This window comes from Camelus ferus, chromosome 9, assembly GCF_009834535.1.
Source record: "Camelus ferus isolate YT-003-E chromosome 9, BCGSAC_Cfer_1.0, whole genome shotgun sequence".
Lineage (NCBI taxonomy): Eukaryota > Metazoa > Chordata > Mammalia > Artiodactyla > Camelidae > Camelus > Camelus ferus.
In genome coordinates, this window is record NC_045704.1 from 78,132,216 (window position 1) to 78,241,204 (window position 108,989).

The 108,989-nt window shown below is 50.5% G+C and overlaps 3 protein-coding genes across 11 annotated transcripts; 2 read left to right on the plus strand and 1 right to left on the minus strand.

The window, feature by feature from the left end:
• Nucleotides 1-8,859: 8,859 nt before the first annotated feature.
• Nucleotides 8,860-27,105, plus strand: STRIP1 (striatin interacting protein 1). The gene is made up of 21 exons (XM_006194767.3): nt 8,860-9,084; nt 11,574-11,643; nt 12,395-12,469; nt 12,894-13,028; nt 13,119-13,239; nt 14,082-14,150; nt 15,178-15,284; nt 15,395-15,522; nt 16,880-17,062; nt 17,437-17,654; nt 18,592-18,657; nt 18,766-18,829; nt 19,922-19,993; nt 20,449-20,523; nt 20,762-20,859; nt 22,149-22,275; nt 22,488-22,588; nt 23,377-23,443; nt 24,020-24,124; nt 24,739-24,943; nt 26,133-27,105. The coding sequence occupies exons 1-21, from the start codon at nt 8,905-8,907 to the stop codon at nt 26,378-26,380; spliced, it is 2,514 nt and encodes an 837-aa protein (XP_006194829.2). The 5' UTR covers nt 8,860-8,904; the 3' UTR covers nt 26,381-27,105.
• Nucleotides 27,106-31,084: 3,979 nt separating this feature from the next.
• ALX3 (ALX homeobox 3) lies at nt 31,085-41,524 on the minus strand. Of its 4 annotated transcripts, none has more exons than XM_032487287.1 (5): nt 41,117-41,524; nt 38,296-38,340; nt 35,726-35,904; nt 32,666-32,794; nt 31,085-32,252 (listed from the first exon to the last, which is right to left on the minus strand). In XM_032487287.1, exons 1-5 carry the CDS (start codon nt 41,391-41,393, stop codon nt 31,944-31,946), a joined length of 939 nt encoding a protein of 312 aa, XP_032343178.1. In that variant the 5' UTR covers nt 41,394-41,524; the 3' UTR covers nt 31,085-31,943. The 4 variants fall into 4 exon arrangements, with proteins under 4 accessions (XP_032343178.1, XP_032343176.1, XP_032343179.1 ...); XM_032487285.1 differs by having other exon boundaries at nt 35,726-36,042; XM_032487288.1 differs by lacking the exon at nt 38,296-38,340.
• Nucleotides 38,379-90,227, plus strand: UBL4B (ubiquitin like 4B). 6 transcript variants are annotated; one of them, XR_004322762.1, is made up of 6 exons: nt 38,379-40,479; nt 65,590-65,711; nt 81,957-82,074; nt 82,790-82,903; nt 83,074-83,174; nt 90,107-90,227. XR_004322762.1 is itself a non-coding variant. In XM_032487289.1 (6 exons), the coding sequence occupies exons 5-6, from the start codon at nt 83,099-83,101 to the stop codon at nt 84,611-84,613; spliced, it is 606 nt and encodes a 201-aa protein (XP_032343180.1). In that variant the 5' UTR covers nt 38,379-40,479; nt 65,590-65,711; nt 81,957-82,074; nt 82,790-82,903; nt 83,074-83,098; the 3' UTR covers nt 84,614-84,711. The 6 variants fall into 6 exon arrangements, 5 of the variants coding, with proteins under 5 accessions (XP_032343180.1, XP_032343183.1, XP_032343181.1 ...); XM_032487289.1 differs by lacking the exon at nt 90,107-90,227 and adding an exon at nt 84,084-84,711; XM_032487292.1 differs by lacking the exon at nt 90,107-90,227 and adding an exon at nt 84,084-84,711 and having other exon boundaries at nt 82,790-82,887.
• The last annotated feature ends 18,762 nt before the right edge of the window (nt 90,228-108,989 follow it).

Below are 108,989 nucleotides of genomic sequence, written 5' to 3' on the forward strand. Positions count from 1 at the left end.
ATCACTGGACATGGGTTGCTTCCACATTCTACCTATTGTGACTAATGCCACCAAGAACATGAGTGTACAAATATCTCCTTAAGACCCTATTTTCAATTCTTTGGGGTATATACCCAGAAGTGGAATTGCTGGATCATATGGTAAATCTGTTTTCAGTGTTTTGAGAAACAACCAAACTGTTTTCCACAGTATGTATACCATTTAACATTCCCATCAACAGTACACAAGGGTTCCAGTTTCTGCATATCTTTGCCAACACTTGTTTTCTGGTTCTTTGATAGTAGCCATCCTAATGGGAGTGAGGTGGTATCTCAGTAGTTTTGATTTGTTTCCCTAATGGTTAGTGATCTCTTCATGTGCTACTGGTCATTTGTATGTCTTAGGAAAAATGTATAGTCACGTCCTTTGGACATTTTTGAATACTGTTTTTTTGTTGTTGTTGAGTTTTATGGTTTCTCTGTGTATTCTGGATATCAGTTCCTTATCAGATATATGATTTGCAGATATTTTCTCCCATTCTATGGGTTGCCTTTTTACTCTATGGGTAGTTTCTTTTTATGCACAAAATTTTTAAATTTTCAGTCATGCCAATTGTGTTTCCAGGAATTTGTCCATTTCATGTAGGTTATTCAAATTTTTGGTGTACAGTTATTCATAATACTCTTACAATTCTTTTTATTTCTGTGGAATCCATAGTAATAGCCCCACTTTCATTTCTGATTTTAATAATTTGAGTCTTCTCTTCTTTTTTTGAAGTCCATCTGCTAAAATTTTGTCAATTTTGTTGATGATTTTGAAGAACCAACTTTTTGTTTCATTGATTTTTCTCTATTGTTTTTCTATTCTCTTATTTATCTTTTCTCTAAGCTTTATTATTTCCTTCCTTCTGCTAGCTTTGGGTTTAATTTGTTTTTCTTTTTCTAGTTATTTAAGTTAGATTTTGGATTTGAGACCTTTCTTGTTTTTTAAATGCAAGTGCTTATAGCTATAAAATTGCCATTAGCATTGCTTTCACTGCACCCCATAAGTTTAAATATTTTGGGGTTTTGTTTTCATTCATTTCTCAGTATTTTGTAATGTAACCTTGTGATTTCTGCTTCCATCTATTGGTTGTTTAAAAGTGTACTGTTTAATTTCCACAGTTCAGTAAATTTTCCAGCTTTACTTTTGTCATTGATTTGTAGCTTCATTCTATTGTGGTTAAAGAAGATATTTTGTATGATACCTATCTTTTTAAATCTGTTGAGACTTAAATGTGTTGCCTAACATGATCTATCCTGGAAAATGTCCCACGTGCCCTTGAGAGAAAGGTGTTTGCTGTTGTTGTTGAGTGTTCTGTGTCTGTTAGATCTAGTTGGCTTATTGTGTTGTTTAAGTTCTCTTTTTCCTTACTTATCTTTTATCTGGTTCTATCCATTATTGTGAATAGGGTATTGAGATATCCAACTATTATCATGGAATTATTTCTCCCTTCAATTTTGTCAGTTTTTTCTTCATATATTTTGATGATCTTCATTAGGTGTATAAATGTTTATAATTATTATAGCTTCTTACTGTATTGGAACTATTATTAATATATAATGTCCTTTGTCTATTTTAAACTTGTTTTAATTTAAAATCTATTTTGTCTGCTGTTAGTATAGCCACCTCTCTCTTTTGGTTACTATTTGTATGGAATATCTTGTCCATCCTTTCACTTTCAACCTGCTTGTATCTTTGGATCTCAAGTGAGTCTCTTATAGACAAGGTATAGTCGGGTCATGTGTTTGTATCCATTCTGCCAACATCTGTCTATTGATTAGGGAATTTAACCCATTTACATTAAAAGTATTACTTATAAGGAAGGACTTAATTCTGTTACTGTGCTGTTTGTTTTCCATATGTCCTGTAGCTTTTTTTTTTTTGGTCCCTCGTTACTTTCTTCTTTACTGTTCAGTTGATTCTTGTGGTGAACTCTTAATTTTCTTTTCATTTCCTTTTGTCTATACTGTAATAGCTGTTTTCTTAGTGATTATCATGAGATTACATTTAACATCCTAAAGTTATAGTACTCTAATTTGAATTCATACCTTCAAAAACAAAACAAAACAAAAAACTATGCTTCTTTACAGCTCTGTGCTCACCCTTTTTGTTGTTAATGTCACAAAACATCATCTTTATACATTGTGCATCCCAAAATATAAACTAATAATTATTTTAAATGCATTAGTCTCATAAATCATATAAAACAAGATGTGTTACAAACCAGTTACAGTAATACTAGTTTTTTTTACTAACACTTTTTTCTTTTAATATATTAGTCTCTTAAATTACATAGAAAACAAAAAGTACAAATATAAACCATTGTTATAATAATAACTATCTTTTATAATTGCCCACCTATTTACCTTCATTGAGATCTTAATTTCTTCATATAGCTACAGTATTGTGACCAGAAACAGCAGCCTGTGACCAGAAGCAGCAGTCAATGATCAGAGCACAGATCCCCAATATTTGGAGAACAGGGTTCTTTTTGCCCACCCTGAAGCAATGCTCAATGTGCTCCATGCTGTGTGCAGAGCTGCCTGCCCCATGGCTAGGGGTGAAGGGTGGATAGCTGCTACTGTGCCAAAAGATGAAATTGACTGTAATGAACCACAATTTACCTTCCAAGTCTTCCTCTGGAAGTTGTAAGCTTTCACCAGACTCCAGAGTTCCAAAATAGTTACATCAAACTATTCTGCCAGTGCAATTGTTGTCTAGGTGGGGTACCAGATTCCTGGTGCTTCCTACCCCATTATCTCTCCAGAATCCTCTCCCACAATTCCTACCATTTTACCACTTAAATGTCATTTGAATATAGCCCACCAACTCCCCCATCCCCAAGCCAAGCCTCCAGATGAGACTACAGCCCTGGCCAACAGCTTGACTGTGACTTCATGAGAGACCTTGACAAAGGCTCTACCTGACCAAACTTTATTCGGGCTCCTGTGAGCCTTCTTGACTAGGCCTTACCTTGGCCCCCATCCTTGCTGGGCCTGCATACCCAATTGTAGCAAGAATCCCCTCACCCCTGGTATATGTTTACCCTTGATACCTGATCATACCCCTCATCCCCTACCCATGATATCTGATCACCCTGGCAGGCCTTCAGCCAGAATCCTATTGTCAGTTAAGCAAGAACCCCCCTAGCCCTGATGTCTCCTCTTAGTAATTTTTCATCCACTGACCCCCTCACTCCACTTATTGGCTACAAATCCCTAGCTGTCTTTTTTGTATTTGGAGTTGACCCCAAACTCTCTCACCTATTGCAATAGCCTTGACACCTATCACAATAGTCCTGAATAGAGGCTTCCTTTCCACTTTAACAAGCGTCAGAATAATTTTTTTCTTTAACAACCTTGAGCTAGAGGAACATAGCTAAGCCAACTTGATTCTTGACCCATAGAAACTACAGGATAATAAATGTTTGTTGTTTTAATCCTTTAAGTGTTAGGTGGTTTGCTACACAGAACTAGAAACTAATGCATGATGTATCATGGCTATTGTGATGTACTGCTCAAATTCCCCCTCCAGGATTGCGGCCCTCATTCTTCTACTGCCAGGAAAGCTGGCTGCTGGTAGTTTGCAGCTAAGTCCTTCTCCAGTTGTTGCCCTTAGTAAAGAAAGTTACCTTGCACAAAGATATGTCCCTTCCCCCAGAGACAGCCTGCCACCCAAAGATCTGTCCATGCAGGAGTATTAAATCCTGGCCCCTTGATCTCCAGCTTGGGCAACTCTGAAGGATCATCTCAGTTCTAGAGTGCCCTGGGGACCCACTGCAACCTCTGCTGCAACTGTGTCACAGTTCAACTTCTCCTTCTACCCAACCCTGTTTCTCTCATGTCCTCACAGATGTTGTTACCAAAGGCTCAGGGACAGTCCCCAACACACCTCTAAAATGCAAATCTCTGCCTGAGAGCATGCTTTCTGGGGACACTGACCTAAGACACTATGTGACCTGCAGCAAATACTTTACCTGTCTGTGTCTTGGTCTCTTCATCTGCAGAATGGGAGAAACACCAGTGTTCATCCCATAGGACTGTTGGGAGGATTCAATGAGTTTAAGCCCTTGGCATGGTGCCTGCCACACAGTAAGCACACATAAATACTTGCTGCTGTTATGATTACTATCTATCATATCTATAGTATTCCAGGCTTCTCTTTCCCCCATTCCTGCCACCACCCTCAGAAAACCAGCGAGTGCAAAGGTCTTGAGATAGCAGCAAGGTTGGTATGTTAGAGAAATAGGATGGAGGGCATGAGGCTAAAGGAGGAGAGTGTAGGAGATGAGGTCAGAGAAGCAGGCAGATCCCTGTTGGGCCCACGCAGGCCTTGTATGTTGGGGTAGAGTTAGGATTTAAGTCTAAATGAGGTGGGAAACCATGGCAGATTGAGAGCAAGTGAGTGATGTGAGTTGGTACATGGTTCTAAAAGCTCTGGCTTCAGGGATAACCAGTTGAAGGGCAGCAGGAGAGTAACTGGGGAAGGCTAGCGTGGTGAGGATCATGAATAGGGAGCTCCAGGACATGTTTTGGTCAAAGAGTTATTGGTGGACTAGATGTGAGGGGTCAGGAAGAGAGGAATTAAAAGAGAGAGAGAGAGAGAGAGAGAGAGAGGAATTAAGGATGTCTTCCAGGTTTTGACTTGAGAAAAATGGGTGGTTGGTAATAACACTGATTTAGATAAGGAAAAGCAGAAGAGCAGGTTTGGGGCAAGAAAGGGAGAACCCAGAGTTCTGTGTGTAACATGTTAAGGGTGAAGTGCTTTTTGGGCATCCAAGTGAGATGTCAAATCAGACCCTGGATGTGTGTTTGGATCCTCTTCTGACTGAGCCATACTGAACATAAGAAGCCTAGGAGGTTAACCACTATACATAAAAGTAGATTAAAAAAACAGATTTCTTCTGTATAGGGAACTATATTTAATGTCTTGTAATAACCTGTAATGAAAAAGAATATGTAAATGAATATATGTGTATATATATATGCATGACTGACATTATGCTGCACAGCAGAAATTGATATATTGTAACTTACTATACTCCAATTAAAAAAAAAAAGAAGGCTAGGAAGTTATAAATTAATTTAACCTGAGATAGAGTTAAGCTAACTGATTCCTTTGGAAGGTAAGGTTAATATTATTTGCCTTATTTATTAATGACTAACTAAAACATTATAAATCTTTTCCTCTTCTCATAGTCATTGATGAAGAGAACTCCACGTGGCACTGCAGCTAGAGGTTAAAATCTGGCCCAAAGATATCCTAGGGGTCATGACTTTAACACTGAGCATTTCAGTGGCTTAATCTGAGCTAAGATGGAAACTGCCAGAAACAGGTTTATTTTGCCTCCCAGCATGCACTTAGGGATGGATGGATGTGAAGCATCTTGCCCAGTACCTGATACCCTATAGGCACACAGTATGTGCCAATTTTTCTCTACAGAGCCCAGCTGGAACAACTACCACGTTTTGGTACAGCCCCTGCAATGCTATGATGGCTCAAATATGAAATTGTATTTCCTCTAGTCTCTTGAACTATGACTGCTTCTGGCAAAGGAAGGGCCTTCTTACTATAGGCTTCACCTCTTTGTAATAATAATAATTCTCTTTTTAAAAGCAAACATGTATACTTCTTAATATGATTTCAGATAAATTAGCTCATTTAGTCCATAGCCTTAAAGAGAGATGGGATTATCCTCATTTTACAGACGAGAAAAGAAGACAGAAAAGAGAAATGCATGAAATATCTTCTGCAACTTCCACCCCATCCTGGGTTGTGCTTTTCTGAAAGTTTCTTAGCCAGTGGAGGGGAGTGAGTTCACCAGCTGGACTTAAGCTTTCTGACATCTGGGATTCTTTTTCCTACCTGATGCCACATGGAGTTGAAGGGCTTTTTGCCAGGGTGAAGTGAGGACTCTCTGGAACTCAAAATTTGTGCCAAGTTAAGTATTTAACTCTCCTATCTAGAATTCTTGAGCTCATCACAGCTTGGAGACACTGCATTTCATTCAGGAAAGATTCCCAGACGAGCTGAGACAATTCTTATAAAAAGAAAAGAAAAGAAGTCTTGTTACTTTTCAATATTAAGTTTGAACAAGCAAGAACAATTGGAAACAACCGACATGTCTATCAACAAGTAACTGGATACACAATGGAATACTATTTATATACTATTGCTATCATGCAACAAGATGGATGAATTTCAAAGTAATTATGTTAAGTGAAAGAATTCAGACAAAAAAGAATACATATTGCATGATTCTGTTATTGTAAAACTGTAGAAGATACAAACATACCTATGATGTCAGAAAGCTTAATAGTGGTTACCTGGAATGGGAGAGAGGCACAGTAATGAGTGGAGAGACGATTACTAAGGGGCACAAGAAAACTTTTTGAGGTGATGGGTTTATTCATTATCTTGATTGTGCTGATGAATTATGGTGCTTGTATATATGTCGAAACATATCAAATTGTATGCTTTGGACATGTACAGTTTATTGTATGTGAATTATACCTCAATAAGAATAGCACATTGATTATAAAATTTTCAAAAACAGAAAAGTATAAAGAAGGAAATGAAAATAACCTGTGTTTCCACTATCCAGAAATAAAACCTGCTAAGATTCTGGTATATTTCCTTCCAATCTTTTTTCTACACACACACACACACACACACATTGAGAAGCAATTGTATGTTCAATTATATCATAAGCATTTCTCCATGCCACTAAAAATTCTTCTTAATATTAAACACAGATATTAACAGCTTCTCTATATTCAATCTTTTGCATCCCCCATTATTTAGTTAGCCATTTTCTTATTGGCTATTTCTCAAATTAGCCTGGTCCTAACTTTACACTATTGAAAATACCACTGCCTGGAACATCACCATACTATACCTTTGTCTAAATCTTTGATTATGTCCTTAGAATCTATCACTAGAAATGGAATTACTGAACCAAAACATACTTTATTCTGAATGTAGCTGAAACAGTGTACTGTGTTTAAAGGTCTAAATTTTTGCCCAGGTGATAGAGCTTGTGGTCAATCAGTCTTAGAACTTGACCAAACTGTAGCCACTGAAACTAGATATCAAGTGTGTGTTGGGTTGTGTGGGATTTGCTGATTTTATCTAAGAAGCCTGCCAGCATTAGTCCTTTTCCTGCAAATTCCCTAGTTTTTCTGACTAGCTTGACCTAGCCCAGCTTGGATGAAATGCTAGTTTTTAAAGTATATTATGGGATTTGAAAAGGAACAGGGGCAAAGGACAGGAAGATTGGTAGAAGGAAGTAGCAACACAGTGGCTTTGAATTTATTCATTATTTGGCAACAAAGATTTTTAAAGCACCTACTAGGTGGGACCTTGGTAGAAATCATGCAAGAGTTGCATCACAATGACTTTCTGAGAACTGAGCTAGGGGTGTGGAGCAGCAAAGATGTAGTTTGGAGAGAGAAAGATGAAAAAAATGCCTTTAAGAATTTCACAACACAGTAAAGGTAATTATTACACATCACTTCTAAGATGTCAAAAGGGCATCTCAAACATGACATGTCTTGATCTTCCCCCTAAACCCGTTTTTCTTTCTCCCAGACTTCTCTATTTTAATAAACAATACAACACACTCAGTTGCTCAAATCAAAGATCTAGGACACATCCTTTATTCCTCCCTATCCTGCTGACAGGATTCCAGTCTTTCAGTAAATCCTGTTGAATCTACCTACACAATATAGAAATACCCTATCAACCCAACACTCCACCCTGGTGTAAGCCACCATCGTTTCCATCTATATAGTCTCCTAACCTGTCTACACTCAGCTACTTTTGCAGCTCCTCAGTCCCTTCTCCAAAAGCAGCCAGATTGGTCTTTAAAGCATCAAGCCATGGCAGCTTCCTGGTTAACGCCTTCTGATGGTTTTCCATTTCATTTAGAATAAAATTCAAACTGCTTTCCATGCCCTTCAAGGCCCGTATATTTATCTGGCTTCTGCATTTACCTGGCCCTCATCTCCTACTATTCTCCTCCTGGCTCACTGAGTTGCTGCCATGCTAACCTCAGAGGCTCTGCAGTTTGTTGGCCCCTCTGCCTGTATTGCCCGCATGGATCTTGCATGGCTCTCCCTCACTTTCAGAACGCATTAAAAAATTTCACTCTCAGGCCAGCCTTCTGTGAGCAGTCTACCTAATATAGCCATGCTTAACCTCCCCGGTCCCCATCACTGCCACCTTTGAAGGTCTTACACTCCTTTTTGCTTCTTCTCAGCATTTATTTGTCTAATATATTCGTGTGCACATTGTTTGTCTCTCCCACTTAGGCACTATGTTATGTACCATTAGTGCAGGAACCTGATTTTGTTCCCCATTCTATCGCACTGGCTGGAGCGTAAGAAATATTCATTAAATGTTTGTTGAATAAGTGATTAATGAATATCATAACTATAATTGTTTTATTCATTTGTTGATTTGTTTCGCACATCTCTCCCCTCGTGAATGTAAACTCCATGAAGACTGGGATCCATTTTGTTCACCACTAACTATACCCCACTAAGTTCTGAATCAGGACTGTAACGGTGACAAGAGCAAAGCGATCTTAAAGGAAGGTGGGGGGGGCGGGGCACTAAAACTGATGGGCAAAGGGAGGTTTCACAGACTAAACGACCTATAAGCTGGAACAGAAACAGAGTAGAAACTGAAAGAACAGAGATTTCAAACAAAATAAAATTTCAAACAGAGGTAATCTCGCGAGGTGTTGGGCAGCCAAGATGGCTTCCGGAACCTGCCGCCACACTTAATATGGCGACCAGAGAGCGTTCCCGGAGGAAGTCACGCGAGAGTTGGATCACAGACAATGTCCGTGAATTGAGCCGGGGGTGTGGAGCACCCAAGATGGAGCCGGCAGCCGGCGGTCCCGGCCCGCTGATCTTGAACAACAAGCAGCCCCAGCCGCCGCCACCTCCGCCGCCGGCAACCGCACAGCCTCCACCTGGCTCACCGCGGACCGGCGGGGGCCTCCTGCCTGGGGGAAAAACCCGAGAGTTCAACCGCAACCAGCGCAAAGACTCGGAGGTCAGGAGCTTCAGGGGGCGAGGCTAGCACCAGGCGGGCGGCGGCTGGGGGCCCGAGCCCGGGGCCACTCTCGGGTCCAAGCTGGGTTTCCTGGAGGGTTCGGCAGGGAGGTTGTCATTTAAAACCAAAGGGAGCAGGAAGCAAGGCTGGCATCCCGGGGCCGAAGGCGTGAAGGCTGGGTCCCCGCCCCGAGTTCCGCCGCCCAGCAGAACCTCCCAGAGCCGGTGTCCGCTCGTTTGCCCCTCTGTGGCCTGGGCTGTGAGCGCGGCCTTGGGGTCCCAGCCCTTGGGGAATCTGCTCCCTGCCCCACTTAAGGGGTGAAGAGTCAGTGGTCTGCGTGCGCTCCAGAGGGCGGGAGGCTGCACCCCTGACCCCGAATCATCTTTTGCTTCTAGCCCTGTGGGTTCCGCAGCGCTCGGCGGACGGCGTGTGTGGGCAGGGAAGGGACTGGAGAGGGTTGAAAGGCACCTCGAAGACAGAGCTAATTTGCACTAATAGTACTACCCGCTCCCAAGGTTGCGAGGGGAGGGGGGAGGAAACAGCCCTTTCCACTCTGACCTTAACCACTGCAGATTCAGGCCATGGTTTGACAGTGCCATGGTTTGACAGTGCCTGGTGTTGATGTGCCCCATGCGCCGATGCTGAACTGTTAAAGATCAGAAATATACATTTAAACATGCGTTAGGGCCCAGCAGTCCCTCTTTTCTTGCTAGAGCTGTTCCTCCCGTTCCGTAGACACCGTAGTCTGGAGCTGCCTCGTCACCTCACCCCGAGTTAAAGAATTACTCCCACTGCTTCCCATTGTAGAATTCATGAATGAAGACACACACGTCGCAGCGTTTTAGGGCTTCTTAATCAGCAAGTTCCCAGAGCACTTACTGTGAGGTCTCCTTCATCTGAGACAACCCCGAGGCTGACCAGCAGTCAGGTGCTTATTGAGAGGGAATTCCTCCTTGTCCAGGCATAACGTACCAGGTCATACCAGAGAGTGATGATACTATCTTTAGACACGTGAAATCAGCTTCTCTCAAGCTTTTGTTTTTGTTGGCAAGAGCAGACCTCTGGTAAAACATCAAAATTTGGCAAGTTCCAATTAGATGCACTTTGAGCTTGAAGTGAATTACTTGAAAAAGCAACAAAACTACTCTTTTAGTAGCCCTTGCTTGGTGGACTGATTGGACCGCAGTGGTGACTTCTTAATTTTTCAAGTATGGAGGATTATGAAAATGGTAGGGGTGAATCCACCTTCATCATGAGAGGAGTTCTACTTTTAAAATAAACATTTTCCTAAGTGACTATTAAGTGCATTTTGATGCATTTAAATATCACTTTCTATCCATTAATTTCCATGTAGACGCGACACGTGGAAGGCCACTTCTATTTAACACATTTAACACAGTTAAGCTGAGAGACCTGTGTAAATCCATTTTCTTAAGAGATACTGATGCGGCTCTTTTTTGAGTCATTGCTGAAATCAGTAGGCGGGGAGCCTGAGGAATGCCTGGAGGACAGGGAGGCATGTATTTGATGAGAGCTCACTGTGTACTCCATAACTGATTAGTCCTTAAAAAACCTTCAGGATAGATTTTTGTCATCCTCATTCCATAAATGAAGAAACTGAAGCTCAGTAACTTATGGAAGTGTCACTCTATTACCTCTGAATAAGGAGTAGAGTTCTTTGTGATATTCGCTGTTTGTGGCTATATTATATCATTTTGCGGGTGGTCTTTGTCTCCCCAGGCAGATTGTAATTAAGCCCGAGGACTACCTTTGTCTTCACCTCTTCTCTTTTCCCAGAATAAGGCTTCCAAGATGGTGTGTCCTTAGTAATCACCTATCCCCAGCAGTAAAAAGATTCTCTTTGTCATTCTCTCTTGTGTGTGGGAGGGAAGCCATTTCTGTTCAGCTGCTGCCTTCTCTGTCTGGTAATTCTCACTGCAGTTTGAGAGGAGGGCGGGAAGGCTGAGGGTGTCAATACTCATTTTATCCTGAGCTCTTGATAGCCCTCTAACCAGAAAGAAATGAGGCTTCCAAAATCTCAGCACCATATGAAATGGTCATTTCACTGCACAGAATTCAGAGAAGCTTTAGTGTTCATTCATCCAACAAGTATTTGAGTCTAAACTATTCATTCATTCAGCCATTCATGCCAATTAGTGTGTTGGGCATTGTGAAATCATTGGTGAGCAAATGTTCACTCTCAGGGAACTTAACAGTCTCATGGGGAAGAGGCAGACACTAAATAAATACATGTGTGCATATATAATTATGAATTATGATAAGTGCTCTGAAGGAATAGTGCAAGATACCCTGAGAGGGCTTATTAGGCAGACTTGAGCTCCCCCAGGAGAAAAAATATTGTGACAAAACATCAGAAAAGTGAAGACAATGACGTCCCATAACACAACAGTGTCTCTGGAAACATATGTGTTTGTCCCTTTGGAAAACACTCACAGTTATCTTTTGCATAACTCTCCTGTCCTCAACAGGGCTATTCAGAGTCTCCAGACCTCGAGTTTGAGTATGCTGACACGGACAAGTGGGCTGCCGAGCTCTCGGGTAAAGCACAGCCTTCCTATTATTTGGGAATACCTTTTTCCTTATTGGTCTTTAATAAAATTAAGAGTGAATGTCGTTTTGGAGTTCATTCCCCCCCCCCCCCCCAGTTAGTCCTAGTAGTGATATGTATATATAAAACATGTTCATTATTGGAGTCAAGCCCTGTGTATCTCATAACTTTGGCTTGTCCTTGACTTTTATGAAGCACCTCTGTGTGGTCAGCTCACTTGGCTGTGGCCCAGTCCCAGCGTGGACACTGATATTCCTTGGCCATACACAATCCCCCTGACAGTGGTCTTTCCTGGAACAGGGGGTCATGAGGAATGCCAGGAGGTGTGCTTGCATCTGTGCACATTTGTCGCTGCTACTGCTGCTCACGTGTAATATGAAGTCAGCCTGAGCTGCTTCTCTAGCCTCCACAGTACAAGGCCTATTCTCGGGCCGCTTGAGAGACACATGTTCATGGTGGCGGGCAGCCTTTGGCATGGCATGGTGGGCTCGATGTGCGTCGGACTGGAAATGCCCGGGTTTGTGCCTAGCTGGCATTCTGGCTATCAGCTACAGGGGAAGTCAGCATTCTCTCCTTTGTGCACATCAGGGCACTAAGACCCCCTCAGTAATTAGATAGTGTAGTCCAGGGGTCACTGCAACTCAGGGACAGCCTAGAAGGCAAACACCTTCCCCTCTCTGCTTCATGTGACACCTGCTGTGGGACATGGACCTGGAGATGATGAGACTTTGTTCTTAACAGAGCTTTACAGCTACACGGAAGGACCAGAATTCCTGATGAATCGAAAATGCTTTGAGGAGGACTTCCGGTTCCATGGTGAGATGATTTCCCCCACTTCTTGGCTCCTTTCCCTTTGCATCATGAGAGCTGCAGGGCTTCTCTTAGTCAGCTGAATGACCTAAGTCATCCTGGAGAGACCTGAGAATCCTGCTGAACCATGACTATTCAAGGCCAGTTGTGACATTTAGAGTGGGCTTGTAGGTACTCTGGTGGTGGCTTTTCAGAATGTGAGTATTGGGGGGAAAAACCACGTGATTAAAATTGCACCCAAAGTAGCTTTGTTTCAGTCTGGAAATTCAGATTCATAGAACAGTGTGACCTCATCCCGTACATAGAGAGTAATTTATCTTCCTGAGTGTTCTGGTCCTGTGGCAGTCCTGAATTTTATGGGTTAACATGGTGTCCATTCCACTGTGAGGATGTTCCCAGGCTCCAGTATAAATGGTTTCTCACTCGGCAGTGACAGATAAGAAGTGGACCGAGCTGGACACCAACCAGCACCGCACCCATGCCATGAGGCTCCTAGATGGCTTGGAGGTCACTGCCAGGGAGAGGAGGCTGAAGGTGGCTCGAGCAATTCTCTACGTTGCCCAAGGTACTGAGTGGACACCCTGGTACCCCCTTCAGTGATGTTGCCTAGTCAGATACGGGCAGGGACTTAGTGAGCTGTGCCCTGTGTTTGCAGGCACCTTCGGGGAGTGTAGCTCAGAGGCGGAGGTGCAGTCCTGGATGCGCTACAACATCTTTCTGCTCCTGGAGGTTGGCACATTCAACGCTCTGGTGGAGCTTCTGAATATGGAAATAGAGTGAGTTCTTCTGAGGGACTTGAGTGGAGAGAGGGAGGCCAGAGGCAGAGGGACAGAGCTGGCAGAACTAACTGGTTTTGAGAGGGTTATATGGGCCACATGGGGCTGAGGGGCTGGTCCCAGGCTCTGTTCTGACCAGCCAGGTGGAATAACAGGGGAGATGCTCACCCAAACCTTGAAGACTAATGAGGGGTCTTGCAGCTCACTAACACCGGAGATCTCTCCAGACAGTGCAGGTCCTGCCCAGGCCTACAGTGCCCCTCAGAAGGAAGCCTCTTGTTTTGAACTCTCTTTTGAACCTGCAGACTCCATTGTGTTTGCTCTGCAGGTTTCCCCTCAGCAGGAAGCCAGGCACAAGTCTGACACATGGGCTCAAACAAAGCCTGCTCTAGCCTGTGTCTCCGTTAGTCTCTTGCTTGGTGGGCAGGTCAGCTGCTGCTGATCTGAGGAAAACACCATCAATTATAAAAGCCCTCATGAGATGCTTATATGCCCCAGGCATTGTTCTAAGGACATTACACATACTAAGTTATGTTAATGACGGACGTGCTAGTACCATCTCCATATTACAGATGAGGAAGCAGAGAAGATTGAGTGTCTTGAGTGACAGAGAAGTTGAGTGTCTTGCCCAAGGGCACGTAACTATTAAGTGTTAGAACCAAGATTCAAACCTTGGCAGTCTGGTCTGGGGCCTGAGTCCTTACCCACTGAGTCCTGTGGGCTTTTGTGCAGTCTGGGTACAGAGCATAGTGTTTAATTCCCCTGTTGGGCAGCACTTTGTCAGGGGAACCACTTCTCTTCCTTCCTGGGGGAAGGCACTGACTCTCACATCTCTCCTGCAGCAACAGTGCCGCCTGCAGCAGCGCAGTGAGGAAGCCAGCCATCTCCCTGGCTGACAGCACCGACCTCAGGTGAGGCGAGCGGCAAGCCTGGGCTCCCTGAGCTCTAGCCAGAGAACAAGATCAGAGCAGGGCATGGGAGGATGCCTTTGGGTTTCCTCGCTGTGTGTGTGTTCCTTCACACCCTAATCTGCACACACTATAATCTGCAGGTGCCATGTGCCTGGTGTGTGATCAGTAGGCCCTACTGAGGGCTCTCCCCTAGGTAGGACCCTGGGTTGAGACTCCCAAGGAAATCCAGGGTGAAGCCACTTAACAGAGCCACAGTGAGGTGAGGCCTCGTGCCCACACTGCTGCCAAGAAATCTGGTGCTGTAGCATTTTGCATCCGGATGAAACACATGATGTGGCTTCTTGTGCTCCCATGTTTTTGTGCACAGCTTGGCCCCTGTCTACATAGGGCTAGTCCTGACAATTCCTGGTGTTTCCTGGCTGCGCCGGAAGTGATAGCGACTGCTAAACAACAAGATCAGCTTCCCATTGTTGTGAGAATTAGAATCTGTCTCTTTTTGTGAATATGGAAGTTTTCAGACTAGATGTCCATGGTGTTCCCCACACTGTAGTTAGGGTCCCTGGCCATTGCCCTGCTCCTGCTGATTTCTACTCCATCACTTCCTTGTTCTCACCCTGACCATCCTCTGCTTTTTCTGATCTGACACCCGCTTCCACGGCTCATTCCTGCCTCTGTGTTGTTCTCATTCTGGGAGGCTTAGGGTAGTAAGTGCTTTTGGCCGTTCCTGTTCGTATCCCCCCATTCAGCAGCCATTTATTAAGCACCCGCTTTGAGTAAGCGCTTTGCTTGACCCTAGAAACACAAAGTAGAAGACAATCTGGTCCCAACCTTTACACCACAGACAGAGAAGGAAGCACCACAAGGTGCTCTGTGGGACTCTGTTTTCAGTTTTGACTATTTTGTAGCCCTCCCCCAGCACTCAGCCTTTGTGCACAGGCTTTTCTCACGTAAGCAGGGATGTGAGGAAACCAGGGGTGCTCCCTTGATCCCCCATCCTGTTCTGTTATGAGCTGGCTCTTGTGTCCAGGGTCTTGCTCAACATCATGTACCTGATTGTGGAGACTGTTCATCAGGAGTGTGAGGGTGATAAGGCCGAGTGGAGGACCATGCGACAGACCTTCAGGGCCGAGCTGGGTAGGACTCTGGGGACCCTGACTCGAGGCCCTGCCTGGGAGTTGAGACTGGGAGGCTTTGGGAGGGTCCTGTTCCTGCCTGTGATCCTGACACCTTTCGGCCGCCTCCAGGTTCCCCGCTGTACAACAATGAGCCATTTGCCATCATGCTGTTTGGGATGGTGACCAAATTTTGCAGCGGCCATGCCCCTCACTTCCCCATGAAGAAAGTTCTCTTGCTGCTCTGGAAGACAGTACTGGTGAGCACTTCCGTGTAGGGGCAGGAGGGAGACTTCTCACTGTATATTCTTTTGAATATTGAATTATATGGATACATAACTGCTTTGGTTTAAAAAACATTCTAAGAGAAGCTTCCTGAAAGGAAGTGACAAAAAAGTGTCACTTTTGGCTCACTGCAGCCAAAGAGGACTTGGCCTTTGAGTCAGAATAGACTGTTGGCTCCCTGATTCCTGGAAGCTGTTTTCTGCAGTCATAGAAAACCTTCTCCCAGACAGCTACTCCTGGACCTGGAGTTTGTGAAGTGATTTGAGGTGGGATTAGAGCTGATGTAATTGGGGCCCCTTAGTCAGAAGTCCTTTGAAAGAGGCAAGAATGAGTCCTGAGCCTGCATTTCCCTCAGGGTCTACTGTGAAACCTGACTCTTTTTCTAGGTAGAGAAGGGCTGGGTCTGGGAGAGCAGGCTGACCAGCGCCCTTGGCCAAACCAGGAGCCCTTCCCCTCCAGGAGGAGCGACCTGGGAAGAAAGTGGAGCTGGAGTCTGGACTCCTGCTCTCTCCCTAGGACTCGCCTTCCCTTTCAGAATGGGCCAGCTCTGCAGAGCCAGGGCTCAGTGAGGTTAGGCCCTCTTTAGAGTGGTCTACATGTTTGATCTTGGCCAGATAGCCTGTTGGTTTCTCACGAAGCCTCACTGAAGCCAGAGAGGAAAGCTGAATTGCTCAGAAACAGTGAACTAAGCAGCCTAAAATTGCTGAACCCTACTGGGATTTTGCTTCTAGGGTGATATTTAAAGGAGAGTTTTTTGGTTTTGTTTTTAAATTTGAGCATCCAACAATTTGACTTTGAAAGACTGACATGTACAGCTTTTGAAGTATTTGTGTGTCACCTACTTTTTTAGGTACTTGAAGCGTCAAGCATTCCAGGCCTTTTTTTTTTTAATTTTTTTTTACATTTTTTAATTGAGTTATAGTCATTTTATAATGTTGTGTCAAATTCCAGGGTAGAGCACAATTTTTCAGTTACACATGAACAGACACATTCATTGTCAAATTTTTTTTTCGCTGTGAGCTACCACAAGATCTTATATATATTACCCTGTGCTATACACAGGCCTTTTTTTTCTTGAAGAGTTTGCCGTACATACAGAGCTAAGTGTGTCTGTGCGCTAGGGCTCAGCCAGCCTGTGTGTCTCCCCTCCTTGCTCCCTTTCCTCCTCTCCCGTGCTGATGTCGCTCGAGTCTCCTGTGGGTGGATTTAGTCCCCTTGTTCAAAGGTTGTGTAGGTCTCTGCAAAGATGTTGGTCATGGTGTCATGAATGCTTTGGAGCCTGTCACAGACAGGGACCTGCTTACCCCGGTTCTGCACCCGTCTGTGATGCAGTGCACGCTGGGCGGCTTTGAGGAGCTGCAGAGCATGAAGGCCGAGAAGCGCGCCATCCTGGGCCTCCCCCCGCTGCCTGAGGACAGCATCAAAGTGATCCGCAACATGAGGGCTGCCTCTCCACCAGCCTCTGCCTCCGACCTGATCGAGCAGCAGCAGAAGCGGGGCCGTCGGGAGCACAAGGTGAGGGCAGCAAGGTCCTTACAACTCCTGAGGGTTCTAAGGTGCACGTGTGTGGTGGCATGGTCCCTGGACAAGTGATGTTGTTGGAAGTCCCCTCTGATCAGCAAGGCAGAATGAATGCCTTTAGGACAGGGACACTGTGCCCAGCCCAGGGCCCAGTTTGTAGTGGGTACTTGGGATGTGACACTTTGGAGGGACTTGGGTAAGAACTGATGTGTCACTTGGGCCCATCCTTGACTTCCTTTCTGGTTTTTCCGCTGCTCCTGGCTCTCTTCCTGCCACCTTTCTGTGTGATCGCTTCTCTAGCCTCCTTGCCCCCTTCCTGGTTCATCAGTTGGCTCTTGGGGTCTGATCTCCCTTCCTTCTGCTCTCAGGCTCTGATAAAGCAGGACAACTTGGATGCCTTCAACGAGCGGGATCCCTACAAGGCTGATGACCCTCGAGAAGAGGAAGAGGAGAATGATGACGACAACAGTCTGGAGGGGGAGACGTTCCCCCTTGAGCGGGATGAGGTGATGCCTCCCCCACTGCAGCACCCCCAGACCGAGAGGCTTACCTGCCCAAAGGGGCTCCCATGGGCTCCCAAGGTCAGGTGAGTCTCTGACCTCCCAAACGCTCTTAGCTCCTAAAACCAGAGCCCTCACACCCCTAGGCCTGGGACCTGGCCTGAGTCACCACGTGAGGTCCTGTGTAGGGCCAGGCTGACCTTGGCTCTGGGATGAGCCTCTCTTAAAGTGTCCAGTGCTGGCCCGCGGATGTCGGGGTGCTGGCCTTGCACAGAGAGGCCCTTGTGTGGCTCTTGAGTCAGTAGTGTGGGTTAGTTCTTGGTTAGACGTGATGCTAGTGAAGGGGAAATACGAAAACATTAAAACAAGGTTATTGAAGCAAATCCATCTCCACTCACCCTGGGGTTGTGTATAGTTATTAAAAGAAAATGATAGATTACAGAAGAATTTCTTGAGAACCGTAATTAAGATGTTTGAGGTACATGTGTGAATCAGTGGATGTGAAGGTACCTGGATGTACAGAAATTGTATCTGTTTGAAAGGGGGCCAAGTTAAGAAATAGGTGAACATATGAAAGGTTGGAGAAGTCATTTTCTTGATCTGTGTTGGGAATACAGAGCAGGTCATCAGAAAATGCAAGATAGGCTGATTATTTGAGACAGGAAAATATGACTCATATGAAAAAAATCAGTAGCTTATAGCTCTAATTGTAAAAGTGTTAAATATTTGAGAAATTCTTTTGACAAACTTGTTATTAATATCTGAATAGAGTAAGCTTTTAAGCTTTATGTGTCACCTTAAGTTTTTGGGTAAACTGTTTACAGATATTTTCAGATTATTGATCCAACAACATTATGAAGAGTAGCCTGAAGATTTCAGTTCTTTTTCTTCCTTTCAAAAAAAAAAAAACAATTGTGGGAGACCTTTCTCTTCTGGCTTTACAATTTCTGGACAGGCTATGTTTTATTAACCATGAGACCTTGAAATAACATTTAAGAAAGCCGCACTCTGTTCCTTTGGCAGAGAGAAAGACATTGAGATGTTCCTTGAGTCCAGCCGCAGCAAGTTCATAGGGTACACTCTAGGCAGGTGAGTGTGATCTGAGTTCCTTTTGAAGAAAGGGAGCAGGAAGTTCACTCTCCCGGCCTTTGGTGTTTGGGGACCCAGGCTTAACACAGGGCCATTGTTGTTCTCCAGTGACACCAACACCGTGGTGGGGCTGCCCAGGCCAATCCACGAAAGCATCAAGACTCTGAAACAGGTAGGTGGCTCTGGGTGAGCTTTGGGCCTAGTTTGGTCCCCAGGGAGTAAAGTGAGAGCAGCCCTTTGGGAGAAGCCTTTTTAGACTGTTGCCTGCCTGAAGGAAGCTAGGGTGGAGGAATAGGCAGACTGGCAGTACCCTTTAAAACAGTTCTTTATACGTTTTACTTACTTTAGCTGAGCTTTTGTGGGGTACTTACTGGGGGTTCATTAAAGATTACATTACCTGCCAATCGGAGTTTTAAGGAGCCTAGTAAATAGCCTCCCGTTTCCTTGCCCAAGTTCTAAGGCAACTGAGTTAGAGGAGTAGGCAGATGGAGGTTGAAATGTCAGCTTTATTGCCCATATAGTGGTTGGAGAATGGGGCATAAGAACACAGCAGCAACAGGTGTCCTGATAGCTTACTTCAGAATTAGGCAGACTCACCTACCCAGACCCAGGCAGTGCTGGGACCCTGCTAAGCCTGGTCAAGGAGCAGAAGAAGGCACAGGCTTTTCTTTTTCCTTAAGAGAGAAGAGAGAGAGAGACTGGGCCGGATGTCCCGTTCCTGCTCCCACAGTCACCAGTCAGCGAGGGGGAGGAGAGAGTGGGAAGGGGCAGGGAGAGGTTGGGAGTGTTTTGTACTTGGATGTCCCTCCACATGGGAGGGACCATCACGAGCGGAGAAGAGGTGTCTCCTCTAACAGCATGTCTGGAGTGTTAATGTTTTTGAAATATATTTTTGAAATTTGTAGGACTAAGTGGGCCTTGTGCAGCTAGGCTTTTTGAATACCTGATTCTGAGTACTTGACTGCTTGATTCTGCTTATAAGTTTTTCTCCTGTCACTGTAGCTCTCTGAAAGCCCCTTTCTCTCCTTTAATTTGCTTTTTTCCTAATCCGTGTGTGTGGTTTTTTACACTGGTTTTAAGAGGTGGGTGCCCACATAGGAAAGTATTTTGGGTTTGGGACTTTAGTTCAGGATCTGTGTGGTGACTTAGTCCTCTCTGAGTAGGTGGTGTTTCAAGGAAATTGTGTGGGGACTTTGCCAGGTGTGGGTGTCTGGCAGGAGAATGAAGGATGCTTTCTCCAGCGCCTCTCTCCCTCTCTCTCCAGCACAAGTACACGTCGATCGCAGAGGTGCAGGCGCAGATGGAGGAGGAGTACCTTCGCTCTCCTCTCTCGGGGGTGAGTTGGCGGCCTTCCTCAGCCCACAGGATCTCACAAAGTGCCCCAGGACTACCTTCAAAAAGCTCCCAGTCTAGCTCCCGCTGCAGGGGCAGCGTGTGTCAGGTGCAGGGCTAAAGAGCAGGACTCTGAGCCAGCCACCTGCCTCTGAATCCCAGCTCCACCACTTGGTGGGCGGTGACCTATATGAGGGCCTGGATCTCTTTCTGCTTTCATTTCCTTGCCTGCTCAATGGGAATGACTGGAACCTTCTTCGTAGAATTGTGGTAAGGATTAAATGAGTTTTTACAAGTGCCAGGCATGTTGTCTTAGTCGTTTGCCATCATTACCAACATCATCACTGGCATCCACACTCAGACATTCTCCTCCAGTCAGCTGGCGAGCTAGCTGGCTCATGAGATCGTTGTCAGGACCAGGCTTTGTGCTTGTACCCATTGTGCCCATTGCGTTGAAAGGGAGAAGAGGAAGTCGAGCAAGTCCCTGCAGAAACCCTCTACCAAGGCTTGCTCCCCAGCTTGCCGCAGTACATGGTGAGTGCTCGTCCTCTGAGTACCCTCCTTGAGGGTGCTCTGTCTCGGCCCCTTCGGGGGGTTGTCAGTAGGTGCCTGCCATGGGATCAGCCTCCCCCCTACACTGGCCTTGAGAGCGTGCCTGCCGGTGTCCCTAAACCCCTCCTGCTGCCTGAGCACCTCCAGAAGGACCAGCTCTTAGGGCTTACTTCAACCCCTGGGCTCATACGTGCTATCTCGGTGGTCTGCTCCTCCCCAGATCGCGCTGCTGAAGATCCTGCTGGCTGCAGCTCCCACCTCAAAGGCCAAAACAGACTCAATCAACATCCTAGCAGACGTCCTGCCTGAGGAGATGCCGTGAGTATCAAGTCTCAAGTATTGTACAGAGTACGTGTGGTTCCTGTGAAAAGGAGCAGGGCAGGGTGGAGGGGAAAGGGGAAATGTTTTCCTTTCAGTCCCAGTGTTTGCTAGATTTTTTTTGCTGTTGCTATTCTTTGTTTTGTTTTGTTTTTGTTGTTGTTTTGGCTTAACTTCTCTGCAGGTTAAGTTTAAGGTATTCCTGGCTCAGAAGGAGGAAAATTTACTGGGTTAAATATTTAGTTTTACTACTTAGGGAAATGGCTTAATCTAGTTGGCTTGGATTCTAGTGTAGACTCTGCCACTGAGTGAACCCCTGAATGAACTGGGGAAAGGCATTTGCTCCTCTGTAAAATGAATTGGGGTGTGTTTGACATTTCCCCAAATGTTCCCTCAAAAGCTATGTGTTAGGGACATCCAGGATGTATAGTTTTAGCTTCTGGACAAAAATCAGCCAAACTTGAGCTGGGTGTAGATTCTTTCCTATTTGCTGGTGAACTGGCATCCATAATATTTCTGAATGTCTCAGGGTGATAGTGAAATCCTTAGGGGTTCTTCCTCCCTGGTGCACTGACCTCATCTTTTTGATGTGAGTACAAACCAAGATCATGTTCTACTTTGAGAAAGACCTGGGCCTTGACCCAATCTCTTATCAGTCTGGCATTACCACCTAGCTCTGAGCCCAGCTCCCTGGTGGCTGGGCCCCTGGAGTCTGGCGATGATAGCCAAGTGAGGGAGGAGGCAGGGATTGGCTTAACACCAAAGGGAGTATCATAGAGCACCAGGCCATTGTGATAGTCCTTGGAAAGAGGATTCCAGAGTCAAATTGTATCTCCTCTTAGAAAGATTTATAGTAAGAACTCCTAAATTAAGAAACTGATTTAACTCAATGCTTCCTAAATTTATATGACTCCAAAACCCTTTTTCCCCTTAATATGAAACATCTCAATACACTGAGAGTCTATAGAATATACTTTGAGGAACACAAGTTCATATGGTGGCAGAAGCTTAGGGGAGATCTTGAAATGAGAAGTTCATTTTTGGAGGAAAAGCAGGGAAGTAGGCCCAGAATGTGTTTGGGGCATCACAAGGAAGAAATAAATTGTGCTGAGCTGGATTGCTTGGGATGTGGGTGGGAGGAGCCTGGCCTAACCTCTGAGATGTCCGTAGGGTGGGTGGTGAGGTGGGTGCTTTGCCCAGAGAAGGCTCAGGAGCCCTATCTCTCCTGGGAGCACCCTGAGAGGGCTGCTGCACATGCCGCTGGCTCACCCGGGGGATTGTGCTTCCAGCACCACAGTGTTGCAGAGCATGAAGCTGGGAGTGGATGTGAACCGCCACAAAGAGGTCATTGTTAAGGCCATTTCTGCCGTCCTGCTGCTGCTGCTCAAGCACTTTAAGTTGAACCACGTCTACCAGGTACCTGCAGCATCTTCCTCCTGCCCGCTGGGCCAGGGCCTCAGGCAGGGCTGCTCCTCCAGCCCCAAGGAACAGAGGCCTTGGCCTTCAAACCCCCTTGAGCTCTGCCTGAATGTTCTAAGACACAGTCCTCCAGCCAAGGTCTTTTTATCACTGGAGGAAGGAGGGTGCATCCCAAGGGGCATGCTGATTTTTTTTCTTGTTGGTTTCAGTTTGAATACATGGCCCAGCACCTGGTGTTTGCCAACTGCATCCCTTTGATCCTCAAGTTCTTCAATCAAAACATCATGTCCTACATCACTGCCAAGAACAGGTGATAAGGACCAGGGATCAAGAAGGGGTGGGTTTGGCCAGATGGCTGGGCTCCCAGCTGGCCTCTCCCACTGAGCGCATTCAGCACCCACAAGCCAAGTGTCAGGACACAGAGATGAATGACGCACAGTCTCTGCCTGTGGAGGACGCCAGTTTGTCAAACTGAGTCTAGCTATTAGTGACAAGTGACTCATCTGTCTGTGCCTGGGTGGAAGGGGGCTCATCCTGGGCTCCAGTACTGCCGTGCTGCCCTCACTGTCCTGTGCTTTTTTTTCCCTTTCCTTTCTTTTTTTTCTTTCTCTCTCTCTTTTTTTTTCCAAGGAGGAGACTGGTGGGGCTGCCTGCTCTCTCAGAGGAGCTTGGCCATGTGCACTGTATATAATGCCTTGTCTGCTGACTCTTACCCTCCACCCCCTCACCTGGGGCCAGCTGTACTTGACAGTGACCGCTCATCAGTGTGATACACCATGGGCTGAGCTGTTAGCCAGACACAGTCTCCAGGAGGGGCTTGGCATAAATTAAGTGCCTTGAGAAATCTCCCTCTCCAGCCCCAGATTTATTGCTGTGAGGGAAGCAGCGTCTCTATCCCTCACAAGATTACAAGCTTGTCTCTGGCTACAGAGGAACCTCACAAGTTCTGTTGTAGCAGGTATTTCGCTGACTTATAGCTGGGGAAACCAGGGTAGTGCAGACAAGGTAGATTCCTTTTTCTGCTCCAACAAGTGAGGCAGAAAGGCAGGAGCCAGCTGTTGCTCATGGTGGGCACCTGGGTTCTCTTGCCCTCTGCAGCATCTCTGTCCTGGACTACCCTCACTGTGTGGTGCATGAGCTGCCAGAGCTGACTGCCGAGAGTCTGGTGAGTAGCTAAGCTCTTCCCTGGTAGTCCCTTTGGCATGAGAATTGGTGGTGGAGAGCCTGCCCCGACCCACACAGCAATAGAGGTGTCTTCACAGGTGAAGTCACTGTCAAGTGCTTGGCATTTAAAGCACTGTAATCGCAGAGAAGGGTTGAGGGAGGGACCTTGCAGAACAGAAAGATTTGGTTTAGGGATTTTTTCTAAACCTAGGAATGTGGTCTTCGGGCTGCGTCTGACCCAGAGCTCACCTGCTCGAGTTGTTTCCCTCTGCCCACTCTGTAATTCTTTGGGGCCACAGCTCTGAGGGAGCCTGGGTGCCCCAGGTAGTGGGGCCTGAAGCCACAGCCCCCAATATCATGCTCCATGTTCCCTGCAAGAAAATTCTAGGGAGCGCCCTCTGCCCTCTGCCAGCTTCTGGGATGGAGATCCCCCTGGGCCGAGAAGAGGAGAGGAGAGGGTTGCTGGTCCAGGCATGGAGAGACCCAGCAGTGCTGAGATGATACATGTGAGGGCCTCTGAAACTGCTGAGCACCTGCAGCTGTGCAGGTGATGGTTGTTCTTGGGTTTTCCCTGCAGGAAGCAGGTGACAATAACCAGTTTTGCTGGAGGAACCTCTTTTCTTGTATCAATCTGCTTCGGATCTTGAACAAGCTGACAAAATGGAAGCATTCAAGGACGATGGTGAGTCAGCACAGTCAGCAGGTGTGACACCTGGAGCTCAAAGCAGAGCACCGCATGCTATCCTGTCCCCTTCATGTGGGGAGCTTGCTGCTATAGCCGCATCCTTCTCACCTCACTTTCCTGTAGCTACATCCTTGCATTTTAAGGGCTGATCCCTGGTTCCTTGATGAGTTGAACTGGAAGCTGGAAGCAGCTCAGTCATCCACTGAAACAAATCCACATGTGCAGAAGGAATTATCTGTATCCTCTTAATTTCCACTGGTAACAAGCCAGGGTTCTGCAAGGCTGCTTAACCCTGAGTCTTTGGGGTGGGGTGGCCCATGAATTCTCTGAAATTGTACGTATATGTACATAGGGATATTTCTGGTGAGGGTATTCATAGCTTTCTTCAGATCCCAGAGTGACCTGTAATTAGAGTGACCAACCATCTAGATTTGACTAGGACTGTCCTGGGTTTAGCAGTGGAAGCGCCCTGTCCCAGGAAACTCCTCTGTCTGGGGAAAACTGCGACAGCTGGTGACTCTGCTCATAACCCCAAAAGGGGTTGCAGCAGGGTGGCAGTGCCAGCATTTGTGTCTGCCCTCAGCGTGGGCCTCCCTTGTGCCCCTTCCCAGATGCTGGTGGTGTTCAAGTCAGCCCCCATCTTGAAGCGGGCCCTGAAGGTGAAACAGGCCATGATGCAGCTCTATGTGCTGAAGCTGCTTAAGGTGCAGACCAAGTATCTGGGGCGGCAGTGGCGAAAGAGCAACATGAAGACAATGTCCGCCATCTACCAGAAGGTGCGGCATCGGCTGAACGACGACTGGGCTTACGGCAACGGTGAGGCTCCGTGCCAGGCGGCTGGAGGTGGAGGGGACGAGGTGACAGCTTTCTCTCTCTGCTCTAAGCTTCCCTCTGAGGAACCTGGAAGAGCCCAGCTTCTGCTTTTGTAGCATCAGGATGGGAGCTCTGGGAAGGACTTGGAGAAGCTGCCCAGGCTTGGCGTCTGTGATCACCCCTCATTCCTCTTGGTGCCTCCCCTTGAAGTCATTGCTTTTCCAGAAATTGTCACAAGACTTTTTCTGTCCTCTCATCCTTTCTCCTTCCCCCCGCAATTGCCTTGGTTCAGCATTCTCGCAGCTCCTGATGGCTTCACTGCCTCCAGTTGCTTTCTCTCCGTCAGGGCTTCAGACTTTGCCCTAGTCATCTTTTTAAAATGCAGAGCTGCTGGTGGTACCTCCCTGAGTAAAATCCTTCATTACCTTCTGATTTCCCTTAGAATTAGAACCAATCCCTTAAAGCATTTAAGGCCCACACATCGTCCCTTCGTGTCCTCAGCCCAGCCTCTGTCACACCCAGGGCTCTGGGCATATGGGGCGCTCAGTGCATATTGGCCACATTGTCCCCCACTTTTGTTCCTTCTCCCGGCAGGATGCCTCCCCTACCCCCTCAAACTGTTCTGTATTCGCATGTGTTCCTCGTCTTCCCCCACCCCCGGCAGCCACCTTGGCTTCCCGGGCAATGTGGGTCTTCCCGGGGCTCCCTGAGCATGCTGCCTCACCCTCACAGTTCCTGGCCCCAGCACCAGGGCCACGGGGCTGCGTCTGCACTCCCAGCACCCTGTGAGTTTATGTGGAGTCAAGGTGGCCCACAGCACCTGGTCAGGGCATTGAGAGAATGAGCAAACACAGGAATCTGCAGGTTCCTGCTCTGAGAACCAGAGAACCAGGGAGACCGTGACTTTCAGGGAAGCATGTTGTCCCTGTGGCTTTTCTTCACCGGCTCCATGTAAACTGCAGCTGTAGCCTGTTTCTCCATAGATCTGGCTTTTCCCCTTTGACCTGACTTTCCTTTGTATCTAGGAAAGAAGTCCTGTCAGTCTTCCTGAGGATGGGGCTTGGGGGGTTCTTGCTCCCAGTTGACAGTCAACATTCCAGGCGCAGGCCAGCCTGGCCCTGAGCTGCAGTCCACCCAAGGGGAGCTGCCACAAGGGCTTGGCTCCTAACCATGTCTTCCTGCTTTGTCCCAGATCTTGATGCCCGGCCTTGGGACTTCCAGGCAGAGGAGTGTGCCCTCCGTGCCAACATCGAGCGCTTCAACGCCCGGCGCTACGACCGGGCCCACAGCAACCCCGACTTTCTACCTGTGGACAACTGCCTGCAGAGTGTCCTGGGCCAGCGCGTGGACCTCCCTGAGGACTTCCAGATGAACTATGACCTCTGGTTAGAAAGGGAGGTCTTCTCCAAGCCCATTTCCTGGGAAGAGCTGCTGCAGTGAGGCTCCAGAGTGGGAGACTGGAAATGAAAGAAGGGGTGATCTCAAGGTACCCCAGGGGCTATCCTGGTTCCTTGCTGCAGTGCTCCCATTGCCCTCCAGGTGGCGGCACAGCCCCACCGTGCCCTCCTGAGCCAGCCGTGGGCTGGTGGGCCAGTCTGGATCTGGCCTTTTGTTGATTCCCAGTGTCCTGTTCAGGAGCGGTCATCTCTCTGCTTGGGATCCTCTCTTTCTTCACTCCTCCCCAGGCTCTTCTCTTGGACATGATTGGTTGCAGCTAATTTGTCATTTGGCCTAAGGCTGGGAAAAGCTGGGTGGACTGGGAGTGCATTACATCTGAGTATCAGGGGTCATGCTGACTCTTCCTGAGACATGCAAATCCTTGGCATGTCAGCTTGCCACGGCCAGGGCTTAGGGTGAGAGCCAGGACCAGAAAGTCAGAATCTTGGTTTTGCTTTGGGGGGTTTCTTATGTCATTCCAGCCTTCTGCTAAGTTTCATCCAGAAGCAATTGCAAAGGCTCCTGCAGCTGCCTCAGTACTTTTTTGGACAAGGTTGGGGTAGGAAGAGAAGCTTCCCTTAACCAGAGGTGCCATTTACTTTTTTTTTTTTGGTTTGCAGGGGTCTGTAAATACCTATATATAAATCTGTGTGTGTTCTCTTGTGTCCTGTTGGGGAGTTTTTAATGTGTTTGTGTATTCCGTTTACATTAAAAGGAAGCAAAAACAATGTCCATTGCCTTGTCTGTGGGAAGTATGACCCCTGAATATCTCCTCCAGGTCTAGAAAGTGGGTTTTTTTGCCAGCATTGATAGGTCACCTTCTTGTCCCCTGCCAAGCTGCCCACCTCTCCTGTTTGAAGGGGAAGGGGAGGGGGAGTTGGCACTTATCCAGAGTGTTCTTTCCACACACGTCTGGTATCACTCCAGGGCTCCCAGCCCCCAGGGCTCTGGGTTGCTGGAGTGGTAAGTTGTCTGCACTCCTGGGTTTGATGTAATTGCAGTAGGAGCCCCGGGTTTCTCTGGATCACACCCCTGAGCTGGCCTCAGCCAAACCAATTTCAGTGTTATTGAGAGAGAGACCAGGTCAGAGAGAGGATCGACTGTTCTGGGCCCTCACTGGGGCAGGTATTTGGGACTGAAAGGAAACTTAAGTGCCCAGGGCCTGGGGAAGCCGGCCATCAGGAGTCCTAGGAAAGAGAGTGTCGGAAGGCCCAGGAGCCCTCATGGCGGAGAGAGAAGCCAGGAACACCCTGTGGTCGGTGTCAGTTTGAGGCCCCCTGGAGCCTGCACCTGGCCTTCAGATCCCTGGACATGTCTGCTGCCACCTAGCTCGATCCTGAGGCTCTGCTTCTGAGGATCTTACCATTCTGATGCTGGGAAAAGGCATGTTCCCTTTTCAGAATTGCTTAAAATTCCCTTATCTTACCCATAGGCCAGGTATAGGGGGTTTTAAGTCTCCAAGGGATCTTGACTTACATTCTGGGGGAAATCTTCCCTTTGTTGGCTCCTGCCTGCAGTGTCTGCCGGAGGAACCTCAGTCCAGGCCTGGAGCTGGACCTCCAGCACAGGCCTTGATGTGCCAGCTTGATTAAGAGCAGCCTGGACAGCAGCCAGCAGTGTGCTCCTTATGTAAGTCACACAGCCTGTGAGATGGGACGGCCCTGTGATTGGCCATTTCCCACAAAGTGACTTGCACAGGACGAGGGAATTTGACACAATTCGTGTGTGCATGATGGATTCTTTGCTGTTTCTTACTAGGATTGATAAGAAGTACTAACCTTGAGATTGCAATTTGGGTAAGATGGATTTTCATGTTCTTATGCCACCAGGCTGTCTGGCTCACGGAACCTATCTGGCTGAGGCTTTGTCCTCCTTCCCCATTTTTGATTTCCCTAGTCTTTCTTCTCAAGCTTCATTTTAATCAGAGGTGCCATTTTCCTTCTTGTTTTGCAAAGGTCTTTACATATCTCTGTATAAATCTGGGCAAAATGAACACAGAATATCAAAGTTACAAGGGCCACAAAGCCTGGGCAGGTGAGTCCTGCGTCCCTGGGCCCAGGGCTGGCCCGGGAGGGCAAGTGCTTTACCCCGGCCACAAAGTATGCTCGGAGCAGATTGGTTGTTCAAAGCCAGGCCTTTGTGCAGAAATATCTTTGGAGTAATAGCCCTGGCATCACACCTGGGAGGCCCTTCTGGCCAGGCCCTGTTCTTGGTGCCCTGAGTGTCCAGGGGAACAGGACCCCATACTTGCACTTTCCTTGACACGCTCAGTCAATGGAGAGCTGGACGTAAAAGTAAGAGCAATAGTGTGGCAGTACCCAGACAGACATCTGCAGGGCCACACAGGTCCCATTGGTCCCAGCCAGTGCCCTCCTACTGGAGAAAGTGCTGGTGGGGGGTGGGCCTGCAGTTGTTGAGGGGGAGTCCTGGGGGTGGGGGTGGGCGTCCAGCATTAAGAACAAGGGCTCCAAGAGCAGATGCTTTGTGCTCGTGTCCAGGATGAGCCTGTGGCTGAGGCTGGAGCAGGGGTGAGGTATGTTCTCCCTTTGCTGGATACAGGAAATGCCCAGTTCCTGGTGATGCTGGGCTGTTCCTGTCTGGGGCTGCAGAGGGTCTGCACTTTGGGGTTGTAATTCAGGCTGATATGTAAATGGTTGGGGAGGCGGGGAATGAAGACTGTATGCCTCTAATGAGAAGCATTTCCTGATGTGGACTGAAGCTGGAAGCCTGGACTGAGGGTGAGCTGGCTAAGACCCTCCTCTTGCAGTCTGGTGTCCAGGCCCCTGCCAGGACCAAGTGTTAGGACTTCTCTGGGTAGGCCTCACTGGAGCCGAGGAGCCTTAGCAAAGGGAGACCGAGCCTAGCACCTCTCTTAAGTTGAGATTCCAAGTAGGCCCACTTCCCTTTTCCTTTTCCAGAAGGGCTGCCCAGAGCCCCAGCCTGGTGTTGGGGAAACATTGGGCCTACGCTGAGGGCTGAGGTCACCTCTGGAGTGAGGCTGGGGGCAGGGGCATCTGGAGACCTGGGGCTGTGTCTTAGGGGTGAGATGCCTAGGGTGTGGAGGAGGAGGGGAGGATGGGAGGACAGCTAATGGGAAGCAGGTGGAAGGGCTGCCCTAGTCCCAGCCGGGGGACAGGTCGGCTGGGATGGCCCAGTCAGTGGGAGAACCCATCAACTCACAGATAATCCTGGGGAACAGGCTCCGGGATGCCCATTCATATTCATTATGTGTGAAGTGGGCGGTTGTAAAGTTAGCTTTCTCTTCATTTAGCTGTCACTGGACACAAAAATATGAGCTGTGGGCAGATGCCCCTGGATGGGAGCCAGTAGCTGGTCCCTGGCCTCCCTGTGCCCTCCCCCACCAGGGCCTCCCTCCGGCACAGGGCCTGCTCCCGGCCTCTGTCCGCCTCTCCTGCCCCTGCCTCTGCGCGTTACTCTCTGACTTGACTTTGTTTTCATCTCTTGCCTGTCTCTTCCCCAGTGCTGCTTCCTTTGCTTTCACAGCTCCTTCCCTCTTCCCTCTTTCTAAGCTGTGGGAGAGGGGGAATCACGGTTGTTCTTGAACTTCTATCTCTGGCACCCAGAACAATGCCTGGCACAAGAGGCACTCTATTTGTAGAACAAACTAATCTTTCTCTCTGCATCTAACTTTTGTGAGAAAATGCAAAATTTTGCCGGCCACTCCTTACATCAAGAAACTTCTAGTGCAGTGGTCTTAGCCCTGGAATTAGAAGCGTGGGTTTGCACCACAGTTCATTATTGACCAGCTGGGTGAAGGTGGTTCTGCTCATCAGTGGTAGCTAGGTCTGCCTCTCCCTGCTACCCAGACTCTTCCCTTCCTAATGGACATGGGCTCACATCTGGACCTCAGAGCCTCCGATAGAGGAGAGAAATCACCAGAAGCCAGGCCCTCAAATGAAGGGAAGGGAAGAGAAGGAAGACACTGGTTTCCTCTAGGGGATGCTTGAGTCTTGTCACAGTGACTATTTTGGCCGGAAAAATCCCATGTGATGGGGGACTTACGCCCTCCTTGGAAATAAGCATGGTGCTGGCGTCTTTGTGTGCTTGGGTTTCTCTGTGCCTGAAGGAGGAGGCCCAGGCTTGGGGGGCCTGGGCTGCTAGCTGAGGCTGAGCTGCTCTGAGCAATGTGGTTGTGTTTACTGGGAGGGTGGGAAGGTGGGAGGGTCAGGCCTGCTTTTTTCCTGCCTTCCAGGAAGATAAGGCAGAAAGCGCAGATGAAGGATAGAATGGGTAATACTCTGAAACCACAAGAAAGAGTCCTGGCTTTCGTCGCTGCCCTACTGCTCAGACGTGCTCCTGGGGCGTCTGAGAGCAGGGAACGGCCCCACCCCCACTACTCCAGGGTCCCGGCCAGGGTAGTTCAGAGCCCTCCGTGGGCTCCCCGGACTTCATCCCATCTCCTCTCCGATGTCAGTCCAGCTGCAAGCTTCTTTCAGCTTTCTCACTCCCCTTCCCACCCCCAGTTCTTCCAAATGAGTCCAGCAGCCCTAGAACCAGGCTTTCCTCCCTGTCTCCTGATACCACTTGACCCCGGGCAGGTGACAGAGCCAGGCATGGCATGCATGGGCTTCGAGGGCTGGTGACAGGCCCATCTTCCCCTAGCCTCTGGGATCCCTGCCTGGACCCTGTCACAGACCAGCCCTGGAGCAACCACGTGCCAAACCCTGAGGAGACACAATCACTTGGTATAAAAAATACTGCCACCTTTATTATAATGCTGGGCAGCACATTTTTTACAAAAGTATCTTTACAAAAGTGGGGGTTGGGATCTCAGGGGCTGAGTCTGTAGAAATCTGTTTTACCCTTACCAACATCCATATAGTAAACCAAGGGATCCTACAGTTTCCATGACATTGCTCTGGCCTGCTCTCATGGAAGAGAATCCAAGTATTTGGTGGTTTCTGGTGGAATTTCTGCCCCTTGGAGGGGGAGGAGGACTCCATAGCATGTTGCTGGAGGGAGCACAGGACAGGAGTAGAGATGGCTGAGCAGGGGAGAAAGGGGCACCTTTTACAGGGACCTCGTTTCCAGGTCTTTGACGCTGGGTGCACGCCCCCTTGTGGTGGGAGGGGCCAGTGAAGCCGGCCCTAGTGATCATGCAAGGCCCTGGTTTCCCCTAAGTGGCAAGGAGCTCCTATTTCAACCTGTGTCCTCCTCTTCTCATCTTCCTGCATTCCCTGAATGAGGAGTCAGTTAAGCTGTTTCAGCTGGAGGGATGACAGGTGAAGTCTGAAGGAAGCAGGGCAGTATCTTCCTCCTCCAGCCCAGAGTTTGGGTGAGGGGACCCACTCTATGGTAGGAAGAATCCTACCCGTTTGAAGCCTGCTCTCTCCTGGACAGCCCCACCTTATTCTAAGAGAAAAGACTCTGTAGCTTTTCCCTGCGGAAGCCTGAGGGTCCCAGCTGCTCTGCCCGGGCCTCCAGGAACCATCTGGGGCTTGGAGGCAGAGGTGTGTCCTCTCTGGCATCCAGGCCGGGGTGGGGTGGGAGCAGCTAGGAACAGAAATGGGGTTGGGCAGCTCAGTCTGCATGTCCACGCAACAGATCACGTGGTCCAGTTCAGCAGGCTGGGCGGCTCCTTGGGCTTCACCCTGAGTGAGATGAGGCTTGGAGACTTATAGTCGTCATCTGGGGAGGGCTCAAAGCTGTGGCCCCCTAGAGCGGGGGAAAAGCTGTGGATGGAGTAGATACCAGGGTGGGCTCCAGGAGAGGCTGGCACACCCATGAAGCCAGCCACATTCCCATGAGAGTGGGAGTACGGAGACATACATGGGGAGGGGATGCCCTCTGGAGACACGAGGCAGGGCCCCCCAGGGCTCCCAGACCCTGGACTGGGCCACAGGGAGTTCTGCAGCTGAAAAGAGAGAAAAAAGAAGGCCCATGAATCAGGAGTCCCAGGGGCCACCTTCCTTACCTAGAGACCCCCTCTTTGTCCTCAGGGCTTCAGAAACTTTCCAAGAAAAGTCCACTTGGTCCAGGTCTAGTATCTGCTCGCTCCTACCCCCACTTCTCCCAGTGGCATCTCAGGAGGCCCCTGCCATTGCTTCTCAAAATAGGAGTTCCTTCAGTGATTCCTTTGTACCAGCTGCTCTGCACACATCATTCATGAGACTGGTAAGAGCCCATTTTGCGGAGGAAGAAGTGATTTACCCACAGTCACATGCAGCCCTAATGCTGCTCCAGGTCTCCCCAGGGCCAGAGCTCATACGTTTGCTGGCCTCCTCACAGAACCGTCAGGCCCTGACCCTAGTGCAGAGGGGGTCTCACCTGGGGATGGCTGTCGGTTCGAGGCAGCACAGAGATGTCATAGGCAGACGTGAAGGGGTTCCGCCCCTCCTGGATCTTCCCATAACGTTCACGCTTCCGCCACTTGGCTCTGCGGTTCTGAAACCAGACCTGGGGGCCGGTTGGGGGAGGTTAAGGGGGTGACTGATAAAGCAGCCCTGAGGCATGGAGCCTACTGGGGAGAGAGCTGACGGTTGTGTCCTCCTGTGGGGAGGTGGGGAGCTGGCTCAAGGCTGGAGGATCTTGAGTTGCAGGAACTTGTAAATTCACATCATTCTCATGGCCCCGGGGGGTTGCTTGGGATGGAGCCTAAGAGAGGCCCAAGCCCAGAGGGGGTTTATTGGCCCCATGGGCCCTCCCCAGATCCCCAGGCTGAGTCACTCTCTGATTCTCCAGCCTGGCTGTGTCTGGTAAGGGTGTTATTGGAGTCCGTGGCCTCTGGGCACTTCCTGGGTGTACCAGTGCACATATGTTGTGTTTCTAGCCTCCCCACCTCATCTCCTTTCCCAATATACCCACCTCACCGCATCTGAGAAATCTTAAAGATATTTCTGTTCAGGTCCTAGTCCTGCTTAAATCCTCAGTGGTTCCCTGGAGACATCAGCCTAGACAAGGCCCTTGGCGATGACCCCTGCTCCTTTCCTTAACAAGGCCCCTTGGCACTGACCCCTGTTCCTCTCCACAGCCTCATCTCCTGCCAGGTCACAACACTCGATTCTTCATAGCTGCCTCCCACCCCAGTTCCCCTCTGAAACACTGCTACATCTTGCCTCCCTGCCTTTGTTCTACCCATCCCCTCCACACGTCTGAAATGGGCACCTTCCACTGGACTTTGAAATACCCCAGCATTGTTCTCATTGTACTTACCACATTCTAGTAGCATTATCTGCTTTGGAATCTGTCTTTCCCATTCACTTGTGAGCTCCTGGCAGGTGTGGGTGGCATATCTGTGTGCTGTGCACGTATCTGGGATGGATTTGTCGTCTGGTATATGCCCTATGTGTGTTGGTGCACGCATTTTGCATTTCTATCATCTAATAAACTTTTATGTGTCAGGCTCTAGGCTAGACATTGGCAATATCAAAACCAAACCAAACCAAAAAGGCACCTGATTTCCAGGGATTTAGCTGGGAGCCACAGCAAAAGAAGCTGTGTACGTGTGTGTGTAAGTAACCCCATCTGAGTCCCTCACTCCACACGCTGCCTCTCATGCAGGCAGGAAAGGCCTGACAGTTCAGAAGCTGGGTGCTCTCTCAGCCCCTAACCCGGGTTGCAGATCCAGGAGCAGGCCTGGGCTGGAAAAGGGCACACCACCTACCCAGCTGCCTGGCTCTCCTTCCTCTGTTCTCTCTCCCTGCAGGCAGATGAAGGAGCCTGCAGCTGCTGATCACTTTCCTGGGAATTCTTCCCTGTCACCACCAGCTCTCCCCTCTGTGCCCTGAACCTGCCCCTGCACTGTCCCAAGTGGTCCTGTCACACCTCTCCATGGGTGAGGTCTATGGGTGGCGTCCGGCTCTTGTCAAGCTCCCTATTCTTGGGCCTCAATCATGGGGGAAGCTTCTGGACTAGGTCTGGGGGCCTTGTGGCCACCACTCCACCCTTTCAGGGTTGAAAAGGCCTAGAAGAGCAGTGGGGCGTGTGCTCCGCTGCCCCAGGGCACTTCCATAGGGGCAGCTATTCAGAACCAGCTCCCTCACCCTGTTTCCCTCCCCTTCCCCCTCTCTTCCCTGGCTGAGGCTTGCTGGGCTGTCTAGAGATGCGACATTTGGACTTCCATGGCTTATGTAATCTGGGGTTGTCCCAGTGCTGGGCCTCTTACCCTCATGGCCCCAGGCCCTGAGGAACCCTGGGGAGGAAGTCTGTTTTGGGTGCCACCTGGTAGGAACATGGGAGCAGGAAGACCCAGCAGAGAAGGGGAAACAGCGCAAGCTCCTCTGGTGCTATGTTGGATCCAGCTGTAGGGCCTTCTCTGCTAGACTGTTGGTCCCCACATTCTGCCAGTGCTGGCTCCTACCTCACCCTCAGAGCCTCTGGAGGGCCCCACCCCATGCAAGGTGTGATAAGAATGAGTGCTGCCCCTACTCAGTCTCCTCTGCTGGGAGAGGGACTGTCCTCTGCTTAAAGTTCGCCTCCTCACCTTTCCTGAGAAGTCCAAAGCTAACCCCTCTCCCAGCGCCTCCTGCTTGGCATCAGGGAGCCTGCTGCGTATCAAGCTGGTTCAGAGCAAGGCAGCAATGACCATCTACCTGTTGGGCCAGACTCTTACTGAAGCCTCCTTTTCCAGCCCCATCTCCTGCCTGCCACCTTTCTCACTTCCAGCATGCCTTGGACATGGAGTCCCTTCTCTTCTCCCTGTCCTAGCATCCCTTCATCCTCCCACCCCATCCAGCAGTGGAGCAGGCTGGGCTCCACCCTAGTGAAGCTGGCGACAGCCTCATTCAGGAAGCCCTGGGGCCTGATCTCTGTTGGGGAGCGTTTGTCATGGGCACGGGCTCCTGACCAGACTCTCCGAGCCACGGTCTGGGAGTTGGCAGGACTGAGGTCACTGGCTCGGGGTGGCTTTAAGCATCACTGATCCTGAGACCCCTGACAGGGACCCTCCCAATTTCCAGTAGCTACCTCTGGAGCAGCCCTGATATTTGTTTAGCATTTCGCTGCTTCCAAAATGCTGTCACATCTGTGATTCTCAAAGGTACTCCTTATGTAGGTATTACTATCATTCTCTTTTCCTAAATTGGGAAGCCAAGACTGAGCCAAGTCACCTGTCAGCTAGTAAGTGGCAGAGTTAGGACTCCCACACAAGTCTTTTGACTCCAGGAGGCTGTCACCCCCCCTCCCATGCAGAAGCCTCAACTTGGGCTGCAAGCCTGTGGCTGCAGCAGAGCCAGGTGTGGAGGGGAGCCCAGGAGGGCCAGCGGGGGCAGGCACTGGGAAAGGCAGCTCTGTGTGGTGCCAGCGTCCACCTCTCCCAGCCTTTCCATGGCCTGTCTCAGTCTGGATGGTCGAGTCAGCCAGAGAACCCTGTGGCCGGGGTGCCCTCACCTGTACCCGGGCCTCGGTTAGGTCCGTGCGCAGAGCCAGCTGCTCCCGGGCATACACATCAGGGTAGTGGGTTTTCTGGAAGACTTTCTCCAGCTCCTCCAGCTGGAATGTGCTGAAGGTCGTACGGTTACGGCGCTTCTTGCTCTTGTTCTTGGCTAACTCCATGGAGTCAGGGAGTCCTGGGGACAGAGGGACACGTAGGCTGGCCAGGCAGGGGCCTGGGGAGCTTGGCGCGTTAGAGGGCCTGTCTCTGGGGTCCCCTCGGCAGTCCAAGGGCAGCTGGGGGAAGCTGGCAGCTTTGGAGGCCTTCTCCTCAGCTGCAATGGAAAACACAAAAAGGAGGATGGAAACGGAACCAGGGGGTTTTGTGGGTGGAATAGAGGGAGGGGGAAGAACGTTGACGCTTCAGTCCCCGCCTCCCCCTTCCTTTTCCCTCCAAGCAGCCACCCTCCAAGGGAGCCTGGCATTTGGAGGCCTGCCTTTGGAGCCTCCAGCTGGGGAGGGGGCCCTGGGGAAGGCTATGCTCTGTGGTCTGGGTGGATCTGCTGGGGCCAGAGGGGGGGTTCATTTCGGGGAAGCACTCTGTGGTGGCGTGTCCCACAGGGTGTGGAGGTGCCAGGATTGGTGCCATGGCAGGGCCTAGCATGGGGGTAGGAAGAAGGGATGGGGATGGGGTGGTTGACACTCCCTGCCTCTACCAGGAAGTGCCTCCTTGTCCCTGACTCTGCAGGTCCTGGTTCCCATGCCTCTGCTCCAGGACTGGGCAAGGGACAGGGATGTTCAGACCACCTATGGCTGATCTGGCTATGCCTTATCCTCTGAACCCCAAGTTTCAGGACAATGTCAAATTCCCCTGCCCTGGGGTATGAGGGGCAAGATGGGGCAAAGAAGCTTCAAGAGGGATTATCAAATTCCTATGAAAATGTAGAGTAGAGGACAGGAGACAGACTGTGCTCGGAGAAGGAGAGATGGGGGACAGTGTGGAAACAGGGCACAGCTCCATAGCCCATCATCCTCGTCATTGTCTACCCCCTCCCTTCCCGGGAGTTTATGACGGCTCTCTCAGTGCCCACAATTAGCAAGCAGCCCTGCTCTGACGTGCTAGCTCTCACTCAGGAAGCTAGGTGGAGCCCGCCATGACTGGGGCATGGTGAAAAATAGGTCACCCTGATCACCCCTCCCTCTCCCTCTGGCGAGGACCCCCAGCAGGGTAGCCATGAAATCTCTTCTCAACGGTCCCCTGGGATGGCAGGAGCGACGCCACAAAGACGGGCCACTGACTCACACAGCCCCTTCCCTGGCCCCAGGCCCATCCCCGGCGGGGGCCTGGCCCCCAGGAGGCCCAGTGAGCTGGCACCAAGAGGCAGTTTCTTTCCCAGGACTCGGTGTTGGGATCACAGCTGTGGCCGGTGGTGGGGAGGCCAGGACCGGAGAGATGGGCTCTGGGGTTCTGGGTCTGATGAGTCCCTGCCTGCATTGTGGTGGACTAGTCAGGCAATGTTCCCCTCGGTTGGAAGATGGTTGGTGACCTCCCAGGACCACCCAGGCTGTGAAATAAGCTCGGCTTCCTGAGTGTGTCCTGGAAGTCAGGGAGAGTCAGGCAGTGCCTGTCCTCAGACCGGTGCATAGTGACAGCCCAGACGCCAGGCTTCTTTCATAACTCAGGTGGAGCATGGGGGAGAAAATGCATCAGTCCCTGACTTCTATTCCTGGGTAACACATTTCCGTCCTAGGGGTAGTTTCCTCTGGTAGGACCTGAGTAAGGAAGACTGATTGGAAGTTGAACCAAATAATTTTAAACGGTCAGAAGGCCGGGGAGACTGGAAGGAGACACTGCACACATAGCAGGCCTGAGAGGGAGGGGTCTTGGTATCTTGAATTCAGAGGGAGAGCCTGCAGGGCTCTAGGCAGAAGCAAGCAAGGGTGGCTCAGGGATGGGGGTCAGAGGGGCACGGACATCACCACAATAGGTTCCCCAAAGCTCTGGGCTTGCTTATCTGCCTCTTGGGCCCTCCATCTCTGTCTCAATAGGAACTGCCCAGAGTAAGTGACCAGATTTGGGGCTCTGGGACTTGCCTTCCTGACCTTAAGCCACCTAGCTACCAGGGTAAGGGATGACAGTGGAGCAGGACTTCTCGGAATAGCCATCCCCAAAAGGGCCAAGCCTTCCAGCCCCTGCTGACCACCTGTGCCTGCACATTCTACAGCCCTCTCCAGGGATCACAGAACTTCTCCCCTCTTCATTGCCATTGCCCTGAAACAACCTCCATCTGCCTGGACTCCAGCATGAGGGCAGCATTCCCCATCTAGGGGGACAGGGGCATGCCTCATTGAACAAGCAGCCTCTTGAGGAGCAAGGCCCAGAAGAGAAAAGAGATGGAGGTGGGATAAATGGAGGGCAGCAATCAAAGAAAGGCAGCGCAGGAACAGAAGCTGGCAGTTTGAATCTATGCTTGTCAGGGAGAGGCCGCACTGCAAGGCCGGGAGCGTGTTTCAGGCACGCACAGGCTGTGTGTGGGAGTCACTTGCACCTGGTGGGCACATTGGGTCGTTAACGGGGTAGTGCTCACGTTGGAAACTGGAAGCCTGGAGCTCAGCACTGCGGTATCCACGGCCTGGACAAATGCAGAACCACAGCAGCAGTCTGTCAGGACTCAAAGACAGGAGTCAGGACAAGCATCAGCGGAAATCTGTCCCTGACTCCACTCCCAGGCCCGGTGCACTTCCTTACACCCAGGCTGCCAGGGCCTTCAGTGGTGGCGGCCCCAAAGCGGCACCACTCCGCCGCCAACTGGGGGCCCCATTGTCCCCCATGAATGGTGTCCATTGACGTCGCAGGCCCAGCCATCCGGCTTTCAGCTTTCGCAGCAGCCTTGCTCCACGCACGCCCTTTCCCAAGCGACCCGCGCTCGCTGAGGCCTGGGCTTCCGCAAAGCGCCAGAGCTGGTGTGGGCATACGCTTCCCTTGTAAACCCCAGCGGGGCCTTGGTGCTCTCTTCCTAGAGGTTCCCAGCCTTGGTCTAGAGGCCTCAGACGGGACTGACGACTTGGGACTCTCCTCTAAGTCCGCAGCGGCACCGGGAGCGCGGCCCGCCGGGTTATTCGTCTTAGGGCTTCAGCGGCGGGCGCCCTCGAGATCAAGTAGCCAAGCTAGGGGGCAGACTGGACGGCCCCCGGCAAAGCAGGAAGGAACGGCCAAACACTTCTCCCGCCCTCTGAGCAGCCACGCGCAGAGGGCGCGAGGGTGGCTGGCATCGCCAGGACGCGACCGGGATCCAGACCAGAGCTGGCGCTCTCTGCAAAGGGCGGCCGCAAAGGGCTCGAGAAGAGCGCGGTGCGCCAAGCTCTCCAACGCGCAATTGCTCAGCCTCGGAAAGATCGCGCCGCAGCTGGGGAGCAGCTGCGCGCTCACTGGTCTGAACTGGAAACGCTCAGAGCTCGTTATTTTAGAAGCCGGGAAATAAGGCGGAATACCCCTTTGACCAACATTACCCACCAAGCAGACTGGGCAGCCCGAGTCCCCGGAGCCGGCCCTCCCTAGCAGCGCGGCCGCGCCGCAGGGACACAGGCCCCTCGGCCCGCCCGCCGAGTTCCGGCCAGGGCACCCGGGAGGCCAGCGGCGGCTGGGGTCTCTACCCAGGCTCCGCTCGCACCCGCCGAGCCTTCTTTTCGTTTGGTCTGTTTGAATCATTAATTTCTTTCTCCCGGTTGTTCCATTTTATTATTTTCTACCCTTTTTGGATGTCCCTTTTTTCTTTCCTTTTGTCTGCTGCTCCTCTTTTCGTCCGTTCCCTCCTTCTCCATTTACCCGCTTCGTTCGATCCTCCACTTTTTTTTTTCGTTCGTTCTTCATTTATTCCTTTCCGTTCTGTCCAGCTCGCCGATTGCCTTTTACCTCCTCTTCTTGCCTTTCTCCTCCGTTGTTTTGTTCAATTTCCTTTTCCTCTTTTTGGTTGTTTACACTCTGATTTTCTTTCTACGCATTTCGTTGTTGTCACCCTTGCCGTCGCCAGGTTCCTCCAGCCGCTCGTTCTGTTTCAGCGCTCTCCGCAGTTTGCGCGGTGCCGGGGCAGGTCCGGCTTTCAGTGTCCCGGCGGTCTGTCGCTCCCAGCAGGGACTGAGACCCGCGAGGTGGGTCGTGCCCGACGCTGCGCGCCGAGCAAGGCTGAGTACCTGTTCTCGGCGGTGCTCAGGGCGCTGCGCGTTCGCCGCCGTCTGGCTGGGATCAGAGGAGCCAGACCAACTGCTTCTCATTAAGTCCCAACTGTGGTTTTTATCAGGAGAACCTTTTTCAAAGGGCACAGACACGAAGCTCCGCGGACTCGTTCATTTCCTCGCTGACCCCCACATACCTCCCCTACACATTCCCACCGCCCCGACTAGGCGAAGGCCCGAGCTGCCCGCGAGGCGCCAGTGGGGCGGAGGCGGGTTGGGGCCGATCTCGGAGGATCAGGCTCTGGGCCTAAACTGAGGGATGCGGCAGCAGCAGAGATGAGGCGGGCGCGAGCGCGGACACTTCCACGGGTCAGCGGATGCAGCGGGCTGCGGACCCGCCCGCCAGGTCCCTGCATTCAGGCGCGTTCTTGGAAACCGCGCCGTCCAACTGGCCTTAACGATTAGGGCACCGGCCCAGAAGCCGACGGTGCCCAGTGTTTAGGCCCGCTCCCGACGGCCCCCGCGGTGACAATCCAGTGAGAGGAAACCAAGACCGCAAGAAGAGTGGCCATCGCCGTCCGTAACGACGGGGAGCCCAGGTTAGTCTGGGAAATAAGGAAACAGTTATTCCGTATTGAGAATGGCATCGGCACTGCAGGACCAGCCGCAGCCATTGCGCCGAGCGCCTAAGGCGCAGGCAGTAGCGCCTTTCCCGGGGGAGGGCAGGCCGCAGCCCTCGGCTGAGTTCAGCTTGGCTAGTGAAGGTCGGGGCCCACCTCGGGGCCCTCAGCGGGCGCCAGACACAAAAGCCGCGCTTCTCTCCCCGCATCGGGGCCAAGAGTTCAGTGTGGCTCCCAGGCCCTGGGCCGGGTCCGGGCTTCTGTGTCGGTGGCAGTTCCAGCCCAACTCTGGCCAAGCATGATGTCTCCTTCCCGGTTCCAGCCGCTTTCGGGCCCGACTGGGCCCCGGGCAGTCGCCGCTCCACCCTCTCTCGACCTCCCGCCTCCCGTTCCAGGCCGCCAGAGGCACGGATGGCTCTGACACCCGCACCGCTCTGGCTTTCGCCCGGGACCAGCGCTGGTCTGGCTTCAGAGGGAGCCGTGGCGAGAAGCGAGAGGAGTAAAAAGTTAAGAAATAGGCAAGCGGGAGAGGGGAGCGAGGAGGCCCCGGCGGGCCCGGGGAAGGAAGTGGGAGAGTGGGTCGAGGCTGCGCGCTACGCCCCGCGCCGCGCGTTACCTTCCGCGGGTCCCTCGTAGAAGTGGCCGCCGTTGAGCGCCGGGCCCGGTCCGAGGTCCTGCAGGTACTTGGCGGGCGGCTTGGCCGGCTCCGGGAGGTAGGGCTCTAGGGGTCCGCAGGCCGGAAAGCGGGTCAGCCGCGGGCCGCGGGGCGGCGCGGGGTGCAGGTGAGGCGCGGAGGAGGGGGTTCCCTGTGGGCCTGGAGGCTCGTCCCCGGCGGCCGCGTAGGGGCCAGGCCCGGGCCCCACGCCGAAAGGCGTGCAGCGCTCGGGGTCCATGCCGGCTCGGGGCGCACAGGCCGCCGGGGTTTCGGGGCTCGCGCTGCCCGCGCGGCCTGTGAGCACCCGCCAAGGAGGAGGGACCTGGGCGCGGGGGCGCGGAGCCCCCGGGAGCGGCGCGCGCCGCGGGGGGCGGGGGGCGGGGGACCGGGGAGGGGGCCTCGCTCTGACTTAATGCTGGAACCATCCACGTCACGTGCGGCCCGCGCAGGTTAACCCCTCGGATCCCGGGAGCCCCCAGATTCACTCCAGTCCCCGTATCAGAGGAAGTTCGAGAAGAGGGGGAGGGAGCCACCCCCTCTGGAGGGCAGGGTCCCTTTTGTCTATCCATCTTGGTGAGTCCCTTGTTTAGAGCTGCCCCCTTAGCCCTGATAGCTAGAGGCTCTTGCTTCTGGATGCGGGAGGCTGTTCGGGGTAGAGTCCCCCTCCACTCGCAACAAATACTTTTAGGCCTGGTCTCTAGACATTGCCTGGGATGGTGGCCAGGGAGCAGGTAGGGGCCGGGCTGGGATTTTACCTAACTCTTTTCTGGGAGTAGGAAGAACGTTGCCTCCAGCAAAAACACCCCCGTTGGAAATCTCTGTTTCTCACCGGGAGAAGTGTCATTGGGAGTGTTGTGTGGAAGCAGCTCTAATCTGGCAATGGGGGCTGGGGAGGTGGGCACTCTCATTAAGTAGCTGTGGGACCTTGAACTAGCCACTTAGTGTCCTCATGTGACTGCGGAGGTTGGACACAGTCAATCCTCAGAGTCTTTCTATATATTCCTGGTGGGTTTCAGAAGCAGAGGCAGGGCCAGAGAAGACAGGGGTCTCGCAGGGGCAGTTCAGGACTGAACAGAGTCCAGCAGAGGTTACCACTGAAGCAGGTGGAAGAGTACCTAGAGGGTTTTGTGTTTGAACAGCAGGCATGGAGTGAATGCCTTTTAGTGGCAAATGAGCATGAAGTTCCTGGAGACCCACTGGAGAGAGTCTGTCTGCAGCTCAGACCTCAGGGCTCTATTGCCCCTGGCCTGCCATTTTGGAGGAGGATGAAGGTGGGACCATATCTCCTAAGTGTTGGGTCTCCCTAGCCAAAAGGAAGCATAGGACTAGGGCAGTAGCTTAGAATTTCTGACAAGTGAAACACCCTCCACCCTACTGGGAAGCTGCAGAAATACCCGAGGGCCCTAGGACCCTGCTCACTTCTGTGCATTGAGGGACCTCTAGGTCTGGGTTACACTGATTTTATTTTCAGTGCCTTCAGAGACTAGCGAGAGGGGTGGAGAGTCATCATTTGTATTTCATTTGAATTCTCAATTTTTAAAGGAATCCAAGAGGCCTGGTGTGAACACCTCCCTCTTCCGCTGGGGGCTTAGAGGGGGGTTTCTTGGCTGTCCTCAGCCAGAGCTGGGCTGTAAATCAAGGCCAAACAGGAACCAGAAGCCTTGCATCTCACAAGTAGTCATTAAGCCATTATTAAACATACCATAACTTCTCTGAAGCCTTATTGGTTTAAACACCACATTGGAGGCATTATGGCCATTAGGGCCCCTAATCACAGGCTGCAGACTGGCACAGTGAGATGGCAGCACCTGGGGCTGCTATTTCCAGCCAAGAGGGAGGCTTAGCTTGGAATCAAGCTTCCTTTGTGGACTCACCAGGGGGATCCATTCTCTTGGATCCAGTGGATCCCAGCTCTGTGAAACCAACTTGCAGTGGTTTCACTTTTGCCCATTGATAGGATTTTTCAATAGTTATTGTGTTAGTAAATCCACTATACTTCAATTTAAAAAAATAGTTATTGGGTTAGGGCTGTGATATCGTTGACTGTTTTAGGCATATGTTATGTCAGTTCAGGATCCCTCTTCTGTTCCACAAAGTAATCAAGCAGCTTATTGTGGAAGGTGGAAGTATGACACAGGAAAAACATCAACAGTTTAAACAAAGCAGCCTAGCTTAAATGCCAAGTGTTTTGCCTCAGGTGATAACCTTTCTGAGCCTCAATTTACTCATCATAAAAATGGGCCACACACATGGATGAGGGATATTGGAGAAGCACTTGTTTTGATGGATGTGATGAACTATGTTTACTTAAGAGATTATTATTATCATTAAGAGATCCAGAAACTGCAGCCCAGATTTCTGGGTTACATCACTGAATTGGTGGAAGGCTCCTGTCCCCAGACTGAATGGACCAGAATTTGGGGCTGAGCAGAGAGACTTAGGGACCCACACCCCTTCTCAAGCCCAGAAGGCCCTCCTGCCATTCTCCCACTCTTTGACCAGAATTAATTTCCATGCCGAGATGGTGTTGCCAACTGAGCTGAGGCAGCAGGAAACCACAGATTACATTTCAGTTGAGTAGGTAGATCGGGTTGCCCCTCTGAGAGGGTTTTCTACCAGGACCATGCAAAACAGGGTACTTAGAAGAGCCATTCTTGTTAGTGCAAACTCTTATCTTTATCCATATAAGGTCTGGGCAGTTTGATGGGGCAGGTGCATAGAAAAAACCAAAAATGAAACCTCAGAGTTACTTAGTTTTCTTTCTTAAGAGGGCTGAGAGAATCACAGAGGCCCTAATTTTACAAATAAAAATAATAGCTAAAACATAGTACTTACAGTATGCCAGGCACCATCTAATGTATTCTCTATGTGTTAATTTACTTAACCCTCACAACCATCCCAGGAAGGACGCACAATGATTACCCCCATTTTTACAGAGAGAGATTGAGGCCCCAGAAGGAAGCTGTTTGTCCAAGGTGAATACCACTTAGTGGCAGAACCAAAACTTATGCTCAGATTAATGGTCTCCCACCCGACACCGACAGTCTCTGTCACATAACAAAGCTGAGATCATTTGGTGCACCTCCTTCTTCTCCCAGAGGAAGGTCAGAATTTCTTCCTGAGAGGGAAGTTGAGACCAGAGTGGATGGGGACACAGTTGGTCCTAGGTGGAGCTGAACCATGGCCTTTCTGATCATCAAGTGACAGTTTACCAAGACTCGCCACGCCCAGCTGTGGTGGAGGGTGGTTTCTGCTAAGCCGAGACCAAATGAAACAGAGCGTCTTAACACCTGAGAGGTTTTATGACCCCCAGATGTGGGGCAGAGTTTTAAGAGGATATGTGAGTTGGTGCTGTTTAATAACCAGTTGAATTACAAAAGCGTTTTGTCACTGATGTTGTGTCCAGAGACTCAGTAAGATGGACCGATAGAATGATCCAGATAATCCTAGGTCCCATCATGAAAAAAAAAAAAAAAAAAACCTAAAAACTTTCCACCTGCTGAGAAAAATTACTTTTAAAATGGAAATGATACTTACTGGCTGTTTCTCTGCAACCGTTTTACACTGGCTGATTGTTTCATTCGTTCATTAAGTAGGAAGACCCACGATGTGACAGACATTTGCTGGTAGTCGAATACAGTAGAGAGCAAGTCAGATGTGACCCCTGCCTTCATGGAGTGTACACTTTGCTGGGATGGAAATATCTCCTTCACAGTGGAAAAAAAAAGTTTGGATATGAATTAGAATGGAATCTGGTCTCCAGAGCAGAGTTCTGGTTTCTAGCCTCAACTGTAAGTTCATTTCTTGAATTAGGGAGACATCAGTCTGAACTATAGCTTTCCTTTCCTTTCCAACTTCCCTCAGCCTACACTACACCACCTGAAGGCAAATGTGCTCCTTTCTCTCCCGGTGGATGTCCAAAGGGGTCGGAACAACGGGAAAGATGAAACCTCAGATCTGATATTTGTTTGACATATACGAAACTTCCTTCCAGACAGGAAGAACAGTTGCTTTTTTTTTTTCTTTGAAGGCAAGACAGTCGGGACTACTCTTGTCCTGTTTAGACTCTTAAATCCTAAATTGATCCCTATGAAAATTCTGGGTTGGGGAGCCCAAGTAGATTGTTTCTCATTAGTGACATTCTTCCTGGAAGGTCAGGCTGAGGAATGGTAAATAAACCTTCAGATCCGGAGCTTCCTCCTCACCCATGATATTTGAAAGAAAGGGGTGGGGGGCGTTTGAAAAAAGCAGCTTTGTGCTGTGGATACCCACAATTCTTGGCTATGATTCTGACAATCCAGCCTGAAGTCTGTGCTTTGGGGTTAAATTTTTGGGAAGTTAGGGGGCTATTTTTTCTCTTCCATTGATTTGATCCGTTTCATTGGGAGATCGACTTAACCTGTCTGTACCTCAGTTTCTCCCCTAGAAAACTGAGAGGAATGATTCTGTAGTTCAGCTCTTCTGGCATGAATGAGACAGTGTTCACAGCGATGTTTCTTGAGCCTGACCACCCCCCCCTCCGCCCGAACCTGTATTTCTCTGCTCATTCTCTCCACCCGCCTACCTAGGGTTGGGTTGGTTTGGAACAGGGGCCAGAGAGGTCGAGCTTTGCCTGGGATGTGGCAGTGTCCTGAGGGCCTGATTCACCCTGATGTCTGCCTTACAGCCTTTGGGTGAAGGTTAATGGGTTCTGTGGGAAGTGCAGGCATGGGTCAGGAATAGTCATTTTGTGCGGGAATTTTTGATGAACTCTTTCTTAGTATAAAACAGAAGGGGGCAGTTTTAGACTTCCTGGCAGTTTTCACACTTTGATCAATTGATTTTATATGTTCATTCATTCAAGCACTTACTGAATGCCAGCCATGTGCCAGACAGTGGGGCTGTAACATTGGGAAGGGACTCAGAGACACAAACCACTTATTCTCAGGGCTTTTCTACACCAGCAGGAGAGACACAGAGCAACAGGCATGTATATAGCAGGGTGCGTTGTGCTGAGGCGGGAGAGCACAGGAAGCCGTGGGGGCCATGAGGCGGCACCTGTCCCAACCTTGGGCAGGGGCAGCTGACCATGGACCGCTCCCAGGTTGCATCCTGAGAGCTGAGTGGGGTGGGTGTATGGAGAGGGGGCGAGGGGAGAGGACAATTCCAGAGAGAACTGCCCAGAGCTGAGAAAGAGGAAGCCAAGTTGGGGAACTTGGATTTGTTGACTCTTGCTGGGGCCTGGGCAGTTTGGGGTGGGGCGGAGGAAGACAGACAAAGGCGGAGCAGTCCACAGGAATCAAGGGAAACTCCAAGGGGAGGGGAGGATGGCTCCACAGGCATCAGTCCCCAGCATCGCCCAGTCCAGCTGCAAGCACTGGATTCGCTAGTGGGAGATGTAGAGGAGGAGCCGCAGGCCCTAGAAGTCTCCCAACACTACGTGGGAACCCAGGACCCACACCCAGAGGGCAGATATTAAGAAAACATGAAGACAATAACAGCAGAAAGGACATCTGCTCTTGGGAGCCATGAGGTGGAGAGCTGAGCGCGGAGGGGCAGGGGAGCTGCGGGATGTGGTGATGCGGGCAGGTGGGTGGTCTTGTGATGCAGGGCTTCGGCTCTTACCGGGAATGCTGGTCAGGGCACCCCTTGAACTCATTTCAGCAGGAAATCCATTGGTTCCAGAGGGTAGATTCCAGATTTGTTATTTTACAGGGCTAACAAGTATGTAATTATCACATTTGGGGCCCTTCAAAGGAAATGCAAACACACAGCCCTGAACACCCTTAGAAATGTGAGTGGGACCCACCCCAGAGTTCTGGATGGAGCTCATCACCACGTCACACGTACATCCATTCCAGCCTAGGGTCTGCTCCTGCCCTAGAGGAACAGAGAGGGAGGAAGTGAGGGAAGACTGGGCCTGAACCTTATAAGAGGCTGGGAGAAAAGCAAGCAAAGAGGGTGGAGGGCCTCTGCCCAGCCTTCTCTGAGTCCCTAGAGAAGGAAAGGGAGCAGGATGGTTAATAAAAATAGTACCCACCACCCAGAGAACACCTACAGCGTGCCAGGCAAGCACCATCTCATATCATCTTTACCGTGTTATAAAGTCGGTATGAATATTCCCATTTTACAAAATGAATAAACTGAGATTGGTCTGTGTATTAGTTGTTTAATGCTGCATAACAACTCACCCCCAAAATTAATAGAATAAAACAACAATAGTCAATGACTGTGGGTCAGGGATGCAGGAGCATCTTGGCTGAGTGTTCTGTCTTGGGTGCCTCATGACCCCAAGTCAGACATTGGCCGGGCTACAGTATTCTGAAGACTGACATGGCCTGGAGGGTTTGCTTCCAAGGTGGCCCACTCACATCGTTGGCAGGTTGGTGTTGGCTATTGATGGGAGGCCTCAGTTCCTCCCCATGTGGGCTTCTCCCCGTGGCTGCTTGCGGGTCCTCATAACCTCCAGCTCACGGTAAGTGAGCAAATGACAAATGACCCAAGAGACCAAGGGGAAACTGAGGTGCTGTTTATGGCTCAGCCTGGGAACTCACATACCATTACTGCTGCCGTATTCTACTGCCATACAAATCAGTCCTTGTTTTGTGCAGGAGAGGATTCCACAGTGTGGCTCCTCAGGGGCTGCTCTGGAGGCTGGTGACCACAGACTGGTTCAGAGAACTGCCCATATCCCCCTATTGCTGAGTGCCGCTGGGATTCAAACCCAGTTTGCCTGACCCCAAGGCAGGGCTTGAATGCCAGATGTTGGGTCTGGAGGAGTGGACACATTGGTGTGTTAAGAAGGGGAACTGAAGGGGCATGTCGGAGTGCCTGGCAGGCAAGTGGCAAGGCCCACTGGGCAGTGAGAGCCACACTGCCTGCCCTGAGGGACACTGGGGAGGTCCCCGAATGGGACAACACGTGCCCTGTTGTTTTCTGTATCCCAAGTGTTCAGTTGTCATGGCAGGCAAACTCCTAGGGCGCTCCATCAAAACAGTGAGCTGATATCCAGGCTCCACGGGGGCTCTTCATTCATGTGGGTGAAGGAAGAAAGCAGACTCACCTCTAATGTGAGAAGGGTATTCAGATTCCCTACTCACATTGCTGTCAGTGTAGCAGAGGGAACCCTGGCCTTAGACCTTGAACTGAGTGATGGGGAAGGGAGATGGTGTGGAGAGCCCACTGGGAGTTAGGTCTGAACTAGGCATCTACACTTTAAAATTTTGGATAATCTGCTCTGAGGGTAGCTATTATGATTTCTACTTTACAGAAGAGAATACAGAACTCAGAGAAAAGAAGTAAGTTGCCCAAGCTAACATATACTTCCTAAGTGATAGAACCAGGAGGGCCCCAGGCAGGTGGCCTGGTCAGCTTGCACCAGCTCCAGCACGCATGCTGCCTGGGTCTCAGACTCGCCTGCCCTCAGTCATTCAGGGGATCTGAGCACTCAGTGAGGCAGAGACCATGCTGGGAAGAATTGCGGGAGGAGAGGGAGTACAGCCCCACTCCAAGACTTCTTCTCCTGGAGAGACAAGATCTGGACATAGGAACAATGCTCAGTGTTCTAAGATGACCACTAAGGGTGACAGAGGCTGCACTTGCCAAGGAACAGATGTGAGAGGGAGGGGCTGGTGCACTCGGAGGTCACCTGCAGGTGCAGAAGGACACATGCTGGGTGGACATGAGTGCATCACCACCGATCCCTGGACTCCTCACTGCACACCCTGAGGACCAAGGTGAAGGGCCAGCAAAATGTGGGCCACTGGGGAAGAGGGCAGCTGCTGAGCCTGGGTCAAGGGGGCAGGGTGTGTCTGGGCACAGGGAACTCGGCTGCCTCCTGCAGGAGGGTTTGGGGAAGGAGTAGCAGACAGGACAACAGATAGGCTGTGCTGGACCAGAAGGTGGCAGGTGCAGAAAACAGAGCCTACTTTCTTTTGGGCAACGGGGAGCCATTGGAGAGGATTGAGAGGCACTTGGAAGAAGGCCTGGCCCACAATAAGTGTTCAACAAGTGTTAGTCTTATTACTGTTGTTGTTGTTACTCAGCAGGAGAGTGAGAGCTGTGCTTTGGGAATACAGTTTAGGCAGCTTGAGCACAGTGATAGCAGTAATGATGGTACCTAACATTTGTTGAACACTTACTATGGGCCAGTTCTTGTAAGTATATTACCTTATGTACTTCCTTATGAGGGAGGTACCATTATTTCTCCAGACGAGAAAACTAGGGCACAGACAGAGTAAGTAACTTGCCCAAGGTAGCCAGGGGACACAGTCAGCGTACAGGAGAGTGGTCCAGGCATGAGGTGACTAAGGCGTGACTGGGGTGTGGCTGAGAAAATGAAGAGGGATGATGTATTTATTGGGAAGGAATGACCAGACTTACTGCCATATGGGGGGATGGGGTATAGGGACTGTCAGCAGCTCAGAGAATGCGGCTGCAGAGACAGACAGGGACAAGGCTTCAGGGAACATTTTGAACCTCTGAGCCAGATTTCCATCCAGAAAGGGATCCTTCCCTCAGTACATTTTGTCAACTGTAAAGTCAGGGTATCTGCAAAGTGCCAGGCTACTAGCTGGACTTTGGGGCTCTCCTTAAGGGGCTGAGGGAGGAGGGCTCTGTGTGGACTTCCCAGGCTCTGGAATTCTATGATCAGTGCCATCCTGGTGATGGCAGGGGGCATACCAGGTCCTGAGTGAGAGTGGGCCTGTCTGCTGGCTCTGTTGCCCTTCAGAGAGCCCTGGCTGTGAGACCTCATGTGGGGTTGGAGGTAGGGAGCAGAGCGCTGGAGTTGGGATGATTTCTGGGAAGCAAGAAAGATGCTTGGGGTAGTGGGGAGAGCAGCGGAGAAGACCTTGTTCTGAGTCCACCTGTGGAGATTAGGGAACGTTGGTCCCTTTAAATGAGTTGGAGGGGGCCTGAGTGCTCAGATGCAGGGGAGGTGGTTCTCTCCACAAAGCTCTCAAACTTTGGGATCAAGATGACGGTGATGATTTTAGAAGCTGCTCCTGCCTTTGGGGTGGGGGCACTATGCCAGGCTGGAGGACTGGGATGGGGTGTAGAGGGTTGTTTGTCTGCTGTGGGCATCTGAGGCTCTGTTGGTGGAGGGTGAACATAGTGTGTGCACGTGTGGAGTATGTGTGGCTGGGTCTCCTGATTCGGAAGACGCCTCAAAGCCCTGCATTTGCTTGGGGGGCCCCTTGCAGCATAAGTCAGCAAGCCCTGGATTTTGCGGGGTCCTCACGGGGGAGGATGTCTGTAACCACACGCAGACTCCAGGACGTCTAGGCAAAGGGATTTCTATAGGCACATTCACACCAGATCCATTGGACAAAGAGACCGGATATTTTGCTGCTTGATAAACTTTGTAAAACAGTGGAGCTGAGTGATTTTGCTGCTGCCTGAATGGAAGTATTCTAAGAACCCATGCCAAGAAGATAAATAAGGCCATGGCTCCAGGAGAGGAGCTGAAACAAATGTGCAGCGAGAGGTACATCAAAGTAAAACTAGTTCTCCTGACGACTGGGGCTCTGTGTGTGATGAAGCGCGTGCGCGGATGTTGGGGCAAGTGTTTAGCAGACACTAGGCTACACGGAGGGGCCAAAAGATGGACCCTGGGCTCTTGCCAACCCCTCGGAAAGCAGCCGTCTACACAGCAGGCCTGCTTGAGATTTAGCTAGGATTAGCCCCAGCCCTGCTTGGTACAAAGGGAAACCAGCATTAGCCACTGTTGGAGATTCAGGCCCTGTAGTCAGCCAGCTGGGGTTAACTCAAACTGGAGTACGTGTGCTGAGAGGGCAGGAATCCCTCAGTGGGCAGGGTGACCAGTCCCTGTTGGCCAACAAAAGATTTATCTGCACTGATGATGGGGTAAAGCTTGAGTGTAAAAACATCGGTCCTCTCACATTTGGTTCCAAACAGCTCAGGGGGTCAGGGGGAGATACAGGGCATGGAGATGGAACAGAATGTTAGATTTGGCATTTAAACACCATTTAGTCCAAAGGTTCTCTGATCCACAGGCTAGGAGCAGCAGAATCCAGGAACTTGTTAGAAAAGCAAATTATTGGCCCTGTCTTAGACCTACGGAGTCTTGGGAGAAACTCTTGGGGTGGGGCCAGCAATTTTTATTTTAATAATTTTTTCTTTTTTTCTGTGTGATACCAATGCAGTCTGCAGCTTGAGAAGCACTGATCGAGGCTGTCATCTTCATCTAGAAATGAGGGAATGGAGGCCTAGAGAGGGAACTTTTGCCAAGAGCATAGAGCTAATTAGGACACAGCCACTTCCCCCCTTACCCATATGGTCTCAGCTATTTATTTTGCAAATAACATGGGGGGGATTTTAATAAGTTTTTTCTTAGAGGCAATTGTTATGTGTTTATATATTTTCCATTTGTTAATAAACTATTTAGATCAGCAGTGTCTCTGGGGCCCAAACCATGGAGTTATTGGTTGTAAAGTTTAGGCTCGAGGAAGGAGACTTTTTTCCCAGTTTGGCCCCAAGTCCAGGCAGCCTGGTCACGTTCCTCCAGCTGCCCCTAGGTCACCAGCACCTTCTAGGTCGGTCTGTCAGTCGGTCGTCTAGCCCAGCTGCTCTCTCTGTAAGGCACCACCAGCCCCATCGGCCCCATAGGCTCCCTTCGTGCGGATGTTTTGGTCAGTAATCCCTCCCTCAGTTTGCCGTGCCAAGTGAGGGTGGACGTGGTGGGCTTAGTTTTGCCCACTGGCCTTCTCTGCCTTCCTGAGAAGACCTGCCTCTCCTTCCTGGCTCTCACAGTGGGCCCAGCATGTTTCCAATATTGCAACAGTGTTTTCCCTAACAGCGTAATGCTTTAATGGGGCAGATTTGCTCTCTGTCCTGGGAAACATGTGGGCCCTTGTCAGATGCCGTGGAAGCGAGTTGCCCTCCATCACGGCCATCTGGTCATCTCTTGGGGCTCCTGTCCCTGAGCTCAGGAGAAAGGCAGTTTCCTAGATCCGGTGGTGTGAGGAGAATGAGGGGCCCTCCGAGACTTTGGGGTGAGTAACTCTTCTGAAAGAGCAGAACCATGATAGATAGCATGTTTACATCAGCCCAGATTCCTGGAAAATTCATACAGAAATTCTGCTGTAACCTGAATTTCCTAGCAAAAGAGGAAGGAACCACTTTGCTTTGTCCAGTAAAAACTGGACCTTACTGAAGGATTTTAAATGGGAGAGAGGTGGGGTGGGAAGGGGGAAACCCATTCTCATCCTCCTCCAAGGCCTAGTTGGAAATGGCTGGCAAGAGGGTAGGGGGAGGAAGCCCAGGGCAGGACAGCGTCCCTGGCACCTCTTGTTAGACAGCTTTCCCTGTCCCCTAACCTCAATAAACCAAGCCCCTGCCCTCCTGGGAACTTGACTTTCTTTTCCTGAGCCCTGAAATTTCTGAAGCTGGTATTTCTCACCTTCAGAGAGCTGTGACATCCTGGGATGTCTTGTTTGATTCACCAACCTTTTCCTCCGCTTCTCCTGCCCAGTCAGGGGTCCATAACCTGCAGTTAAATAATTAAAGTTAATTAAAGTTTATTTCATTGTGAGCATTTCACAAAGACCTCGAGATAATTGGAGTTTCCCTAGAGCGTTGCAAAACCAGGTTTGGAAATGTCAGATCAAGAGGACATTGGGCAATGGATGATGGAAACAGAGGAGGAAGAAAGAGAGAAAGAGGTGGGAGGTGGGGGGTCGGGGTGGGGTGGGGGTGGGGGGAGAGACAGAAGCTTTTGTTTCCACTGGGTCTCCGGTCTGGGCTGGAGGACTCTAGCAAGTTTAACAGTGATTCAGTCCAAAAATGGTTGATTCCGTTCTGATGTACGGGTAACAGAGATAGAGACACAGCCAAGGAGAGACCGAAAGAGACACACAGAGAGGCTGTCCAGGTCCCCCAACGGGACCACTGATAGAATCATCCCAGAAAGAGACCTCTATGCTCTATTCTCGATTGTTTCTATCCCCTCTCCAGCTCCCCAATCATACAGGATTTTAGAGAAGCCCCTCTTTATGAACGCGAAGTCCTCTGATTTGAGTTAGGCCCCTCCTGCCCCCGGAAGATTTATTTTATTTAGTGGTCCACACCTGAAAGTAATTGAGTCTCTCGGCATGGATACAGGGGCTGCGGAGGGAGAACGGATTTGGGGCGGAGGCTCCCAGTTCCTCTCCCGCTCCGCGCCCTGCGCCTCCCGGAGCTCCTGTTTCCCGGTCGCTTCTCAACCTTGGCGCGGCCTCCCGCGCTGGCGTGGCGGAGAGAATGGCCTGGGGCGCGAGTGTGGGGAAGGAGGGATACGTGGGGCGAGCGGGGGCTGCGCGTGGATGTGGGTAGGTGGCAGCGCCCAGCGTCGCCCCCACCCCCCTACTGTCATGCTACCGGGCCCGTTGATCCCGGTGCCTTCGCCATCCGTTAGAAATTGTCGCGCTGGCACAGGAATCCCCTCCCAAAATGGGAATGAGAGATTGAAATAGATAAAAGCATTCAAAGTTTAATGTCAACATCAAATCTCTATAAAACCAGATCAAAGGGAACAGGCGGTTGGTTTCTTCCCCGATTGCCGGGGACCTTGGGGCTCAGGGGCCCCGGGGGTCGAGCCCTCGGCCGTCCGCGCGTTCTTCTCTCCAACCGGGCCAAGTATTCCAACACCGCAGCGCGGGGCCTGAGACCCGCCGGGGCGCAGGCGAACGGAACCGGCGCGGTGCCCGTGAACCTAGGGCCTGCTGAATTGACAGCAGTCCGCAGGTTGTCTGCTGCGCAGCCAGGCTCTCCCGGAGCCGAGCCGGAGGCGGCGGGCAGAGAAAACGCGCGAGCCGGGAGCGCAGCGAGAAGGGTCCGCGACGGACCGAAAGCCCAACGGGCGGCGGACAGGCGGGCGGGTGCCGGCTGCTCCGAACCCACCGCTGCAGCGCGCGGCCCGCTCTGGTCCGGGCAGCGGGCCGGCCGTGGTGAGCTGCCCCACAGCGATTTGCCGCTTTCGGTCGTTTGCGCGCGCGGAGCCGCGCGGGCTTCCGCGCCTTCCCGGGGTTCTTGCCGCGCGGACCGTGCGTTTGCTTTCGTTTTCTCCTGCCCTTTCTCCATTCCTTTCTTCCATAAACATATAGTGTGTGTGCTTCCCCTTGCGTTTCCAGAACGATTCTTCTAAGATAAATGACTAAATGGAGCTTTCTTCTCGTGGTCACTGGCAATTTTTGCGGGGCGGAATGAAACTCCCGGGTGTTTCCAATGAGAGGTGAGAATTGAGCTCTTTTCTAATTATAAACCTTCAATCTAACAGAGCCATACGACCACAAGAAATATGAATGAAGATAAACCCTCACATCTTGAGGATAAATATGGTGAACTTCATTAGTAGCAAAATTATAGTCTCTTTCTCTCACTCCACATAAAAAAGAATTGTAAATTACCGACGTTCTCTGCGTGTATCAGTTTTATGTGCTGTAGCATTCCACCCTTCCAGACATAAATTTCCATGTCTGCAGAGCCTGCTCATAGGTAAAACCACATGTCCGTTTTGTGTGCCTGCGTATGCTGGCACAGTAATCTTGCCGCCACGGACAGTTCATGGTGATGGACTTTGGGACGAGAGTTCCTGGATGGGCACGCATGGAGGGCCGTTTGTGTTTGGACACCTGGGAGAAATACCCAGGACTCATAACGGTGCATAAACCAGCCAAGGAGGAGTTCACCTCATACATAGTCTGAAATTACAGGAAATTCAGAAGAAGTAAAAGGGCAGAAAAATTAAAGAAAGGCCAAGGAAAAGAGGTTGTTGCTGTGAAAGAAAGAAAGAAAGAAAGAGAGAAAGAGAAAGAGAGAAAGAAAGAGAGAAAGAAAGAGAAGAAAGAGAGAAAGAAAGAGAATGAAAGAGAGAAAGAAGACAAAATGTAGAGAGACAGATGCAGTGCTGAAAGACACAAAAGGGATGGAAATTCACAACAAAGGGATGGAAATGTCACAAAAAGACAGATTAGGAGAGGGAAACAGGGAAAGGAGCGAGAGATAGAACAGTTAGGACAAGACATATATAAAGAGAGATGGAAGGAGAAGAAAGACAGATGGAAGGAGAAAGAGTCGGCACAAAAAGATGTAGAAGAAAGGCATCAGGAAGGATGGAGAGACAAAGAACTGGAGCCCAGACTGGGGGTGGGGTGGGGTGGGGTGGGGGAGGAGAAGATAGAAGCTTTGGAAGCTGGGAGCCTTCCCAGGGCTAGGCACCTCCCCAGGGCCTCACTTCTCAGATTTCCCCAACGCAAGGGAAATCCAGGGAAGCCTTTGTGGGCGCCGTTTGTTTGCTCCAGACCCGGATCTGATGATGCCGTTGATTTGGTTTTTAAACAGTGGGTTTGCAGCCTCGTGGGCTGGGGCAGGGATCTGCTAGCCATCCTTAAACCTGCAGATTGGATTGAATTTCGGCCACTTTGATGGTCCTGTAATCGTCTCCCAGTTTTTCAATTTCCAATCCCCTCCACCCGGCTGGGGGTTGAAAAGGGACTTTAAAGACGCCTTTGATAACGTCTCACGGTTACATATTTCCATAACAATTTTCTTTACCAGATCGTTATGTCTGATGCAGACCCAGATGTTCTGGGAGAGAAAAAGGGAACCAGTCCTCCTGTCCCAGCCTGCCTGGCACTGGAGACAGGCATGGGGAGGCAAACTCAAGTGTGGCAGGACCTGGGACCCTCCTCCAGCCCCTCTCTCTGCAAGAGCGCCCCCTTCCTCCAGGTCTTCCTTGGCCACACTTTCTGAATCCTCCCAGGGCCAGGGACACATAGCTCTGGCACTAGTGTGGCTTGAGATGTCTTTTTTCCACCCAAACTTCCCTGTTTTGGATCGCCTTCCATGCTCTCTGCTTGGTGACAGTTTGTGAAGTCGAGAAACCTGCTCCACACTCATGTCTTAGTAGGGCAAATTGATTCCAGGTGCCCCTCTTAGAGAATTTTAACAGGCCCTTCTGGAGACACAGTGTCCTTGAGGGTATCAGGAGACTTTCCTTCCTCCTCAAACAAATATATTGAATATTACTGTTCGAATGCACTGTGATGGAAGCAAACCTCAATCTACTATGTTCTGCCTGTAAGGAGAGCAGCATCAGCGCTGTTGGGGAAATGGGACATGTATGCAAATAACTTGTGTTGAGGGCTGAGTGCATGTGAAGAATGCAAAAAAGAGGTGTAATAAAGTGGCCGCAGCAGTCAAAGGCAGCACGATGACGATGGCTGGGCACATCTGGGAAAGCTTCATGGAGGAGGTAGCATCTGGAGAATGTACAGGGTTAGACTGCCTGGTAATGGGGAACAGTAGGCACCTGTGGTAGACTGACGAGGGAGAAGTTTGGAGGGAGAGGCAGTTTTTGGTGCCCTCTCCCCAAATCAGGCCTGGGTAGTTATTGGAGCAAGATTCTCTCATTCAATTCAGTTCACCCAACATTTGTTGAAACAGGGCACCAAACTGGGCATGTGCTGGGCACTGGGGCATAGGAATGGAGGAGACATGTTCCTGCCCTCCTGGGCCTAGAGCACAGTGGTATAGATCATTGTTCTGCAGAATTCTGAGGGGCTACTCAGGGGCACTGAGACAATGAAAGGGGAAGCCAAGCAGGCAGCAGCCAGCCCCCACCCCCTACTGCAGCCAGAGCTGTCCCACTTTTCATATACTGAGGTTCCTATGACATTTCCTTTAGAAGTAAAGCGGGGCTCTACTGCTTAGAACGAAAGAAAGAAAGAAAGAGTTCTGGTCAAGAGGGCGGAGCGGTAGGACCAGGAGCTTGCCTCTCCTCGCGACTACAACGAAACCACAACTGAAAGCTAAATAACCATTGAAAAAGACTGCAATCTAGCAAAAAAGATCTTCTGCAACTGGAAACATAAAAGAGGGAACCACAGCAGGACGGTAGGAGGGGTGTGCTCGCGATATAATTGAGCTCCATACCCCCGGGGTGGGCGACCCACAAGCTGAAGATTTGTTAAGTCATAGAGGCCCTCCCACAGGAGTGAGAGCTCTGAGCCCCACGTCAGGCTCCCTAGCTTCGGTCCTGGCATTGAGAAGAGAAGGAGACCCCAGGACATCTGGTTTTGAAGGCCATGGGGGCTTGGCTCTGGGAGCCTCACGGGACTGGGGGAAACAGAGACTTCATTCGCTTGAGAAGCGTACATGGAAACTCGTGTGTGCCAGATCCAAGGGCAGAGGCAGTGATTTCATAGGAACCTGGGCCAGACCTGCCTGCTGGATTTGGAGAGTCTCCTGGGGACATGGGGGATGGCTGCAGCTCACTCAGGGGACATAAAGCTGGTGGCAGACATTCCGGGAATGTTCATCCACATGTGCTTTCCTGGAGGCTGACATCTTGATTGGATCATCAGCACCAAGACCCAGCCCCACCCAAAAGCCTGTAGGGAAGCCTCAGGCCAAACAACATACAGGGCAGAAACACAGCTCCACCCATCAGCAGACTTCCTAAGCCACAAAGGCCGCTAGACACAGCCCTACCCACCAGAGGTCCAGGACCAAGCTTTACCCAGCAGTGGGCAGGCACTGGCTTCTCCTGCCAGGAAACCTGCATAAGCCTCTAGTCCAGCCTCATCCACCAGGGGCAGATACTAGAAATAAGAAAATAATAATCCCAAAGCCTGTGGAAGGAATCCACAAATACATAGAAAGATAGACGGTATGAGGCGGCAAAGGATTATCTCCCAGGCCAAGGTACAAGATAAAATCCCAGAAGAAGAAATAAGTGTTGAGGAGATGGGCAATTTCTCTGAGAAAGAGTTTAAAGTAATGATGGCCAAGATGTTCAAAGAACTCAAGAGGAGTATAGAGTGAAGTTTTTAGCAATGAGTTGGAAAATATAAAGAACACCCAATCAGAGTAGAAGAATAAAATCACTGAAATGAACAATACACTAGAAGGAACCAAGAATAGACTAAATAGACTAAATGAGGCAGAAGAATGGATCAGTGAGCTAGAAGACAGATTACTACTTCAGAACAGAAAAAAGAATAAAAAGGAATGAAGATAGTTTAAGAGAACTCTGGGACAACATGAAGTGCTCTAATATTCACATTATAGGGGTCCCAGAAAGAGAAGAGAGAGAGAAAAGACCTGAGAAAATTTTTGGAGAGATAATAACCCAAAACTTCCCCAACTGGGGAAAGGAAACAGTCACCCAAGTCCTGGAAGTGCAGAGAGAACTACACAGAATCAACCCAAAGAGGAACACACCAAGGCACATAGTCATGAAATTGACAACAATTAAGGATATGGAGAAAATATTAAAACTAGCAAGAGAAAAGCAACGAATAACATACAAGGGAACTCCCATAAGGTTATCAGCTGATTTCTCAGCAGAAACTCTACAGGACAGAAGGGAGTAGGCACGATATATTTAAAGTGATGCAAAGGGGAAACTTACAACCAAGAATACTCTATCCAGCAAGGCTCTTGTTCAGACTTGATGGAGAAATCAAAAGCTTCACAGATAAACAGAAGCTAAAAGATTTCAGCATCACCAAACCAGCTTTGCAACAAATGTTAAAGGATCTTCTCTAGTCATCAAACCATAGGAAAAGAGAACAAAAAGAAGAAAGAGAAAAAAAAAAAAAAGAGTCCTACAAAAGACTGCTTTGGCTGTTTGGGGTCTTTTGTGGTTCCTTATAAATTTTGGAATTGTTTGTTTTAGTTCTGTGAGGAATGTCGTGAGTATTTTGATGGGGGTTGGGTTGGATCTGTGGATTGCTTTGGGTAGTGTGGCCATTTTGATAGTGTTGATTCTTCCACTCCAAGAGCACAAGAAATCTTTCCATTTCTTTGTGTCATTTCAGTTTTCAGAGGATAGGTAACCTCCTTGGTTAAGTTTATTTCTAGGTATTTTGTTGTTTTTGATGTAATGGAAAAAATGTCTCTGCCAGTTATAAAATTCTAGTTTTTGAAGTGAAAAAAAAATGAATGAAGGGCCGCAAATGGCAAAATAGGCTTCTTTTTTATGGGTGAGTTGTATTCCATTATATATATATGCTGCAGTCTTCATTATCTATTCAACTATTGATGTGCACTTAGGAAGCTTCCATATCCTGGCAATTATAACTAATGTTGCTGTTAATAGCAGAGTGTATGTATCTTTTTGAATTAATTCTTATTTTGTGGTTGGCTTTATTCCTTTGATGACTGTGTAAATTTAACAAGCTAAAGCTCTAAACATTCCTAGAAACAATGAACAGTACATACACATAAATTTAAAAATATATATGCGGTAAAAAAAAAAAGATCTATCAAGCCATGAAAGACATAGAAGAAACTTAAGAGACATATTACTAAATGAAAGAAGCCAGTCTGAAAAGGCTACAAACTGTACAATTCTAATCAAATGACATTCTGGAAAAGGCAAAGCTACAGAAACCATAAAAAGATCATGGTTTCCAGGGGTTTGGGGAGAGGGAGGGAGGGAGGAATGATAGATGGAGCACAAGGGATTTTTAGGGCAATGAAATTATTCTGTATGATACTATAGTGGTGGCTACATGTCATTATGCATGTCAAAACCCATAGAATGCACAACATCAAGAGTGAACCCTAATGTAAACGATGGACTTTGGTTGATAATAATGTGCCCGTGTTGGTTCATCAATTGTACCAAATGTGCCACACTGATGAGGAATGTTGAGGTTAGGAGAATATATATGTGTGGGTGGGGAGGGCTATGTGTGAACTCTGTATTTTCTGCTCAATTCTATTGTGAACCTGAAACTGCTCTAAAAGAATAAAGTCTATTAGAAATAAAAAAAGAAAGGAAGGAAGGAAGGTAGGAAGGAAGGAAATCCCTGGTTCATAGGTGCTTACGCATTATGAAAAATTGTTAAGTGAATGATTAAATGAAAGCATGACAATGTGTCAGGAACCAAACACTGTGATGATCCAATTCTGGGCACCCTGAGTTTCAATTGAAAAGATCCAAAGTCCTATGCCTTCCTGGTTTGTCTGTGGCCTGTGGATAGAGAGTGCATCAGGTCCCAGGCTACGACTTTCTCTAACATTGTTTTTCTAAACCCTGCTCTTTTCTCCCACTCCTCAGCTGGTTAGGAGTGGCTAGATTCCATCTGTTCCTAGAACACTCAGGGGCCTTATCTTAGTGATACCCAAGATCAGGCTGCCCAAATAGAGGGTATAGTGGGCTGAACTCAGCCACAGTCAGAAATCCCACCCCTTGCTTTTTGAGTTCTATCTGTGAGTTGCAATATGATAAAATGCCACCAGGGGGCAGGACAGAAAAGTGGGGTGCCAATCTCTGACGGGCAGGCTTGATTTTGGCATCAACCAAATGTCTGGGGAGCGAGTCTAAGCACTGCCCTGAGGAATAGAAGAAGATGAGTGCACACAGCCCCTGCCTACAAGAAGCTTACAGTCCCATGGATGACTTCAGTGATACAGTTCCCTACTCCTTAAGTGGGCAGAGGAGTCTTTTGGAGTTGTAACTGGAACCCCTAGCCGCTTTTGGCACCGCCCCCACCCCAGCAGTCCCTGCTGTACCCCAGACGCCTAGCCTCTGCTCAGAGTTCCCACTGGTTTCTCCAGCTCTGAGGACCAAGGCCAAGGGTGCCTTGGCTTGGCTCTTCCTCCCTATGAAGACCCCAGACATAACGTGGGATACATCGACTGCCGTGAGCTCCTTGCAGGTGGGACTGCTGAGGAAACAGGATGCTGGAGCCTGAGGCCAAGACCTCACAGCCAGAGGAGAACAAGCCAGCTCTGGTCCCCCCTCATCTAGGGGACCACCGTTCCCTAGCCTAGGCTGGGATATGCCTATAGGCCCACCGTGTGTCCCCCTCCCACTCCAGCTGAGAAAGGTGGGTGCCCTTCTTTGCTGGGTCAGGAAGAATGTCACTCAAAGACTAGGTGTGCTCATGTGCCTATGTGTGTGCACATGGTGCTGTGCGTGAGGGGCAGTGAGTATTCACAGATTGCGGTGGTGTCCGCACTTCCAGCCTGCCCACAGTGCCTTAGCCCCTCAAGCCAAGGATATGTTCTAAGCACCTGTCCTGCTCAGGGCCCTGGGCCAACGCAGTGGGAGGTAGAGCTGTGAACTAGACACAGTCCCTACCCTCAGGGTTGGGTGGGGTAGACAAAAAAGAGCTTCCTAGAAATGTGCGCCAGAGGCACTGCACGGTGGGCTGGCTGGGTGGGGGTGCGGTAAGGATTCCGCCTGAGCTGTGAGGCGTGAGCAGTCTGCGGGCTCTGATGGCTGGGGCATGCCTGTCCTTTCACTGCTGAGCCCCCTGTGCCTGGCAGCAGGCCTGCCATAGCGTGGGCATTTCGTTATTTGTTGAATGAAGAGAGGGAGAGGGAGAAGTGGCATTCCATCAACGTATGTGTGTGTGTGTGTGTGTGTGTGTGTGTGTGTGTATGTGTGTGTGTGTGTGTGTTTATTGGTTCTGCTGGTCCTCTAGCCAGGACTGCTGCACGGGTGACCAACCATCCAGGATTTCAACCTGGAAGTCTTGTCCCCAGGAAGACCTTCAGTCCCAGGCAAACCTGGAGGGTTGGCCACCCTCGCTTCTGCCCCAACCTTGAGAAATGGCCAAACAGCTGGTTCCTCCCAGGCCCTCGCTCCAGTCCCCTACCCTTTCCTCTTTCTCCCCCATCCCAGCAGGGTCACCTCTTAGGTCTCCAGGGCCTTGCCCTGCCCCAGCCATGACCCCCAAGCCCGACCTCCAGGGCTGCCCACTTCCCTTTCCCTCAGCCTCTCCTGATAAGGAGACTAGAAGCAGGTTTGCCCTTTCACCTCTGCATATCTCTCCACAGAGTCTGCGGGTCCCCACATCCTAGGTCACATCCTCCCAGTCCCTGTGGCTTCCCCCCGGCTGCAGGCTTTAGGTAGGGGAGGACTGTGGGGATGAGGGGGCTGCAAAGGCCACAGCCCTTGGGATGTGAGCCTCTCCCTGTCCTGGCCGAGGACAGTCCAGGCGCCTGCTCTCAGGACACACAAGAGCTGCTGGACAGGATAGCTGAGCTGACCGAGTCCTGCCCTGCATTTTGACTGACATTCTTGATAGAATTGGCCGGATGTTTCTCCTTCACAAGAGACACAGCCTCGGGCAAGACAGCTGTGCCTCCCTCAGCCCAGCCGCAGCTGGAGGTGCTGAGAACCTAGGACCCACAGTTCCTACTTTGGGGATAACATCGCTGGGCCAAGAGGTCTCCAGGGAAGCGGCCTGGTAGCTTCTATGGGGTCCTAAGAGGTCAGCAGGACTTGTATCTAAATATCTTTTGTCCTTATTCTTCCCAAGCTCTAGTTTCTGCCTGGGTCTTTGGACCCCACATGGTCACTGTCATCTGACTCGGGCAGACACTGCTGTGCAGGGACCGTCTGATACACAGAGACCCTTGAGGTCTGGCCTAGGGCGGGCACTGCTCAAAGCCCTGAGTCATGCCCAAAGCCACTGCTTATTTTTGAGAAGTGCACCATTTGAGGACATTTGGGTCCAGACCCTCCATCTCCATAAATTAGAAATGTGATTAGGTGCAGCTCTTATTTAAAAGGAACATCTTAATCTTTGCTGATTCAGAAGACGTTTCGTGAATTTGCAGTGTTTGGGGGAATAGCATTGGTAACGTCAATTCTGTGACCTTGAGATGGTGAGAAATGTATATTCAGAGAAGTTTCCCCTTTGGTGAGACCTAGTCACAGCAAATACCAAAGGCAACATGGAAGAGGAAAAGTTATCCACCTGCGGCCTGCCAGGGCTATAAAGGGAAAGGAAAATGTTCCTGCCCTTGATCTTGGGTGGTTTGGGTGATTATGAGCTTCACGTATGAATATGAGGCTCAGGGCCCTTATTTCCATTTCTGCATCTTTTATAGCCATGGTTTTTCAGGCTTTAGTCACGTGAGTAGCACCTTCATGATTTTGGCCACATCTGAGCGTCACTTGGACTGTTAACATCTAACTTTAGATTAACACACACACACACGCACATACAGGCACTCAAATATCTTTTAGGAGGACATTGTGCATTCTTACCATGAATGGAACACCAGTAGCACTTGTCTTAAACAGAGAGTAGCTAGAAAAATAAATAAAACTTAAGTATAGAATGTGATTACATTGTAGCTAGAGTTGCCTTTGGAAGGCTTTGAGTCTAAGGTTTGCTTTCTTTCCTCAAACAGGAATGTCAGCCAGTGTTAGAGGATGTTAAAGTCCCATTGGCCACAGTTTTTAGTGACCAGATGCAGCTCTGATTCAAAGGGCACATTGTAATCAGGTGTGAGAGAGAATCAAACAGGAAAGATTTTCTCACTCTTTCTTCAGGACAGCATCTCATATTGTCTCCAGTTCTGCCTAGAGCACTAAGCGGTCCTGCCCAGGAGGCATTTTTCTCTGGCCCCCAGCCTAAAAGCATCCCTCTCAGCTGATTCCTGACCACATCTCTGTGGCTCTGGCCTCAGACATCTGCTCCACCCGCCCAGGGGGAGAGGACCCATGGAGTTGCTGGAGACCAGGGTGCCGGTCTCGCCTTCTCTGATGTTGCCCAGAATATTCCAACCTTAATGAGACAACCCTAGAAAGACTGTTTCCACTTTTCTTAGCAGAGCTACAGGGAATTTTCCATAATGATTATAAGAAAACCCCAAGCGTGAGAACAAGCAGGGCGTTCGGGCCCTACTTCCTGCTGCTGACGATTCCCAGCGGTATTTTCAGCTCTGCCCACTCCCCTGAGGTCTACACTTGTATGTCCAGCTGTCCATTTGTCCTCTCCACTTGCAGGCCTAATAGATGTCTCAACTTAACACGTCTAAGCAAAGCAGAACTCTTGACTTTGCCACAAACCGGCTTTTCTTTAGGGTTCCCTGTCTCAGCTACAGACACTGCCCCTCTCCAGCTGCTCAGGCCAAAGACCCACTTTCCTTTCCCCACACCCCAGATCCAATCTGTCCTTCATCCAATTGGCTCCACCTTCCAACAGTATCCAGAATCCAATTCCCACCCCCACCCCCTGCCCTGCCTTCTGCCCCCATCCTGGTCCATGTCCCCACTGTCTCTGGCCTGGATTACACCTCATAGCTGGCCTCCCTGTGCCTCCCCATTCTCCACACACCAAAGCTAAGTGTGATCTTTGCGTGATAGAAGCCTGATTGCATCACACCTTGGGTCAAACTACTCCAGTGGCCTCTCTTGACTCTCAGAACCAAACTCAAACTGCATCCAGGCCCCGGGCCCGTCCCTTCTTCACCTTCCCCTCTACCTCAGGCCCATCACACTCCAGCCTCTGGCTTCTTTCTACTCCTCTGACACCCACCCGCCTCAGGGCCTTTGTCCCTGCTGCTCCCTCCGCAGGGCACTCGCTTTCCTGATCCTCAGCCGGCCCCTGCTTTGCTCCTTCCCTTTATCCAAGTCTCCATGGAAACAGCACCTCCTTAGGGAGATGCCCTGACTTCCCCTTCCCCAAGCTGGCATCTTCCCTTGCCATTCTCCAACCCTTCACCCTGCTTGCTTTTTCCTCCAAGGATTTATCACTATTGACATTTCTTGCCTGAGAAGGTCTATTTCTCTTTCACTTTTGAGGGATAATTTCACTGGATAAGAATTCTTTCCTTCTTTTTAAAAAAATTTTTATTGAAGTACAGTCAGTTACAATGTATCAAATTCTGCTGTACAGCACAATGTCCCAGTCATGCATATGCATACATATATTCATTTTCATATTCATTTTCATTAAAGGTTATTACAAAATATTGAATATAGTTATCTCCATACAGAAGAAATTTGTTTTTTAAAATCTATTTTTATATATAGTAGCTAATATTTGCAAATCTCCAACTCCCAAGTTTATCCCTTCCCATCCTCTTTCCCTGGTAACCACAAAATTGTTTACTATGTTTGCGGGTCTGTTTCTGTTTTGTAGATGAGTTCATAGACCTTTTTTTTTTTTTTAAGAATTCTTTCAACATTTTAAATATTTCACTCCACTTTCATCCTGCTTGCATGGTGTCTGAAGAGAAGTCTGATGTATTTCTCACGTTGTTCCTTTGTGGGCAAAGCAGTTGTTTTTTTTCCCCTCCTGACTTCTTTCGAGATTTGCTCTTTGTCTTGTTTTCTGCTGTTTCAATGGCTTGGTGTGGATTTTTTGGTCTTTATGCTGCCTTGTGTCCTCTGTTGACACTATAGTATCTATTTATTTGCTTATTTTTGTACTGACTGTCTCCCACATGAAAACGAAAATTCGTGAGGGTAGGGACTGTGTCTAATTCACCTGCTTTATTCCACTGTCTGGAATAATTTTGGAAGCTAATGGTATTCCATAAATATTTGTTGAACAATGAATGAGTAATCAAATATAGAGCATCTGACTAATGAGTTTGTGTAAGAAAGCAATGTTGTATAATGCAATTCATACTATCAACTGTCATTTTAGGTTTTCTCTTCTTAATTTGAAGTCATTTAATCTATTTTTATATTTCAGTATAAAGTTGGCAGCTGCACTTTGTTGGAATAATATTATTAATGGCTACCACTTACTACACGGCAAACACTGTTGGGCTTCGCATGTATTGGCTTACTTAATCCTCCCAAGAACTCTTTGAGGTAAGTACAATTATTATCCTCACTTTAGATATGAGGAAACTGATGCACAGAGAGGTTAACTAGTTTGTTCAAAGTCACACAGATACCAAAAGGTAGAGCTAGAATTTGAATACATGAAGCGTGGCCATGAGCTTCCATGAGCCTAATGTCCAACTTCTGTCTCTTGCTGTTTTTCATTGAGATGTGACTTACATGAGCAAAGTGCACTAACCCAAGAGTACAGATCAGCACATTTCTATGTGCTCCCAGGACTGGAGACAGGACTTGACTCGAGCCCTGCAGGCCTCCTCGTGTCTCTTTGAGTCATTTTCCCCCAAAGTAACCCCGAGTTTAACCTCTGTCACTAATTGATGTTGGGAAGTACTGTCTTTTATGTTACCCTCTTTATTTTTTAAAAAAACATTAAAATACCTTTATTTTGTCTTTTCTTTAGTGGCCTTACTTGATTAAATGAAGGCTAAGAACATTAAATAATGGTTTTGTGGTCTGTTAATACGACATTTGGGAACCAGCAAGTTAGACACCCCGACGCCCACCCTCCGCTGTCCCTGCCTGGCCCTGCTCTGAGGTGCCTGCTGACTCTCCTAGATAGAGGGAGAGGTGGGCCTTTTGGGGAAAATTTGGTATGTTTGTCACAGTGTCAGGCTTGTGGCAGGTATTTAAAACACCTGCTGGTGGGTGGACAGATGGATTGGTTATCTGTGTAGATTCTCTATCCCCGCCCTTGAGGATTTCTTGGAGAGATGCTGGTCTTTGTCTGGGTTGCAGGCTCCTAGCTGCCGGCAGGTGAGGTCAGAGGCTGCCCGCCTGGTACCAGGAACTGTTCATCACCAGCTGGGGGCCCGTGGCTGGAACTCTCCCACCCCCACCCCCACCCCATGCTCATACGATGCTCACCACCCTCCCTAGTCCTATCTCTTTCAGTCATTCCTCCTGGATGCCCTCCTGGCTTTCTTCCAGAAGGCCTGGCCCCTTCCTGAACTTCCACTGGGCCTGCTTCTACCTCTACTGTTCCTCTTCCTCCTGCCTGGGCGAGGGCGAGGGCTAGGGTAGGGCAGTCCAGGATCAAAGCCATGGTGGACGTCATATTCCAGGACTGAGGGCTTGCATCTGGGGAGAGAGGTATGGTGCACAGGGGAGAGAAACCCACAGACATTTATTTCTCTGCAAGTGGGTTGGGCCCAGCCTTCTGCAACTATTGCCCTTGAGAGCCCAGAGTGCTCTGTGCCCTGGTCATTCCATCCCCAACGTCCCCAACACACACATGCACATGCACGTGCCTGCACGATTCCTAGCAGGGAACTGGAGGGGCAGCAGCAGTTGGAGGATCCCAACTCCCAGTCTGAGGGTTCCTCCCCCGTTCCTGCCACTTACCCCTGCCCTGTCCCCGTTTTCTCCCCAAGTCTTTGAAATACTCAGGAGCACCTGGGAGCCAACGGATGTTTTTATGTTAGTAAACGCAGCAGAGAGGAGAGAGGCAGCAGGGGAGCGAGAGAGAAAGGGGTGGCGTATAGACACAGGGGGAGGCTGCACAGTAAACTGCCCAGGACCTGAAGGGACAGGGGGACAGGGGAAAACCCAGGAGGAGGGGGATGTGATCCCTCTCCAGATTCAAGCACCGTGGGGGTCCCCTCGGTGTACTGGGCAGGCAGCCTGGTAAGGATGGGGCGGCTGTGGCACCCCTCCTGGGGGGATGCTAAGGGGCAAGTTTGTACAACTTTAGGTGGGGGATACAGAGGGAGTCCTGTGACCCTTGCACAGTGCTGCCCCTTCCCCTCCATCCCACTCCACGTGGCCAGGCTGGCCACAAGCTCCAAGGTTCCCTGGCCTCCTGGGGAAGCCCAGGAAGGGCAGGAGTGGGATGGAGACTCAGGGCCCAGCCCTGCGTACCTAGAATCCCCCTCAAACCTACAGCTGTCTCCCCTGCTCCAGCCCTGTCTAGTGCTTGCTCAGAACTTACCGACTTCACAATCCCTGGCCGCCCCGCTCCCGGGGCCCTTCCCCGAGTGTCAGCAGCAATTTCCTGGCAGGCCTGGTGACAGTAGCCTGAGCCAGCCCAGGGGAAACCCAATGCCATGGTGTCAGCAGCGGGTGTCCCTTGGTGTCTGGGGAGCAGGGCTGAGACTGTGCAGAGCTGAGCCGCCCTAGGGGGTGGGAGGGCTGCCACCACCCCACCCCCGCAGCTCCCCGTCCCTTCCACACTCAGTGGAGGCAGTTGTGCCCACTGCCCCCCAAACCCAAGGACCCTGGCAAAGACACCTCATTCCTACTTCACAACTGGACAAAGGCTAAAAATTCACCCACACCCTGGAGACAGTGCTTGGGAAACAGTGCCCTGTTCTGGGCCGGCACAAGCCCTTTCTAATCTCGCTCCAGCATTCAGAGAGATATCTTTATCCCAGGCCCATCACGGGCCCGCAGTTTGCACCTTCTGCCTCTGCTTTTACCTTGTTGCTGGCTCTGTGCATGACGCCCACCTTTCCTGTCAGCCAGAATGCCTGCTAGGGGAGGAATGGGTCTCCTCTCTCCTCTGTATCCGCCTCAGGTCAGGGGCTCTGTCTTCCAAGGACTAGTTCTTGAGGGCAGAGACTGGTCATATTTTATTTAGTCTAATTGCTTCTTAACACACTCGGATACTTATGAATACATATATTCTAATTTTAACTGATGCGGCACTACTGTATGCACCGTTTTCCTGGGTAATGTGTGTTTGCCCCACCCTTGGCACAGAGCAGGGGCTAAGTCAAGCTTTGCTGCATCAAACTGGTTGCACTTGACCTACAGAGGGGTGGCAGGACTCACCGTGGAACGGAGGCTCTGAGCCCATCCAGGGGCGTGGGACAGTGAGTCAGTGGGGCATTAGTTTGATTTGGATCTAAGTCCTGCCTACTGTCCAGTTAAGCCTTTTTCTTATGGCCAGCAGACCGTTCGTTGTTGTTACTAGAACTTCTCTCGCACGGGCCAGCTGAGCAAGCCACCCCCCGCCCCCGCCATCCACTTTAGTCCTCTGCCTGGGCCACAGCTACGGACTCAGTGCTGGAGGCCTGGCGGGTCTCTTTTCCGGGCGCTCCTCCTCTGTTTCTTCCTCCGGAAGAGGAAACTGAGGCTGAAAATGGAGTAATGTGCTCAGGCCTGCCCAGCCATCTGAGGTGCTACGCCCCAGATCTCCCCATCAAGTCCCTGCTGACCCAAACGCTAAGAGGTCGCGTGAGCCACATATACTGAGCACTTGTAGTGTGCAGAGCTCTGCACTCTGTCTCAGGCTAGGTAAGAATGTCTCCAAATAAAATAATACAGTTGTTCCCAAACTTGTAGATTTTATGGACCAGTTAAAAATTAAGGGGATGGACATAGGTCTGACAGTTCTCACTTTGCCAAGAATCAGTTTTCTAAAGTCTTACTTTCATCATGTTTTGTAACAAGAAAGAAAGGGCATTTGCAGTCAGAAGAGGGATGATACCATTTTAAATCGAAAAACTGACTAAATGTTCCCATATGAGGAATTCATTATTGATTTTTCTTCTTCACCTCTGGCCGGTAAATGCATCATCATGGACCAAAACCCTCCCTTGGACCTGAATGAGAAGACCCAGGTCTGTCCCAACGGGCCCATGCTCTGGTCAAATGGGGAGTGGGCACTGGCCCAGATGTCCAGTTTTCACTTCACAGTCCCCTCCAGGCGAAGGTGGCCCAAAGTGTTGGAGTGTTGGAGTATGATGGGCAGAGCTAGTCCACCCTTCCCTAGTGCCCTGCTGTTGGGGAGCAGGACAGTTCTGGGAAGGGCCTCTGAGAGCTCTGCCCTCAACTGTCTGACACCCTTGTTTCCATCTGGATGCTTTGACCTAAGAACTAGCTGAGGCTGTTCCACCTGTGGGAGTTAGTTAGAACATAGGCCAGATATCCCAAGCCTTATGGGATTGTACCAGCTTCTTCTCTCACTGGCTGTGTGACCTTGGACCAGTCCCTGAACCTCTCTGGGCCCCTTTCCTAGGCTCACAGGGCTAATACACATACCACAACTCATACAGCAAGTGTACAATCATATGGCCACTGGGACTTTTTAAAAGGCGGTTGTTCCAGGACCCCAGAGCACCCAAGTCCTGCCTGCCACTCCAGAACCCTTCTTCCATGCCCCACAGCCTGCAGGTCTTCACCAAACCTGAGATCTGCCCAGGGATGTTGTAATTTCCCAGCCTCTGGCTCCTGTAGGCCTTGATTCCCTCATCCTGACCCTGACACCTCGCATCTTCCACCAGGTCCTGCGTTTTTGACTTAACGTCAACACCTGTCCCCTCTGGTGCTGGCACATCTGGAAGCTTGAGTCCAGACGCTGTTGCTCAGACTCCATGGCAGCCCCTGGCAGGGCTCTTCCTGTTGCTGGGCAGTGGAGACTGGTGTTGACTCTCCCTCACCTCCTTCCCAACATCCCTCATCCCAAAGGCCAGGAGGAAGCCCCTTCCCTGGAAAAAAAATGACTCCCCATTGGCTCTTCTAGGCTCCAGGGTCCACCCCCCGAGCCTGGCATCACCCTCCTCTCCTGCCTCACGCCAGCACCAGCATGGGGACTGCGGGCCGCCAGCCCTCTGCCCTCTCAGGGAAAACCTGTGTCTTTCCCTCCCTCCTTCCCATCCTTTTCATCCTCCTTCGGCCCCCCAGTTCCCCCGGCCCCCCAGGTCCTCTCCCACTCGGCTCTTATCTGCCCCAGGATCTGACCTGCACATGCACTCCCTGCTCAGCATGCTCCTGACCCTGGGATGGCATCACCGCCCAGCCTGCCTGCCCTGGGGCCAGCTCCGGCCCGCTCTCCTTCCCTTTAAAAACCCCCATGTCTTGAAGCTGATTAAAACAAACACAGCTCATATTTTTGTTCTTAATCCAATTCTGCACTGGGCTAGGGTCGAGGAGGGAGGATAGGATGACAGAAGCACATTCCTCGCCATGCCAGGGGGGGAGCCAGACCAGGTACCCGCCAGGAAGTCCCCAGTGGCTGGGGTGGCCATGGGTCCAAGTGGGGTGCTGTCCGACAATAGTGGATAGACCCCTCCCTGAGCAGGATTCAGCTGCTGCTCCTGGGGCAGGTCAGGAGGAAGGGCAAGTTCTCCAGGCCTTCCCAGAAGGGGGACGAGAGCCCCTTCCGGGAACGGAGCAGCCAGCTGGGGGCAGGGTCTTCGAATAGAGGCCTTTATTCTCTCTAGTCTGGAAACAAGACTGATCCTCTTGTCTCTGCGGACCCCTTCCTGTGACATCCCTCCCCAGTGCTTGGACTTGGAGTTCCTCAGGACACACAGACACAGACACACACTATGGTCACCTCCTCCTGGCAGGCTAGGCTCACAGGCCTCTGAGAACGCTGTTACTGTCTGAGTGAGAGGTGATTCCTCCATCACCCTGAATTTCCTGGTGAGGGAGACCACCTGCAGTAGAGCATGGAGGGGAGGGCGGGTCCAGTGATGGTGCATACAGTCTGGAGGCCAAGTATCTGGGTTTGAATCTTGCTCTGCCACTGACTAGTTGTGTGACCGTAGGCCAGTTATTTCATCTTTTTGCTTTTCAGATTCATTATGTGTAAAATGGGGGTAGTAATAGCAGTATCGACCTCAAAAGGGCACTTAGAACCAAACACTGATAACAGTATCTGGCCCTGCACTGTATACTGTATTAAATACGCCATCTATATTTGCCATGTACTGTGTTCTATTCTGGCACTATACTGTCTACCGCTACTGTAGGAAGACTTGATTATTGTTAGTACTGAAGGCAGGTAGAGGTAATCATAGATCCACCATCTAATGGCTGGGTGGTTCTCAGCAAATCATGCCTGTTCTCTGAGCCTCAGTTTTGCACCTGTAAAATGGGAACAAAGTGAACCTCAGAGCATGATGGTGAGGTTTAAATGTGATAATAAACACGAAAGTGCCTAACACTGTTTATTAAATCTTAAAAGTGATGGGATCTCATTGTTAAGTGAGACCTTGAAGGGAGAGTCTTGTCCAAGAGAGGAGGGAATAGGATGGTTAGAGCAAGCAAAAAGAATGGAAAGAGGAGAAAGAAAAGGTAAAAACAGTGGAATGGTTCAGAGAATGAGAATAAGAATGAGACTAAAGAATAGTGAAAGGAGAGAATGAGGACGGAGAGGAAAAATTAACAAAAAAATAGCAGAGAAGGAGCTTGATAGAGAGAAGAGAGTCAAGAAGGGAGGGGCAGTGGGCAGGATGGGGAGTGGCCTGGGAGTGAAGGGTCTGCCTTGGGAGCCCATAGGGCTGGGCTTTCTCCTTGGCTCAGGTCTCCAGGCAGGAGAAGGTGGGAGCAGGCGGAGACCCTGGCTGCTTCGTCCTCCCCACCAGGCTCTGTCAGCTCCCAGGCTGGGAGGCCCCATCCCACCACCCACGCGTGCAGAGCCAGAGAGGTCTCTGTACCGACGAGGCCCAGGTGGGAGAAGGTCTCCTGGGCTCTTCTGTGAGGCTACTGGCCTGATGAATTTCTAGCTCTCTGTTGGAGAGATGCTTAATAATTCTTTTCCCCAAATCCTTAGAAGTTTACAGCTTCACGGTCTTTTGGGCTACAGAAGACGCTAAAAATCCATTGTTTGAATGGTAGTCTGGACAGCTCGCCTGCCTGGCCAGCTCCAGAATGGGCTGAATACCTCCTAGGACAAGGCCCTACCTACCCTTCAGAGGGGTTTATTGGGCCCCTTCCAAGACAGACCCACAGTCAGTGGCTGCAGATCAGTCAACTGATCAGTAACAACTTTGTGAGACCTTATTTTGAGCCCTGTTTGAAGGACAGAGGGGCATCCTGGGGCACCCATAGAGGGTGAGTGGGTGGCCAGTGTGTCCTTGCTGAAGCATCCCTGCCTGCCAGGTCTGGGCTCTCTCTCATCCTCCCTCCCTGCCCCGTGGCCACTTGGCTTGGGCTGTGACAGTTCCCCACACCGTGGCTAGAAGCCACCATGCATCAGTAGGTCAGGGGGAGGGGGACTAGAAATGGCCCATAAAAGTCTTGGGCTCCCCATAAATGCAGAGCCGGCCTTTGAAAGCCCAAAGCACTTTTATGTGCTAGTTAAAGGGCCTTCCTGTTGTGTCGCCAGGATTTACAGGGAGGTGGGTGGGAGAATGGGGTGAGGTGAGGCCAAGTGCAGCCTCCACCTACTGACACTCCCCTGGGCTTTTTGGAGCTTCAGCCCTCGGGGTCCCAGAGGAGAAGGGAGGAAGGGGAGGACTTAGCGACTTCTCGGCCATCACTCTTCATTTACGAAGCAGGGACTGGGAGGCTCCTCCTCGGTCCTTTGAGATCCTGAACCAGCTCACTGGGGCAGTGGTGACTGAGGCAGGGACACATTCTGGGCCAGCAGTGCCCAGTGCCAGGGGAAAGGAGGCCCTGAAAACAGAGGCAGAGTCCAGGCTCCCCATGTAGTTTTCAAGCACGTAAGAGTAGGATGGTCCAAATGGCTTCATTTGGAGAGGCTGTTCCGTGGCCAGTCTTGCCTATGCCTTGTGCCCGATGCCAGCGCCAGGGGATCAAGGAGAGAGAACAGGCCCTCGGCCCCCATCTCAGCTCCATGAGTTAGGGGTGCCTGTCCATCACCTGTCTCCACCGGGCATCCTGTAGGAATGCACTATTCAGGAATTTAAACTTCAAAACGTAAAAATAAAAAAGGGAAAAGCCCCACAAGGTTAGTGTGCTATTCTGGCCCCTGTCCCTCATGGAATGATAGCTGCGTGAGTTTACTTTTGTCTTTGGGAGAACTAAGAAGGACCCTCCCTGACCTGTGTGCAGAGGGGCAGGAGAACCCTCCCAGTTCTTCCACAGCATCCTGTGCTCACACCTTACCCCCAACTCCGCCCCAGGGCCTGCCAGCATCGTTTAAAGATCCAGTGTGTTCTGAAGGAAAGAATCAAGGTCTCGGATCACCCCTGGAACCAGCCATTATGCTGGGTGACTCACATCGTCCCATTTCGACCTCCTCTCGCCCTGCTCGGGAGATACCAGCATCCTCCCCATTTTACAGTTCAGGAGAGAGAACTAGCATTTGCCAAGCTCTTCTCCTTTATCAGACCCTTTTGAGAAACAGTACATGTGCTCTCTGCTTTAATCCCCCTGGCCTCCCAGGTGGATAATATCAACTCCAATGTGTGTATGAGGAAATTGAGACCCACGGAGGTTCAGTGACTCAGGGAAGGTCAGGTGGGTAGTGCCCAGCCCAGAGCTCTTTCCCCTCTCTTTGTTCCATTGGAGCTTTAGGTCTCCTGCTGTCCCTGTGCTAGCATGCCAGGACACTGAGGCAGGGAGAAAAGCCTGCTTCTCCGTTGATGTCTGAGGTGTCTCAGCCTTTGGCTCTCAGACCTGACTTGTTTTTGTCTTTCTAACAGCACCCCTCCCTACCCCTGCTTTACCTGGATTGCTTCATCCTTGGTCCATCCCTCCTGGGGAGCAGCCACCAGAGCACACTCAGCCTCCTAGGGGTAGGGCCCTGGGCAGGGGGATTTCTACATTGACCTTATGATGACCCCTGTCCCCAGCCTGCTGGCCCCAGGTGTCCATTGTGGCCTCAGGCCTCTGGCATTCTTCCCTGACTCTGCAGCTCCCCTCTGCTCCTCTGTGACCCTATTGAGTTTCCCCAGGTCTGGCCAACCAAACACTGCCATATGAGGGAGAGTTACATTTCCTGTATATGTGTCAAAATATCTGGGGGATGTGAAATAGATCAGACATGTATAAAAATAAACTTTTACAGGGTGACTGACTATTCCCCTCCAGGGGGAACCAGCGATTCACTCTTCATCTGGGGCCCAGAAGCTTGGCTGGGGCCTTGGGGACCACTCCCCACACCCAGCTCCCCACCGCTGTCCTGCCTCACTTCCTTGGGCTGGGCTCCAGCTCCTCTCCTGCAAGGCATTCTCCCAGGGGTCCATGGGCGTGGCAACCCGTCCAAAATAGGGCTGAGAGTAGCCAGTTACCTCTCCGGTCCCAGCTTCTTGATGGGGTGGCAGGACTTGCTCTGTCAGCCCCTTTTTTCTTGTGGGAAATTATGATTCTACTACCCAAGGTCTCCAGCCTAAGCCACAGCAGGACCATCTCATCACCTCTTCTGTTGAGCGGAACATGGAGATTACATCTCAGCTGTCCTTTTCCTGTTGCATTAGTGTGAGGCCTGGTGGACTTGAGTGCAGGGGTCCTTCTGACCAGGAACCCTTGCTTGAATTCACCAGGAAGGCTTGTCAAGGTCATCTGATTGTCAAGGTCATCTTGCCCATCCCCCTGCTTCTGGCTAACTGGTTCAATTAAATAGGGCTGTTCTGTTTATTGCTAAAAGTTTACAAGAAGTAGCATCCTAGGTTCATATCAGAAATTTCTCCCTAAATGTTATCCTAAATCCTTCTGCCCTCAGATTCCCTTTTACCCTTCTCCTTAACCATGTCCTTGCAGGGAAGTGGTGGGGAGGGGTCGTGTGTAAGTGGAAGCTTGAGACAGTGCACTGTGGTTTTGGACAGCTCTGGAGATTCCTGCCCCGACCTCTCTGTCACCCCTGAAGCATCTGGGGGAGAAAAGCCTACCTGCCAACCTACAGGATTCCCACCAGACCCCATTCTTGGGCCATTGGTTCCTGTCTGGCAAAGAACCTAGCCTGGTCACTTCTGCCTCTGCTCAGCCAAGTGGCCAGGGGGTCTCAGGACTGAAGACCAGATACCTGGCACTTAGTCAGGGCCCCATTTCCATTTCTCTACAACTGTGCAGGCTGGAGAATTCCTCTTCCCACCCTGGCTCCCACACCTTGCTTCCTGGCCCCCGGGCTGTCACTGCACACACACCACTCCCGACAGACACTGGCATTTGATGGGCAGCTGTCATTCCTGCCTGAAAGCTGGTGCCCAGAGCTCGGGCTGTGGGACAAGCTCTCAGCCTCCATTCAGCCTGGCCCTCCCATCACCCAGCCACCTGCCTGTCACCTCCCAGGCCTCTTTTGAACACTTTGTGTCCAGACCAACTGCAGACGCCAGAAACAGCCTCAAACCAGTGGTTTCTGAATCTGAGATGCAGATGGATGGGAAGACACAGGTATGTTAAGGATGTCAATAGGGGCATTATTTTGGAGAGCCCAAGGGAGGGGAGCTGACAGCTGGCTCATGGCTCCCTGGACATTCTCTAGTTCTCTCCAAGGCAAAGGACCCCTGCCACCCTCAGATCTGGTCCTGTTGCTCTATATTCCTTGCCTGAACATGAACCCTGCCATTCTCAGACACTTAATTAGATCCCTGTGAGTGAGAGGAATGGGTTGACTTGTCTAGGAGTCCCAGAAGCATTTGTTAGGAAATGGGCTTAATGTCCAAAAGGTCCAGTGATATTCTTACAACTGAGAAGCTCTTGAGCTCATGTTGGTGACCATAGGAGGGCCATCAGCTGGGATCTCAGGCTGTTGGCTGAGCAGCTGGTCACTAGGGTTTCAATACCAGGACTGACTCAGTTGAAGAAGTTCTGGTAATATACTAGGGAGGCTGAGGCAGCCCCTGATTGGGCCTGAGTTTTCCCGTTGTTTGATATAGCCCATGCTGCTTCCCGGAACATCCAACCAGCTGTTGGTTAGATTAGAATTTTTCCCTCTTGCTTTTGGCTCCAGCCTTTTCTAATGACTGGCTACGTGTGGTTAGTGCTGCCAGCTGGAAGAGCAGGAAGGTAACCATTACAACAACCAGCAACCTGCCCAGCCCCATACCCCACCTGCCAGATGGACTTCCTCACAGTTTTCCAAGCCCAAATCAAATCCAAGTTCACTAGCTGTTTTGTCAGCTGTCATTAGGTTCCTCTTCTCCCGGCAGAAGCCTGCCTTCCAGGTAGCTGGGTCCCCCCAAGGCCAGCCTCACCTGGTCTGTTCCCAGATTTCTTCCCTCTGGACCTCCATTTGGCCCGAGCATCTTTGAGGCAGTGGTCACTGTGGCTGATTACATGTCATCTTCCCTGGCAGGAGCCTGCCTTTATCTCAACTCAGAGAATAGGGGTAGTGGGCAAGAATTTCATCCAAGGGCTGGCCTAAGCATCCTTAGGCCAACAGCCAGGCTGAAATGGCGGCGCAAGCTGCCCTGTTGGAGGACCAGCCTTGGCACCTCTCCAGGAATGACAGGGGCCCCTTTGGTCCTGCAGAATCAGTGTGGCAGCATCGTTAGCGTGGCCACAGACTTCTCCATCCAGACCCAGCAGTGGACTCGCAAGACCAGCAAGAGCAGGAGGTGCTCAGTGCAGGGCTCTGAGGGCACCTCCTCTCTCCTTGCTTTTAATGCATCATGTTTGATCTTTGCTGCATGGTGCAGGATTCCTGCCACTCCGACTGATAACACAGATCTTCAAAGGAACAGTCAGACATGGACGGAGGGGAAAATTCATCAAAGCCATTCCCGAGGAGTAGCACACCCACCAACGCTAGGTCCTCCAGGGTGCCCCTGGCCCTCAGCTGGGTCTCTGCAGCTGCCGCCGTTTTGCTTGACCCAGGAACCCCTTTGCTTCTCCACTTAATCTGGCTTAGATGTGAATACATTTTTTTCTTATTGTTGCTGCCTAGATAAGACTATAGATTTAAAAAAAATCTTAATTTCTATTATTATTTTTTTTAGGAAGCACATTATAAGGAAAGTAAGGGAGAAATAGTCCTCAGGAACTGGAGGACTCATGATGCCGTTCAGAGCATCAGTCCTAATGGAAGCAGAATCTGCCCCATGACGGTCCACCCAGCCTGGCATGTCAGGCAGCAGTTCACCCCTCTGTGCTGCCCTGGTGGACATCCACGAGCTGTCTGCCTGAGCTTTCTTCCCAGAGCCTCATGCCTGTCCGTTTTTTTAGGATAGAAGAAAACTCCTTCCCCCACTTTTACCTACCCCTCTGGTCCACCTCCTGCCCCTGCCAAGTCTGAGTCCAGCCTGAGCCCTACCTCTTGCTCTCTGTAAATTTGCAGAGCAGAGATTACTTGCCACAGTCTGGCACAAGTGTCTGGCACATACTTAGTGTGAGAGGAATGTTTGTGGAACGCAGGTGTGGATGCAGCGTGAATAACCAGCCCTGGCTCTGAGCAGCTGAGCCTCCCTTCACTCCCGGTGCTGATGGTCCCTGCTCTGAAGAGTCATCTTTCGGAATCTGTCTTTGAGAGTTTATAATACCACTACTCCAAAGTTCAGGGCATATTTAGTACTTCTAAGTGGATGTCCAATATCATGACTACAATCTGAAGTAGACTATTTTTTATCATCTGAAATCACACGGCCTGGATGCAGATGGGCTGAGAGGATGCCCTGTGTGGATCATGGTTGAAACGCCCCCAACTGAGATGATGGGCCACCAGCCACACCACGGGCAGCATCTCCACCAGGACCCACTAGGGAAGACCTCTTGGCAGCAGCACTGGGTGGGCGTTCCTGCAGCCCTGATGGAGTGCAAAGATGGTGCGAGAAAGCAAGCCCCTTTGCTGATGCCAGCTTAGGTTGGCAAGGAGAGAGTGCGTGTGTGTGCATGTGTGTAAGAGAGCCCTGTGTGCGCTGCAGGGATTTAGGATGTGATGTGCATAAGTCAGAGAGGTTTTGGCCGCAGTGAAGAATGCATGTGTGAAGGTGACTGGCCCCTGACTGGTTATCCTGCCCCATCTCCCACCTCCTGCCCACCCCGCCCTCTCCACAGCCCAGCTACACTGCATCCCACACTCTTCCACGTGGACTTGTGCGTGCTGGGCCCTCCACCAGGATGCCCTTCTTGCCTTTTTCCTGGAGGAAGCTCTTGCACTTCAGACCCAGCAAGACCCCTCCCTGATGAAGTTTCTCTGACCTGGCCCCACTTCCTGTTGACGTTGGAAGTTCCCTCCCTGCCATGGTCGAGTTTATGCACAGTGCTAACATGACAGGTTTATGTGTATGTGTTCCCCACAAAGGGATGTGTCTTACTATCCTCTCTCCCTTCCTCAGCACCTAGCCCAGCACCCAGCTCAGGGTGAGCACTGATGTCTGTGCCCAGAGCATGGCTCCTCAGAGCATGACCTGTGAGGGTGGGAGAGAGTGTGGATGACTGGCAGTCTGCCAGAGGAGGGGACTCATCTCCAAATAAGGCTCTGGATCCCGGCCCAGTCTGGTGTGCCCAGGCCCTGCTTGGTTGGTGATGCTGGAGCCGGCCAGGGAGGTCACCAGTGACATCTAGTGGTCATCACAGGCTGCCACCCCACAAGGTTTTCCAGGAGATGTGAGTCTGAGTCCCATGCACTGTGCTATGGGCTGGGCTTCTGAGTGGCTCCCAGCCAGTGTGACTTCTCCAGGGCTGCAGGACAGCAGTGCAGGGCAGGACCTAGGTTGCTGGGTGCAAGAACTGAGGCGTGGAGCCAGAGTGGGGAACCCACAGTCAGAGAGGGCAGGGCCTGGACTGCAACCCGGTTCCCCAGGGCTCCTGAGACCCTGCCATCTTCTTGCCCTCCCGCTCCAGCTCCCTTTCCCTGCCTGCCTATCTGCCTCAGTCTTAGCCCCTTAAACTGTGTCGGAGCAGCAAAGACCCACTTCAGTGCAGCTGCTGAGACAACCAGTGCCAGCCAGTGGGTGAGGGGCAAACCCCTACTGTACGCCGGGCCTGCACAGAGCAGCTCTGAGGGACCCCCTTCAAAGGGGCAGGGGGTCCCTGGTGACAGGCGGTGGGCGGCACAGGCTGAGTGGGGTCTCGGGCGGCACAGGCTGAGTGGGTTCTCAAGCAGCACGATGTGGACCTGAGGGCAGCCCTGGCCGCCCGGCTGTGTCTGGGGACTTGCCTCTCTCCTGCAGGCCTTGCAGCACCGCCATGCATGCTCAGGAGGTGCTGAACTGGGGGGTGGAGGAGGCCGGGGTGCAGGAACCACGACTTGAGGCCCTCCGTGCCTGGTCGATGAACAGCTGCCGGGACTCCACTTTCTCTGCCAAAGTTTTCTCATGAACCATTTCCAGACTATAAGGAGAGGGGAAGAGGGATGCCGTTCTCAGCAGGGGGGCTTGCAGAGGTATTTATTGTCCTTTTTTTTTTGCTGTAACAATTCCTTCCTGCTTCTTCTTCTCCCCCTCTTTCCTTCCTGGCACAAGTGTCCTTTTGTGCCGTCTTCCTTCTGTCTCTGCCGCCCCCCCCCAACCCCCGTCCTCTCCTCCCTCTGGACAACTCCCCTTTCTAAGCATCTCCTGTGCTCAGGTTCCTCGTTCTCCATCCCCCTCCCCTCTCCACTCTTTCTGTGGCTCCATCTGCCTTTCTTCTCCTGACTTTGTCTCCATCCCCATTTCTCAGCATCTCCCAGTCCTCCACCCCCGCCCCCTCCCCTGGAAAGCCCGTGTGACATTATTAAAGTGCAATAATAACTTGATAACTTGCCTGAGGAGTGAGGTGGGCAGAAGCATAACAGACCTTTTTCATGAGCCTTTTGTGCATCCCCAGGGCAGTGGCTGTAGACTAGTCAAAGCCAGAGCACCCTATCTGTAGCTATCAGCTAGCATCTCCCGGCCCCTTCCTCCCCTTGGCCTGCTAGGTCTGCAGAGGGCTGCTTTGCCTGCCTACCCATGCAAGCGGGAGAGCTCACCCCAGCCCATGGGGAATCACACCTGGGCACATATCTAAGTGCGATGAGGTATTCCTTGACATTTGGGGTTGACAGAGCGCATGTTTACAAGTTTATATAAAATACACACTGTGCCTTCATAGGTCAAACACTGTGCTAGGTCCTGGGGCGTGACCTGCCTCTTGTGGCCTTCATAGCCACCCTGCCAGGGAGGGGAGGCATTTGACAGGGGAAGCAAATGAGACTCAAGGAGCAGGCTGCTCAGAGCAGCCCCAGGCTGGCAGCTGGACATTTGACTTGTATCCTACAGAGTTCACGCCCTTAGTGTACCAATGTCCAGGAGTAATGCCAAGGGCTCTGGACACAAAAGTGTTCACAGATCTGTCCCAAAGCACCCTCCCCTGACTCCCTCTTCCCTACTGCAGGCTTTGTGCTGGTTTCCCAGTGACACAATTGCATTTATGGTTGTTCGCAGGAGGGGTTCGGACTCACCGCTGACCAGTGTTCTCTCTGTACACATTTGTTCCTTTCCCTCCAGTCACAGAACCCACTCATTCCTGCTAATCTGCCCCCGTAATTATGGCAGTTGTTGTCTGATTGCATGCTCTGATTACACAACTACATTTTCTCATGCTAATTGCATAATGAAGACAGGCAATTACATGGGGAAAATTATGAAATTTCCAAGCTCCAAATATGATTTGAGGGCTCAGCAAGGTGCCTCCACTGTCCCCCTTGGGGAGGGCAATGGGGGTTCCAGACACAGAGGCAGGGGTCAGTGGTGACCATCTCTCAGCTTCCGGGGACATTGCCAATTCCGAAGCTTCTGTCCTCCTGGCCCACTAGGACACTGGGACTCTTTAGACCAGGGAGCTGATTTGGAAAGTGTGACCCAGCAGCTGTGGCCCTCCAAGTCCCTGTCACAGAGGCACCTGCCTGCAAGTGACCACTGGCCTTGGGGAGATGGAGCCTGAGCTGCGGCTCTCGTGTGCTTCTAGAAACCCAGGCCCAATACATCTTCCCCAGTAGCTGCCACTGTCACAGGCAGATGAGTCCGCTGGAGGCAGGCGGCTGGTTCTCTTCCTCCATGCATGGAACTCTGGCCCCTGCCTCTTTCCTCAGATGTCCCATAGTCTGGGAGGGAGATTGCAGGCCACTCCCCTCCCCATTTCACCTTCCTTTCATCTCCTGCAGAAGATGACTCAAACTTCAGCCCCTAGGAAGCCTTCCTAGATTAGCTCTACTCAGGGCATTGCCCCAGTAGCCCCCTCTCCACCCCCGCCAATCTTGTCTATCCCATGGTTTGCTCACCACATAGTCCTCCCCACCAGACACTGGGAACTCCTAGATGGTCCCTGAGAAACCTCATCCACCCTGCACTCCCTCAACAGCTCAGCTCCCTGTGCGCCCTGCCATCACGAAGTACACGGCCCCTCCCCTCCCCGAACACTACATAAACTTTTGCAAATTCTATCTTATTTCAGATGCACCAAGGGAGTTGGCTATTTAAAGGATACTATAGAAGATCCATTGGTAAAGACTGGAATCACTTTCTGATTTTTTTTTATGTAATTTCGGATTGTCATCCCTCTAGGGGAGAAGTGGGGGCAAAGGAGAGGCTGCCAGCAGGTTCATATCCTGCCCCAGCCTGCCTTACATGACCCTGCCTCCTCCTGCATGGCTCAGAATGTCAAAATTTTATCTTCTTCATTCAGCAAACATGCCTGCGAGGCCTTCTGTGTGCCAGGCTCTGTGTGCTGGAGGCGGGGGATACAAAGACAGATAAGACCCATTCCCGGCCTCCGAGAGTCAGTGAGGGAGAAACAGACACAGGTAGGTGCCTCAACCCAGGTATCAAGGGGAGTAACGGTTACACAGAAGGAGGTGGGATTACCTCTACCCAGGACTGGGGAAAGCAGGGAAGGCTTCATGGAGGAGGGGAGAGGTTTCCAACCATTCTTTTTTAGATTCTTTTCCATTATAGGTTATTATAAGATATTGAATATAGTTCCCTGTGTTATACAGTAGGTCCTTGTCGTTTATCTATTTTATATATAGTAGTGCGTATATATTCATGCCAAACTCCTAATTTATCCCTCCCCCCCTTTCCTCGTTGGTAACCATAAGTTTGTTTTCTGTGTCCGTGAGTCTATTTCTTATTTGTTACTTCTTTGTAGTTGAACTTATTCGTAAGTTCATTTGTATCATTTTTTTTAGATTCCACATATAAATAATATCATGTGATATTTGTCTTTGTCTGACTTACTTCATTTTACATGATAATCTCTAGGTCCATCCATATTGCTGCAAATGGCATTAGTTCATTTTTTTTATGGCTGAGTAATATTTTATGGTGTACACACCCCATATTCTTTATCCAGTCATCTGTTGATGAACATTTAGGTTGCTCCCATGCCTTGCCTATTATAAATAGTGCTGTTATGAACATTGGGGTGCATGTACCTTTTAGAGTTAAGAGTTTTCTCTGGATATATCCCCAGGAGTGTGATTTGCTGGATCATGTGGTAACTCTATTTTGTTTTTTAAGGAACCTCCAGACTGTTTTCCATAGTGGCTGCACCAGAAGAGGTGGTTTTTACTCTACATTTTAAAGGATGAGTCGAAGAGTTCAAATGAAACATGCAAGTAAAGAAAAAGGCGGGTAGGTGTGGCTGAAGTGGAGGATGTGAAGTGGGGAAAGCTGGGTGGAAGCAGGGCCAGGTCGTAATGCCCTTGGATGCCATGCTGAGGAGCTGGTTTTGATTCCAAATGCAAAAGGATGAAACTGGATGATGTCACTCAGAGGAGTGACTTGACATCATTTTGGTTTAGGAAGACCCCTTTGGCTGCAGCATGAATGGCCCCAAGGGGGCAGGACTGGGAGGAGGAGATGAGCTATGAGTTCCGAGCCACAGGCTGGAGGCTGGAGGAAGGTGAGTGCCTGAACTGGGTGGGGGATCAGTGGAAATGCAGAGGAGGGGCGGATTTTGAAGCCATTTCTGAGGAAGAACAGAAATAATAAGGGCGGGGTGGCGGGGTATAGCTCAGTGGTAGAGTGAGTGTTTAGCATGCATGAAGTCCTAGGTTCAATCCCCCGTACCTCCATTAGTAAATAAATAAATAAACCTAATTACCTCCCTCTATCATCCCCTCAAAGAACCAATAATAAAAATAAAAGAGAAGAAAAATATATATATTAAAAAAAGAAAGAAAGAATAATAAGGCTCCTTTGGTTGAGGAGGGAAGAGGAGGAGGGAGGCGGGGAAGGCGCAGCTGATTGGCTGGCAGCGCACAAGTCCGTGAGAAAATGGCCAAGAGATAAATGTTAGCCGGCTCTCTAGACCGGAAGCTCCATGTGGGTATCTATCAGCTATCTAAAGTATCAACTGTGACACGATTTCTCCCTGAGGCTGGGTCCTAGCAGAGAGGACACCCAGTATGCACTGCTGAATGAGACAACGTGGACATGTTTCCTTCTGCCATCCTGTCCTTTGGGCCCTCCTGTTCCGTCTCCTGCTCTCCTTTCTCCCAGTCCTGTGTTTTCTTTCCTGGCCCTCCCTTTCTCCTCTTCATCCCTCCTTTCTCCTCTCACAGAGGAAGGATGGTCTGTGTTCAAAATGCCCCTCTAGGTTCCCTGAAGTTCTGCTCTGGGGCAGGCAGCATTGTTACATCACCACACATTAGCCAATGGCTGCCCTCCTGGGCCAGCGCTTGGCCTCCTGGGCCACCGCCCTCCATTGATAGGGAGAAGCCACTTCCTCCTGCAGAGCCCTTAACCCTGAGGGCAGCCGCCGGAGCATGGATCCCTCCTGATTCCGCTCTCGGCCTGATGTTCCTCACAGTCAAGCTGCTCCTTGGGCGGAGATGCAGCCTGAAGGTGTCAGGGCAAGAGAGCGTGGCCATGCTGAAGAAGCTGGTGTCGGAGCGGCTGCAGGTGCCTGAGGAGCAGCAGCACCTGCTCTTCCGCGGCCAGCTCCTGGCGGATGACAAGCGTCTCTCCGACTACTGCATCGGGCCCAATGCCTCCATCAACGTCATCATGCGGCCCCTGGAGAAGACAGCACCCGAGGAGGCCCACCAGTTCCAGCCCTTGTGGCAACATCTGGGCCAGGTCCTCGCCAGACACTTTGGGCCCCAGGATGCCAAGGCAGTGCTGCAACTGCTGAGGCAGGAGCACGAGGAGCGCCTGAAGAGGACAAGCCTGGAGACCCTGGAGCAGCTGGCGCAGCATCTCCTGACCAGGGAGCTGCCAGCGGAGCCCACTGGGGAGAGGGAGCCTGAGGCTGAGGCCTCGGAGCCCCCGAGACAGGAGGAGGAGAAGGAGGAGGAGGAGGAGGAGGAGGAGGAGGAGGAGGAGAAGGCTGATCAGTAAACCGGCCATCCTACTCATTTGCACACTCAAATTTGTCTGGCCTCATCCTTAAGTGTTCCCTGGTGACTCTGCACTAGTTTCTGCTGATGTCGATGCATCTTCACCCCTTTTTGAAATTTCAAAGCAGCTGGAGGGACTTTGGACCCCTCTGTCCTCTCTTGGGCCTGTGGTTTCCCCTCTGAAACACAGAATGATTCCATCCCCATCCCCTAGAAGGGCTCTGATCACTACATGGGCAGCCTGAAAGGGGCAGCAAAGCCTGCGCGCTGCCTTCTGGGCTGCACAGCTTTGCCTGCACATGCCCAGGCTGTCAGCACACCTCCTGGCTTGGAGTCTCCATGGCTGTAGACAGACCCTCTTTCTCCAGGGGAACAGATGATGTGAATTCAATTCTTCCACCCCATGGTGCCTACCCCCAGACCCCTGATAGCCAAGGGGAGAGGAAGGCCAGGTAGCTGGCCCTTGTCCTCTGGGTGAGGCTGTCTCTGCTGTCTACCTGCTATGCTTCCACAGCTTAAGGGACAGGGGCAGCAGAGGTAGGAGTTGAGGGGAACACCTACTGTGTGCCAGGCCTGGAGCTCTCAGGGAGACACACACAGACTGGGAAGAGCAGGAAGCTGAGGCTTAGGCAGAAAAGGCAGTTTGCATCATCACACACTCACATGACCAACATGAACAGAGATGTGCCCACCCCCTGCCCCAAGTACCATCAACCAACAGGTCTCGCTGAGCCCCCACTTCCTGCCCAGCACTGCCCAGGCTCCCTGGGAGCAAAAATGGTACCAGCCGGGATCCTTACCTTGACAGAGCATGCAGCCTGGATGGAGAGAGAGGGCATAAGTCGGACAAGTAAAGCAGCAACATAAAACCGGATTTCAGTCTGTGAGACTAAATGCCCGGGTGCCAGCTGCACATCGCGGGGTCCTGGGCTCAGAGTGGAGGGGCCAGTCCCCACAGACTACAGGCCCTCTTCTCTGTTCTCAGTGTGAGAGAGGGGCCCTTGCCAAGGTGCTGAGGAGCCCCCACTGCCCGTGTGTGAGGGGGACCAGGAGCGCCCCGAGAGCCCAGTCTCCTAAAATCCCAGAAGTTCTGTTACTGCAGTCGATCTATCCTGGGTGATGCAGAAAGAAAGAAGGGGATGAAGGCACAGTCTAGAAAGGAAGAAGAGGGCTTGGTTCCCTGGGAAGCATCCTTTCCTTGGCCTGTGGGTCCCCACATCCTTTTAATTGGGGCACATTATAATAGTATCTGCTCACCCACTCTTGCATTGGTGTTTATGAGGGTCAGATGTGGCAACTGTACAATTGAGAGTGATGTGCTCTGGGGTAGGGTCAGTGGCAATGGCAGGAAGAGACCCCTGAAACCGTGTGTCTGCCTCCATGAACCTGCTTAATAGCCATTGTCTCCTGTCCCAGCTAATGACCATCTCCTTTACCAATGCCACATCCCTTGCCCCACCAGCCAGGAGGAGAGGAAAATCGGGGCCTCCGAGGCCTCTCCCAGGGCACTGAGCATACAGCTCGGGGTGGCTGTGGTTGGGGGTAGGGTAGCCCCTGCCCCCTGGTTCCTGTCTGGGCTCTGGTCCTGCCCCCAAGTCCTCCATCCTCTGCAGGAGAGACCTCCTGAGGGTTCTGCGAGTGTGTCTGTGCTGGGGTAGTGCCATTTACGGGGGCAGGGAGGGGGGCGAGCCTATTACCTTTACACCAGGGGAACTAATAGCCCATTTCCTGGGAAATCTGTGAGTGATAAAAACAAGTGGGCCGTTTTATTCCTTTTGTCTAGAGAAGCTGGCATGAGGGATGCGGAAGCCTTCGTTTTCTCTCCAGTTAGTGGGAGAGTCAGGGCTGGCTGGGTGCAGCCACCTCCACTGCTTGTCCACAGTGCTGCAGGGGAGGATGACTCCAACCCAAAATGGGAGGAAAGAGAGTTGTCCTGCCCTTCCGTGCCCATGACTGCCATGAACTACTGACTCCATCCTTCCCAAGGGGCCCCTGCTCCCATCCCTTCCCACAAAGGCTGAGCCCAGGAGAGGACACACCACCACTTGGAAATGAGCAAGAACTTGCTTCCATTTGTTACCTCTCCCAGGGATATTTTACGCAATGCCGTGTTTCTTACCGTGGGGTGACAGGCTTTGTCCCCTAATGGATGAACTGACATGTAGCAGGGACTATTGGGAGACTGGGAACAGAGCGATCCCTCATACTCCAGCGATGGGTTAGAATCCTATTCTGTCTGAAGAGCTCTAGCTCCTGGGCTGCCTGCTGCAGAGATCCTCCCCTGACCCAGTTTCACCTTATTTCCAAGGTGAATTTAAATCTGTGCCAGCAAACCAGCTGAAGGCTGCCTGTTCTCTCCTCTGCTGTCACCCCTGAGGGGTGGTAGGAATGGGGAAGGCGCTCTTTTTAAACTGCAGCCTTGGGCATGTAGCTTGTACTTAGCACCTCTCTCCTACCATGAAAGGACACAGAGGTCCCTACAGGTAACTACTTTGCTCAGGCAGGAGACATCTCAGGACAGCCACTGCATCCACGTTTCCAAATTTGTGTTCTTATCCACAGTGAAACCTGGCTGCTCCTCCTAACTCCTTCCTGTATCACTGTAGGCTAACACCCTCGGTCCACTGGCTTCTGGCGAAGCAGTCTCTGATGGAAACAGGCCCGGCACCCTGGTTCATGTGTTATTTCATAAGTCCTTTATTCTTCAATGAATACAGATTGATGATGGTCCTACTATGTGCCAGGCTTTGTGCTAGGGACTTAGGTTGGTAGACAAGGAGCCCTGTCTCCCTGAGAACGTGGTTTAGAGAGAAGCATGCCCCCTGCTGTCCCTTGCTGCATGGTACAGTGGAGGGGCTGGGAGAGGTCCTGCCACAGTCTGGGCTTGAGATGTGGGGTTGTGCTGGCAGCTTGAGGCATGGTTTTTGCCCATAGCTCTGAAAGATGGGGTAGGGAATGGTCTGTCAGAGTGAAAGTTCTTGCAGATGTTGGAGAAGGAGGGCCCTTATAGTGTTCCAGGGGCTCAGAGACTCTAGATGCCTGATGTTACAGTTAGAATCAAGTCAGATCCTGCCCACATTCAGAGGGAGAGGATCTCACAAAGGCCCAGACGCCAGTGAAGGATGGGAAAGAGGGGCAGCTGAAGGAAATCTGAGGGGCTTTTCCTGACACCTAGGGGTCCACATGTCACAGCTGGAGAGCTGTCACGTGACTCAGCACACCCAGCTTCTGATCTGGCTGAGTGCCTCTTGACGCCCAGAGTCACATGACGTGCCCACGGTGCACACCCACACACACACAGACATCCTCCCAACTCCTCACACCCATAGGTTTGGGTCCATAGTGGCAGAGCCAGGTTTGCAGAAATACAGAGCTTATAGGCTCTGTGCCACATGCAGTATCTGGGTCCAGACCTGGCTTTTTGGGGTTCAGGCTGCTGGAGCCCAGCTGACACAGCCCAGCCCAGGCAGCCCAGCCAGAAGATCCTACATGGTAAATGCAAGGACAGAAAGGGAAGGCTTTGCAGAGCCAAGCCCAGGGACTGCTAGGGCAGCAGGAAGAGGTGGCCTGGACCAACTTAGCTATGTTCAAGTGATGCCTCAGGCAGTTAGGACAGGGGTGCTCAAAGGACACCTGGAGGGACATGGAGATGGATGTGCACACATTTGTGTGTTGGGTGGTGGCTGGGCTTTGCAAGGGTGCTGCACACTTACGTCAGTGCCAACTCACGTTATGTCTGAGGACAGAGACTCCCTTTTCCGTGTGAACTCTCCAAGGTGGCAAGCTTGCTCCCCATCTCGGCCCCAGCCTGGATCACTCTCTTTGGGCTCTGAGCCGGGTCTGGGTGGCTGCCAGCCTGTGGCAGGGCAGTGGCCGGAGGGCAGCCTGCGCTGTGTACAGGTCCTGCTGCTGAGCCAGCTGTTGTTCGTGGAGACGGCTGAGGCAAGGAAGCTGCCCAGGTCCCAGGCTCCCTGGAGCAGATGATGCGCCCACCAATTGCCTCGCCCACTCTTCCCCTCTTGGGTCACCTCTCTCCTCTCCCATCCTTTCTGCTTTTCTTCCTGTACCTTTTCTCTGCCCATTCTCTCTGGTTCTCTCTAACCACGTTTGGGGCGGATTTGGCTGCATTGTGCGGACATCTGGGTACTTCCTTTCAGCTCTTTCTCTCTCTAGTCTTTATATCTCTTTCCACTCACCCCCGCCCACCTTCTCTTTCCTCCCATCCCCTTCATCCGTAGTTGCCCTTCTGTTAAACCCTCCCAGCTCTTCTCCCTGTCCTCGCAGTGTCCTCTTTCTTATTTGCCGACTCATCCAGTAGGCAGTTGTGAACAAGGACCCAGAACCCACTACCTTTGGCTATGTCCTCACTCTCCTCCCTACCTGTGCACACGTACAATACTAATTCATAGGCACATCTCCCCAGCCCCGTGCTGGATGGGAAATAGCCTCATTGCATGCATGCACATTTTTGCAGATATAAACCCCTAGACACACACCCAGAGAAAGGGCACAGATGTCTGCACACACAGGGTGGCCACAAACAGCCTTGATCACAGATGGACGTGCTGCCAGGAAGGGGGGACCAGGCAGTGTTGGCCAAGGCAGTGGGCCGCCGGCTGCCTCTCACGGCACTTCGGCCAGGAGGTTGGTGCTAGGTCCCTGCCCTTCCTCTCACACCTCTGCCCAGGCTGACTCAGCTGCACCCGGTGCCCTCACGGTCTTGGCTTAGCTCCTGTGTTCCCTCTGGTCTCCCTTGCCCTGGGAGCTCCTTAGCTCTTCTGAGCTCCAGGGCTATAAATCCCCTTCTGGAAAGGACTGTAACCCAAGGAGCCAGCAGGAAACCCAAGTCCCCAGGATGGCTCCCACCTCCCTGCCCTCTGCTGCCTCTGACAGCATTTCCCATCACAGTGATTTAAGAGCTCCCTGGCAGCCTTTAGCGGCTCCCTCTGCCCTCGTAGAAGGGTGATAAATCTGAGGTAACTACTGTCGGTCGCTGGCCATAAACCCATCATGGCCCACTGCAGTGGGGCCAGGCCTGCCTGCGAGGCCCGGCTGAGTCGGCCTTGTAAGCCAGCCGCCCTTGAAGAAGTCCCAGGGCACCCGAGCCTGGGACGTTATTTATGAGCCTCAGACCCCAGGATCAAAGCCACTGCCCATCAGAAAGGGCAGGCGGGAGGCCCTCGGAGCCCGCCCTCCACCAGCCCCTCCTCTCAGCCAGACAACCTCAGGCCACTGCTGCTACTTAAACTTGAATGACCGTGTGTTGGAGAAAGCCGAAGTATTCTCAGGGTCCCCTGAGCCTCCTTCTACTTTATTTCCCTGACCAGCTCTAAGTCCCCCCCCCCTTACACACACACACACACACACACACACACACACACACACAAGAATAGGGACTCTGAAGAGGCGTTGGTGACAGAATTGGGGCAACAGAGAGGGCTCTAGCTTGGATGGCTGCCTTTCCTGACTGCTGCTGTCCCTCCCTCCAACACAGCCAGGCTGAAAGGAACGGAGGGTCGGGGTGCTCAGACCCCAGGACTTTGTCCAAGCGGCCCCGCTGCTGACATCACCGGGCAGACATGCTTGCGGAGGATGCACGTTCGTCTTACACAGGGTGAAGAGTCCTTCTCCAACCTCTGCATCTCTCTGTGCTGCCTTATTTCCTGGGGCCATCTTAGCACCAGACTCCCCTTGTCTACGCTGTGAGTCTGGCAGCCGTGAGGAGTGGGGGCGGACAGTGAGAGAGAAGAGTGAGATCTGGAATCTGAAGGCTTGGGGTGGAATCTTGAGGGGCTCCTTAACCAGGGGACTTCGGTTGCTTGGTCTGACCCTTGGCGGGCTTGTCTGTTCAGTGCCCTTCTTGTGGGGTAGTTAAGAGTACCCAATGACATGATGTATGTGAAAGTATTTTGTAAACTCTAAAGTGCTGTGCAAAATTAAGGCTTATTTTATGCCTGCCCCCAACACTGATGTCTACTGCAGGCAACAGAATGCCCTCTGACCAGTTCACACCTACAGGGATTTATTGCATGGAGCGGGGTGGTCTACAGGGTCTCTGGGAGGGCCCAAGGACCAGGCTGGGACACTTAGCTGGGAGCACTGCAGGCAAGAGGGTCACCCAGATTGCCACCCCACCTGCCACTTGGCTCTGGGGTCCCAGGAATGAGAATCCAGGGTCCCCACCATGGGTGCCCCGGGGACTCTGATGCCTCCAGCCCCATCCTGAAGAGCCACCTCTCACCTGGCTCACTTCCACCTACAAGTCATGTGTGGGTGCTCTGCCTGGGAGAAGCCAGGTTGTGATGAAATCTTAGTTGAAAGAGGGTCTTAGAAATGCAGATTTCTAGATGGGGGTTCGTGTATGGGAAATTTCATTGAACAAATGACCCAATTCCTTCAACAGGAAGGAAAAAATAAAGAGAAGGTGAAAGAGGAAGGGAAATCTACATATTAAAAGAAACTTAAGAGATGTGTCAACTCATTGCAATGTAAGGGGTTATTTGGATCCAGATTTGAACAGTTAAAAAAACAAGGCAAAACAATGGGCAAATAATACTGACTGGTTATTTGATAGTATTAAGGAATTAGTGCTAACTTTTTAAAAAGTGAGATATATTATTGTGGTTATATTTTTTAAAATCACCTTTTAGAGAAGCACACTGAAGTACTTCTGGATGGAATGTTACGTTAGATTTGCTCCAGAACAATCCAGTGAATTGGGACAGAGGATGTTTCCACAGTGACAGAATGATGAGAAATGACGGTAGAAACTGGGTGTGTGACGGCTGATCATACTACTCTATTTTTGTGTTTGTTTGAAATCTTTCATGATAAAAGTTTATTTTAAAGGTTTACTTCAGCAGCTAAGTTACTGAAGCCTTGCCTCCCACAGGCACCTTATTGTGGAGACCTCAGGGTGACAGCAGTAGCTGTTTCATCACGATGTGCCATCTACCACGAAAATCCCGTGTTCTGATGCTAACCAGCTCTCTGCTGTCTGGAAATGCAACTCGCTCATTCGGAAACCAGTCCCAGATTCTCATATCCTTGAGGGTTTCTTGCTTAGAATCTCTTCTAATACCCATCTGGGAGAAGGAATTCCACTCTGGCTGATTTAAGCAGAAAGGAATTTATTAGAGGATATTAAGTAGTTTATAGAATCTTGGAGAGAGCCAAGACATCGCAGAGCCAACACTCCCTGATCTGGTGAGACACTGCTCTGTCGCTCTCTCCGTAGGAAGGAGGCACTGGAAACCTCCTGCAGCTCACCCCGGAGGCTTCATCTCTCCCGACCCAGCTGCTGCCTCACACTTCTTTCTACCACCACACCTCCCTTCCTCCACCCCTCCAAATCTCAGGTAGGACTTTTCTTGGTGGAACTTGGTCACACGTGGGCCCTAGCTGCAAAGGAGTCTGGGAAATGTAGTTTTGTTCTTTCCAGCATCTTTAGCACAGGAAAGCAAACTCTCTGTCTAGGTCTCTAAGAGAATTTCTGGTTTGGTCCCCTAACTCCCAGCGCAGTGGCTTAACCTTGGCACTGGGCTGGTGTTTGTTTTGGCCCAGGTGTTAGCGAGACAGACGTTCTGCCCCACACCCTTAAAGTGAAACACCTACAGGATTCAGAGTTTACAAAGAGCTTGCACATACTCTTTCTCTTTTGGTTCTCTCATCAAGCCTGGACGGTTGGGATCACCATCCTCATTTTATAATGGAGGGGACTGACATTCAAAGAGGGGAAGTCAAGGATCTGGTAGATAGCAGATCAACATCTGAATCTTTTACTCCCCTTCCCTACTCCTCACCTGCCAGAGTGGGAAAATGTATCGCAATTTTAGTTTGTGACTTGAATTTGCTTTTGTAGCTAATAGTCCTTCCTCCATCCCAAGATCACAGGCTGGCCTTTGTGCCACCTTGTCTTATGCCTTTTTGGGTGGGAGGTGGCACAGAGCGATGGTGAGAGCACAGGTGACTGCAGTCCGAATGCTGGGAGCTGCCTGTGAGCTGGGCTGACTTTGGACATGTGACTTCAGCCCTCTGTTTTCATCATATGTAAAAGTGGCTAATAATAATTGCATCTACTTTAGAAACCTATTAACAGGATTAAATGAATGAACGCAAGTGAGGTGATTAGTATACAGTAAATGGTCAGTAAGCTTTGTCATCGCTGCTGCTGTTTGGAGAGGGGTGCGGGGAGGGTTGAAAATGGAAGGCTGGTTGTCACCTAGATCACTCTTACCGTTTCCTGGCTTTTGTTTTGTAAAAATATAGGTTCATTGAGGGGATTATGCTGGATTGTCTTGTAGGAAGGAGAAGGTAGTGGAAAGGAAGTTTGGAGGAAAGCATGCTGAAGGGGAAAGGATGGGCTCCAAGGCAGCTGGGAGGGGCCACTCTTCACTGTGGCACACCACAAAGGTGGCAGGGCCTGAGGACGAGGGCTGTAGGTTGAGAAGGTTGACTCTCAGCAGAGACTGAATGAGGACTGGTCAGTGGGCGTATCTGTGTGGACAGTGCACTCAGGGACCAGTGGGCCCTTCCCTGAATGTTCTGCCATGTGGGAGACCCCAGGGCCTTTGCTCGCCTCTGACGGAGAGTGGGCAAGGGAGCTCCCATAACAGCAAACTGAATTCCTCTCTGGACTGGTAAGATGTAGGCTTGGTGAAGATTAAATTTCATTGGAGGAAAGAAATGGCACCTTTTGAGCGCCTTATGCAGCAGAGTAAAATCCCCTCTTCATGACACCTTATCTTGTTATCAGTCAGGATGGGTCCCAGCAAAGCCAAAATTTAGACATAGATTGTCTTCAAAACCTGAGTCTCTGTCCCTTTGGCCTTTTCTCAAATACAGTCTGAACCCCTAGCTCTTCTCTCCTCCCTCCCCTTATCACAGTCACTCTGGAGAGGAGTGGATGAATCAGGTCCACACAAGCTCAAGTCCCAGCTCTGCCATTTAGCAGCTGTGTGTGACATTTGGTAAGTCACCAGTAAAGTAAAATCATTAAATACCCTTCAGAGAGCTGTCATGGGGATTATGTAAGACAATGGAACTCCCAGGTGCTTTGTAAGCTGTGACTGTTACATCAACAAGAAGTGTGACTAGTGTGTCTTTATGCAGATTTAAGCCAGTGGGGTATGTGATGGCTTCATGGTCACCTGGCTTGGCTTGAATCCCAGTCTCTCCTGGACTTGGAGAACAGAAAGGAGGTAGCAGCTATTTGGGAGCTGACACTCCCCATCTCCCAGTTACTCAATCAAGCAGTAACCCACGTGCTGCTGTAAAGGGATTTTGCACAGGTGATTAAAGTCCCTAATCAGTTGACTTTAAATTATGGAGATTATCCTGCATGGGTCTGGCTCAGCCTGTCGGAAGCCCTTTAAGAGAAGGCTTCGGCCTCCCTTGTGAGGGACCTAGGCCTGTGGCCAACAGCTTTGGCTGGTGCCTGTGGGTTTCAGCCCGCCTGCAATCTTCCCTTCCTGCCTGCCCCATAGACCTTGGACCTGCTTACCAGGCCTCACACTCACATAAGCCAGTTCCTTGTAATAAACCCACAGAAATCTCCTACTGGTTCTGATTCACTGGTTGATACAGGGTGGTCCTGCTGGCACACAGCACAGCAGGAGGCTTTGCCAAGCGAGTGGGGAGGTGTGTTTGGTGGAAGAGGCCCCCATGGAAGCAGCACCCAGGGTGTCACACAGGCGTGGCAAGGGAGCGCTGCCTCTGCCTGTGCTTCTGTGGCTTTTGTGGCAATCCTGCCAGCCCGTGGCTCGGCAGTACACACAGGGTCACATCACAACCTTTAACAGTTGGCGAGACAGGCATTGCTATTCTTACCTTTCGGATAAGGAATCACGATGGAGGCTCAAAGAATTCAAGTGATGAATCACTCAGCCAATAGGTGGCAGAAGTGAGACCTGGCTGGTCCTCAGGGGCCCTCCCAGCCACCCCCCAGCTGCACTGCCCATCTTGCTAGCTGCCTGTGTAACTACAGCCAGGTCCCAGTGCTGGGGATGGGGATCTAATAGTGGACGATCAGAACTTCTCCTGCCCTCACGGAGTGCCTAGCCCAGGTGTCTCTCTGGGGCCCGCGGCCAGGTAAGGGCTAATGCTGGACCTTCTGAAAGCTGTGGTTTGGAGTTGGCTTGCCCGCCTGGACCTGGTTGTCAGGAGCAATACTCAGGCTCACAGCCTTCAGGAGAAGCTGCTGCCGGGGTAGGTGCTATGGGCCTGCAGGCAGAGTGGAGAACTCTGAGGGCACCAGCAGAAACCCTGGTGGCAGTCCCCCAGGGTCCCCAGGGCCTTGTTAGAGGCACCGGTTATGGCACTGGAAAATGCCAGCCAGAGGGCGGAGTGCAGGGGCACAAGGGACTGCCTTTCTTCTGCCTTCCTCTGAACACGACCTCTCAGCACCTAAGCCCACCCACCCATCCAGCCTGAGGGACCCCTCCACTGATACGGGGAAACTGAGGCAGGGAGGTCCTCACCATCAGCCAGAGTGACAGCTCTCTGATTGTGTGTCTTGGCACCCCAGGAAACAAAAACCGACAAGAGAATATTCCCTGCTCTGTGTTTAAGTTGCACAGTTACCTTGTGAGTATAACTTTTACAGTAGGTTTATTTATTCTGCTGTCTACACAAACCAAACATGAGCTCCTTTCTACTTCCTATGATATGTGTAGACCAGCCTCTTCCTGCCTGACTCAATAAATATCATTTGAGGGCCTACTGTGTGCTCAAAACCCCCAACCCCTACCCTGCGAGGATGACCACCGATCGAGATACTTACTGAAGGCAAAGGGAACAAAAACTGTTCAGTGGAAGAAGGGAATTATAAATACTGCTCCGGCCAGTTGTAGAAACAAGGGCTGGATTTTCTTATGAGTATGTTTATATATACATTTCCATTAAGCAAATATTTTGGGGATTTTTCCCTCTCTTATTCTCATCATTTAACATAAGATGTCTTAATAGTAGCTAACTTTATATCTCAGTATTTTAATTTATGGGTTATTAAAGGGAGGAGTGTGAATCAGCTAGAAGAATGAACATCAAACAGATAAAAATTCCTGCTCTGATTGAGCCTCCATTCTAGTGTGGGAGAGAAGTAATAGATGAAAAAACAAAATATATAGGTATCAGTTAGTGATAAATGATAAGGAGAAAAATAAAGCAGGGAAGAGGTACAGGGAAGATGATCGTGTGTGTGTGTGTGTGTGTGTGTGTGTGTGTGTGTGTGTGTATGTGAGTAGTTTCAAATAGGCTGGTCAGGGAAGGCTTCCCTAGAGGTGACACTTGAGCTATGGGAAAAAGCAGGTGCAAAGGTCCTGAGGTGGGTGTTCAAGGAGGCCTGCTGTGGCTGGAACAGGAAGGAGGCAGGGTGTAGCATGAGATAGGTTAAGAGTTAATGGGCACCAGATCACACAGGGCTTTTGGCTTATGCTAAGGACTTCAGTTTTCACCCCAAGTAAAGTGGGGAGCAAGGACGGGACTTTGAGCTGAGCGATATACACTGACTTAGGTTTTCATACAAATATCTCTATTGCTCTGAGGCTTGACCTTCCACTTGACTGTCTAGGTAAAAAGGCTCATCCTTAGCTGCACCCTGCTTCCCACCTAGTCCCACCCACGACTGTCAGAGCCCTGAGGTCCAGGGCTTTGTAGACAGGTGCCCAGAGGAGGGAAGTCTGACTACACCTCCACCTCCCAGCCCAGGGCTCCAGCTCTTTGCTGACTTTTCAGGGTCTTTCCCAGGCTGGCATACAAATGACCCATGTTTGGGTAGATTCCATGAACGTGAGCCAAGCCCTCCCTCTGGCTGGATTGAGCTGAACTCTGAAGTTTGCTGCGATGACCCAGACACCTCTTTGCCCTGAAGGAGCCCTGCAGGAGGGGGCTGACAGGTGTGTGACACACTAACATGCAGTGTGAGGAGGCCTGTGTGTGGAGAAGCTGGGAGGAGAGAGCACGGTCATGGTGCTGAGGGTGGGGAGTGAGGTGGCGGCACTGGGAAAGTGGACAACACCGGAGCTGGGGTGTTAAAAAGAGAGGTTGGAGGGGCAGACCAGAAGAGGGAACCAGATACAGTGATATGAAAGTGTGTAGAAGGTAAAAATCTTAACCTCCACCTCGGGGGTGAGATCAACTTTTCTTTATTTTCTTAAAACAGCTCAGATTCTCTTTCAACTCCATTGCCATGGAGTGGTGAAAGTTTAACCTTGGTCGGTGGCTTCGGTAGGGAACCCCCATCTCTTTCCCTGGGGCTGCTTTCATAATTGGGAGCTTATGGAGAGCGAAGACCGGTGAGGGCAGGGATGTCTGCCTTTGACATTGCTGGTCCTGAGGGCCTGTTGCTGGTTGTCCCAGAAAGCCCCAATCCCCTGGCCAGTCCTCACGGCCCGGGGCTCCTCCGTTCCCTTCACACCAGTCTGAGGGAGGTGCTTGGGCATCGGAGAGCAGTGCAAGTCTGGTCTCTGAGAACCTCGCACTGGAGAGGACCCCAGGGCCCTCCCTGACCCGGACTGCCTGTAGGATGGACACCAGCCACCCAACGGCTCTGAAACTGAGTTTCTCCTGCATTAAAGGGGCAACTCCTAAGTACTTGTGAGGGTAAGTGGGTGGAGAAAATGGGATGGGAAGGCTGGAACGCCCCACCAGCTGCTCGTCAGAGCTTAGTGCCATCAGGGACCCTGACTCCCACACTGAGGCACTGGCTCTTGCTCTCTGCACACTCTGGGTGTAGTTTGGGAGGGTGTGTCCCCCACCACACTATGGCTTAGCCAGAGATGCCCTGGGCAAGGGTGGATGTTGGGGAGGGGGCCCAGGACTGCCTCCTAGTCCCCTCTTGGAGGCCCTCAGTTCTCAGGGCACTGGCTGCTCTCAGGGTGAGGGCGGTTGCAGGTGCCCTGGCCCCTGAATGGGACATTGAGGACCCCCAAGATCTCTCAGCAGGCATGCTGGAGGCTAGCAGCCCCTGCTGTCTGGAGCCTCTAAAGAGCCGAGATTTATGTGGCTTCCCCACTGCCCATGTCTCTGGCTGAGGAGAACGGCTCATTTTTCATGGTGTCGTGTGACTTTCCAGACTATATTTTCAGCCTTGGTTTGACATCAGTATCTTGCTTGGTCCCTAGAGATCGGCTTTGTACATTTCCAGGCTGTCGTAGCCAAAGCCTCCCCATCCCCTTGGGTCTCTTGTGCTGTTCCTGCTGTCCCCACTGCCACCTCCGGGGGGCACTTCCTGGAAAACTTCAAGTGGGACTCCCTGGGGCCTCAGGAGGCGGCGGTTGTGGGAACAGGGAGGGTCGCTATGTGTTGGTCTGTCCTGTATGGTGTGTGTGTGTGTGTGTGCGCGCGCGCGCGCGTGTGCACATGCGCGCATGCACGCGGGAGGGGGTGGAGGGCAGGTAGAGAACCAGAGGCGAGAGGTGTGAGCCAGGCTGGCTGAGATGTGAGGCTGCACGTTTGTTTCTAGGCTGCTCATCTGCAGACACTCCCTGGGACAGGCTCGATCCCAAGGCCTAAAAGGAGGGGAGGAAAGGTAAGAAAACGGGAGGGCGGAGTTGGGGAGAGAGGAAGATGGAGGAGGAGGGAAAGGGCCAGGGAGAGAGGCAGAGGCAGAGGAATGGAATAATAGCACAATTACAGGCAGCACTGCACGGCATGGCTTCCCCGTTTCTTTACCTCATTTAATCCTCAAAACAACTTTGCTGTGGACATTGTTCTCTTTTTACAGCTGGAGAAAACTGGCAAGAGAGACTGTTCTTGGCTGACAACACCCAAGACATCCAGTTGGCCACCGTTCCCTGCTGGCCATGCCTCCTAAATACCTTCTGCTGTGCACCCTGCCTGGTCTTTGATGCTGAAGAGATGCTAGTTCTTTTTCTTATAAGCCCTTCTTCCTGCTTTGAAAAGTATCGAGTGATCTGAAAATGTGAGTGTAACTGTGATACAACTCGATTCTTGAGCCTCCTTCTCACTTCTCTGCCAGTCACAGTATCCCAATCCCCACCCCAGGGACTGAGGCTTCAAAGCAGTTTCTGACTTAGTCCAGTTCCCACCGCAGGGCCCAGGTGACAGTCAGAAACTGTGTTCAGGGGCGGGGATTGGGCAATATATCAGAGTGGTTAAGCATGTGGGCTTTGGACTCCAACCCCAATTCTGCCACTAACTAGCTGTGTGACCTGGACAAGTTACTTAACCTCTCTGTGCCACCGTCACCTTACCTGTAGAATGGGAATGATACTAGATACTGCAACTTGTTTTGAGAATTAAATGAATTTATATACATAAAATACTTAGAACAGTGCCTGGCAAAAACTAGCGTTCAACAAATATTAACTTTTGTAATTATCACCTGGAATATAACAACCCCCTCAGTGGTCTTTGTGCTTCCAGTTGTGTTCCCTCCAATACATTCTTTACTCAGTGGCCAAAGGGCTTTCTCTGTCACTCCATGCAGGGTTGCCAGATAAAATACAGGATGCCCAGTTTAAATTTAAATAGATGTCTGGTATTTGCTAAATCTGGCAACTCTCCTCCCATGCTTAAAATTTTTCTCTGGTTCTCAATTACCTTTAAAGTAAAATCTGAGCTTTTTAGCCTGACATTCAAGTTCTATGTGATTCAGACCCCTGCCCTCTCCATTTCATCTCTCACCTCCCTATTTCTTCCCACTCCCAACCCCCTCATCTTCTGCTCCAGATGTCTCCAACTGCCTTCTTGGAATCCCAGAGAATGAATCTTAGCATTCTGGAGCTAAGATGAACCATTTGTCACATTTTTAGATGAGGAAATTAGGGCCCGGAGAGGTTAAAGACCAGCCCAAAGTCACACAGCTATAAGTGAAGCTCACATCACCAGGCCCCGTGTTCTTGCTAGGACATCAAACCTTGGTTCTGAAACATTGAAAGCCACACTCAGGCCAGAGGAAGACCCTCTTGGAAAAACAAACAAAATTCCTGTCCTCAGAAGACCAGACACATATTTTCTTAGAATTTGGGGACTGAAGGAAGGCTGGATCTGCTGGCCTGGAGCAGTTTCCAGGGGCCAGATTCAACAAGCTCTGATGCCCAAGAGATTTTGAGGGGCAGAGAGCTGACCTGGAAGTGTTCAGGGTTCAGGTGAGGAGCTCTGCAGGGTATAGGAGAAGTGCTTCTGAGATGCAGGGCTGGGGAAGCAAGGCCCAGTTTGCAGCTCCGTACTTGGGATTTGTCCTGGTATAGAAACTTATTTTCCCAAGGCCAGGCAGCTGAGAGTGAAGGCACTTTAGGCCGGGGATTATAAAATGAGCAGAATAATCCTGGCTGTGAATAATCCTGCCCAGAAGCTTTATGGTGGCTGCAGGGGCAAACACAGACTGGAGGCCACAATGATGGGAGTGGGGGACACCCTCCTGCGGGGCTTCTGGGGCGGGTCTCAGCACTCTGCAGTCACCCCTGGCATCAGACTTGAAGTGGACCAGCTTCCCAGCCAGATCCCTGGGAGGCTCTGGCTCTGTTACAGCCACTTGATGAAAATATCTCTGCTCAGTGCTGAGAACTTGGTCTCAGTAATTGACTTGTATAATGTCCAACGGCTCTGTGCATATAACCAGCTCAAAGTGATGCATCATCTTTAGCGAAAAGATTTATCATAGAATCTATGGCAGCTTCCCATTTATCTGGAGCAGAAATAGGAACGACTCTCCTTGCCAGGAATCATCTTTTGTCTTCAAAGCAAATTTCTCCATGGTTGGAGGCTTCCTGGGCCCAGGCCGTGGCCTGTGGCCAACTTCTTGGCCAACGTCTCTGAGTCCCAGTGTCTCTACCTCAAGAATCTCAGCCACAGGCAGCAGGGATGAGGGAGAAAGTGGAGGGAGCTCTGGGTTTAGGAGCCCCAAGTCCTAGAACTGACTCTGCCACCAACTGACTTGTGACCTTGGGCAAGTCACTCATAACTCAAGCTTTTACTTCTCCATCTGTAAAATGGAATTTGTGATTCCTGCTTAACTATCCCACAGCAGTGATGGAAGAAGAATCATCCATCACCTACTTTGCAAAGAGGCAGTGTGGAATCACGGTTCAGAGCCAGGGCTTTGGGATCGGATGGACCTGGGTCAAGTCTCAGCTCTGCTGCTTGCTTATGTTACATTGGGCAAGTTTCTCAACCTCTTTAAGCTTTGGCTTTCTAAACTGGGGATACTGAAAGTATCTACTTTGTGATAATGGCATCAGGAAGGAAAAGAAAGGATGCATAGGAGCTCCTAGTATGTGCTGGAGAGGGGTATGCACTCAAGGTTTAGCCATGCTCTCATTACACACCCCGTCCCCCTGGGCAGCAGGACGTGTCAGTGGTAATGTCTGTTTTTGTAAGACAGACTCATTACCACATGTCATACCATCTCACTGAACCGCTCACAACTGTAGGCCAGGAAACAGATTTGGAAAAATTAAGGACTTACACGAGATCACCCAACTCAGTGGCAAAGGTGATCTTTAAACCCGTTTCCAGCTGACTCCAGAATCTGTGTTTTTTTCTACTACATCACTGCAGGCTTGTAATATATTTGGAGAGAGTGAAGATGGTCAACTAAGAGTGTAATTAACAGTGACAATGCAAAATCTGTGCAACCAACTGGACTTGAGTTTCTCTCTCCCACCGTCACCACCTATTAGCTGTGTGACCACAGACAAGTCACTTACCCTCTCTGAGTCTCAGGCATGGTAAGTTCTCAGTGCAGTGAATGGTGCTCCATCACGATAGCTCTTGTCATTATTGCTATGAAAGGCAGGCTGTCTGTGTGCTGAAAGGTGGGATGATAGCCAGTCCTCAGTGCGGGCAGAGTCTACCTGAGAGGAACATCCTGTGGGCTGGAGGTGATTAGGCACGGCAGCAGGGAGGAGTGACACTGAAATGGGGCTTTGAAGGACAGAAAGGCTTCTGATGAGCAGAGCCAAGTGGGAGGAAATTCTGGGCAGAAGAGATGGTGCTGGGGGGAAGACTCAGGTGCTGGGGCCAGGGAGCATGGAAGGTGGGAGCCTACGAGGAGGTGCTTCCATCCATGCACCCACTGGAGTAGAGGCGACTGCCTTTTAAAATCACTTTCTACATGCCAGACACATTGTAATCACGATCTCTAATTTTCACAACTCTTCTTCAAAGTAGGTAACATTATCCCCTTTCACAGATAAGCAACTGAGGCCCAGAGAGTCTGAATAAGCTCCCCAAGGGAGTGCCTAGTGAGTGACAGCCAGGACTCAGTTTCAAGTCTGTCTCCTAAGGTGCTCTGACCACACTGCAAGGCTAACTCCCGATCAGCACTGAATGAACGTGTGTCTGTCTCCTAAGGGTGCTGCATCCCACAGCCCCTGCTACGAGCCAGGGGAGGGGGGTCTGGAAACAGGCTGGGCAGCCTTGCCTCTGGACCCCAGCAGCTGGCAGCCTGGGTAAGGTAAACACATACCACAGGGCTGTTCAGCTGGCGGGAAGCACAGAGGAAACGTGGCCTGCCCACCGGCCTGCAGCATGGCCTCCCCATCAGAGCATCTGCTCTCACCCCGTAAGCTTGGGGACAGGCTGTTAGGAGTGGTCCACTGTTAGGCTGGCTAACAGCTGGTGGGGCGGGGACTGGAGGGGTGCTCTGTCCTTAGCTCCCAGGAGACTACACAGGTGATGGGTAAGGGAGAAAAAAAAAAGAAAGAAAAAAGACACAACATTGTAAACTGACTACACTACAATTTAAAAATAAAAACAAAAAAAATTACAAATTTAAAAAAATTTTTTAAAAGTTAGGGGGAAGCGGAGAGGGTATAGCTCAGTGATAGAGTGCAGGCTTAGCATGCCTGGGTTTAATCCCCAGTATCTTCATTAAATAAATAAATAAATAAACCTAATTACCTCCTCCTCCCCGTCTCCAAAAAAAAAGTCAGGGGGTTGGAGCCTTGCCCTGGGCCTCTCTGGCTGGTACCAACCTCCAGCACGGTAGATTTTAACCTCTGCGGAGACTGCTGGACACCCGTCTCAAGGCCAGGTGGTGACAGAGCCCGCTGCTGAGGCTGACAGATACAGCCCTGTGATGATGTCTATTTTTGTTCCCCGTCTCCTCGGGAATATTTCAGTGCAAGGGTTTCTTTGTCTTCTCCCAATTCACCCCTTCCTGGACCCTCCACAGCTGGCAGCTTGAGCCCATGTGATTGAACCATGTAAATCAGTTTTGTGGTCATCCGCATCCTATCCCAAGACTTGGTCAGCATTTCCTCCTCAGCCCACCTTGGTTGGGCTGTCCCTTCCCCAGGCCCTGTCCCAGCACCCTGTATTGCCTGAGAATGCCCCTCCCGATCTGCTGGCCAGGCTGTGTCCTGCTCACCATGTCCTCCTGGACCACTTCCCCGATTTCCAAGGCCCACCTACTTCCAGGTGAACGTCCGGGAGCACAGCTGCTGGTTAATAAGATCCTCTTCTGTTTGCTTATCCATGTGCACCTAAGCAGGGCAGCGCTGTGAGGGCAGGAAGAGTTTTTTTCTTGCCTTTTCATCTCACCCCCAGCACCAGGCAAGGAAGGGCACAGGACTTGGAGATGTTGGAGGGATTCAGATGGATGGGGGCAGATCTGGGACATTCTGATCAAAGAGGGATTTCCACAGATTACCATGGATGACATGTGGGTTTGCTCAGCACTGCAGGACTTCTCACGAGTTATTAGCCACTCTCTCCATGTGTATCAGCCAAGCAGCCAGGGTTGAGCCTCGGCACAGAATAAATAAATCTCCCTCCTTTGGAGGACCTGTGACTCCAGCCAGGTGGAATAACCTGGGAATCAAGGTACCGAAATTCCCACTCACCAGAGTCACACATATCTCTGGCCCCCATAGCCTCCAGACCAGAGCGGAGCCCCAGTGAGGTGGGAAGGAGCCTGCTAGGGACATGCTCCCTGGCACTTGTCCTAGTTTTCAACTGACTCGCTGCATGACCTTGGGCAAGTCTCTCGACCTTTCCGGGCCTGGTTTCCTTCATCTGACAACAAGCAGATTGTAACAGTCCTAGAGGATTGTTAAAGTGCCTTACAGCTCTGAACTTTTGCTTCTCTGATTCAGAGGCAAAGATGTCTATTGCTTCTTGAATAAAAATGTTCCTTGCCTGACAGCCAACCTGGGAGATCAATAATTCTGTCAGAGCATCCTTGGAATAAGGCTGGAGCTCTGCAGTCTTCCCCCAGACTGGACACTTTAGTCATTATTCACCCCCGTACTCCCTCTCCTTAACCCTCCCTCCAGCCCCCTTCACCACCCCACCCCCAATCCGGGATGTGGTGACCTGCCATGAATGAAGAGAGGCTGATCACATGGCTTGGTCACCATGGAGATGGATCCCCGCAGACGAGGTAGGCATCAAAGTCACATGAGAACCCCGGAAAACTGGCTGAGGTATTTATAGAAGCAGGCTGGTGCTTTTATGGAAGTGGGTCTATATTTGACTCTGGGACTGAAAGCTCCATGCTGGCTCTGGGCGAGGGAAGTTTTGCATCTAATTGTCTCGCCCCAGGTCTGGTCGGGCGTATAGCCCCCTCCCTTCCTGTTGTCTCCTGGCACATTCCCCTCCCCACCCGACTCCCTGTGGATGCTGCTCCTACTAGAGCAGCCCCCTCCCTTCTGTTTACATGGAACAAGGCTTCCTCCCCGGCTGGGAGTTTGTGGCCCCAGGATGCCGGGCATGCGGGCGATTTGGGACACCCTCTTTCACCCCTCTGCAGTTACAAACAAGTGGAATGTCCTCACTGCTATTCATAAATATTAGAAGATACTGTCATTGCTCAAAGCCTTTGCCACTTCTTTCTTCCTTCAATGTTTGGAGACAGTAGCCAAAGGGAGGAAGGCTTCAGCCACCCAGCCTGTCCTGGGGGTTACAGCCATGTTCTGGAAAAGCAAGTTAATTCTAGCAGGAACCACTGTTTATCCAGCACTCACTTTATACATGTTATCTCATGCACTCCTCACATACCCTAGAACATAGATACTGCTGATACTCCCATTTTACAGATGAGGATGAGAAAGCTCCAAGTCAGAATGAGAACCCCAATCTATCTGATTCCACAATCCCCGCTCTTCCCACCATGCCCTGCTGGGGAGAAGGCAGAGAGTATGCTTGAACGGAGAGGGGCCTGGGAGGGAGGCAAGGGCCTGGGAGGGAGGCAGGGGCCGAGAAGAGATCTGCAGAAGGCGGTAGTCTAGAGCAGCTGGGAGAAATGCATTTTGCTATTTTAATGAGCAGGTAATACATGCACATGGACAAGAAGAACGAAAGCAAAATTCAGTAAGTTCAATGCTAAGATTCTGTTCCCAGGGCCCTCCAGCCCCCAGTTTCCCTCTGCAGAGGAAGTCACTGTGGGCAGTTTCAGATGTTCCCTTTCTAGAGATCTCATATGCATTACAGAAGCAGATATGCCTATATGGAATTGACATGGGACAGACATAAGATACAAAGTTCAAAAGGTACATGATGACAAGCAAATTTTTCTCTCTTGCCTGCGCCCCACCCCAGCCATGCGCTTCTTCCTAGAGGCAAGCACTATTATCAATTTCTTACGTATCCTTCCAGAAATATTTTTATGTCTTTACAAGTATGTGGAGCATACCAAATGGTCACACCCTCTCCACACTCTCCTGCATCTTTTTTTCATTTAACAACTCATTTTGCAGATGTTTCCAAATCAGAACATGTAGAGAAGTCTTGTTCATTCTAATGGCTGGAAAAATTTGACTATGTAAACGGTCCCTTATTGATAGACATCTGAATAGTTTCCTGTTTAGAAAAAAATTACAAACACTGCAGTAAGGATTATCTTTAGATGGCTGCCTTTAAACAAACACATGCAAAATGAGTGTGTGTCTTCATAATTTTGATAGATATGGCCTGTGGGCAGTGGGATGCACCTTTGTAATTTTGATAAATATGGTCTAATTATCTTCCACAGAGATTGTACAATTTAATCCTTCTCCCATTAGCAAGATGCGTGCTATCAACCTTCTTTTTTAAAAAAATTATATGCCAACATAATAGGTAAAAAATGGTATATCGTTATTTTTCAACGTGCATTTCTTTTATCATGAATGAAATTGAACATCTTTTTATATGTGGAAGAACCATTTGTCTTTTGTATTCTATGAACTTTCTGTTCATATCCTTTTCTCTTTTTCTTTTTTTAATTAATTTTTGGGGCGAGATAATTAGGTTCATTCACCTGTTTATTTATTGGAGGTACTGGGGATTGAACCCAGGACCTCGTCCATGCTAGGCATGCACTCTACCACTGAGCTATAGCCTCCCCCCAACCTTTTCTCTTTTTCTTAATGATTTTTCTGAACTCTATATGTTAAAGAAATACCTCCCCCACTTTTTAAACCGTCACTCAACGGATATCCCTCAACACCCACTATATGGCAGGATTGTTCTAGGAGCTGGGGAGACAGCATTTGTCTGTCTAGTTGGGGAGCAGACAAGCAAATAAACATGGAAGTGAATTGAGTGCCAGATGTGATAAGTGATTTGGAGAACAATAAAGCAGGAGGACACCAGTGATTTTATCAGACTTAGAAAGGTCTTCCCCACTCAGCATTATGACAATTTTTTCCATGCTTTCTTTTAGTACTTTTAGATTTCATTAAAAAAAAAATTAGACTTTTCATACGACAAACCTCTGGCTTTGATGATCCTTTCTATGATATGTTTGCTTTCCTATTTCACCAGTTGCTATACTGTCTTTATCATTTCCTCCCTTCTGTTTTCTTTAGGTCGATTTTCCTACATTCTTGAGATGGTTGCTTGGTTCACTGATTTTCACTCTCCTTTTCTAATATATCTATTTCAGGCTGTAAATACCCCTCTAAGTACTACTTTTGATGCCTTCTATGTTTATTTTTACATTTATTAATCTCAGTACATCTACAATGTATATGGGTATAAGGAGTAAGGCAGGGACTCAAATTTCCTTTTTTTCAGATGGCCAAGCCAATACCATCTATTAAAAATCCATCTTCCCGCTACTCATTTGAGATGTATCTTTATCATATTCCAAATGACTGCCTCTGCCTTTATTTCTGGATTACATGTTCTGCCTCATATATTTCTCATAACTAGGACCGCGTTAATTTAAACTTGCAGCTTTATGTTATGTTTTCCCACCTGCTAAATTCCCACATCACACCCATTACTCTCCCTTATAATTTCTCTGGCTGTTTTGCTGGTTTTTCCATATGAACCTCAGAATCATCTTGTCTAGTTAAAAAAGAAAATTCAAACCCCTTTGTGATTTTCATTAGGGTCATTTAAAAACATGGATTAATTTAGAGAGAATTAACATGTTACTGTGATTTATCTTCCAATCTAAGAAACTGTCGTTTCTTTTCTTATGTTCAAATGCCCTTTCAGATCTCTCAGTGGCATTCAGGAGCCTTCTACACATCTTTTAAAGTTTATTTCTGAGTATTTTTCTCTTTCATTGTTGCTATTATAACTGAAGCAGCTCATATCTTCTTACTGGCTGTTGTATATCTGGTGGTTATTGCCATTTTACATGTTAATTTTGCATTCAATCACATTACTGAATTACATTGTTTTTTCATGACAAATTAGTTTTTAAATGACGTTTTCAGCTTTGAAGGGGAGAAAGCACATTGCAGACTTTCAAGGTGAATGCCTTTTGAATGACTCAATGAGTTAATAGGTGTAAGATGCTTAGAGTAGCGTCGGGTACATCTTATGAGCTAAAAGCAACAGTGGGACTACTGCCTTGAGTTTACACAGGGGTTTATCTCATTTAATCCTTACAACCACCCCACGAGGTTAGAGAACAGATTATTTCCATTTTCTAGATAAAGTATCTGAAGGTCAGCGATATTAAGTGATTTGTCAAAGGTCACCCGGCAAGGCAGTGTTGGATCAGAACCTGAGTTTATCTGACATCCTGCTGTCTCAAAAAAAGAGAACGAGGCAAGTCCTTTTGTTGTATGCAGGGTCCCTTAGATTCACTGATCCTCAGGTGGGTTTTGATTTGTGTTCTGGATGTTCACATAGGGGTGTTTAGTCGGACACCCACCCTGCATGATAAGGACCCTGTGGAGTCAGATGCCCCAGGCCAGCATTCTAGGCCACCGAGTCCCAATAGGCAGAAGGCCAGGCTGCCTTTGGAGCTGGGCAGTGGGGCCTGGCCTGCCTTTGTGTGGCGCCTCTTGCTCCTGTGGAGAGCTGTCCATTCCTCTCCTCCAGCCTCACAATGCTGGAGTGGGGGGAGGTGAGGAACCAAGTGGTTCACAGGCTCACCTGAGTCACACCTGGGGACGGTGAGGTGGCACGTGCAGGAAAAAATCTAGAGGCCCTCTCTGACCCTCCAGGGCCTCTGACCTCTCTCTCTCCTCACATTCCCCCAACCCTGCTCACTGCAGGAGTTCTCTCAGACAGGAAGTGAGGTAAGGTCAAGGATGAAGGGACTCTCAGAACTGCTGTGAGGTAGAACCTGGGACTAGAAATTGCTGCCTTCTCTCAGGAAGCAGGGATGCTTCTGAAGGGGTCTGGGGTGGCCTCCTCCCATTTAAGTCTAGATAGGAAGTCAGCCCCATAATGTCACCATCACGCTCTAAAACTTTCAGTGGCTCCCTATTACCTTCTGACATAAGTAGGCTTTTTTAGCCTAGCATGTCAGGCATCCACATTAGCAAATCCAACTTGCCTTCTGGCTTTATCTCTCACTTGTCCCCTAAGCTTGCAGCTTCTAAATGGCCTGACTGGATCCAGACCTAGGTCTGTGAGGCTGGGGGTGTGGTAAATTCAGCACAAGCTCGTCCCTGGTTGCTCTCTATTTCTTTAGAGTAGTCCTCTAGCTTCAGAGAGGAAGTTAGATAGACTGGTTACATCCACCCCTTCATCTAAAAACTACAGTTCTATTCATGCAGCTCAAACTTAACATTAACTGCTTTATCAGCATTTCACGTTACTGCTTTATATTTATAGCTCAAAATAAACTAAAGCTCTAGCAATATTCCATATAAGCTCTTGATGGAACTGAGAAGGATGGATTTTGAAAAGAAACATGAAACCAAAATGTAAAAGTTCATTAAGTTATCTGTGCTGTTTCCACAAAGATTCTTACATGAATCATATATATGTGTATATGTATATATGCACACGTATCGGGCATGTCCCAGGAGAGAGAGAGAGACAGAGAGAGAGAGTGAGAAATAGAATCCTGTTCCCTCTTGCAAGCAACATAATACTCAGAGCAAAAACTGAACTGAACACAACTCCCCTAGGTGCTAACAAAGCCCCTTTTTTATTGCTCCAGGAAACATTTTCTTCCTCTTATGTCTGGATGAAGTTCGTCATTGTTCATCTCACCTTCTCAGCTGCTTTGAGGCTTT

Excerpts from the sequence above, each read along its gene's own strand:
- STRIP1 (XM_006194767.3), top strand. The coding sequence starts at position 8,905 with ATGGAGCCGGCAGCCGGCGGTCCCGGCCCGCTGATCTTGAACAACAAG. Across the intron at positions 13,029-13,118 it reads AATTCTCTACGTTGCCCAAG|GCACCTTCGGGGAGTGTAGC; the intron begins GTACTGAGTGGA and ends CTGTGTTTGCAG. Across the intron at positions 17,063-17,436 it reads GGGGCCGTCGGGAGCACAAG|GCTCTGATAAAGCAGGACAA; the intron begins GTGAGGGCAGCA and ends TTCTGCTCTCAG.
- UBL4B (XM_032487289.1), top strand. The coding sequence starts at position 83,099 with ATGGCCCCAAGGGGGCAGGACTGGGAGGAGGAGATGAGCTATGAGTTC. Across the intron at positions 83,175-84,083 it reads AGGCTGGAGGCTGGAGGAAG|TCAAGCTGCTCCTTGGGCGG; the intron begins GTGAGTGCCTGA and ends TGTTCCTCACAG.
- ALX3 (XM_032487285.1), bottom strand. The coding sequence starts at position 41,393 with ATGGACCCCGAGCGCTGCACGCCTTTCGGCGTGGGGCCCGGGCCTGGC. Across the intron at positions 32,795-35,725 it reads TAACCGAGGCCCGGGTACAG|GTCTGGTTTCAGAACCGCAG; the intron begins GTGAGGGCACCC and ends ACCGGCCCCCAG. Across the intron at positions 32,253-32,665 it reads GAACCGACAGCCATCCCCAG|CTGCAGAACTCCCTGTGGCC; the intron begins GTGAGACCCCCT and ends CTCTCTTTTCAG.